This window comes from Seriola dumerili, unplaced genomic scaffold (genome assembly GCF_002260705.1).
Source record: "Seriola dumerili isolate Sdu_G_001 unplaced genomic scaffold, Sdu_1.0 BDQW01000088.1, whole genome shotgun sequence".
In the NCBI taxonomy this organism is placed as follows: domain Eukaryota; kingdom Metazoa; phylum Chordata; class Actinopteri; order Carangiformes; family Carangidae; genus Seriola; species Seriola dumerili.
In genome coordinates, this window is record NW_019174343.1 from 12,194,222 (window position 1) to 12,316,117 (window position 121,896).

Sequence of the window (121,896 nt, forward strand, 5' to 3'; positions counted from 1 at the left end):
ATTGTGTGGGACAGTGAGACACAAAGGGATACTGATCACATCAGACCTTAATGGCCACATTTGTAATTAAAATGAGGTTTTACGAGACAGATGAAGGAAAAAAAGAAGACTAATGATTAATACTCAGCAGTGGCGCCAAGCCGTGTCCTGACAATGGCCGTAATAGTTTTTAAAATGACATAGATAACACACGTGTAAGATGTGTGGTTGGCTGATGATTGCTTATTGGTTAAACACAGAAACACCGAAATGTCCATGACTTGGAGTTAGTAGTGTATTATCACTCTAGGCAGCCTTTTTTTGGCATTTGACTACACACCCTGATGCTAAAGCTGAGGTTAATTCGGGATTAATTCGTGTTATGTGAATACAGGTCGACAGTATTTGATAATAGCTATCACAGGTTGATAAGTTTGCATAGACCCTTGAAACCCAACCACCATCATCTCGATAACATAATCTTAATGATTAAACTACCACTCGGAGCAGCATACCCAACTTCACCCTTTGTACGGATTTTGGTAGATTAAACAAAAGCACAACAAAAGCTGTAATAGTCTACATGATATGGTTACATTCAGTTATACTTTTGTTCTTTAAAATTAAAGAAAAGTGGCACATAGAAATTGTTATTTCTCTATTGGGGTTGTTGTGAATCTCTTTAACAGCTTGTATCATGCCACCACTACAGCGAACACCAAAAAGTGTTTTTTAATCCATGTGTATTCAGTGAAACAGAGTCAACTATGCCTGCTTTTGCAGCATCACGATACACAGCAATAAACTCATAGACTTTATTTAAAGAAGTACAAAGAGTGAAATGGGTATGTTCCAGAGACTTTTACAAAACACTCGTCTGAGAGGAGACATATCCACGCGTAAACATATGCTGTGTTTGTGGTTTTGCCCTCTCTCCTCTGACGGCTAAAAAAAATAAAAGCATAAAACACTGTAGGAGCGTACAGTCCTTGGAGAGCGAAGAGGGGAAGGGAAGTCGGGTCGGTGTCCTTCATGCGATCACGACCTTCTCTTTAGCTGGCGATTTTCTCAATTTCGTCCAGATCATCCGTGTCTAGTTTTTCAATCTTTTTATCTGAAGAGGGAAAGATCACAGAACATGGAGGGGCTCATTTAGAAAGTCTGGCATAATGGCGAATCAGCAGCCTGAAAAGAACCATCTCCCCAAATCAAATAAATTATAAATAAGTTTTTAAGACAAAGAATAATACATATGGTATTTATATAATTAAATAACTTCTATCATGATTAAGCTTATGAAAAGTCTGCCAGAGAGATTCACTGTTCAAACTTGATCTTGTTTATGTGTAGAAGACAGAAAAGTGTGTGTAGCTGCTGTCATCTTACTGAAATGCTCCTGGATCCTGTTGAGGATGTTCATGCTCATCTTGCTGTCCACCATGTTGATGGCCAGTCCCCTTTTGCCAAATCGACCTGTGCGGCCAATCCTGTGCAGGTATGTCTCATTGTCAGGGTTACCATCTTTGTCCACTGGTAAGTCAAAGTTGATCACCACGGAAACCTGCTCGACATCAATACCTGAATGTAAGACAAGCAGGGCGACAGAGTTATTATTTACAATAATTGTAGTCACATTGTTGTCTTCAGTCAACAATCCTATATTCAAAAAGTGCTGAGTTTTCCAGTTACAGAACTAAGGCTTCATCTCTTCATCTTTGCTGGTTGTTCTTTAAGTCTATAACAGCAGCAGGCCGAGGAAGTGAGTGAAGCGTACACCCATGAAGAAAAGAGCAAGCAGTGTGCGTGGTCATGTTATGTGTAAACATGACATTGTCTGTGGAACCATTGGTTCATCATTTCAGGCAAAGAGCAGGCTTGCAATGGGAACACTGTGTGGCCACACCACAGAGAACTGGACACTGTGCTGAGATCATTGATCGGGCTCAGGTGCTACAGTTGCGTATTCTTAATGAGTACCAAGTAGCACAGTACTTTTTTTTTTTTTTTTAAAGTCAAAGAGAATAAATTGACCTTAACATCCACTTTTCTACATTTTATCTCTAAATCCCAGTTTTCTCTGTGCTACACGCCCTGCCTTTGATTTTTGAAAAGATCTGTCTCATATGCAAAGCTGTCATTAAATAAGAGAATGTACAAGTAACAGCTAAATAAAAGTTATAATCACATCATGTTTATTCTTCCTGTTCTAATAGCACATGGTGCTTACCTCGAGCACAAACATTTGTAGTAACCAGGACCTTCTCCTTGCCGTCCCTGAAGCGTTCAATGACAGCAGCCCTCTGCTCCACCTGCATCTCTCCACTGAGCAGCGCCACCTGGTGGCCTTCTCTGGACAGCTCCCCTGCCAGCCAGCCTGCAGTCTTCCTTGTCTGGATCACAAAGAGAGAGGAGTGTGCCGAAGCTATTTCAACAGCCAACTAGGTACTTGTGTAACACAAGGCTAAATAGGAAATAGTAGCTTTATCTACAGGAAGACTCAGGGCATAAAAACACCCCGATGAAGGCTGAGGATAAAAAGGTACAGTCAAACTTATATGTGAACTCACATGGCAAAAGATCATGGCCTGAGCGATGGTGATGGCGCCGTAGATGTTGCAGAGCGCTTGGAACTTCTCCTCCTTGCTGTTACACAATACATAGTACTGTTTGATAGTATCCAGCGTCTCCTCCTCTCTCTTCAGCTTGATGATGTTGGGGTCAGGCACGATACGCTGGGCGAAGTTCCACACCGTTTCTTCAAACGTGGCTGAGAACAGCAACATTTGGCAGTTTTTAGGCAGCATCCTGTGTGATGGGGAAGAGAGGAGCGAAAGGTCAGCAGCTGCAGACTGAAGGGTTAGAGTGATCAAAATTTCACACTGTACATCACAGAGACTCAACTTCAAAAAAATGTATTTACAAGATAAATGATAAGATTATTGATGAGAATAGATTAACAACATTATCATTGTATCACAACACCATACATGGTCTTATACAGCACTCATGATTTTGTAACTTATCTCAAGAGTTTTTCAAGTTTATCACATTTCACAGTATTTTTATTTCAGATTTTTTCAACTGACCTCTGGATGCGGATGCTCTGGTCCTGGTGACCCTGTGTGGCGATCATGACATCAGCCTCATCCAGCACAAACACCTTGATCTTCTTGGGGTCTATAAACTTGAACTTACTGCACCAGTCCAGCATGGTACCAGGTGTGCCAATAACTATCTGTTCCTGCAGCTTCGAGCCCCGCTGCACTGGAACATTCACAAAAAAACAAGCGCTCATCAACACACAAAGCAATCTCCCAGATGTATGTCTGTTTGCATCAACAGGAACAGTTCAATCTATGACAGTGTACATGCAGCACTGTAAAAAGCAGTGGAGCCTTACATTTATTTCCTCTGATGGCGTAGACTAGTCTGACCTCAGGATAGTGTTTGCCCATCTGCTCGATCACCTTACCAGTCTGAAGTGCCAGTTCATAGGTGGGTGATACACACAGGCACTGATGGAGAGAAATAAAATGAGAGAGATAAATACTAAAATGGTCATTTAGTTCAAGTTATCAGTGTTAAATAATTATTGTGGGAAACAGAATTGGACTGATAGAAAAGAGCAAACAAGAAGAGCATGTATGAAAGGGGTCTCAGATTTTCTCCAAATGGCGAGTCACATTTATCAATTAAGAAGCTCAAGGTTTCAAGATGAGAAATTCTAGAACAGCGAGGTAAGTAAATACTAACCTGTGGATATCTGTTGTTGGGGTCTACATGGCTAAGCATGGCCAGGACAAAGGCAGCTGTTTTCCCTGTTCCTGACTGCGACTGGGCAATCAAATTCTGTGGACTAGAGGAAACGGGGAATTAGATTTTCAGCCATGGCACCTTGCATACCATACTGGTGTAAAGTGGTGTATGTCAACTTTTAATTTATATAGTATCTATTCAGTGTGAGAGATTTTAGTGAGTATTAAGAGACATAACACTTTGCTACAGGACATTTCAACATTTGCTTACAATGTAAAGGATACTCACGGTTCAGCCAGCATCATAGGTAAGGCAGTCTCCTGGATTTTAGATGGCCGGTTGAAACCCATGCCGTACACACCCTGAAGTAGCTGAGGTTTGCTGCAGGAGAAAATAGTCAAGTGTTCAGCAAAGCGTTTTACAGATCTTTATAAAGTGCTTCACCGCTTTGTTTGTGCATACACATTTCAGAGCAGGTACACACATGCCTTAAAAGTAGGGCTGCACAATTACTCTAAATATAATTGAAATCACAATATGGCCAAATGCAATATCCAAATCGCAGGAGCTGCGATTTTTTTGTTAGTTAAACATGTGTCACAACATTGTTGTGCATTGTTAGCACCATAAACGCCTACAGACCATATTCTCCAGGTGCATCAAAACATGTAAACATGTTTGTTTGGTACATCCTAACAAAATTCACAGTATCATCTTAAAATTTTAGGTGAAAATGAAATGCAAAAATGATCATTCCAACTGAAATCACAATCACAATATCTACCAAGACAATTGCAATATGATTTTTTTTTCCCATACCGTACAGCCCTACTTAAAAAGATTTTTTTTTTTTAATGTTTTTAGCTCTAAACCACCCTTCTAACTATATGCTAACATGTTTGTGTCATAAGCTTGACTGATAACTGATTAATAATGATAACTGATACCTTAAAATACTGTAGGACAATAAGAGAGATGAACAGGAAAATAGACGATATACTTACAGTCGCAACTCCTCAAAGGATTTGACAGAGTAGAGCGGAGAGTTGGGATCCTTCTGAAGAACTTCCACTTGGTTAGTATTATTGACAAGATTATTCCGGATCAGCTTGTTTAACAATGACTGTGCCGCTTTGTCCTCTTGAGAAAAAAAAAGAAAAAAAAGTTGCAATACTTGGTACAACAACGTGGTACAACATACTTGAGACAACTAAGCATCTCAAATAAAAACAATCAAGAATGTCAGACAGATTCTCCAGAGGATGAATGTTTTTGTTGCATATAAATAACAGATGTCCCACCTTTGTCATCTTCATCTGTTGACTTGTTTTCTCCTTCAGCTTCTGACTTTGCCGCTGTACTGCTGGAGTCTGTTGCGTTTGAAGCCGTGCCTGCAATGTTAAAAAAAAAAAAAAAAGATACTTATAATTACGCCATAAACATTGTTGGGATTACTGGTTTTCTGACTGTTTAATCTTACACCAACGTCACCACTTACCATTTTCTTCAGGTTTCTCTTTTATTTGAAGACTACCGATCTGTAAAGAGGAACACCAGGAAGTTTACAGAGTTGTTTGATGCTTGCATTCACATGACAGTCAGTCTGTGTTTTTATGATATTACATTAGGGGTACAAACTGGGACCAAGTCGGAACTACTACACCTTCAGTTGATCTATTTTGGAGCCTCTTGCATCATTTGTTAGCCAGCTAAGTGCTAAAGCTAATAACTCACTGAGCACGCAGCATCTCGGCTCTAGCTAACTTTCTTTAGCTCCAACAACCCGGTAGTTTCGTTTTTACGTAATTGAAAATATTACTGACACAAACTGCCACATGGGCCCAACTATTCAATGGTAGTATTGTCGGTATACAATTTCAAATCCCAAGAATAATGCTGAGCGACTGGTTTTCAGTAACATTGTCGCATAATAGGCCAGAGCATCCCCTAAACAGGCTAACAACACGTTAGCTCGTGTTGCGTAAGTTACGGTTTACCGATTCCGCCGCGGCTTCTTGTTCGTCCACTGCCTGGGCCCAGGAGTCCGTAGCCATCGTGGAGACAGTTTCTTCTGTAGTTATTACACTGGGAATAACTCAATTAGGAAAGCTAACTCAGACTGCGGAGTCAGTAATTTGAAAGTAACTATTTTCCACAATGGCGTGCCGAAACCGATTCTAGGTACCTGTGCAACTGCTCACTTGTCCGACCAGAAGAGGAAGTGCCAAACGATAGCAGTTCCCAGCTTAATGGAAGTTCCGACCAAGATTACTAAAAGTATGCCGCAAGTACGACAGGCTCTTTCAATCAAAATTATAACAAATAGTTTGAAAGTAATACATTAAAAAACTTCTAACGAACTATTTTTTGATAAAATTCCGCAAATGAGGCTGAATCCGAGGAAACACTACTCTCCTAAACCTGTAGGTGGCGCCAAAATGTTTGGCATAGGCCACACACACACACACACACACACACACACACACACACACACACACACACACACACACACACACACACACACACACACACACACAATCTCAACGAAGATGCTGCGGGTCTTTTTATTTATAATCTAAACAAGGGGGCAGGCAGTAAAGAACAGGAAACACCAAACCAAGCGGGCATCTGCCCCAGGGCCCAAGGTTGACTGTTTGACAATAAATTAGTGTTTGATTTTTTGTTTGGCAATATGTACCACTTACACACAATACAAACTGGATTAGTGAGGGCCTTAATGTGGCTCTGTGTCAAAATATCATTGTAATACCTGTAAGTTGTAACCTGTTTAGTTGACATGCATTATCCTTGCAATTTCCTTAATACATTTGAATGAAATTAAATGATCACATATTAACTTGGAGATGGGGGGGGGGTCTTAGACCTGTGTTGGGTTTAAACATGTTTTTTCAGTTTGCCACACTGTGCTCCATTGATGTTTTGCGGATTCCTTTATTTTTTCTGAGAAACATGTTTGACAAGGAGTGATGAAGGTGCTTTCTACTTTGAACATGAAATATGCATTTATATCAGTATAATATCTGCTGTGCATTGCTACGTCAGTGGATCATCAGAAAAAACTGACTTTCCCTTCAAAAACACACAATTCAGTCAAGCAGCTTATGGAGTTTAAAAAATTGACACCAAACTCCTGCCAGTACATAATTTCCCATTATTTCATTTTGTGCATCAAGTCACACTAGACCATCTCTCTGTTAACCATTCATTACTTTCTGGAAGGAAATCTTTTCTAAGCATTCACTGACATCACTGCAAACATTTTTGGCTACAAATAAAAAAAAAACCCAAATACTAAGCCCACCAAATATCCAGCATATCATCATCTTTTAAACAATAACAACCAGTACGGAGTCGGAGAAAAAACTCCTGTTAACAGTGTAAATCACTGCAGTTTTTTGAGCTGCATGTGTGTTTTTAACTACTCCAGCTGAACTGAAACTACAAATCAACGCATAATAAATCATGTGTACTAGATAAAATTCACTGAACAGGGTTACTCCAACAATATGCTAATGTAAAAAGCCAATCAATAAATCTGATTGTTTCTACAAAGTTTTTATTAGGGATTGGACACTTAAGTGGGCCAGTGATCCTAAAATGAAAATTTGTGGTTTTATTAGAGATATGTGTTGGGCTTCTTCCTTTAATCATCGCTCCTGGTCAAGAAGTTGTCCACTAGACAACCCTGTTGAAAACCAAAATGTGTTGGTTTTTGTAAGGATTAAACCAACGAGATTAGTGAACTTCAGAGGTGCTGGTACACAGATTTTTTTTACCTTTGGACAGCATGCACAGACATAAGAGTGGTATCAATCTTCTCATCGAACTCTGGGCAAGAAAATGAAATAGTGTTATTTTCCAAATGGTCAAACTATTTCTTTAAGTGTAAAGTACGGCATTGAGAGTTGTGCTCTTCATCAGAAACAGACCAACAGACCAAGCTTTTCAGTCATGACACATGTACCGAACAGTTAGGTATAATGCTGCAACATATCAAAAAAGCCTTCTATCCCAGTTTGGCACTTCAATGGAAACTGGGCTATTAACCAGAGCAGGCCACCACTAAGGACCATGCAGGAGCACTCGGGGTCACCTCTGGAGCCAGACTGCTGTGAACTGGCTGCTCCTTAATTGAATGCAGAATTGATTTCACACATTTTGACTGTTCCACTGGGATAGATAGATAGATGATGACAGTGGCTTTGGATTGTGCTGAAGGAGATTACATTGATCTCCGTTCCGCTGTCATTCAATGTTAACTTGGAGATGGTGTGTGTGTGTGTGTGTGTGTGCGTGTGTGTGTGTGTGCGCGCGCGCGTGTGTGTGCGTCAGTCCAAGTTTATCTACATGCATGTGTGTCCATACGTTAGTGGGTGTGTGTCAGCATGCGAGAGAAGATACAGGGAGTCTCTTAGATCGTCAGTTTGGAGACAAATTTGTCAAAGGCTTGAAAGAGCCGAGTTTATAGTTGCCTCCAATCAGCTGCCTTGCTGGAGGTATCCATGGCAACTGAAAGAGTAAAAGTAAGGTTTGAGGTCTCCGGAGAATTTGGAAGAGACAGAGAGAAGGACTTTGTATTGCCACATAAGGACTCATTTCAAGCACTGAATATGACAGAAAGGATATCAAAGTAGAGTGGTCGCGGTTTTCTGTGTGAACAATCCGAAGAAAGATAAACACTCAGCCCACGAATACATAATGTAAGATCGCTCAAACACTACTCCATGCTCATACATATACTGTTGGTCACCGTTTATGTAGGCAGCACAGCGACTCTCCTATACTCTCCATACATTTATAGGGTAACACTTCATGAAGGTAATAACACTGAAGCTTGACTCTGTGTCCTTAAAAGATGATCTGTCTCTGGCTAAAAATAAAAATATGCGATAAAAAAAAACATTGATGGATGAGAATGTAAAGAGAATAAGAGGTACAGGGGGTAAAACATTTCTATCCAAATACTCTTGTGTAAGTTTTTGTCATTTTTGTATCAAAAGAGGATAGTTAGTTGTTCCTGACTATAAGCATTTAATCTGAAAACTGGAAATTATGGTATTGTTGGTATTGTTAATTGCTTTTTTTTGATGACAGACTCTTAAACAGTAAAAAGATTTTTGCAGATAATCTGATCAATGCTTAAACACTAAAAAATGTGTTTCATAGCAAGCCTTTATTTTGTATCTCTCTTCTGTCTCGTGTAAAACGCTTTTCTTTTCTTTTCTTTTCTTTTCTTTATTTTTATTTTATTTTTCAAACTTTATTTTGCCACATGCAAAATATGTGGTATGCAGCAATGAGTCATTTTTTATTAGAACATAAATGTCAACTGCCGGAAGTCATTTTTTTCTATGAGGTATTATCATGTGTCATGTACTCCCATGTGGGATAGTCCATTTCAGTGGTGTGGGTACGACACACGTATAAAATATTAATTCAGTCGTTCATTCAGTCACTCATACGCACGGTTTTTAACTGTGAAAGGGTGAACAAGCAGTTCACTAGTAGTCGGGGGGGGGGGGGGGGGGTATTGGAATGCATCATATTATTATCAACTAACTGTTTAGTGGGAAAATATAAAATAGAAATGATTACTTAAGAGTCAACAATCCAGTCCTCTGAGACTGGCCAATAACAAAAGATAGATCAGATTAAATATAAGGTGAAATGTAACAGTCTCGCACAAAACATGAGAAAGTAAAGGTGAGAAGCCAATAATACAAACTAAAAGGCAGACACACAGTAGACAACAGGCTGGTATGAAGGCATAAAAAGACAGGCAGACCTGAACAAAAGATAGATGTCATGTCCGACACTGCATCCTAGAGCATCTTTCCTTTTTTTCCATTCACTTTTAAAGTATCGAATTTATTTTATTCGTGTGTTTCCCGACTCTCTGATTGTCTACCACGCCCCTGATTTGTTGCAAGTGTGTCTCATTGTCTCCCTTCTCCAGTGCTGTGTCTCGAATCGGATACTTCGGTGAGTACACTCACATGTAATACACTCCTTACATGGTATACTCACTGGCGTGGTGCGGGAATTTCAACAGGGTATGTGAAATTTAAACTTGTCCCAAATCAAACACTGCAGTTGTGCACTCACCGGAAATGAGGATCGCAACAGGTGACAACGCGGGCAGAAGACAAGGTGGTAGCTCATACTGGGTGTGGGACAGGTGTGGTGGGGACTCTGTTGACTCGTGGGGGAGGTGCAGAATGGCAGCATTTTGAAAGCAGCATTAAGTTGCTGAATTACATATCCAGCAGCATTAGCATTTATTTAGAGCAGTGTTTCTGGAGCTGAACAAACATAAGCCCATTATATAGGATCGACAATACACTACAAGTGAATGGACACTCAAACAAAGCATTTAGACACCCGAACATAACATCTATTTGTGACTGTTGAATCGATTAGTCAAATAGTCAACTATTTTGATAACTGATTAATCATTTTACTCATTATTTAAACCAAAAAAACAGATTCCTGGTTCTAGCTTCTTGTATGGCAGGAATTGATGCTTATTTGGTAAAGCATGAGTGACCCTCAAGTGAAAAGAAATTTGAAGATGTCACCTTCAGCTGTTGGAAATTAAAACCAGCATTTTTCACTATTGTATGACAGAACTCTGATAAAACACTATTTATAGACAAAATGATTAATGGAGAAAATAACCTGCAGATTAATCAAAAACAAAAACAATCAGTAGCCCTAAACACCACATTCCAAAACCATGGTCATTAATATGTTGCTATTAGAGGCGTCACTCCTCTGAGAGAGCTTTCCACAAGATTTTGGAACCGGGCTGCAGGAATTTGTTGCCCATTAAGCCACAGGAACATTAGTAAGGTCTTCTGAGGCTGGGTGATAAGGCCTGGCTTCCAGCTGGCGTACAAGTTCATTCCAAACATGTTGGATGGGGTTGAGGCCAGGGCTCTGAGCAGGCTGGATTCCCATTGGTCTGATTCCCATAAGAGCAGTCTGAATAATCATATTCATGGGTCTAATAGTCAGAAAGGTAATCAGTACATTCATCCTTCTCAAAATGGCTACCAAAATGTATACTATGTAGTGATGGTAAACCTGTGTGTAAAACTATGCAGCAATAGGAGCCTGTCTCCTCTGTCTTGTTCCCCCTGTCTTTAACATGGCAGCACTCAGGTCCTTGGTTGTCCATCGACAGCTAATTAATCAGAATCAAAGGGAGACAAATCCTGTAAACACGAACAAGCTGTGTGCAAGGGTCCATAGGAGAGAGAGAGAGACAAGGAAAGGGGGAAAGAGGGAGATTAAGGGCGGATTCTCCCAAGACTTCTTCTCCCTACTTTCTTTTGGTAGGAGTCATTAAGATTCATACCCCTGATCCTTTGCTCTGTGCCGACTCCTCACTGCTTGCTCTGTGCATTTCTAGCAAGACAAAAAAGAAAAGAAAAAACATACAGAATCTGCACACCCACGCCAGAATTAAAATGGTGATGCAGCACTTGTTTCCTGTCAACAAGAGAGTGCATACAGAGAAAGAGAGAGAAAGTGAGATAGTATGAGAGAGGGCAAGAGGGAGAGAGAAAGAGAGAGGGAGTAAGGGGCTGACAGCTGGTTGGTATTCCTGAGGCTTAGCCAGAGAGGCTGATGGTGCAGAGTGGACATCACCAAGGAATTTCAATGTGGATAGAGCGGCTTGCTGTTGTCAGAGTCAGAACTCTAACCTTTATATTACAGGCCTGACTGTTTTACAAACTACTGTGTGTTAAATAAAGTTAAAGCTGCTCAGATCAGTAATAATAGTTATAGCACATGGACATTTAAGCGGAAGTTCAGATTTTGAATGACAGAAAATGTTGTTTGTGGTTCTTCTTTTTGAGAGTCACTGAAATTACTTTTATTTCCTATAGCACATTATTTGTATTATAAATATTTAATTCATCATAAACAGCAATTTTCTGTTTCATACGTTTTATAAGACAATAGAGCACTTTTCCTGGACGCAGCTTATGCCTTTGTTATGACCTAAAATTACTTCTATAGAATATGTCAGGCTGAAGTTTGGGGAAATGTGTTTAAAATCATGCACAAAACTTGCAAAGTATTTCCGCTTAATCGAACGGTGCAGCCATAAAACAAGCATGTAGTTTAAATATATCACTCTGTAAGCATCACATAGCTTCAATAAAGAGCTGGAAAAATGTGATACACAATGCATCATACTATCAGACAGAGTGGAATAAGATGTTTTAATAAACCTTGAGGCTAAAGGGAAAACAAAAGGGGAAAACAGGATGTTAATAATAATGAAAGATTAAACTCAGTCTCTGTTCAGGAAATTTGTCTATTACTTCTACTTTACCTCTACTGCCTTTTAGTATCTTAAAAGTACCAAAAATATGAACAAATATATTAATGTAAACAAATATAGTTTAAAAGAAATATGTCCATTATCAATTTGAATGTTTCACCAGGAAGAACCTCATACTGTTTGAAGTGGCTGATGCTAAAGATCAATTTATGTGGTTGGCTTTAGCGCTTAGGTGTGGGAAAGGAAAGACGGAAGAATCCGAATGTTGGGCTGAGTCTCCAGGGTCCAACACAGTCTCAGTCCCAAGGTTGGCCAGGCAACCACAAGCATCTGGATCCAACCTGCCTCCTCCTTTCTTCAGGGAAGACCCAGCAATCGCTAAACCCAACCAATCCACTCGGTAAACAGCTGGATTATTACATAACACGTGGTGGGAGATAAATAGCCCTGAGTCTTTGAAAAACCTGAAAAAAGAAAAGATTAAGCAGACTTTTCGTTCACTCATGCAGTTTGGAGTTCAACAGTCATTGACAATCATGTGGCCGTGTTCATTCATCTACTGGGGCCAAAGAGCTTCAAGGCTGTCAAGCCCCGGCTCAACAATTTTCAATTCCTTAATAATTTATTGATGGCAGGCAGTCAAATTGCATATCAATAATGTAGAAGGGCTCAGTACAGTGTTGATACAAAACACCCTTTCAGTCGGGCTCATTCATGCTCACAGACCTGCAGACATATGTACTATGTTTAGTCCCACGTGGTCCGGTGCTGGCACAATGCATGAATCCAATCTGCATCAGTGAACTGTGTAATGTTAGTTGATGATGGAGCAACTAAAAATCCTTCTCATGTTTTCTTTTATGATCCTGTCTTTGAAGAAGTATGCAGGATAAAGCCCCCAGAGGTGGGGGGTGGGGGGTGGGGGGGGGCTGGGAGAGAAAAACATACACGCTACAAAGACACTGATATGAAGAACAAGGACAAATTGTTTGCTTGGTAAATTGATGCAAGTGTGATACATTAACAATATATATGATATATTTTCAAACACCTCCCGAATGTTCATTTAAATGCGTTGCTTTTATACTTTTCCATCTATTTCTGTGCAAACCTGTGAGTAAAAGTTTGCAACATTTTAGCAACATACTCCTCACATACATGAACACCTCTGCTCTCTGTTGATTGGATAGCTATATTCTATGTTTGGGGATGAGCCAATCACACATGTAGGACAAATTAAGTGACCAATGGCGAATTTCCATCTAGGTCAGCATCTTTTATTCAGGAGGCACGCGTACACAGTTACATGCCATCCCGCCCCGGGGGCCCTGCGGAGACCCACTCTGCCACCAAGAGATGGCCCACCATTTTGTTCTGTTTTGAAAATTATCTCCATGCATGAGATTAGCTGGGGGGGCCCACGAGCTCGTCCCTTTGTTGTGTATCCCAGTTTGGATATTTCCCGGCTGGTGTGTGTGTGTGTGTGTGTGTGTGTGTGTGTGTGTGTGTGTGTGTGTGTGTGTGTGTGCGCGTGTGTGTGCGCAGGGCGTGCATGTATGGTGCCAGGCTGCATTTGTGAGCGTGCATATGCTTATGTGTGTGGGTGTGTGTGTCTGTGTGTTTAATGGGGGTTTTGCTTGTTGCAGGGGCGAAAATGATCTCGATGGAGACATCTGATGCCCATTCTGTGTATGAAACTGTAGTGCACTGCTGCTGAGCTTGAGGAGAATGCTTATAGCATCTCAATCTGTCTGCGGTGTTTACAGCAATGCACACTTCACAATACAAACCCTACACATTTGTAGACGCAGTGGATGCCTGTGTGTTGGGGTCAAAGGTAAAACAAGGCATTTATTAGGGTCACAAGAGACTCTACCTTGAACTGTTCACGACCCCGCACTGGTGCACTGCGCCGTGATGCATGGCTAATCATTCTTAACCCTTAAACATACATAAGCTTTTGTCAGGAACCGTTCCATGGGAGGGGGAAAAAAAACTGCACCAGTTGGCATGGTATGTTCGTCGGATATCAGCTATCAAAAACACAAGCAGCAAACAATGAGTAACATCATACTGAATATACACAAGTCGGAACACAAGTATGTAAAGTTGGTGATGAGGCTTTACGATGTCACTGCACCAAAATGTAAAAAGCTGTCTCTCTCAGCCGTTGGTTTCCCTCCACAGACTTAAAGCAGCAACAAAGCAACTAGGTAGAGAGCGAGAGACTGAGAGAGAGAAAGAGAGAGGGAGAGGAAGAGAGAGACTGGGGATGTGGTTGCTATAGTAACCATCTGGTGGGTCTGAACTGTTTCTCCCTGGCATTCATTTCGTCATATTGAGCCTGTCTCTCTTCGTCTCTCTTCCTCTACTCTCACTTTTGTTTATCCCTCTCTTTTCCTCCTTTTCTCCTGGCTCTCCATCTCTCTTATCTCCTCATCTCCCTCTCGTGCCGCTCTCCCACTCTCTTCCGATCTGCCTGCCTGCCTGCCTGCCTGCCTGCCTGCCTGCCTACCCGCCGCCCTTCCTCTTCCCTCCTCCCTTCCCTCTTCCAGCTCTCCTCACTTTCCTTGGAAAGAGTGTTTAATGTCAATGCAGAGAGGTCCTTCCATCTCTGTCTCTTTGGCTGTTTGGTCCATTTTTATCCTTCTGTCCTGACACTCCCATCTGTTAAACCTGGACTCTTAGCCTTTTTTCAGACAAGAGCAATTCATGAGGACAGTGTCCACGGTGCCAGAATTTGGGTGAGATTCAGGGTTTTTGGAGATGAGTAAAAAGCTGGCTTGATATCTGAGAGAGAACTTGCTTGAAAGATTGACGTCATCTGCAATCACGTTTTAGCTGCAACCAAAGTGGGTTTTACCATCATATCATAGGCAGGGTTGTTTTTTGGTCAAATGCTTTGATTTCAGCTCTGCCCAAAAAAAAAAAAAACTTGACATCAAACCTTACTCAGGAGCAGACAGAATATTCTTGTGTGGTGCCTAAAGGGATATTTATTTATTTTTTCCGACCACAACTGCATTTTCCTTTTCCCCTTGTCCTTGTGAATTCCCAGCAGGGTCTCAATCAGTGGGAGAATACCTGATCCCAATGCCAATTGAGGTTTGCCACCCAACACATACACGCACACACACGCGCACACACGCACAGACTCAGAAGTAGAAAAGATCTGAATAAATACACCAACATATGCACATGCAGTGGAATGAAATGCAAATGTAGCCTCAGCCATTTGCATGCCACACATATTCTATGACTGCATCATATAAAGCCCTTTGATTCACGCCAAGAAAAAGAGGAGGTGATTTTCCCAGTGAGGTCACCACGGTAATTTCCCTGCAACTACGCAAAGGTCAGATTCAGGAGTCCAGAGGAGAGGCTAGCACTTGTTTTTTTCAGGGATATTTGTGAAAATCAGTCAGGACAGTGTGTGTGTGTGTGTGTGTGTGTGTGTGTGTGTGTGTGTGTGCGCGCGCGTGTGTGTGTGTGCGCGCGCGTATGGGCAGCTTGAGGAGTTTCAAGGGTGCGGTTTTCCTCCTGCGGTCAGTGACTTATGAATGCTCTCCTCCCTCTCTTTATCCCATGAATGTTTCTTTCTCCTTCATACCTTCATATTGCTCTTCTTCTTTCTTCCTCTTCCTCCACACCTGTCAGAGCTTATGTAACTGATCTTGACTTATGCCAGCCCCCTTTCACAGCACCAGTGATTAGCCTCTCATCAGTCCTCAACACAAAACCCATTTGCCACAATATTATCCAAATAGTGACTGGCTGATAAAAAGCTTCCCATTACATTAATGGCAATAATGGAGTATTTAGTCATTGAAAAGTGTAATTTTGAGCCTCTTTCAGCAGTGATGGCCACCCAGCCCAAGTGTGTGCTTGAATTTGAACTTATCTGGCCAGCCTGAGGTGAGCAGCATCTGCTGCATCTCAGTGATAACAGCATTAGGACTGAGTCTGAGGATGTACAGTAGCATTAAGGGTGTGTGTTATAAAATAATAACCTGCATTTGAGACAAGTCTGTATGCTTAACTGGGAATATGTGTTGGTTATGTAAGATGGACATAATAAGCTATGTTATCTTCATCAGTTGTGAGGGAGATGGACAGTAAGAAGGTAGATCTTCATGAAATCTACTTATTCAGCATTTTGATTTACCTCTGTATCAAAAATATTTGTAAGGGACAAATGTTGGAGAGAAATTTAAGCTGATGTGATTCAGTCAGACATTTTGATAAACTTTACATCACAGATTGTGGCTGGATGAGGCCTCCAGTAATAAAGAAGCACAGTGACCATGCACTCTATTATGTGAAGCTTAGAGTTAAGTCTGAGCTCCTCCCCAAGAGATGTGGTAAATAATGGCAAGAATGTCCCGAGTGTGTATGTTTTTTATAGATGTGCATCCACCAAGGAGTGACTTTACTGCTGATTTTAAAATCTAGTCAATTATTTCTAAAACCATCCAAATACTCAAATAACGGCGGTCACAATAACTGCTGTTGCCTTTTGAAGACTCTGTGAGTGACCGTTCATCTGCATGTTTTATTATTTCATGTCCAAGCTACTTCAGATATATCAATATTTACTGCAACTTCCCAGTTATAATAATGTATTTTACAGAATGATACGCTTTCAATTCTTTTAGGTTAAGTGCTGTAAAATGACAAGATTTTGTTCTTAGCAAATTGATTTACTGCATCAGTCAAATCACTCAAACTGTCAGAGGCAAATCTTGATATTTTACATCTGCACTTTGGTGAAGCTCATAACCTTTGATATTTATTGACAGTCAGAGGTGTTGATTGAACCTTGTGGTCAGTTTGAGGCATTGTTCAGAAACTATTCCATTTAGTGTCAGAGTTTGTGTGTGTTCACATGTGACACCTGCTCCTCTTTGTTAATGCAGTTTCTCTGTATTCGGCACTTGGTTGTCATGATTATTAGGATTATGCAGTGTAATTTTGCAGCGTTTGTAACGGATGCACCTGCAATTCAGCAATTCAGATGGTGACTCTGTCGGTCGCCTTATGCTGCTTCTTCCTTTCAAGCCTCTGCTAAAGCAAACACATGCTGGTAGTCAGTATTCCAGTTACTATGAGTCACATGTGTGGCTACATTTGTAGTTGTAATTTAGCATAGGTTCTCACTGCCTGGATTGCTGCTGTTTCTGTAGCAATGACTGCAAAATTATGTAATGTGGGAAAAGTTTCAAAAATCAGGAGGATGCAATGCCAAATACAGGAAAACAGAAAAAGCAGAGAACAGTGCATCTTCAAAAAGACACTTAATGAGCAGCTGTATGCACGACAGATAACAGCCTCAAAAACGACACCTGGCAAACCTGGACGTTATGGGCTTCACCAAACTGGTAATTACAGCAGGACTATTGTAATGTGGTTCTTTTTTACTCTTCACAGCAGCACGTTACTGGTTAAGTCCTACAGGTTTGACTGTATAGGTATAGTATAGTACGTGACCCTGTGTTGAGGCTGATCATAGACGAGCTTGGTCCAATCACATCAGGCTTCTACTATAACATTTTGAATGAAAGGATCCATCACATAGACAATCATAAAGCATTTCTCCCTAAATGTAACATCCTCTCATCCTGTGTGAGGGGATAGGCTGTTACTGCAGTAGGCGCCATCGTCATGGTTGACTGCCGTCTTGGAAGAAGGGACTATTTTGGCAGGATAATGCGGTCACGCCACTGAGTGAATAGGGGGTCTTGAGAGAAGAGGGCAGAGATAAGAGAATGGAGAACATTCCATTAAAGATAGCGATGGTATCAAGCCGAGGCTCAGGGAAGACTATTCTGCACCGAAACCCACCGCAGCACCCATCGAGTGCAAGGTGCATCTGTTACCATGGTACCCGGCCCAGGCAGCCCCTTTCATGTCTGTCAAGACTGGGGAGGGAGAGACTAGCAATACGTTAGTCTCGCCTGCAGTTGGAGCTGAAACGGACTTGTGTGTGCGCCTATGTGTACGTGCACATATGTGTTCCCGGTACACATCCCGGCAGTCCGGGGGTTTAAGATGCTGTACGCTGACAGAGGCTCGTCACATAACATGAATCATTTAGTCACCACAGCAGAGTTGGCAATGTCACGTCTCATAAGTGTTCCTCATGCCTCGGTACCCCTGCACCATTTACATCTCTGGCAATGGAGTTAAAGGGAGGACTTGATTAAAGAGAGGAGCTGAGATTTTAGATGCAAACAGACATTTATTGCATTGGGAAGCAGTGGTGTACATTTTCCCCACAGAATCATATGCAATACTGTAGCACTTGATGAGATTGTAGTCTGTTGCGCAGTTGTCCGAGCCGAGTGTCTCAACTCTCTTGAAACAAATCACGACAAAGTGTAGATTTCAAATTCTCAATAAGATTATTTGCTCATCTTTCTTCCCCATTTCTTTCTCCTTCCATATCTGATCTTTCCAAGGAACGGGATGCTACTTTCTCACAGTGGAAAATGCTGACTTGACCCTCCTTGGCAACCGGATAGGCAATCCAATAACAACAGGGGAAACTGTACAAGAAACATATCCAAAAGTCAGCCAAGCTATTTTGCTATTGTCTTTATCTTTCTGATACAAAACTAGATTTTGTGGTTTTGCTACAGTTTTTAAAACAGCTTAAAAAACAAAAAAAGCAACATCAAGTACATCATTCCTTATTGTAAACCACAATCAACACTAAACAGTAAATAGTACTTCGTCATAATCTTTATTACAAGATATTAGGCCACTGTACAAATCAGTGTGAATCGTACAGTACAACGCAGAATTAAGACTGTTTCTCGAGGTTTGTCATTCAAAGCTGTATACGAGGTGCTTCAAGAATACACAAGAGTTTCAGAACTTCTGACGTGCATGCATGATTTCATATTTGCCATGCATGAGTTGGTATTTCAGTGTTTTAAGAAAGAGCCCTAAAAAATGGCAACCCAACAAAACAACTGAACCGTATGAGTAAATGTATAAAGCACAAAAAAGAACAAGTTATCCGGTACAGTATATCCCTCATGAGATTTGGCACACACGATAATGCACAATGCAATATAAATAGTTTATCAATAGGGTGTGTACAGTCAAGTTACAGTATCAACCAATCCAGGTGAAAGCCTGGGAAGCTTACAAACAGGTGGGAGGTACACTGTATATAAATGACTCATTAGCTGCAAAATATGGTAACAAAAAACACTCAGGCAACATCGAGAATTGTTAAGTGAAAAAAAATATCACTCTCATTCGCTCTGTTTTCTTGACATACAAAAAACACTCCCTCGGGCCTTAAGTCACTGCAAAAGACATATTCCAAAAGGATCAATAAATAAAGTCTTCAACACAGAGAACAAACCAGTTTACCGATTCCCACTTTGTGCAAGAAAATATGGGCTACCCTTTCCATATTTACAAACTCTGTTCTTCATTTGCCCTCAATTAAAATGAAGAGAAGAAAGAATGGTACCATAGGTTTGATTGATAAGATATAGGAGAAGTGTGTGCTTTAGTTTTTATATTAGATTTATTTCTGTATCCTGTCCCTGATTTCTGCATTTCGACAGCGTTGCCTCCTCCCTCTACCTCGTCCCCCCCCTCTTGTTGTCTTCTCCGCTTTTGGATTTATGGCGAAAACCCTGTAATCGAGGGTGTGTTTGTTTGTGGGTGTGCTTGTGTGTGTGTGCGTGTGTGTGTGTGTTTGTGTGTGTGTGCGTGTGTTGGGGGGTCCACCTGGGGGTCTCCTTCGCTGCCATTTCCCGCCCCTGCCAGTGTGTCACCCGGATGGTCATGACTGACAGGGAGAGGAGGGTGTGGAAGTGCTGCTTGCTGCCACATGAGAGAAAGTGCTTATATACAGTGTCTTTGGATTAAAACTGGTAAATATCGCCATAAAAAATTTCAAGAGTGTCTTTTGGGGGGTGGAGAGCCAAGCGCTCTAAGCCTCTGCCGGGGTCTTCTCTGTTCCATTTTTCAGTGCTTCGTCGTCGCCATTCTCATCCTCGATCACAACTGTGGATGACAGGGGAGAGAGTTAATGAGGGGGGGGCTCATCTTGGTGTGGCGTCTTGAAAATTCACCACTGACTGACAGGAGGGCATTAAAGCCCAGGACCATAAGCACTGCACTGTATGAGCAGGAGTGGTGTGTGCATGCATTAAAGAGTAGGAGCATGCAAAAAGAGAAAGATAACCATACGCCTGACTGTGTGTGTGTTGCACATCTGTGAACATGCATGTCTGAATTCTTTGCTGTGCACCTACAGATGCAATTCTCACACGTCTGCCTCGTTGCCATGCCTGTCCCTGTTGTGTCTGTACACTACTGTACGTGCAACTGTGTGTGTGTCTGTCTGTGCATGTATGTGCCACCACAAGTCAATTTTCTCATGGGTTTCATCAGGAATGCAGGACACACAAAAGCAAAAACAGCCTCAAGTATCATGCAAACACACACACATAAAAAAAAATTAAAAAAATCACAATTACACAGCATTTAAATCTCAATTACAACAAACATTAATTGAGAAGAGGACATTCAGCACAACTATGTTGAGCGGGATTCAGAGGGCATTTAACAGAACGCACTGCGCATCCAACTTGTGTTGCAATGCGAATAGAATATTTAAAAACCCATACATCCCACACGCATGCAAACAATAGACCATGTCTCAGATCTGACACTCTATTGAAGACCATGTCAAGGCAACGGTGTTGCCTATCTGGCTTCACACGGAGACATCCTTTATTATGATCCACTAGTAACCTATGTGCGCATTCAACACATCACCATACACTCGAAAACGCCTTAATTATATAATTACCCCGTTTGCTCCTGCCTATTTGTCCGAGTTTCGGCGGACGTTTATTCTGTGAGCCACTGAAGAAGTTGTTGGTGTCTTGAAGACGACAGGTGAAGGAAAGGTGTCCCTCGTCGCCCTCATTTCCATAATGACTCATTTTTTCTTCGTTGAAAGGCAGCACTTCCGACATCTCCAAATGCGTCTTTATCACCAAGGCGCACAAACTGAAATGTATAGCTCGTCGCCAAGCTTGAACTCGGTCGTCTACAACAAACAAAAGGAGGGGAAAACACAATGCAATCTGCTGACACGATCTAGCCCTTTCTGTTTACCCCGAAGACACGTGTCTGTCTTCGTAGGTACGCAACAGAAATAACAGTAAATCAAAATGTCCTCAGTTTCCTCGCTCGTGGAGCTTCGGCAACATTATTCAAAATTTCCAGAGGTTTTTTTTTTCTCTGTGCGTATTGCTTGGAAATGGAGGCGCACGTACAAGAGAGCCGTGGAGCGCCCGCTGGTTTCGAGCGGCTGAACCCGTCGCACGGAAAATCTGAGGAAGAAATGCAAATTGAGGAGCGATGCAAAACACGGATCCCAGGGAGACCTGGCGAGGGAGCTGTACGGGGGTTTTCTGGTGCAGCCCAGAGAAGCTTCCAGTTGTAGTCGTGGTGTACAAATGCTCCACTCTCCGGGATCTAGATGCAATCAAACAAATGGCGATTGTATATTCAGAGATGGCACATAAATGTGAGCCAGTTCAGATCTTTGGGAAACGTCGTTTACGCGCCACCACTCGACGAGTTTGAGAAGTCAAATCCTCCAACCGTTTTTTTTTTTCAAATTTCACAAATGTTATTTATTTTGTCATAGGGGTTTTGAACAGCCCATGTATCCACCGAGTCAGACCTCACCAGAGGATGGCAGTATTTTCATAGACGGGGATGTGACTTTGGGGCCCAATGGCGCATTTCCAGTTCAATCTTGGGGGCCTGCGCTGTTTTGCCCCCATTTTTACCATTTGGGAGGGTTAGATGGGGGTTGTCACATGGAACAGGTGTTTTTTTCATATAACAAGGTTTTATTCAGTAAATTATCCAGATGAGATTTTTTTTTTAAAAGACACAGAAGACACAGTTTGATCCTTAATCAGGTTCCTAAATCTGGCAGAATACAAATAAACAAACCAAGAAAAAACAGATTTTATAAATTCCGGTTTTCCTTAAATGACCTTACTGTCTCCTCAGACCTTGTAGGATCCAGTTTGAGAACATTTTGGTGTTTTGTGATCACACTAGGTACAAAGTTACAAGATCAGAGGGTTGCATGAAAACTGGTTTGCTTTGTTAAACGAAGCCCCCTGGGATCGTCTTTAGGTTGCAGCAAATTCTCACTGGGCTTACCACCCACTGCTGTCTGTACTGTTTACACAAATCTGTCTTCTATAGGAGCAGCAGCACAAAGCGATGGTATTACAAAACAGATATACAGTAAAGGACATAAATCTTGACATGTAGACTATGCTTTCTCAGGAGGACTTAATCAAATATCATTACACAGACAATGAAATGAAAGGTGATATCCAAGCCTGACGTAGGACTAACTTTAATATGCTGTCAGCTATTCATAAAGGAGGTGCAGTCGCGACACACCTACTCCCTGGGGACTTTTAGAAGCCATGATAGAGACTCATCTTTCATATCAGAACATCTCAGCAACAACTCTGAGTTTCACAAATATTGTTTCACTGTACGTGGTTATATTCTCATCAGAACTGATTCCTGTGTTGTTTTTTGTGTCAGACTATCATACCTTTTTAAAGCAACACCATGTAACTTCTGCACAGTGGCCATTGCAGCTACAAGTGACAATTACTGGACAATGTTAATGCTGTTGTAAGCGTAGCACAAATGGAGAGTAGCAACTTTAAATTACCTGCTGTATTACTTGATAATGGATGTGCTTGAATCTTGCCATGGTTGGTTATAGCCCCTGAAAACTTAGCTTCAAGTATGTCTTTATACAATTGAATATTAATGAGTGAAAAAGCAACAAACAAAGTTGACGTTCAGAGAAAAAAACATTGCTTGCCATTATTTATTAGAAGTATAATTCTGTCTTAAGCCAAAAATCAATCTCACGCCTTAAATGAAACTGCTCAACAAATTCAAACAGACAAGATCACATTAACCATGTTCTGGCCTCCCTTCACAGGTGACCACTCTGTTTTAGAAGTGAATCAAGTTCAAGTAACTAATGCTTGCCTTCAGAGTGACTTCTGGGTCTACGCTTATCTTCCTGGACTCAATCATACAGCCTTTTGCTCCTTTTCAGCAATTGCATCCCTCCAAGGAATGTGGTCTGGTACTGCCATCCTTACACACAAAGCAATCACAGTTCTTACTGTTCTTGTCTGTGGTTCCCTGATGGTGGAACAAGCTACCAAAGAATCTCTTGAAGACTCATCCCTTCAGAGAGCACCTCCTCTCTCAACACCTCTAACAGCCTGACATGCTTAACTAGCACTTACTATGCACTTCTTTACCTTGCACTTATTGAATAGATGTAGTACGTAGTGCTTACTCCAAGTTCTCCTACTGCACTGAATCTTGAGTGTTGTCCCTCACTTGTAAGTTGCTTCAGATAAAAGCATCTTCCATATGAGTAAATGTAATTGTAAATATAAAACCTCCATGGATTGAATATTCATAAATAATAACCAGCCTTGATTGTAGTTGTAGGTGGCCACTGGGACAAACTGGCAGTGAGATGGCACCATATCCAGCCCTCTAATACATCCATGGGAGGAACACATTTACGTGTTTCACAGCTTATAGATGCCAAAACACAGCATGGTGGTTTGTAATACCCAGACAGGATTTTACAACTGTGGATCATGGCTGCAAGTGTTTGATCTTTCTTTGCGATGATCTTCAGCTAAGCAGCATTCACATTACAAAGTCCACCAGTGATGTGCGCTTGCATGCAGGTGATTGATCAAGTTTGAGCGACAGCAGCTGGGAAAAATAAATTGACGTCTCATATTTTGATTCAAATGCTGCCAAATTCTGATTGGTGTATGGCAGTTTGTGACACAGTTTTTCCAAACGAGCCCTGCCAACTTCAAATCAGTGAGAAGAGCAAAGACAAAAAAAAGAAAAAAGAAAAAGACAAATAGGCTTGAGAAATCTTCCTGGTGTGAACTAACAAAACCTGTTCTCACCTATTGTGTGTGTTTGTGTGAGTGTTGGATTGATGTTGGATTGATGTGTGTGTGTTCATGTATGACTCCACTGCTCAACTGAAAGTTATAAATTGACTGAAAAAAAAGGTTGTTGGGGCCTTAATGATGCACAGATTCAAAATCACCTAGAGCCAAAATTAATAGACATTCACCATTTAATTTTGACACATCTCAAAATTTGAATATTTATTGTCATATATTTATTGTCACATTAACTTCACATCACTAGAATTAAATGTACAGTAAAAAGTGCCCTGTTGGTAGTGTAGTCGATCCCACAATTACTGTAGCTGGCAGAGACCAATGTTCACAGCCAGATAATCTGAGAATACGAGATGGATCACCATTATTCAAAACATTATCAGAATAATCAGAGCAGTACTGAATGTGAAAACAAATCTGCCTCTGGGACAGCAAAGACTATCTATCTATCTTAGTGGTTGAGAAGCTCTGCATATTTTCCACAGAGCCACCTTTGTTCCATGCCCGCTCAAACATTTCCAGGCACAAATGGTTACTTCATCATCTTAGTTTTTATCACTTCCTTCAGTATCTGGTGCAGCGTAAGTAGGACCCGTAGATGGTTTGGTCTATCCATCGGCGGAATTTGGACACCGCCGTGTAGACTCCTGGAAACTTAGCATCCCCGCAGCCGTTGCCCCAGGAGACCACGCCATATACACGCCCCCCGCACACCAGTGGCCCGCCAGAGTCACCCTGCAAGGACGAGACGACACCCTCCATCAGTTACCTTGTTGCAGTGTTCCTCGTGGGAAAACCTTTCAGTTTCAGTTTCAAGTGTTGCTATAAAGCTGCTTTAATGTCCTTGAATGGTGCTACAGGACACATTAAATCCTACCAAGAATCTGAGCAGTGGGAGGCAACCATGTCAAGAGGCATTTACTACTCCAGTGGCTTAGATGTCTCAGCCATGTCAGGTAACCTCTTTAGATCAGAAAAATATTGATACTGTATTTTAAATTTTTATCTCAAACCACAATCACATCCCATTCCCAAACTTCTGTAGGAAATCATGCTGTTTGCCCGCAATGAATGGACTGGTAGAGAAAGACTTATAAAAAACTAATAGGCTATTTGAATTGTATGTTTTATATGTAGTACATGTCGATTACTGTTGAAATGCTATATTTCATATATAAGATGTGTATTCATCATGTGAATTTAGCATATGTGAAATGTGTTTGATATGTCTTAGATTCACGTGTACCCGAAGTGGCCAACAGAGACTAAAAGATTTGAAACAGATAAAATGAGACTAAAGTACATTCCCGTTAGAGCCCTAATTTATTGATGCCATTTTTCTGTATATTTTGCTGTACAAAGAAACAATTTAAACCTTTATAATTTCATATGGTAATCTCTGTCTCCTACTTGGAAATGCCAACACACAAAGTTGCCTACTGTAGCGTTAAATATAGCACTTTTTAATTAGTCATTCAGCTCCTTACCTGAGGCAAAATATAGCCCACTGGTATATCACACATTGGATTTCATGTAATTTTCTTCTCACACCAAAGGCTGGGGCAGAAATACTTATATGATACAAATACCCAAATCAGAGCATGCAGTTGTCTGTGCCTACAAACCACTGTAAATCAAAATCACAGCAAGGTTTTCTATCCTGATGCTATTTCAGGGTTGCTTCTCTACCTCTTCTGCAACCATCATACAGCTCCTGAGGGTGGACTGCCACGTCTGCTTAATAAAACCTTGTAGCTGAACCAACACTGACATGATGAACTGTATCCTCACACTGTCATGGGGATGAGCTTCCCAAAACTGTGTTATTGTTTTGCGGTAATGTGAGCAGATGAAAATAGGATGCCCCTTGTGCTATTTGATATACACTGGGAACCAATGCCAGTGCCTTGGAGAAATTTTTTATTTCAAAAACAGATTTAATGGCTTTGCAAAGATCAGATGATTATTTTTGTCACCATGGGCCAGATTGGACAGCCATTAATGTGCAGCACCCACTTACCTCGAAGCTGGAACTGATTAAAATAGTTGCTTGACGTTAACGAAAGAAGGTATAATAGTATTTGTTCCCTGTACCTTGCATGCATCTTTTCCTCCAGTCCTGTAGCCAGCACAGATCATGTTTGCTGTGATGTTGCCATTAAAGGACTCACTGCTGTTACATCTCGCAGTTGACACAATGGGCACTGTGACTGTCCTCAGGGTGAAGCGGGCCTGTCCTCCACCCAGACTGTTGTATCCCCACCCAGACACACGACACACCCGGCCTTCGACAACACCTGTCCCCTGCCTGGGAAGAGGTGCCAGCGACACGTATTTGTTCAGCACCATGGGGGCCCGCAGCTGGACGGAAAATCAGAGGAGAGATTCAGTGTGTGCAATGGATCAAATGACTATGTGCCTAAACCTCTATTTAGCCCCATAACTCTGCTGTAGAACTCTGCAGAAAAGCTCCAATAAGCTGACTCTGCTCTACTCAGCACCAAACTCGGTGGAGACCAAAACGGATCTAAAAGCAGCGTGAATATATCTTACATTTGTGAGATCATCGGAAATACAGTCACAAATGAATTGTGTAAAAGGCTCTGACCTCTTGCGTGTGTGTCATTTAGGGGGCATGTTATTAGGCTGCAGGAAATGACGTATGCCCCCCAAATGGTTTGAGGTAGTGCATAAAAGTGAGAGGCGTTGAGTTAGTGTGCCCGTGTTACAATTAAGGCTAGAGTTTACCTGTGACAATTGATGACAATCTTCTTCTGTGTGCTCCAGGTGTGATACTCCAAGCACTGAGTTAATGACAAGAAGTAAGTGCCTGTCTCTTTTTCTCATTTGTATATTGTAAGTTTGGCTCAAAATGTATATTGTACTCTTTGTGTAATCCTAAACTGATGTTATGTTTAAGGGTCTTGACCTGCATATTCATATAATTCGTAACAGAAAGGCTATTAGTAGTGTGTTTGGTATACATATAAATATGGACATTTCTTTGATAATAATTTAGAGTAATTACTCTGTATTCTGTTTCTGCTAAGACAGTGTCTGATGGTGATTTACTGTTATTCCAGACTGATGGCAATACTGAGTATCCAACAATAAACCCTGCAGGATCCTGAAGCAGATTGATAAAGAATTACATCTCTTCACCCTCCTTCCTAAAACCTTAAAGGAGCTAGCTCTATCCTCTCACCTCACAAACATGAACGCTAATGCTTCTCCGTGTCTGCTGGATGGGCAAAGAGACAACTGTTAGCTAATGTGTTTACCATGTCAACTTTAAAAGGTGATAATATGTCAGCGTTTTGTGTACAGCTTGTTCTGCCCCAGGAGGCCAAAAAAAAAAAAAAATCAATTAATGCTGCAGTCAAAACAAAGATAGAGTTCAAAATTGATTTAGACAAAATTAACATGGATTTTATTATATTGCTTTGCCTGATGAGTTGCAGAGACTAATGGGAGGCCACTGACTGCTGGACCACTCTCAGGCTGAATCAAGCAAATCACAAAAAGATAAACATGAGATAGACACTGATAACACTGTTGTATGTCTAAATCCCTGCACTGCTTCTGCAGTACCTTAATGAGCATGATGTCAGCGTCGTTGGTGCTCCTGTTGTAGAGGGGATGGGTGACCAGCCTGTGGGGTTTAGCATACTGCTCAGTACCCTCGAAGGTATTTACTATGTAGTCGCCCGCCACTATCATCATGTGCTCTGCCCTAAAAGACGAGGCAATTCAGTTTTTACATCACATTCATCAATAAACATAACACAAATAATAGATGAAGGCAGGGAGATCTGATCATTGCTGACACCTTCTAGAGGGAGAAAGAGGAGGAAAAATCAGCACAGGCCGATTTTCAACACCACAAATTAGAGCAATCATTATCATGATCATGACATTTTAGCTTCTCATTTTCTCATCTTTTTTTGTGACCAGTATACAAGGTCACAGAGTGTGCACACAGGTGAACCGTGACCACTGTGAAGCCAGAAGTGTTTGTCTGCCAGGGAACAATGGCTTACTGTGTGCGGACAGGGCTGGGACAGTATACCAGAAATGCCGCCAATTTCCTGGATCCAGACAAGATCACACTTCACTCTCTCTCTCGCTCTCTCTGTCACACAAACACACACACACACACACACACACACACACACGCCGATGGTGTGCCAAGGTCAGCTGACTCGACCGCATCTGTGTGCTGTTTGACTTCCCAATGGCCTGTATAGGGGTTTACTTTGCATCTTGATCAAGCGGCATCGTTTTGACGTTACCTTCCCGTAGCAGAATGGATGTTTGCTTTTAGGCATCTGTTGGAACCATCTGCTCACACTATAAAGCCATGCCAAGTTAGCTTCTACTCAGTGACTTCTACGGAGTCTATTGAAAGAATGCCAGAAGAATGTCATTGCCTGTGTAAGTATCTCAGAAACAGTTTGATCTTTACCTTGAGCAAAGTTCAAACATAACTGTCGAATTTTAGATTTATGAGGGAAGCAGTATTTAAAATGAATCTACGTAGGAGGCAGAAAGACAGCCGGGATTCTTGTTTAATGATCCTTCCTTTAACCACTAGTTTTACTTAATTTATTATCAAACTCTGTAGTCGGCTTCAGCTTTATAATGCTAACATTTGCTAATTAGCACTAAACACAAAGTTGAGGCTGATGGGAATGTCATTTGTTTTGCAGGTATTGTAAAATCCAAATTATCACTTTATTATGGTTCTACAAAGAAGGTTAAGGGATCACCCAAGTCATTAGGATTCATCATCTGGAGAGCATGAATACTTATACCAAATCTAATGGCAATCCAAGCAATAGTTGTTAAGATATTTCTGCCTGGGCCAAAGTGTTGGACCAACAAACTGACCTGCATTTCCATAGAGCTATGCTCCTATCATAGCTTTTGACTTTAAAACATAAAGGAGCATGTAACCCTCCCAACATGGAACTCATGAAAATGTATTTTTGTGAGTTTTCACCCTCATTAATGACAGCTATTGAGCACTCTTACCCGATGTTACAGTGTGCTGCAGTCAGCACCCAGTACCTGTGAACCAGTGATCCACCGCAGAAGTGTTGGCCCCTCGTGCTCTGCAGTGACACAATGTATTTGATGGAGTTTGGAGCAGCGGTGTAACCACCTACTATACGGCCCTGCATGAGCACGTGGCCTGTGTGGAAACACAAACATTGACAAAGAAAGGAAGAAAAAAGAGCTGTAGCAGATGAATTTACAATTGTTTGATTAATTTCCAATAGGTCTGTGAAGGTTCTCAGTCATCCTCATCATAGGATATGCAGAAGTACTATATCAATGACTTGCTAGATGTTTTCATCTCTCATCTCAAAAGCATCTTCAGTTCTGACTGACAGTTGATGAAGTTGTTGTAAGTTAGTAGTAAACCACTTTCCCGAAAAACATACCATACTTTTCCATTCTTATGTAGAAACATGATACAAATACATCATTTTCATATCAGAAACTAAAATGGTTAATTCATGCTTTCATCTGAACTGCTAAATATCCAAAACATCCTGCAAGTAACAGCTCCCCCCAGGTATGCATTTCAGTCACACTTAAAAAGTCCATCTTAGAAAACATGGAGAGTCTTCAGTGAACAAAAGAGAAACATGAAGAGTGAGGCCCTCTAAATCCCCCCTTCCCCACGGCCTAACAATTAGTGGTTTTCTGTCACCTGGGAGGCCACTGCGTAATGAATGTAATCCAATATAACCTGACCTTCTAGTGTCACCACCTCACTCTGGGCTCTGAAACATTAGAGTGGGGGCTCTCCCCACCTGCCTTATGCAACAGCTCAACAACTGTACATTGGCTTCAGGCCATACAGTCGGAGACATGATGGGAACAGTTGAGGCTATGTCCTGGAAATGTCTACAATTGCTTTCTGTGACCATGGAGGGAAATACATTTGAATTTTTGATGATCAGTGATGAGGAATAATCACAAACTAACCTGTTGACTCTGTGAAGGAATGGAAAGCAATTTAAACAAATGTGGTTATTTTCTTTGTTTGTACAATAAAGTAAAGCTGCAGCTTGAATCTGTTTATCTGAGTGTAAAGACTAGGAGGAGGGGGGGACAGGTAGCCAGTGTGCAGTAAAGTTTACTAACTACAAAGTTGTATCTCATTTGTTTAATCCGTACAAACACTCAAGTATTAAAATGACAGTTTGCTGTGTTGTGGGGAGCTATGTGCTGGACTATTACTTGCTGGGACCAGACCAGTTGCCAGGCAACCGGAAGAGACTCAGGATGTTCCTGCTCCCAGCCAAGAAACAGTCTGGCAACTAACCCCTGTAAAACAGTGAATTGTTATTTTTTGTACAGATTAAAAAAATGAAATAAAATGTGTTAATTAGTGAGCTTTAGAGGTGCAGGTAGGATTTCGCCACCTTTGTACATAGCAAGCTGTTCCCTCCATTTCCAGCCTTTACACTAAGCTAACCTAACCTAACTGGGTCCTGGCGTTAGCTTCATATTTATCGTACAGACATGAGAGTGGTATCAAAATTCTCAATAAGATCAATAAGCTCAATAAGTCTCAATAAGCACATGTTGAACTATTAAAACCCTTAAAAAATGTCCTTTCCTTTCCCTTTCAAATAAGGAAGTAGACCAGTTTAAATCAAAAGCTGCCCGCTGGTTGCCTGTTGATAAGCAAAACCATGAAACTGGCCACTTCTTTGTTTAATGAAAAGTTAAGCAACATTTAAAGCTGAGCAAAGCATACCATTATGTTCACAAAACTGAGAAACTTGTACTCACTGTGAACTGTCACGAGGTCCACCAGCACAACACACAAACACATGAGCAGGTTCATCACAGCTGTAGAGGTTTAGGGATGCTATCCTTTACCATACCACCAGATAAACCACTGCAGCCAGAGAACCTATGTGCTCTGCTCCTGTCTGCTGGCCCAGCCCAAGCATCTACTCCTTACTGAAAACAGTAGGAGTCACTTTTTTCCAGGGAGGAAAAAAAAGTTTTTAATTTCATCGTTCATCATGTAGCACCAGGGTCCAACCCTGCAGCATTGATTGAAAAGGAAAGCGATGAGAGAGAAACACCAAAGTTCACCTTCAAAAACCTCCCAGCGCTCCCCCCTCCCATCCCAGCACTATCACAACTCTTTCTCCTGACCCTCCTGACTTGTCGAAAGGCTTTACATTGTTGCCATGGCAACACAGGGTCTTGTGCCGAGCGGGTTCATCTATACTGTATCAGCATGCTCTGTCTGTGTCATCATCCGGGCTTATCCGTGCTGAAATGTTTCAATGGCCTACTGTGTGCATGTGTGCATGTGTGAGTGTGTGTGTGTGTGTGTGTGTGTGTGTGTGTGTGTGTGTGTGTGTGTGTGTGTGTGTGTGTGTGTGTGTGTGTGTGTGTGTTTGCATGGCTTTGTTTTCTAGCAGTGGAGAGATTCATGTCTGCACGGAGGCATTCTAGACAGCAGAGACACACAATTGTTTCTCTGTATAAATATGAATCATCAGTGATCATTGAATCCACGTCGGCATTCTAATAACTCATTATCATCAGCCTGATCATCATCATTATCATCATTGTCATCATCATCATCATCATCATCATCATCATCATCAGCCGTCTGGTAAGTCAGCATCATCCACAGCATGGGAGGAGAATCTCGCCTGACCTCCTCTTGTCCCACATTTAGAGCGAGCTAAATAATTGATGCTTCACCCAGTAGAATGGGAGCGACGGCTTTGTGTGGCCTCCCACTGTCAGGTGTTTCCTGGACCAACACTAACCTGACTTCTCAGACGTTCACCTTCAAACATAAGGTTATGACTTGTGTTTCACAAATTCAGACAAAGCAAAGATGACTTAAGCAAATATTTTCGAAATATTGCATTTAACCTGAAGTTGGTCTTTACAATATGAAGGCATTTTTAAAAGGTCAGCTAAGCCAAGTGACAAAAAATGTTTTCTCACTTACCTTACTTACCTTACTTCTCTCACTTACTGACTGAGCTATAGGTTTGGATGACATGATGATATACCTTGAGATGATATAAATTCACCAACCATCAAAGAAATGCCATATGTTTCATACAAAGGTATCTATATCTTTAACATCTCAAAATGTATTTGGCCATTGTAGGAAAGGCTACAAATTAAAAACCCATTGCTTTACAGCAATATTGGATTTTTTTTAATGATTCTAGAATCAAATACCCCAATCTTTAATTTGCTGCATTACCTAAAAACAGACATCCCTACATAAACTGCCTCTCAACTGATTTCCCAAAAAATGTACTTTATCATTATATATATGTATATGTATATGTATATGTATATATATACATATATATATATCAATATAATAATATAGAATAAAATATTGCCCACTGAGGTGCACCATGACTGAAATTCCATTCACCTCCATTGTATTGGAGTAGATGCAGAAATCCTATAGAGAGATATATAAAAAACCAAGACGACTAGAGATGCGTGAGAAACTATGTTTTTTGAATTTGGGTAAACTGACCATTTAAATTCACGGTTGAAACTATATTTTATGACCAGAAGGATTTTGCTATGCCCGGTTGCTTTATTAACAATGTGCACCAATAATTTAGTCTGGCTTGGTCACTGAAAACTGTCAACATAATGTGAAGATACAGATGAAATCATTGGACTAATAGACACATAGTCAGTCTTTTTTATATCAACACAAAATGCATGGGACAAAACAAGTCTGGGTTCTGATTACATTTCAGAGACACGTGCTCCTCCCAGACTCACTACTGACATGTATGTACTGCACATGCAGTTTTTTACAAGGCCTCACTCACTCACTCTCTCACTCTCTCTCTCTCTCACACACACACACACACACACACACACAGAGAAAGGCATCATGTTTGTCACCTCAGCTTTGCACCTGAGTGAGAGGGAAGCACGCTATCGCCTTTCACCTTCACAGATGAAGTGACACCTTTGGGAGTGTAGACTGTATGGAGGCTATGAGTTACAAACCAAATGCTCCCGTGTGTAGAAAAAAAAAAACCTGTTGGGAGTGAGAGTGACACCTGGGGATATGGAAAAGGCAGGGAGACGAGAGGAAGGACACTGAAGACAGGAGTTACAGCACAGTGCATATCCACTGGATAAGACTTATCAACATGAGCACATCATGCCAGGTTGTAGCACTGATTTAGCACCTCTTACCATAAAAATGATTTGTTTGACTTTGTTTGACTGACGGGAAAGCAGAAGTACATAGACATATGAGCACATGACATGGTCAAGCACGCTTACTCTCAGTTCTATTAAATAATATTTCTGAGAAGAGGCTTTTCCTTGTTCAAGCCAAGAATACATGCTGTTATGTCTTGCTAGGTCTCACGTTGTTATCATACTCAGATATCACACCAACTTTTGTCCTGCCCTCTGTAACATCACTGGATAAAGCACCAACATGTCTGGAGAGTATATTCTATCATTTCTCTGGCTTGTTGGGTTTCATCTCCATTAAGCTTCACTTTGTCTCCACAACTGGACAATAGGCTGAATCTGTGAGGACAAAGGCCTTAGAAAGACAGGCGTAATGAAAGACCGTGTGTAGGTTGCTGTTTTTTTTTTTTTTTTTTTTTTTTTTTTTCCCTGTACTAGGTCAGACTCTGATTTCTGTGTGTGAGCGAGTAACTTAGATATTTGTTGGACAATGGCAGGGAACAATGACAATGACAGGCATGGTAACAGTATAAAAGAAGCCTTAGAGTTGTAGTATGTCCCGGTATGAGAGGAGTGTGTGAGAGTGTGTGGATGTTGGAATTGGACTGTTTTCTTACTTGATTCTTGATAAGGTGAGGCAACTTTGTACAGAATGGATTTTAGTTTGATTATGTATTACTTTTGATGGGACTGTGGATTAAGCACTGCCATGTGGAGAATACAGAGCAGAAACTTCAAAATAAAATAGCATTGGCATTACTGTGAAGTGTCCCCCACTTTACTTGCAACTATAAACTTTAAACCACTAAACAAACGTGAGCTTAGTTGTAGCAGCTCGACTTGTCTCAATGCACACCAAATCATCTGTAATACTACATGAAATAAGACAGGTTTCTGGACTTTCTATTCTTCAGAATGGCTCTAAATCTGGCTGCAAATCTTACAGTAGCAAAGAATAACATAGATATCTGCTGTGCAGTGAAGCAGGGATTGGCACTGCACTATCTGCATTCTGCACGTACTACTTTTGTTCATAGTGGTGGATAATGCAGGAAGTCTTCAATCAAAGGAACACAGTTTCCTTACAAAAAGAGTCCAATAATAAATGAATGTGAATGTGAGACAAGCAAAGCTCTTTTCTAATTCGATCCAAGTTTTTCTCTAATCCGCTTTTTTCCTTTTTTCTTAGTAGCTACAAAGATGAAGTCAGCTCCATCCTGTCATCTCTCACTGCTCCTTCTGCTTGTAGTTAACCTAACAGGTAAGAAACAATGGCATCTGAGCATACAATTATATACTGTCTGTTAAATTGACTACAACTTCATATGTAAGTAAAAACTGAAAGTTACGAGCTAGTTGAATTTTGAATAGAGCAATGTTTCATTGATGAATATGGTCTTTGATATAGGCGTTTCTGTCTCTGTGTACCCAACCCCCTCCTCGGTTTTTAGGTGTTTATGGGAAAAGAATCATCGGGGGTGCAGAGGTAGAGCCCTACTCCATCAAGTATCAAGCTTCCCTCCGGTTCATGAACTACCACTTCTGTGGAGGCACGCTCATCCACCCACAGTGGGTGGCATCTGCTGCCCACTGCTGGAGGCCGTAAGTCACTGCCGTTTTACACCTGTGGCGCTCACATTGAGGGCCAGATTTACCGAGCACCCATGATATTGAATCTCAAAGCTTTTTGAAACCTTTTTGTGGCTTCATAAGAATGATGATGGATGGATTATCTGATCAGAAGTCAATGAGCCTGCACCTTAAACACGATGCACCTTCAAAATCTTGACCTTTGTCTTCTACTGTGTTTTTGTAGGAGTCACCTGATCAAAGTGGTCCTGAGTGAACACAGTATCACCAAGGTGGAGGGCTATGAGCAGATTTTCAATGTCTCCTTAGTCATCAGGCACTACCAGTACCAACACTGGACGTTTGACAATGATATCATGCTGCTGAAGGTAAGAGCTGGCAGAGGAATATGTGTTGATGCAGATATGGATTTGATATACACACTGTGATTCAAAGCATGAGCTGAAACCAATTTAAGATACTGATTAAGGTATATACTGATTTGTGATTCCAGGTATGTCAGTGACCTGCAGCACTATTGTGAGGCAGACTTTAGTGAAAAATGTCATTTGGCTAATTAATATACAGTATACATGTAGCATTATTTTACATTTATAAATGATGTTTGGTCTGTTGTGTTCCTCATTTGCTCTGCTCCTCAATGGACATGTGTCATATCGTGGTAACCATGGATACAATTCATAAAAGTGAAAACAGACTGTAGGCCAATGATTAAGGATTATACTTTAAATGCTCACTATTTGGATCAACTAACTGTAAGAGTTACTCCAGTAATGTAGTATTGCATAAGCATAAAGTTGAGGGACTCACACAAGAGACAGATTTTAAACAACGGTCATAATCAAAGTAGTCCAGGTAAATATATTACCCTTACTTTTAGTCATTGGTATTGATCAAATTCCAAATAATACTGAATCCTACTTCTCCCATAATGCAACTCACTAGTATCTTTTCCTTGGATCTTCCCTGTGGGTAAATTACTATGTATTTTGAACTTCACAGCCCCAGTTTTAAATGCATATTGTCAGCTACAAACTTGTGGTCTCTGAAGACCAGTTGTGGAAAAAGTATTGAGATCCTTTACCTAAGTAAAAGTACCAACACAACAAGGTCAAATTAATGTTGTTGTTGTCTTTACTCAGGCAATCCAGTACAGGAGTCCTGCTCAGCCCTCATGTAAAAGTGGTAAAGACTAGCCTGCCTGACTCAGCACCTGAACCATACAGTGTATAGTATATCATGAAATATAGACTGAGGCGAAAGAGATTCATCCAGCTACTAACTGTCTTCTTCCCAAAACCGCTACCTGTTCACTCGCACTCTTACTCAGAATACCTAAGAATACTCAATGAAAACACTTTGGTTAAGAACAGATCCCTTCTAAAGTGTAACAGTCATTATGGTTGCTGGATAAAATTTAATATGCAAGTACTATTGCTGCCAGTCTAGACCAACCGAAGGGAGCCTACGTCTATGGACCTGACCAGTCACACACAATCTGTGCTTTTGCACACTTTCGTCCACGCCTTTCAGTGAGTCTTGTATGAATTGAGTGGCCGCCTCGCAAGTTAGTTTTCTTTTGTTGGGATTCTTGCTTGAAGTGACACAGTGTCCCCAGGCAATCGAAGAATGTGTGCTGTTCCTCTGGACATCTCACATTAGATGAAAAGTTGCCTTGATAAAGAGAGCTGCTAAATTGACTTTTGTTCTTTAACATACTTTTTTCTGTTAACAATGACAATGAAGATCTATTTTATTCTATTCTATTCTATTCTATTCTATTTTATTCTATTGTATTAGCAGATAGACTCGGTGGAGCTAAGATCAGCGTCATCAGGCTTTTGACACAAGCAGTTGGCTAAATGACAAAAATACCACAGATTATTGCAAATTCTGCAGACTTGGTTAGGTCACTTCTCGAGTGCTCTGGGCATCAACCAGGATCTTGCCAAATGTTGCCAATAACAGCTATTTTGATTTTCCTGCCATCTGTTTCCGCTCAACCTTTCTGGTACTTTCCACAATACTTTCACTTCCATATTTCACATAGTTACATTGGAAAAAAGATCAACCCTTTATCAAACAATAGTTTCCAAAATCATTTATATATTTTCTTTGATTAACATACTTGCAAAACAATCATCCACACATTTCATCCTCTTAATTCATTCTCTTAAGAAATTAATCCTATATTTTTGTGCTTCTTTCCAAATTCACTGAGTATATCTCTTACTATTAGCTCTAATAATTAGCTTTAATAATTTTTTTGTTTAATTTTTGTTTCTTCTTTCTGTTTTTCTCTTGCTGGGCTTCCTTGCTTTGTGGCTGTGGATCCATTGTTGTAGCTGACGGTTCAGGTCTTGGTGACATGCAGGTGAAATAGTCAATAAGCAATTCTTCCATTCCAATATTCAGGATAGAGTGGGCTTGTGGAGGTTCTATCTCCTTTTCTGTGTCTTCCTCTGTCAGGACCTTGTGATCTTGTTTCTCTGTCTTGACTAGACTTTGGTGTGGCCTTCTCCATTTTTTCCATCTCAAAATCTCACTCAAGTAAATGTTGGAATGTATTATCAGCTACATATTCTTAAAGTATCAAAGTAAAGCAGCATTTTGTTGTTGATGGTCGGGAAGTAGCCGATTCAAATGACTTTAAAGTAAAATCTTATTTTGCATTGTAGTGACAACACTTCAACCATCAACCATTAATTTATATCAGCTTGTTAGAAAATACTTCCCATGACCCATTATTCGTGTTATTCATTTCCTATGACACAGTGGGAAGGGGCTGTTTGATGTCAGTAAGAATACTGACTTACTGAGCTGAAGTTCCAGTGTATTGCAACAACTGAAACACAACCAAAGTGATCCCTCCTATGGCTGTTGAACTAGAGCCTGTTTCAGCAAGCAGAAGTCACTTTGAAGAGCAATAAGCCTCTTTACTCACACTGCAGAAACTCCTTTTGTGATGTGACTAGCAAATACAACGCTACCTTAAGTATTAGCATATTATGTTGACTGACTGAATGACTGTTCCCTTCTCTGTGGGTCAGTTGGAGCGGCCAGCTATCATCAATGCCAGGGTCGAGCCGGCCCCTTTGCCAGATCCGGACTCACCCCCGTTGGCTGACCTTGCCCGGTGCACAGTCAGCGGCTGGGGCGTGACCTGGCTGAACAGCTACAGACTTTCACCTGTACTGAGGTCTGTGAGTGTGGACATCTTCTCTAACTGTTGGTACTACTACTACTTCAGGATCACAGAGAACATGATCTGTGCTGGCTCAATCTATGGTGGAAAAGATTCCTGTCAGGTGAGCCACAAAGTTGTGTTTCAGAATCAGAATGGTACTTAATTAATGCCCTGTGGGAAATTGCTGTGTTGCAATGCTCCACACATACACACAAATTCCACACATATAAATATAATAAAAATAAATAATAAAAATATAACCCCCCATATTCAAATGTAAAAGAAAATAATAAAAATAATAAGAATAATATGCCCTGTCAGAAATAAACATTATATACATAGTTACTATTATTTACATTGCCATTTACAGTAAACTGAAATTTGTCTTAAACTGTCCAGGAATCAATCAATTGACTGATCGATTCTCAGAGGGAAGAGTTAAACTGATTTCCTGTGGCGCTCTGTGGTGCAACGTGGGGGTTGTTTGAGAGGGTGAGATTTCTTTTGATTGTCATAGCAACTGATAATTAAATACTTCCAGGTGAACAGTAAACATGGAAATATAGGGTAAAACTTAAAATGCGATGAGTGATGATGTAATAATGTAATACTGAAAATCACTCAATAGTTTACTGTAACATTATTGGGCTATACGTTAAGGTTTAAATTAAAGGTAATTTTGATGTCACATTAGGGAGGAGGTTGCTTCAGTATCATTCACTACGATATTTCATAGATCACCAGCCCCACCATCAAGGTTCAAAACACAGGACTGAAAGTTGTGCTCAGCTCAATTGCTCTCAAATTGATTGACACCAAGAACAGTTTGTTTCAGGTATTGATATTTTTAATACTGTTAAAGCTACATCGATAGATTTTTTTTGCCACTTGGGGGCAGTGGAACAAGCTGCAAACACAACACTGATATCTATCACCTTATATAAAGTTGGCAAACATGTTAGAAAACAGTAGACAGAAATCTAATATAAATATATTACATACTATTATAGATCATAATGTATATTATATAAAAATAATATATTTTTTGGAGTCATGTTTCTGGCAACCTGACAAATTTAAGTCCAATATTCATTTTCCTTTTATGATTTTGTCTTCACCGACTCCTGAGAAAAAACAATCTGGGTCTTAAGCTGCTAAATAGTGCCATTGTGGAGCCACTATGGTCACCAGCTGCTCACTATGTTTGACCCCACTGTACATATAGTGTACACATCGTTTTAGAGTTTTTTTTGCTGAAAAAAGCTGCCGGCTGTTGTTGGACACAAAGTTGTGTTATGGACTGGTCAAATCTAGGGATGAGTGGTCACCAACAGTAGTCCTAACCTAAAGAAAATGAAAAAAGAAACCAACCAAGCAGGAACCGGTTTCTATGACAATAGAAACAATGAGAAACAGCTCATAAGAACAGATACGCAAGCCAAATCAAAACAATGTTACCTGTTGCAACCTGTAGTCGGGTGTGAATACTCTCTCGATTCTTCCCTTGATCCACTGTGAATATGAAAATATGAATTGATGCACCTTTAAAGACTTTTTACACCAACAATTTAGCAAGAAGACAAGCACACATTTTCAGTTATGATCTCTTGAGAACCACACAACATTCATATGTTTCATCTGTCAAGCTTTTACTTTACATTAAAATGTGGCGCAGTACTCTGACAAAACTTGTTCTGTTTACGCTTCCATCCTCAGGGTGACTCAGGAGGACCTCTTGTCTGTAATGGTAAATTTGAGGGCATTGTTTCTTGGGGCATCGGCTGTGCCTATGCTTATTTCCCTGGCGTCTACACCAAGGTCAGAAACTACCACGGATGGATCAACTGGGTCATCCAGAACAGCTAATGAGATTCTTAATAACAAGACTCTACTGTGAGGAAGATTTGCATGGATCCTAATGGATCCAGTGGGGTTTTTTTGTTGTCTTTTATACAGTACTTTATGTAAACATGAATTTAATGCCAAAACACTGATCTGTGACATACACTCCATAAGTGTTAACTCATTTAAGCACACACAGATAAGAATACACACTTTTTTCCCACTTAGTGAATATCACCTGAGAGAGAGAGAGAGAGAGAGAGAGAGAGAGAGAGAGAGAGAGAGAGAGGACTTATGAGGTTATTATGAAATAATAAACCTATTCTTACATATATGTTCAATGCACTTTGTACTTTATAGTTATTCTATTGTGTTTGTAGTGTTTTCTGAAGTGATGTCACAGATCTTGGATCTCATTCACCTCAGGGAACATTTTGGTTTTCGAAGCCGACTTAAAGAGAAACCGAAATTATTTTTGGTTACCTACCGCACCCTGATGCTCAACAGAGATAAAACAAAAGCAATCAAGCAAAATTTTACACTGACTATTTGAGACAGGCATGCAACGTGCCTAAACCTCACCTTTACTATTATGACTGTTCAAAAATGAACTTGACTAATGGCAGCAACAAAGCTGACCCTGTGACTGCCTCATAACAGTATGTTGACATCCTAGCAAGTGATTGGCTGTGACTGCACCCTCTCCGCCTTCCCTCTGTCCCATTTACATTTAAAACTGAGCAAGAGCACACTCATTCACTGACTCAAAAACAGTCATAGAAAGCCCAAGTGTAAGGATGGAAGACAAAATCAGGGAACTGATCAGACAGTCTCAGGAAGCAAAGGGTCAAGCCTACTGTCCTTACAGCAAGTTCAGAGTGGGGGCTGCTCTCCTGACAGACAACGACTGTTACTTTAAAGGTAAAGTACATGTGAACTTGGCCTTGTTGGATCACAGTGAATATTTGGTGTGAGGCTTGAAATTTAGGTTTAGGATGAATAGGAATTGAACATCTGCTTTTTGTTTCATCGTCAACTATTAATGCTGAATTGCTCAAATTGTGTTATTAAATGTTTTACTAAAATGTATCTCTCAAGTTCTTTACTTATTACTTATTATCAGAGCTGCAGTATTACATGGCTTTGTTTAAGTAAGGAGCATGGGTTTGGGCTCAACATTGGTAGGGACACAGCAACCCCTCTAAAACAAAGAGGACTGCTGTCAACAGAATGGTTTATTAACATATGATCTGTATATACATTAAGATCCGTATTTACCTGTATTTACATTTAAATAAAAACTACACAGGAAACAAATCAAGGATTAAAAGAAATCAAACTTTAGGAAATTACTTGTTAATGGAAAAAATATATATATTTTTGCATTTTTGCATCCAACATCAACATTTTTATATTCATTAGGCCTACTGGTGTTGCAGTTCCCCCCTACCCCCTTGATTTCACATTTAAAACCACAGTAAAATGCTGCTAATCCAGTGATGCATCAGTATTGATAATCTAAAAATGTAAGGCTGGTGATGTTAGGTAGATAGCAGAGTAGATGCGCTGTGGTTAAGGAGCTCCTGATGTGTCTTTTTTGGTGGCATGATATCTACAAAGTACAAAACATTTTGGTAAATGGACAAAATTTTGGCAATAGAGGAAAGGGAGTCATCTGAATAACAAATTTTTTGCCAATGCTTGAGGTCTGGACTGACACTGATAATGGACCGTTGTCAGCACATTGATCCACTCTCACTTCCCTCATGTCTCTGAGTAAGTGCGATATTTAAAAAAATAAAAATATTAACAAAATGATAAAATACAGACCATAAAATACAGACCTGGTACAAACAGATTAACCAAGATGTGTCTACAGCTGCCTTTTAAAAGAATCCACAGTATCAGCAGATCTTGAGTTTCAAAACCTGTTGCCAAACAATTCACTGCCAAACAATTTAATTAGTCAACTGACCTACATTAAGACATTGAATGCCATGTTCTTGTAGATAAAAATCTTTATTAGTTTTAAGAAGCATAAAGGAAATTAATGAATAAATATCAAAGCAGGTCAAACTCAACCACACATTTAAATAAAGTGTTTTTAAATGAGTTTCTTTTAATTAAAAAAGTTACACCTCATTTTTTACAGATGGAGAGGGATGTAAATGAAGTTCAAAGGACAGGAAAAAAAAATATAATGTTTGGTCTACTTATTCCATGCATTAACATTTACAGTGGTTTGAGGCCACAGACTTAAATGGGAAGGAATAATATAGTAGGATTTATTGTTCCTACCTGATTCAGACAACTGGCAACACCTTACAAAAATAAATGAAATCAGCCCCAAATAAATAGCAACTAATATGAAAAGAAGGCAGATTTAACCCTAAAGCAGGGAGAAGTGACAGAATTTCATTTATATTACCATTTTGATATTTGTTGTGTTTTGTTTCCAAATTAAAAGTTCAAAAGTAGTTAATGATTACCTGACAACAGTCAGGTCAAATCAGTGGACTCAGGGTAAAGATAAAATTTTAACATGTCTCTCTACAACAGCCCATCATTAAATTCTTTTATTATCCCTGTTGATTTAATAAAGTCACACTTGTATATGCTGACAGGTTGTCAACAGCAAGGCAAAGACACCACTGTCCTGTCCAAGTTGCTGGACTGTGCAAAGCTTAGCAACTCACGTGTCCCTCAGTGGAAATGACTGGCCAGCAGCTGTGAGAGCAAAGACCCACTGAGTAACTATTTGACTAGTGCAGAAGAAGCAAACAGACAGTGCCTTTGATGGCAAACTGCCCCTTTTAGCAACTCCAGGTTTTAACTATTTATGTGACAGCAGTAAAAACATTTGATGACAACCTTTGTGTTTCCTGCAGGTTGCAATGTGGAGAATGCTTGCACCAACCTGGGTGTGTGTGCTGAAAGGACTGCCATCACAAAAGCAGTATCAGAGGGCCACAAAACTTTCAAGGCTATTGCAATTGCTAGGTACTTACCACATTTTAGAAATAAAAAACTGTTCTGGTAACCACACCTTTTCCCTGCACTATATACATTTCGATATTACTAAACCATGACTACTACTACTAAATCAGCTTATGTTTCAGTTATTTTTGCACATCACCAGACCTTCCAATATTGAGTAAGCCTTGCCCCATTACTTCTCAGAACTAAAGTCTGTCTTATGTAAGACAATCAAAACCAGCTGACCAGCTGGGTAGGCATGAACGAGACGCATGAGTCTGTCAAGCAGCAGGTTAACATGCTGCATGTAAATGAGCAAAAGAAAATGTATAATCGAGCAAAGAGACTTAGAAGGGGGTGGGAAATCCTGCAATATGAGATTAATTATTAAATCAACACTGTGACTCACTATCATCAGTCCGAAATATCACAGAGAAGTTACAAAAACATTGATACATTTCATAATCAAGTGCTTGTTTGCCTATTTGAAAACACAATTGCTTTATTTCTCAGCTACATTTTTTCTCTATGCTCTTTGCAGTGACATGGAGGACAAGTTCATTTCCCCATGTGGTGCCTGCAGACAGGTCATGAGAGAGGTATCATCTCTGCTTGATTGAATGCATTTTTTAATAGGCAATTAGTTTACAGTCAGTGATGTTGTACAGCATCAAGCTCTCTCAGGACAGCAATTTTTGTTTCTAAATGACTGGCAATATTTACACTGCCTTTTACTAGCAACTACGAGAACTTTTCTTTTCTCTTTCCTGTACAGTTTGGATCAAAATGGGATGTGTACATGACAAAGCCTGACGGCTCGCACAAGAAGATGACTGTGGACGAGCTGCTGCCAATCTCCTTTGGTCCTGATGACCTGTCCGTGAAGAAAATAAATAAAAACTAACAAGCTTGTACTCCAGTACAAAAAACACATACATGTTGTATCTTTGAGCTGCCATGACATGTACTGTGTTTAATGAACATGCGGGGCATGTATCCATGCTTAGCAGTGGTTATATTCATGGTAAATATTTGCTCTTGTATTATCCGCTAGTTGTAAACACACATTTGTCATATTTAAATTGACTCTATGTATACTGCAGCCAGGTCATTCACCCAGCCTTAATTAGTCATTAAGATATTGAATGCTGTGTTGTTGTAGATAAAAATATTTATTAGTTTAAAGAAGCATGAAGGAAATTACATAAATATCAAAGCAGGTCAAACTCATCCACACATTTAAATAAACTATTACAGATGGATAGGTACGTAAATCAAGTACAAAGGACGTTGAAGAAAAAAAAATGATTTGAGTGACAGTGTACAGCAAATATTATTTCTGAGCAGCAAATTATTCAATTACAGAGCAAAAACAGGAGACTGAGGGGCTGAAACATTTAAATTGCCAGTGCAAATTCATTTAACATTTATTAGTGATTTTAGGTCTACTTATTCCATGCATTAACATTTACAGTGGTTTGAGCACACAGACTCAAAAAGGGAAGGTATAATATGGTATGATTTATCGTTTCTCCCTGATTCAGACAACTGGCAACAACTTAAAAAAATAAGTGAAATCGCCCCCAAACAAACAGTAACTGTAGTGACGAAAAGGCAGATTTCAACATTCTCAGTATGACTTACCAAAAATGACATTTAACATCTTTAGAATTCAAATGTAACATATTTAATGTTAAATCCTTAACCAAAACAGCAGCAAGACATGGCAACCTGGTCTGAGCAGAAAAACATCAGGACAAATCCTATATGTGTGTCAATGTAAGTGATTTTATGTGAATAAATTGTTTATTGCTGTTTACTAAGCTGTGATATATATCTGGAATCAAAAAGGTTGTTTAAGATCTCTAATAGCAAACAAAGGTCAATAATCACGTTCAACTGAAGGCTCCTAAAAGTTCCCAAAAAAATGATTTATCTATAAGTTTAGCGCAGCAGGCCCAGTTTGCAAGCCTTTATTCTGATTAACCTGCTTCTATGTGGAGATGTGATCATGTACAGCAGGATTCTCCATCACAGGGACATAATGCCAGAGGTCAAACTCATGACAGGGGGCTGTAGTAAAAAGGTGTGATCAGGCTTGAAGGACATTTTAAAGGCTCTGGATGGATCAAAGTACTTAAGCAAAAAAATTGCACTTATCCCGTGCTGTGTGACTTCACCTCATACATGTAAAGAGACAAGAATAGAGAAGAAGAAAATAACAACTGTAGCTAACAACATACACCACCTGTGTGTGTGTGTGAGAGAGAGAGAGAGAGAGAGCTACTTGTTATGTCTATGTGCAACTGTTCAGACTCATTTCAGACATGTTGACATTTTTCATCTATTTTGTTGTAGATTTTCTCCTGCTGTCTCTGTACAGAAGACTTGAAGTGGTGTCATACAGCCCAGAGTTTGCCTTTGCCTCGACATGCGTTACTCTAATGTCTTTAAGATGCACACAGGTGCAGTTTAAAGGTTTGCTGTTGCACACTACTCTAGGCCATTGGTTTCCATAAGCTCCACACTATAACAGATGAAACAAGACATTGTGTAAACTGGTTGCAACAGTGCAGTGCAGCAACTTAACTCTGCAAAGAACTTAATTCATAATTTGAAATCTGCAACACTCTGCAGTTTTCTTACTAAAGACTTTAATCAGGAGGCAAGACCATAAAGTGTAATTGCTACAATTCGTACCGATCTTACTTTGACTTCAGCTGTCAGAGGGGGAGGTGTTAGTGGTCTCATCAAGAGATGGCCAGGCAGGGACCTGTAATCTGGGCAGGGTGCCCTCCATTAGCCTTTCCATCCATAGTCCCAGCCTGTCAAGCTTATGATGGACTTCTATGCTGGTGGCCCTACTGGAGCCTCTCTTGGGGCCAGCCCCGTCCTCCCTGGAATGGGACCGGGATCGAGAGTGGGAGCTGGACCTAGACCTGGAGCGGGACTTTCTCCTGCTGTCAGAGGAGAATGAGGTCTCAGATGAGGAGTCGCTGGGATCATCCCCCGTGAAGACGGGTCTAAAGAGGCAAAAGTATTTCTTGTAGCCATTGAGAGCCAAGACGTGTCCTGCGTAGTCTGAAGGCTCCTCATCTTCATCAGAGTGGGCCTCGTTCTCGGCAGCGTCAGAGGCTGAGCGAAGCAGTGATGGCATCCAGTGACGGTGCTTATCAACATTGAGGAAGGAGAAGTGGAGGGTCTGAGTCCTGTTGTGGCAGAGGGATTTGGGATTAAAGAGGTGGAACGAGCAATGGTTGATGAAAAATGGGGCCACTGGGGTATTTTTAATAGACCACATAAATAATGAAGAACATAAATGCTATTATCATGATTATACCCTTAGTTTCATATTTATTTTTTATACAAAAAATGCAGAGAGTGCAAAGATGCACTTATAAAAAGGTCTGCCAGAGACCAGACACAAACCCACTTTAGACTTTTTTTGTCTGATATGCACAAATAATTTAACCATAAAAAAGTATCAATTCAATACTGAGTGAAGAAACCTACCCGGAGAAAGAGAAAACCTCCTTGGCAAATTTCCTGAGCAAAGCATTCTTGGAGGCATTGGTGAGCACCAGTACAACATTGATATGGCCAGGCATCAGTTTAACCAGGTTACTGGTGTATGTGATGTCTGTCAGCTCTGTCACTTCCACAAAGTCCTTCTTAGGGGGACGGCTACATGGAACAATGACAAAGACAGAGAGATGTTAAGTTAACAGGCAAGAGCAGAAAAGTGGGAATTACATTTCTCTGGATTTTGTACTCTAGAGTTGTTGTCTTAGGAAGGGATCACTTCATGGCCAGAGAGAGGAGGGATGATTAAAGCTACCAATGTCTCTCAATGTGCACGTGGCATGTGAGTATTGTACTTAGACAAAGAAAAAGAACCTTTCCTTTAAGTACCACAAAGGACACAAGACAGATTTTAAAATACTTATTACTAGACTGGGTCAGTTTCTGAGAATGATAATTATGCTGTGTGTTGTAATTAACATACCCTGCACAAGCCTTGCACGTGGCTGCCAAATTTACTTATTCCAGAAAATGTTGTGTTACAGATACAGTGACTTTATTGGGGGCTTGGCTCAAACCGAAACTAGAGAGCAGGTGAAAGAGCCAAATTCAAGAGGGACAAAAGTTAATCACTCAGCAAATCAGATGGATTAGGTATCAACCAGTTGTAGATTAACAGGGACAGTTGCTCAATAATTTCTGTTAAACTTTTAACGAGTTCCTTCATCTCTTTACTTGTTTTTTTAAACACTCCCACTATTGGTCTGAATAAAATATGAATTCATAAACACTACACTCATTTGATTTCATTGATCATGAAAAACTGTATTTTGGTGTTACAGAAATGATTTGACAACTTCAGAATGATCTTAAATTAGAACAAACCACAAAAGCCCCAAGGTCCTGCCAGTTGGATACACTGTCATTCAACTGCAAAACAAGTTTTCAAAAGCATCTTCCAGAGAGTGTGAGCACTGCACGTCGTTCATGTGAAAACAAACATTTGGTTGTGGGTCTGCTGTGACAGTATTCTGTGTCCATCTTGTGTTTGTTTAATGTCACTACATTACCTCGAGGTGTTTGCTCTACTTGATGCATCATTCTCAGTTTGTGGTTGTTCCCTAGGTTTTGGTTTCCGGGGTTTGTTCTCCCCTGGCTCACTGAAAATAGACCGGAGAAAGAAAATCATCTGTATGGAGACCGAAAGCTCCGACTACTGCTGGGGCAACACCACCCAGCCAGTATTGGCCTCAACTGGAGTCAAAACCAGGAATAATCATGTAGACTTAAAAGACAAATGACACAAACAAATGCTAATTCACAGATTTCTATTGCAAAGCTTATGAGTATCATTAGGTGTAAGACATTTTTAATTCAAGTCATTTCTAGTCAAATGTTGAGGCATACAATTAAAATCACTCAGACTGAACCGTGCCTCTCACCTGAAGGCCTGGATGATGACGGTGCCAAAAAGAATGAAGAGGGCCGAGAAGATCAAGGACAGGATGGGCATCATCTCTCGCCTTGAGGAGAGACACACATTATTATTAAAATATGTAGGAGAAAATGCAAAGCACCCCATATCAACCAGCAACAGCCATTACTGTCTCCATTTGGCCCGTTTCACCTCTACATGTAGTTACCGTTCTGAGGGACAAAGTAAATTCCTACAAACAGAGCCCCCATCAGGCAGGTATCATAACATCTTAATGCAGAAGTATGATTCAGCTACTGATACAATATCAGCAAAAGTGCAACACACAGTGTATTTCTCTTTTTCGCTCTAAATGCTGCAGACTTCCTGGGTGAGTGTTGTCTTACCAGTTGGAGTAGAGAAGGTCATCGTATATTTGAACGATGTAATCATAGGCAGCATTCATCCATTGAATAATAAAAATCTGACGAGGGATCAGAAACAGAAGAGAAAACAGTTACAATAATCAAAAAAATGTCCAATCGATCTGTGCATTTGTGCGCAGAGCAAGTCTGGTGGTCTCACAACTGCGGCGAGTGTGTGTCCGCCGTGACTTACGGGGGCCATCTCGTTGTTGAGTTCTGGCAGAGTGGCGTCTGAGGTCAGGTAGGTGGGGTCCTTTTGGAGGAGCTCCAGCTGTTCGTGGAGGCGGTACTTGTCTTCTTCGCTGCCGTTCCAGCCACCACTTACAGAGCGGTACAGGACCTTACCAGCCTGGCTCCGCCTCTCAAGTATCACCACCTGTCAGTGTGGTTAAAAAGCACTTGTACTGTAAAATTATACAACCTGCATTTTTTTGTGTTCAGGGTAAAAAAAAAAAAAAGGTTTGCCAGCGAGTGCGCATTGTTCTTGATGTTTGTTTATAGACAGAAAATTGTGATTTGAAAAATGAGGTTTGCTTTACTGTATAGTATGTTCTCGCTGTTAGTGTTTCTGCCACCAACCTGAGGTGAGAGTGAAGCCTGATTGTGGAGCAGTGCCTGACAGAGAGGCTGCTGGTGACGCTGATAAACGTATGCAAAGCGCAGCACCTCTTTTCTGTTAGCTGTGGCAAAGTCCAGGAAAGCCTTATTGCCTGGAACAAAGGCTTGGTCCTCCCCTGTGATCAGCAGCACACAGTACCTGCAAACCATTCATTCACATCAATCCAAAAAGCCCTCAGATATGGTATTTCACTTCACAATTTGACAACCACAGTACTGCTTGTCTAACTCTTCTATTTGGATCTCAGCTTCTTACAGTTGTCGTATTATTTTAAAGTCAAATTCGATCCCGTTAGTTTGGTTTCGTTTATTGTCCTTTCCCTTCTACATTAATTCAGCACAAGGGGTGATTTTAAGCAAGGAATTATAAACTGTCTTACTTCCTCCGTCGGTGGAACTGCTTGACAGGACACAGCTCATCAAAAAGCTGCTGGTTGACGAGCCGTGGCACCTGCAGGAACTTGTTGTTGGAAACAAACTCATCCATGATCTGTCGCTTCATCCCTCTGGCCTGGGAGAGAGAAAGTTCAAGGGGTTTGAGCACCATAAAGCAAGAAAAGGGTTGACTAGAGTAGGTGTGCAACATTAAAAAAAAAAAAAAAAGACTAAAATTTGCAACTGGAAAAATAAGAAAATTCATTTCTTCAGCAATTTCTTTTCTTATTTATTTTTCCTTGATATTGCCAGACAAAAAATACCAAACATGATTCACATTTATATCGGGCCAGAATGTTCGGATATAACAGGAGGCAATGTGTCAGTACTGTTAAACTAAGGGAGTAGTGGTCTCAGGTGCAGGCTTTGCAGGGTGTACCTGGATGATGTCAACAGGCTTCTCTGTGTCCTCCTTAAACAGCAGCATGGTGGGGGCGTATGTGTTTATGTTGAACTGCCGCAGGAGCCGAGTGCAGTGCGTGTCACCCTGGTCCACAAAGCCGAAACGCACATAGTCTCTGAAGGCGAACGCTGTTAACTGGAGAGTAGAGTGGGAAGGTTACAGAGCCCCAAATAAACGCATTAAAATAAAGAGAACAGGAGCTGAAGGAGGAGAGTTCAAGGCAAACTGATATCTGCTTTTAACTCATAACTGTATACATTAGATAGTTGTAACGGAGATATCTGATTGGTTGAAACTATGTTCTCATGTGTTCTATAGCCTGCCACCTCAGTGCCCTCTCTCCCTGTCTTGACCCAACACATTCATTTGCATTAAGTTATGAAAACTATATTTCCAGTGGGCATTTGATGGTGATTTTAAAAGACTATAACAATGGAGGAACTATTAAATCATTAGTGAAAAGAAAAATGATCTCAAGCAGAAACAGCTGCTCAGACAGATGCCTCTGTAGTTGCTGTTGGTGTCTAATTGATCTGCTCTCTTGTGTATTAGAGCAAACAACTCCTCAGCACCAAATCTCAGAATATTAAGCAACTTGAAGAAGTAGACTGTTTTCGACAATAATATTTAGTCTAATTAGTGTCCCACTTGTGTGTGTGTGTGTGTGTGTGTGTGTGTGTGTGTGTGTGTGTGTGTGTGTGTGTGTGTGTGTGTGCGCGAGAGGGTGTAAATACAATGCTTACTTTGTAGAGCAGGGGAACGACGGGGACTTGGTCAAACAAGAGAACAGTGGGCTTATTCTCCACATGCCAGTTATCCAGAAAAGTCAGGTAGTTGTTATCTGTGATCTGGAGAAACAATGGAAATCAGTTTAAAAAAAATGTATGTCCTTGCTAAATTAAATAACAGTCTACTGTAGCATAACTGAAAACCAGTATTATTTATCATGACCACAGGTGAAACTGCACCTGATAAGTTGTATCTATAAATATATATTAACTATCAGGCCTATATTTTCATATATACATATATATAAAAAAGCTCTATAGGTAACTACTGTTTAGGCCTATAAATTCCATAAAAAGTAGCAGTAGTGGCACATTTGTGTCACTTGCAGTTACCTTTTCAACCAGTTTGTGGGGCAGCAGGTCTTCAATGAACTGTCGCAGGTGTTCCCGTACCACAGCCTGATGAAAGAAAGTCACCCTGCCGTTCACCAGCGCAATGATGGAGGGAGCACGGTGTGCTCCCAGCTGGTTTGCCAGTCGACGCTCATAACCCAGGTCCACAACGCCAATGCCCACACCTGGTATGAAAGCAAAAACAGACTGTTATTGTACCTGATACAGTCGAGCCAAACACTAGTTCTCTGTGCTATTTTGGTAAACAGCACTGCATGAGAGAAGCAAGATATTACACTTAAAGCTGCACAGTATTGTTATATGAACAAAGGGTCAAGAATTATCACCCTACTCTGCACTTTCTCGCATCTTTTAGCTTACTGTTTTTGATTTTATTGCCAACAACTTTATGTGTCAAATGTGTGTGATACACAGCTTGTTGAGGAGTTCTGCCCCAGAGTGGGAAAAAAAAGGGACGCATGCTGCTTTAAAGCAGAAGGTAAGATTTCAATGAGCACATTTCAACAGTTTATATGTAACAAAGTTAAAGATGGTTTCATGTACTGACCAAATTTTAGGCTACATCTAGTTAAAATCTTGTAACATCCGTGTTTATCCATAATGAATGCAAACTGCACAGTTTATAACTGGTGTCTTTAGCACAGTAAAGAGCAACGGCTCACATTAACATGCAGGATATACTGTATTTCCAGGGCAGGCCACTGTACGGTTACAGACTAAGCATCAGACTTAATCTAAAGGGCACTGGGAACACTGTACTTCTAATTGGCAGAATTAACGCAACAACTTAAAATTCATCTCCAGGGCCAGACAACTTTTACATAGGGCTGAATTTCTCCCTTACACTCTAATGAATAATTAAAGAAATGGCCAGCTCTTTGTAAAGCATCTTAACACCCAAATCACATTTGTCCTAAAGGCCAACAACTGAGCAAGCATCACCCTTATGTTACGACGCTTTTAGGAAAACCAATCTCAATCCTTAGGGCGTGGCAGGGGGAAGACTGATGGGAGTCTTGTAACGAGCAGACTTACCCAGCGGCTCCAGCTCCTGCACCGTCTCCTTCCACACAGGCTCAATGTGTATACATGCAAAGCACCACTCAGAGGTCACTTTGATTAGGTATGGCCTCTTGTGGCTGTCTGGAAGGACGTCGCTGTTAAACTGTGCGTGGTGAAGCAGGTACTTGCTGTCTGCAAAGTCCCTGGACCTGGAGAAGTATCCGAAGCAAGACAGTGAGTCTTTTTTTAGACTTAGCCTTCAGGGTGCTGTCAGCACATGACCTCAGAGAAAACTGTCTATAATTCCAATTAGTTCACTCATTCTAAATCTTGGTGCAAATGCTGAGTAGAGTCAGAGATCCTTCTTTAAAACAACTAATCAAATATCAGGTTAGCATAGTTCAATGAGATGTCTTTAAATTGCTTATTTTGTTAGACTGACAAGCATAAAAAATGTATTCAGTTTACGATGGTTCAAAATGGAGAAAGACAAGCAAATCCTCATGTCTGAGAAGCTAAAGCCAGCAAATCATCATATTTGTCATTAACTGACTGACTGATTGATTAACTTGATGGGTCTGCACAACAGGACATATAAGTTAACAAAACTTTCCAAAACCTACGAATGGGACAATAACTACTGCACCTAAAAATCTTGGCACCAGGACTAGAACAGTTTTTTATTACCATGATTATCAATAACCAAACACAAGCCTAAGGAGGAGCCGAACCAACACCACTCTCTACACTGGATGCTTACTAGGATATAAGGAACACAGTTAATGAAACATGGAGAAAGAAACTGTTTGTCAGAAAAGACGTGTTTCCTTATCTACAAGAGTTGGTGTGAAGCATGCCAGTATTTTGATTTTGAAGAATTTAGTTATATATCCGCAGCTGCTCATGTACACCTTTACCAATGGGGTCTTCATAAACATTTCACATGGGACATGTTTAATCAAGGGAATCTGAATAAAATATGTCTCGCAGTGTTCTTCTGATTCCCACTAAATTACAGTGACACAAAACTGTAAATGGTGTACCTGGGGAAATGGAAAAAAGACTCATCAAAGTAGAAGCTGTTGTGGAAGCTGCGGAAACCGTGATGCTGTGACTGGCCAAAGGGCTGGTTTTCATCCATCTGCCCATAGCGGTCAAAGTTGGACCTTCGCTCCTCATTAGACAAAATCTGTGTGCCATGGAGAATGAAAGGTAGAAGTGAGAGGACAGTGTTACTGTTGTTATTAAAATGAGAGAGCGACCCTGATACAGAAAGTGAAACTGACTGAGTGAGTGACTACTTGGAGGTGTCAGCTGGAGTTTGTATGAAATTATGTATGTGAGAAATTGTAATGCATTTTCACCCACCTCATATGACTTGGAGATCTTGATGAACATATCCTCAGCTTTAGGGTCCTTATTCTTGTCTGGATGCCTACAAAAAAACAGCCCATACATGACACCACAAATCACTGTTAGATTCATGCAGAGTTAGACGACGGTTCACTATTTGTCATTTTAAATTGGACCATATTATAACGAGTTAAATGACAACAAACGCCAGTGCGGGTGTCAGATGCGCGTAGGGCTGATCTGCTACAGCCAAGATGTGATGGTGCTGTCAATCACTCACCATTCTCTGGCAAGGTTCTTGTACGCCCTTTTAATTTCTGCTTGACTGGCACTCCTGCTGACCCCCAGGATTTTATAAGGGTCATAGTCAGAGGCTGTTTTAACCGACTGCACACACAAAATTAGCAGAAAGATGGCGAGTAAGACCGGGCATGTCCCAGGATGTCGACTGGTTCTCCTAACCGTCATCGCTTGCCGCTGTCCTCGTCTAACGTTATCGCCACTTAACTAGCAACCGAGCTGCTCGGGAAAGTAATGCTCCAAAGCTATTCTGTAACGGACAAATGTATCATGCAAAGCGCTTACATTATCGGGTCTGCTGACTTCCTGAACGTTAAGTTTACCTACAGACGACATACTAGTATTCCACTACGATGAGGCCATTTTTTCCAAGCTAAAGCTGGACATTTGCAAACCGTCAGTGTCATTACCGCAATGAAACATCAAGCTTCCGGTTGCAAATTTCAAGATAAAATTCCCCATTAACCCTTGAAGAATACAATTTGTAATTAATCATATTAAATTGTCATAATATATTGGCCTATGTAAGACATTATACACACTGCTGAAAGACACACATTATGGAACATAATAGTGGATTTGTATAGGTTATTGACTGTCTTTGACAGATTGTGAATGCAGATCTAAATTTACAGTTGGAAATCATGATCATATGGGAAAACAATTAATAGTGATATTGGTAACCTGACATCGGTAATATTTCTTGAATTGTTGATTTGATCTGTTCATTAATAAATACAACTTGATGCATTATATGCTTGATTTATGATTGATTATTCAAATTGCATTTTATGTCGGACTAACTTTCAAAAACTCAAAGATGATGAGTTTACTATCATAGAGACCTAGCAAATTGGAAGGGAAATTTTTTTTTTGGATTCTTTGCTTAAAAAACAATCAGTTACTGTAGGCAATACATTTTCTGTTAGTTGAGTGATCAGTTATTCAAGTAATCATTTCAGCTTCATTGTTTGGCCCCCTAGGAAATCTACCCTCACACAACCACATACATGCAACAACATAGCAGGCTTGTGATTATCTATTTAGATCCATTACAGTTACAGAATTCCCAAAGGTTATGCCTGTGCTTTTATTTTGAAGCAAACAGATATATCATCCGATCTTGATCTCCCAACCCATAAATGCTCCTAACACTAGACACATTGACTAACGCGCATGCACCAGTCAACAGCTGTCTTCAAACTGCCCCCTTTGGTTTTATTGTCCTTTCCTGATCACACATGCAAAAAATAGCAAAAAAAAAGAGCTTTTCCCAGCTGTTACATGTAATCATGCTGTCGTTTCGCTTCCTGGCAAACACATCCAAAGTTAGGCGTGAAGTTAATCTATTTCCTCTTGTTCAGGTTCTATGCACTTTTCTACTAATAATAACGGCTATACAAATTACGCATTTGGACAAAATGATTGTCCACATACGTCTTTATTGTGTGTTATTTTGTCCCCCCTCTTTCAGGGGCTTCACTTCCGTTTCCTTTTCGTCACGGCCACAGAGAGCTCTACAAGACAAGAAATGAATACAACGATACCTGGCTCAGCTCACCCTGCCTACCATTTAACCTGCTTATTGTAACCTGCCGGGCAGACGCCGCTAAACCTTGTGGTTTCCATCTCCGGTTTGGATCAATATGAGCAGTCTGTGTGTGTTTACAGTCAGTGCAGTGAGCTCACTAAGTGCGCAGAGGGTCTTATCTTGGTAGCTAACGTTAGCTCCGCAGAGCTGCTGTGTGTGGCCCGTTCTGGCTGTATCTACGGGACAGGTACTTTTCACTCAGCTAAGGTACCTATAAATCCTCTTGAATTAACCACTGCGTGCAGTATTGTTACAATGGACAGTGTAAAGTTCAACGGCTAAGCTTAGCAAGCAGGTGGTGCTACAAACTCACGGGTGCGTTGCTGATGCGAGGTTACTTTTGCTATCTTACTCGGTAACTACCGTTATCCAAGGCAAAACCTGTGATCCACATGCTCAAATGATAACTTTAAAGCCAAATCTGGAAACATAAGTATTGTCGCTGCTGCCACCAATTTAATGTCATGGGGTACCAGTCTGACATAATCCTTTCTGATGCTCAGATATGTTTGTTTACATCTGTAATGTCTGTAAACACAGCATTGAAACAAGCTGCAGCAGATATGTAGTGCTGTGTGATTGCTAACTGCACCTTGATTCAGGAATATATTCAACTTTCATAAGACGAGAAACACTTAAAATGCAAGTGTTTCTTTCATAAGTCAAACTCTTTGCTTGTTCCCTTTCAGCCACCTGATGCAAGTTTTGTGAAAATGCTTGCATAAAATGTGTGGGTGCAAAATCTAATTTAGGTGATGATAAACTTGATGAATTACATAAATACTAACAATCTATTGTGTTTTTTCACCACAGGCTCAGCACCATGAATCTGTTGCGTCTAGTGTGTCGTCACAAGACAGCCCTGGTCATTGGCACTGTTTGCAGCTTTGCTGTAGTTCTTGTCTTCTTGGCCCGATGTACCTCAGAAACCTTGAAACAGGCCCATCCGGATCCTCCAGGCTTAGCCCCCCAAGCCAATGCCTTGCAATCACGTCCAGAGCAGCATAATCTTCCTTCCACATCTAAAGACTTGTCAGCATTCTTGGTGGTCCTCATCACAACGGGACCTAAGTACACAGAGAGGAGGAGTATCATCCGCAGCACCTGGCTTGCCAAGCGGGACTCAGATGTTCTGGCCATGTTTGTGGTAGGAACTCAGGGGCTTTCCAGTGAGGACCTTCAGAACCTTAACACAGAGCAAGGGCGGCACAAAGACCTGCTCTTACTGCCTGAGTTGCGAGATTCTTATGAGAACTTAACACTCAAACTGCTCCACATGTACTCCTGGCTGGACCAGAATGTGGAGTTCAAGTTCGTCCTCAAAGCAGATGATGACACATTTGCTCGTTTGGACCTCCTTAAAGAGGAGCTGAAGGGGAAAGAGCCCAGCCGGTTGTACTGGGGCTTCTTCTCAGGGAGAGGCCGAGTGAAAACAGCCGGCAAGTGGAGGGAAAGCTCATGGGAGCTCTGTGACTACTACCTGCCCTATGCATTGGGTGGGGGCTACATCCTCTCATCCGACCTGGTACGTTATGTACATCTGAATGCAGGTTACTTCAAGACATGGCAGAGTGAGGATGTGTCACTGGGTGCCTGGCTGGCACCTGTGGATGTTCGGCGGACGCATGACCCACGCTTTGACACAGAGTATAAATCGCGTGGTTGCAACAACAAATATTTGGTTACACATAAGCAGAGCTTGGAGGACATGTTGGAAAAACACCAGACTCTGCAGCGTGACGGCAGGCTCTGCAAGGAGGAAGTCAAGCTGCGACTGTCCTATGTGTATGACTGGAGCGTGCCACCCTCACAGTGTTGCCAAAGGAAGGATGGCATTCCTTAATTTTTGTCTTTTTTACATGGTTGGAATTGGCTTTTGATTTGTATTGTTTGAGTCTGGGAAATTAAGGAATAATGTTTATTGACCAATTCTCCATTGTTACATGATTTAAAGCAATGTGACAGCTACTAGAAATTATTGTGAAAGCCTTAATGTTGTTAGAAAACCTCATTTAAAAAAAAAAAAAAAAATGGCAGCTCCACAGATTGTTTTTTTCCACCCAGACCAGAGGATCTAGATGGAATTTCCACATATTTGAAACTGGGTTTTAATAGTCTCCATGTGAAATCAGACCAGGTCTGGAAAATTCTAGTAGTAGTAAATTATGGAGTGGTTTTTGAGCTAGATTTTGCACAAATTTGGTTTTATAAATCTTTAACAGTCTGTAGAGTCTCCATGTTAATCTTGTCGAGTTTTTTTTCTATCTATACCTGGTTTAATGTGGGTTACGGAATTAGTCAAGTCACCCTTTTTCTGTTTTCACAAATAGAATGGGATTTTAAACAGTGCTACAGCTTTTATTGTGAAGTCGAGTACAAATTTTACAAATTCAAATGATGTACCATTGCCAACGGAGAATTGGTTGAGAAATATTTTCCTTTCAATTTCAAATTAGGAGCCAACTTCCACCTTATGTCCTTTATGACCCACAAACTCCTTTGGTCTTGTTTTTTGGACCCATGATAATGTCAGTGCCCTCCTTACCGCAAGTTTACCACATGGGTGGCCTACTTCTCTCTGTCTGTGCTTCTTCTACTGTACGTCTTGCTAAATATGTTCAAACACTATGAGAAGTTGTAAGTGTAGTAGGTAGCACCGGGAAACACAGACAAGAGTTTCTTACCCTGCCATGATGTCTACATTTTTTTGTGAAAGCATTTTTTTTTTTTTTGTATTTTATTTATTATTAATTTATTCTATAGCAAACACAACACACTGGAGCTGAGTTGTGACAAAAGCACAGTGGATGTGGTTGCTGCTTGTGAGTAGAATTTGTATTTATAAACCCAGTTGGGGGAAATCACATGTATTTCACAAAATTAATGGAGATGAAAAGTTCACTTTTAAATGTAAAACCTTTTGTTTACGGTGGACGACACACAAGGTGTAAGGTGTTTGGAATTGCACAGAATGCGTAAGAGAAAATGGTTGAATGTGATTTATTCAGCAGGCCTTCTTATTAATTTTACTGGAGCCTATGTGAGGAGTCTGTGACGATATTTACATTTCCAAGGCAACAGTCACACTTTAAAGTTTGGTCAGTACATTTACTTTGCAGCGATAAAGTTATTTATGAATGTTTGTTTACAGCACACCACATATTCAGACTGAGTAACCTGATATGAACTACCAGCTGGCACTTGCTCACTTTTTAAACAAGAAACATAAGTCCATGAATCATTATTCAATGATTACTTTTTATTATGTTAGGCTCTTGCCATCTGTGATGTCACTAGCTGAGTCCCAAAACTTGTGAAATACGAACAGCAGCTTTGATCAAAGGGTACGACAGACTGAAGTGTAAACGGTTGAGCAATCCTGCAAAAAGAGCGACATCCATGTTCACTCCTGTGACTGCCTCTCATGTGATTATGTGACTGTTTTCTCACTGTTGTCACTAGCAGATCCTGATTCAAACCAGCTTAAGTTTCAGTGTTTGTTTTTACGTACATTGTCAGCCTCCCTGGATGTTTTATTAAATTTTTTTTTAAATGTATTCCTGGTGCTTATTTTCTCATTCTACATTTTAACAATACTACAAAATACAGCAACCTAACCTTCTATGGCAAGACAATTAAAGAATGTTTCAAGTGCATGCATCTCCACAGCAAGAAAATATTTGAAGCCTTTCACAACTTTACAAGAGACGCTCACAAGTCCACTCCTTTCTGAATTCAAACGATCCATCATGCTTGATTGGTGGTGTTGAAAAGTTGTCTCAAAATAGGATTAATAAATTTATATTTTTCCTTCCTGAAATTCAAATCTTACACTGTAAAACATTTTCTGACAGATTTGGTAAATTTGATCAGTATCTGTGAGAGCTGCAGTTGCCAAATGAAGATGATTCACCTGATGACTAACAATAGCACAGGAACCTGTGTTCCTGTAGCTCTGGTTGTCATGATGAAAAAGCCTGCACATGCTTCAAGGTTTTTCTCACTCGGACAAACTCCGGTGCGTTCTGTAGCCACTCGTTCCTTTTTCTTTCCTCCAGCTCACACTGTAAGAGAGGAAACATCTGTCAATCTAGCTCTAGTTTGGACATCCACCTTAACAAGACTCTTTATTCACAAATATCTGCAGCTCTGCATGCTCACACATACCCAAATGGTAAATAGATCATTACAAATGCCGTTTGTGTGGTTTTCTATCATTTGCTCATACGTACGACTTGTATCCTCTGCTGTCTTGTGCGAAGCTTTGCTTCCAAGTCTGAGGGAGGATGGAGGGCCAGCTCGGCCTGCTTGTGCCTCTCTCTCTGTTTGTTTTCCAGCACACGCTGCAGCTCTGGCTTTATTCTTGGCAGGAGACCACTGAGGACACATAACAAAAATACTAATAGAAGGGTGGATATCTACACTGAGCACAAATAAAATCGCAACACTTTTGTTTTTGCTCCCATTCTTCATTAGTTGAAATAAAAGAGCTAAGACTTTTACTAAGCACACACAAGGCTTCTTTCTGTCAAATGTTTTTCACAATGACATGTTAGTGAACAGCTCTCCTTTGCCAAGATAATCCGTCCACTTGACAGGCGTGGCATATCGAGATGTTGATTACACAGTGCCAGACTAGAGTCAAGCTCAACAGGGTCTTCTTTCTCCGCTGATTCTGCCAAGCCCGTTCCCTTGGCTGTGGTATCAGCATTTTGATATGCTGCACCTGTCAGGTGGATGGATTATCTTGGCAAAGAAGAAGTCCTAATTACCATGGATTTAAACACTTTTATGAACAAAATTTGGGAGGAATATGCCTTCTGTTTGTATAGAAAAAATGTTACATCTTTTATTTCAACTCATGGAAAATGAGAGTAAAAACAGAAGCGTTGTGCTAATATTTTTGTTCAAGATAAGCAACCAAAAATACTATCCTCTCTTGAGTTTTATTTATCTATCAGTGAAGGTAAGCTTAAAATGACACAGTTGCTCATTATAATTCACAAACTTAAATGTAAATTTAAAGTTAAAGATATTCAGTAGTCAGGTGTATTTTAATAGAAACTTGGGCTTGTTCACTGCTTCAAGCACCACAAACCAAACTGTCTGGATTTTATTGTACTTACATGCATTATTTTGTCGTTTTCAGACACAAGAGTGAAAATACTTTCCCCGTGTTGAGAGATTAGCAGTGATCTCTAGAGAAGTGTTGCACCTTTGACTCAAACAGTCTTAAATACCATCTAAGCATGTTGCTTATCCCCGGCCGCAGCCCCGGTCAGCAGGACTGGGGAAGCCCAAGAGGATTCTCTGACTGAGGCAGGAGACAAATAAAACGCTGATCTGGAGAACTTTCTGCTGGCAGTTTCAACTTGCCTTTAACTACACACCAGTCCGAGAAGATGTCACATGGAAAAACTTGGAAATCTCAGATTACTAAAATACGGTCACACTAGAAAACAAAGTTTTATACGTAGAGTCAAGGTATTACACTTTTGTTACAGTTGATGTCCCTTGACTGGTATTACATTAACGTGTACACGAATCAGCGTGTAGCTGCAGCCTATGTGACCTGATCATATAGCAGCAGGTACAGAGCTCAGTGTTTTCTCACCATCTGTGGCAGAAGAGCAGCTCTTGGTGAAGGGCTCTGTGTTGGTGAGAAGCCAGGACAGGATTTGGCAGCTTCTTGGGTTTGATGAGGTCACCACCCTCCTGTTGTTGAGTCTCAATCACCTGGCAAGGTTGGACCATCCAGCAGTGATGTCTGTCTGACACACATAAAGAAAGGCCAGCTCACGTAGTCACATATCACAGTCAGTGTTATGTGGGTAGAACTGCTGTTGGTAGGAAAATGTTCATAATAGTGGCTTTTATTCACCAAAGCAAGATTAACTTCTACTGTTTGATTTTTATCTTACCACTTCTGTTTCGAAGAGCCATTTTTTGTGACACCTGAATAAACAGAAGGCAGGTAAGTCTTCTCCATTTGCAAAATGAGTTTTGAAAATTAAAATGACAGACAGACCACACAGACCATTCTGCCGACCCACCAACAAACAAATGAAACATTTTGTCAAAAAATCTCAACTTGGAATTTTGAATCTTGAAATACTCACATCCACACAAAAATACAAATCGTCACAGTTTTCAAAATAGCTATAAAGAATTGTACTCTACATAATCAATATTTTCCATGGATGAAAAGAGGATTTTTGATTGTATTTATTTTAGCCTCATCAAGGAAATTACAAAATAAACTCTCCATAAAAATCTAAACTGACCATGGGTTTTGAAACCTCAAATTATGTCTTTTGATGTGTGTCTTTTGGCTCAGTGAGAAACTGCTGCAGTTTAGTTAGTTTCTCAGATAGTCAGTAAGGTCGTAATGGGCACATATAAATTATAGGTATTAAGGTAAGATTTAATAAAAACCTTTTAAGATTGTTTTAACTTAGCGTTTACTAGCAGGATCAAAAATTATGATTATAGGCAAGGAATTTTTGAATGAGGCCCAATGTGGATCTTCTATCCTTTGAAATCTGAGCCAGAACAGAGGCACAGGCAACTCAAACCTGGTCAGTGAGAATAATGTTTTTTCTTATGTAGCCTATTTGTGATTAAACAAATCATCATTTTATTCATTCACACATAAAAGTGATAATAAAACAATCTTACCTGTGTGCAGTAGTAGAGACGCATTGTTGAGTAGAGAGATGTTTTAAAGTCCGTGTTTGCAGAAACAAGTGCAGGAGGAGAAGAAGAGCTCACTGCTGGTACACAGCAAGCTGCAGTTATAGCAAGGCTGATCTGAACAGGTGTGCCACTCTGTCCTGTGATCAAATCTTATTAACTGTCTTACGACTCTTTGTTCCCTTGAGCAGGTGAAACTTCTGTTGTCTCAGACGCAGGAACAACATATGGAGGGATTAGGATCATGTAATGTGAAGATTAGGATAATGCAATATAGAAAGAAAAAAACAAAACAAATATGGCTTTTGTATCTCTGCTTTGTGAATCCAGTTGTTATCACAGTCACAGAGGGGAGAAAGGTACAGTCCACATTCACATCAAATTCTACTTTTGTGTTAAATCTATGACCACATTGTGCACATTGTATGAATCCTGTATATTTTTTCTTCAATGTAGAGTTACATACTACTGTCCAGCTGTCTTCAAATTATATTTCAGTAGGAAGAATTGACAGAAACAGAAGATAAGTAACATTTTCATGGTCCTGAAGTGAAGTCAGGTCAGTGAAGCAAATGTAAACAAATGAACACAACAAATCTGAATTATATGAAAACATTGAACAGACAATTTCAGTCCTGCAGCAACATATTGAATTGAAATGTAGAGATATATATGAATGAAGTGAAAATGAGGATGCTTCAAACATCAACAGTGAATTTGATTGTGTTGCCAAAAATGTGCAGAACTGAAAATATGCATATCAATGCATATGTGATATACAGTATAACAGATATAAATATGTAATGTACAAATATATCAATGAAGTTAATATGAGCAGAATGTAGGTTTAAGAATATGCATTACATAACTCATGTGACAAAGTCTGTACAGATGTTTGTTATGTTGTATTTATGCATGCAGGTATCATGTCATGACAGAAGCAGTTAATTTTCAGCCTGAACATAATATAGGTGTGCATCTTAGTCTAACCAGTGGGTTTGAAACAATTTATAAGAAATGGTAGGCTACTTTTTTCAAGTCACAAAAGAGAAAAGAAGCTGTAACCTAAAGTTGAAACATGCTGAAAGTCTAGATTTGTGAGTTTTCCTCCAGCAATGACTACAGCGCATACACACAGTATGACAGACATACTGTCTGATATTTACTGAAACATACTGTAAACTGCATAGGCTAACCTTTTATTGGATAGTCTGGAGCAAATTATTCAGCAAAAAAAGGTGGTTTGCCACCTGGGTCTTCAGGTACACTGATTCAGTACCGTCTTGACTGGCTGAGACTGGGGCTGTTTGGACAGACAGCACTCTGCAGTGACGGGTGGCTGCCTGCACAAATTGCTCCATGATGCACCTGCAGGGAATGAGGTGAAGGTGGCTGTATAGTGGTGTCAGTTCAAAGCAGTGCGGGTGGAAGCTCAGATTAATCCTCCTCCTTCCCTCTGCTGTAGTGCCTAAGGTGTGTCCAGGTGTAGAGCTGCAGCAGAGCCAGCATTTTCCCCCACTTTGTTAATCCTGCCTTTGTCCTCCTTCTACCATAGCTGCTGCCTCCATGCCACCCTACTGCAGAGAGGAGTGTGTTGGCCACATCCTGAATGAAATGTTGTGAGCAATGGAAGACCTGAGTGCCACTTTTGCCATCTTATGTGCACCATGTCTTCATTTGTGTGTTTCTGACTCATTATAGATGATGACTATGTCATGGACATGCTACAAGGTTTACTAGGGACAATTCAGTTTATCATTTTCCAAATATGTCTTTGTTTTGCTGTCTTGGTTGTGTTGCATGAAGTATATTTTATGGGAAAGTTCCCAACAATGAAGGAAATTCGATACACTCAATCATAGCATAGGGCTACTGTACTGGCATGGATGGATTGCTGAACAGGCCAGAGCCTCCATGTGAAGTGGCCATTGTTTGAAAGACACAAAATGACAACAAAGAGGTGCAAAACAATCCCAAAGAGAGGCAAAACAACTACAGGGACTCAAAACAACTACAAGGGATTCAGAACAACTACATAGACACGCAAAAGAATCTTAAAGAGACACAAAACAACCATAAAAATACAGAGCAATTGAAAAGGGATGCAGAACAACTACATAGAAATAGAAAATGTGCATGAAGAGACACAAAACAACTACAAAGAGACACTTTCACACTGGTGGTTACCTGTCTGTGGCCAAGGGCGCATTTTCTCATAATCCACCCATGTGTGGCCAACAGGCTGAGATGACACTTAAAAACAAATTTATGGAAAGAGTACGTTGAAATGTGCAAATTTAAATATGTGGGGTCACATGGGTGAGGTAGAGGGAGCTGTAAATCATACATTCCAGTAGGTGGCAGTAATACTAGCTGGACAACAACAAACATAAAATGTAGAAGAAGAATGTAAACCAGTGAAACCGGAAATGTCAACCGAGTGACTGCGAAGTAGACTGTATTATATCTCCACTTTATTATTCAAGATGGATTGCTAATTTAAAGGAAGAAACAGTCATATAGCATCGTCAAATAGCAAACTGCGAATATGACAAATGGTAGGTCAACTGTGTTGCGAAACTAGCCAAGAAGTGTCGGCAGCAGAACAGGTCATTTAAGTTAGACTACTTCTAGCAAAGGAGGCTAAAGCTAGGTTAGCTGTAGACGTGGCCCTGGGCAGCACTGTCAGTCTGTTAGCACCAAAACTGATTTTTCTTTACTAATTTCAACTGTGTTGTATTGCTTCTTTGTTACAATTACAAATTCACTGTACAGTTTGCCGTCCACAGTGAAAAGCTCTAAGTGCTGGACACATCGTATTTTTTTACTGTCTACAAAGCAACTTGCTAACTAGCATCGATTAAGGTATTTAGCTTAAAAATCCAGGTAGCTACAGTCATTGGATCGAACAAGTCAAGACAAACCTGTAAGCATTTTATTCATCTTAGTTCTTAAAATATCTAACTTATTTTGAGCTCGTTCACTGCTGATGTGGTTACATGAACAGAGGTTATTAATGCTGCTGTATCTGCAAGCACCACTGGACTTGCAGAGTCTACAACACAGTTTGTACATGTAGGTTAAAGGTAAAATCCACATCAAGGCAAAGTGTATATGTTGCTGTATGAGTGACTTCACACAGTAGAGGCAATGTCAGACAAAACAGCATAAAAACAATACCTCACCGTCAAACCTGGACGTCAGAGCAACGACATACATTATATGGTGACAGGTTGTGCAGATGTGTCCATGTGAATTCACCATGAGTGTTGATAAAGTGTCTTTTAGCAGTTGCTCGGTTTTTCACTGTTTGTGGTGCAGCAGTATTTATTTCTACAATGAGGCTTTTTAAAATTCACAAACAGTGAAAAAACACAAAACTAATCTGTGGAGTATTACTGCAAGAATGGGTGAATGCTATTCTATGGTGTGTTATTCACAACCAACTGTTATCAGGATGCTTTTAGATTCACAGATGCTAAGTTAATGTGGACTAGTGCATGTAAACTCCCACATGTTTTCATAATCAGGAGAGATCTATTGTTGTGATTGTTGTTTTGTCTCATTTAATTCAGCTAACAGATGTTGTGTACTGTTAATAAGTCGAATAAGCTAAGTGAACAGCCAACTGGTATGTAAGACGGATTGATTGATATTATCCTTTCCTCTTCCGTAGTGTACTCGTTCGATGGCATCCTGGTGTTTGGGCTGCTGTTCATCTGCACTTGTGCATACCTCAAAAAGGTGCCTCGACTCAACAACTGGCTACTGTCAGAGAAGAAAGGAGTGTGGGGCGTTTTCTACAAAGGTAGATGAATAAATTGACAAGATGCTGATTGAACACACACCTACACAAAATGTCCTGGTACAGTAGACGGCAATCTAAGAACTAATTTTGAGTAAACATGAAATGTTATTATATTATACAGCCATTGCAATATGTACAGTTGTATGCAAAGGTTTGTGTCCCCCTGGGTAAATTGCATATATGGCTTATTTTGTTTAGAACTAAATGCAACCCCTGCAGCAAACAAACATTTCCATCAAATATTAATGCACTGTTTCTTGTGGATTAAAATAATAATGATAATGTTAGCACATGTGTTGCTGTTGGCCCTGTACTCCAATACAATGGAAACTTAAATGAAACAGTGACTATGAGTAGGGTTTGGAGATTTGACTTGATATTTTGATAAAAATCCACTTACGTATACCATGAGAGAGGACTTTATATCTGTTGCCCACTCACCCCAACTTTAATCTCTGTCATTAATTTTATTGTCACTTGGAGAGAATTGCTCATCAGTACTTAAAGTAACTCATTGATACACATCTGTTTATATTTGCTATTCTACCCTTGTTCCATATGTTTGTAATTTACCTGTGGTTTTCTTCATTCATCCTCTTGATCCTCCATCTCTTTTCTCAGCTGCAGTAATTGGGACGCGGCTCCACATTGCTGTGGCGGTTTCCTGTCTGGCTATGGCTTTCTATATCGTCTTCTTGAAATGATAGTCAGACTGGACTGGAAAGGACTGGACGGGTGCAGGGTGGGGACGGACTCATCTCAGTGGTCATGTACTAATCCTTGTTGCGGGACACTTCTAGGATTAAGTGACCGATGAAACCCCATTGCCCTGTGGACCCATGTGAGAAATACCCAGTGGTGCCCCCTTCTGGTGACTGGGTACATAACTGCTCCCTTAATAATGTGTGTTCACTACAGACAAGAAGGGCATCCTGAATCTACTCCACAGTTATTACAGAGGAGAGAGGCTGTTTGGTTACATGGTATCATTCTGTAGTTGGCTAATGCTGTTTATTGTCTCCATCCACACCCCATGATTATTTATAATGAAGGATGCAGGATCGAATGGCAGCGTGTGCATTATACCTTGTACCTGTACACAACCTAAAGTTAGCCTAGCTGTATATATTTGGAAAAAATATGACCAATAGAGATTTGCCAGAGGTTATGTCTGATCAAACTGAAAATTGATCAATACTGCTTGCTCCCAGCTATGCTATTTTTTCTGTATCACTTCTTCTGTCAAAGGTGGAGGGGAAGATAAACAAAGCTAATATATGAAGATGTTCTTGTATACACTATACATTACTTTTTTGGATCTCTTAACCTTTCTTAACAGTGCTGTTTGGCATCTCCTACATTTTCTTTAGGTTTGAAATACACATTTTATACGGATATGTATGTTTTATTTACTTTGACATCTAATACTAGATAACATGTTTTGAATGAATGTCATAAATAGTTATAAACTTGGAATTTAAGTCCCCAGGGAGTCAAAGTTCAATTGCAATTGTAAAGTGTCACAGAGAGAAGAGTAATAACTTTAAAAGAGACGTATATCAACATGTTGTGAAAATTGGATGGCTATATCAGACTTGACTGAAGATTTAAATGCAATGCCAAATAGGGATGGTGCTTCTTATGGCATCTAAATTGCATACTGTTACTCTGCGTTTAATTCTGCCACCTTATTTTTTATTACTAAAATAATTAAATTGTTTTGGGAGGGAATGTGATGCAATTTTGAGTAAAACCTTGATCAGACAATTTCTGTGTTTGTTGTCTTTATAAAACAAATGTTAGGTTTCAAGTGACATATAGTGCCTATGCAATGTATAGTCCCTATAATGTTTTTCATCTTGTATTGGTTTACAACCTTGAATCACAGTGGATGGAATTTTGAATCAACAGAAGACACACAAAAAAGTAAAAACATCCTCCAAATCAATCCAAAGTACAAATCTGAAATAATTGCATTGAGCCTATGGTATTTTGGTAGGTCTTTATCAGCTTTGAAGATCTGGACAGTGCAATTTTGCTCCAATTCTTCTATGCTTGAGGTCTGGACTCTGATTTTGGTTGGTCCTAGTCTCTTTTCAAAAGCAATCTATATGCAGCTTTGACTTCATATTTGGTGTTGTTATCTAGCTTTAAAATAAAGCATCTCTCAACAGCTCATCACAGGTTTTCCTCTAAGATTTCTCTGTATTTTGCTGCATTCATCCTCCCCTCACAGCCCCTGCAGGGCCTGCTGCAGAAAAATCCCAGAGAAATCCCCACAGCATGGTCCGGCCCCCCACCATGAGTCATAGTGGACATTCTGTATTTCTGCTGATGTGCAGTGTTGGGCTTCCACCAGACACATCATGTAGCATAAAGGTCAAAAATATTTTGGTCCTACCAGGATATAAAATATTTTTCTTTCCTTCTCCCACCTGCTTTTGTAAAGGCAACAGTATTTGTATGCATGTCTCCCATCTTACCCATTGAACCCTTTACCTCCTTCACACTTGTCGTAAGCCTTTTGATGGCTTCTGCCACTAGTGCTCTTCTACACAAACATTCTCAGTTTTGGAAGACAACCCACTTTCAGCAGATTTACCACTATGCCATATTTCCACAGTATAATCTTACTGTACACTGAGGAATATTCACTGCTTTGGAAATTGTCTTGTGTCCGTCCCCTGACTGGTTCTTTTCAATGTCATTGTTTAGGATAGGCCATTTTCACAACGGTCATTTTGACCTGTCATAGTAGGAAAAGAACAGGTGTTATTAACAATGGCTCTGTCTGTCAACCAGCATGTACAGTAGCAGGACCCTGAAGCTGAACCAGCTACATGTAATTCATCATTATTTTATTATTTACACTATTGCTTTTCCTACTGTGACAAGTAAAAATCTCTTCCATTAAAATATATATATTTTTTGTTTCTTTTTCTTTATGATGTAGTTTTACAAATTGACTAATCAGCTGTTGGACCTTCCAGTATGATCAACTTACAGTAACTTGTCACACCTTGGTTACACAGGTGGTTTCCATTCAACTAATAATGCACATGATATGAAGATGACAATATCTACATTTAGGTGTGTGCCATAAATGGGTGGATACTGCACTTGTGCAATCAGTTGTAATTATTATATTTGACAGATATTTTTTAACTATGACATTAAAGAGTCTTATCTGCTGATTTGTATAAAAATATCTTAACTGCCTTATTGTAGTTTAGTAGTACATGATGTCCAAGGTGGTTGATATTGAAGGAACAGTTCATAATTGAGTGTATTTGTTGTGGTCATAGTAAATTGCTATTGCGTCGTAATACCTGAGGTACATTTAAACAGGTAAACATGTTCAGTCATTGACGATGGGTGATTCCCACTGGCGGCCACACTAGAGACGGGGCATCCCCTGGTTTCTCAACAGCGACTCAACTCTCGCGAGATAGTAATTATTGCCGGGAGCGCGCGGTGGCGTGCGCGTTCAGGTTTCCGCGCGCCCGAGAACAGAGCAGGGTGAAAAATCCAGCGAAAGCTAGTCCAGACTGAGCTTCCTGACCCGAGCGCGTTGTATAGAGGAAGTTGTCTCCGAACGCCCCGACGTGCAAGGAGAGGTGGGGATTTTTTTCTTGGCTGCACAACTGCACCGAATTTGCACGGCCAGCCGGTTGAAGTTTTGAGTAATTCGGGACCGTCTCCGTTTTGAGTTGCAGTGTGGAGCAGCAGTAACCACACCACGTCGTGCCACACACACGGGGAGGAGGAGAGGAGAGAGGGCAGAAGTTTCCGCTGGCTTGTTTTGTCACTGCGGGGCTGGTAAATCCGCAGGAATGTCGCAGAAGGAGAGACCCACTTTCTACCGACAGGAACTCAACAAAACCGTGTGGGAGGTCCCGGAGCGCTACCAGAACTTATCTCCCGTCGGCTCCGGAGCTTACGGATCCGTATGGTAAGCAGTTGTTGCAGAGTAGTATCGAGAGCATACAGCACGATTGCACAACAGTAAAACGGGTTCCCACCACCCTCAGAGGCCCGTCAGAGCTGCCTCCCCGCCGGCTGTTTATCAGTCTGTGAAGGGTGCCAGTGATAGAAGTGAAATGTCGCTTGTGCCTTTTGTTTACACTTTCATACTTTGGCTGTTACGAATTGAGGGCGCACCGTGCACGCTTCGGGGTGGCTCGCATTTCTTCGGTGGGCGGGTGGGGATTATTTTTGTTTTTGTGCACATTCTTTGCTTTGCTCTCTTAGTTACGCTTGTCCTGTAAACACCTGTATGTCCAACTAGTTTCCAGCAAACACGCTGGCAGCTCCAGAAGCAAGTTTAATTACATCCCCGGTGTTACATTTGCAGACGAACTGCTTATATTTTTAATGGCTTATCAGTGTATCTTTTGAAGAAGGTTGATGAGTGGCATGTCCATGCTTGCATCATCAGCCAGAGTGGTGCCTCCTCGTGAGATATAATCTGTGGTCATGATAACAGAGAGGGTTAACGACACCCGAGTGAAACAATCGCCTTCCATTGCAATAGTATTATAGTCCTGCATGTACAACCTGGCACTTTACACATCCGGACATTGCATGCATTATGCATTTTCAGTTGGGTGCAGCCTGCAGAGTACCAGAAGGTCACGTGGTTTTCAGAAAGTAGGCCCCCCTCGTGCATAGTGAGAGCTTTCTATAGGAGCTCATCCAACGACGATGATGACTCTAGAATGATGTCACCCTTTCTCCCCTTGTGGTACACCCATGACTCACAGTCCCGAGGTTAGGTAGTGGCCTCAGCTCTGACGCCTTTTAGTCATCACAATGTCATGGACGGCATCGTATCATAATTATAACTTCACTGTTAATTTTGACCCTACTTCCATGTGTATGTGTGTGTGTTTTTTCCAGTTATGAGTGGTAAATAAATGGTAAACCATGACCTCATTTGGTCTTTAAAGACAATAACTGGAAAGGAGATACTGGTGCAAATGAAAGGCATTAGTGTATGCAGCGCCTTTTATAATAGAAATCCATGTGAGAGGTATTCCTGTGACGTCTACTAATAATATGTGTGAAGACTAAAAGTTCCAGAGTCTGCACAAAAAAAGGCCGACAGCATCATTATCTCTCTGCTCTGAAGTTGCCTGTGAGGAAATTCCTTTGTGTTTTCCTCTGTACTTGACTATACCCCAAACCAGAGCCAGGAGTTGTCAGCTTATCTCTTGGAAACATGATCACAAAGCCTTTTGAGTGCTATAGCTTTCAATAAATTCTGTAAGTAAAGTGGTTCAAACAGCAGGCTGTCATTAAAACCCTTCAGAAGGTTTCTGTAAAGTATAAATAACCATGCAGCACCTACTCTAGCATGTCACGGCTGCTGGTCAGCTGGACACATGCTCTCAGTCGCTTGCCGGCAGAGTCTTTGTTGCTGCTGCCACGATGTTCCTCAGGTTCTCAGTTTGAATTCTTCCCTCTGTTTAAATATGGAGAGCATTGAATATGTGGGGTTTTAAATAATTTTCCTCATCAGTCTGTCACTCAGATACAAGACTTCTAAAAAAAAAAAAAATACACTACCACCGTCTCCTTATTTCTGACCCATGTTCTGATTTTTTTTAAATGTCAGACTTGGAGGAGATCCAGAGTTATTGTGTGGAAAGAAAGAGCTTACAGTGAATGCTGCTGGTGGGGATTACAGTATGGACTGTGTGCTGAGTGCCTCGTGTTTTTTAGTTTAGGTTTCTCAGCTGAGCAAAAACGCCCACAGGACATATATGTCTATTAATTTAATAGTTCTATATCAACTTCAAAATGATAGAACTAAATATCCAAATATCTGTTGCCAAACATTATTAAGCTTTTTAATAAACAATTTAGATAATATTTTAGATGAGATAAAATTATAAAGCAAATTTAGAGTGGAAATAATTGCTGCTTGGCACTACAAGAGATTTTTCTTCATCAATAACAGATATCATCTAAAGCAGTTATTGATAATCAGAGTGTGGAGCCAGAGATGCTGTAAGAGAAAGGCATAGAATCCTGAATTAAAAAGTCTGAACACCAAAGATGGCGGTTGTGTGACACATGTCCTGTCCCCTTCCATCACAAATATATCAAGCTAATCGTGTTGTTGCACTGATCAGTGAAACCATGTGTATATGTGTTAGAAGTATAACCTGTGGGGGACAAAGGAGTTTTAAACCTTATTCTGTATAAAAGTGCCAAACATTTTAGTCTGATTTTACAGGTGATTCTGTGCATGCAGTTTTTTTTATGTCCCAGTGGCCATTGAATGTGCAGTTATGACTCTGCCCATTCATTTAGATGCTCTGGCCTTGAGCCTGGTCTTGTTAGCCTGAAATAACTGCCCAGGGGTGTGCCAAGATGGCTGCCGATAATGCCTATAAGGACTTTGCCGAAACTCATGTAGGAACATAATGTTTTCCTGCTTTCTCTGACATTTATATAATTGTTTTTTGGTTGTTCCCCAATTCTCCAAACACAGTGTCATTTAAAACCGCTATTGATTTGTTTAGACAGCAAATTTCTGCAAATTTAGAAGACAAAAAGTTCTCTCAGCACAGTCGGCACTGTGGTAAAAACAGGTGCCATGCTTAACTGCTCTGTATACTTACATTTCTCATACTTGAATATGACTAAAAAGTGATTCTACTCATTTTTTGTTATATGTCCAGCAAGTGTTTATTTTTCAAGTTTTCACAGGTGTGTTTAGCGCTAGCTCTCAGTTCTCAGCTCTGACGGCTCCTTCAGTGGTTTCAGCACCCAGCAGCACATGCATTTCCTCACCAGTCAGGCTCAGCTTTGAAGCTTTTTTCCCCTGGTCTCATGCCTTCTTCATTCTTTATATGGCGTCCTTAGAGGCCATATGTAGCTTTACATAGTTTGCTGATTAAGAAGGGATTGAATAATGAGGCTAATCTGGTGAGAAGGTGCAATATTGTGGCAAGCTCTGGCTGACGCACTTGGTTTTAACCTCACAGAAATGTGCACTGACTTGTCAGTTCTCCAAACAAACAGGAGGCTCAAGCTTGAAACCAGCAATTTTACATGACTTTAGCTCCAACACTCATCTGAGGTACATGACAGAATGCATCTGTGATGTCAAAAGAGTAAAACCATTCATTTTGGTATGAAGTTATGGATCAGGCTTGTGAGCCTCAAAATATCTTGGCATGCAGACATCATGGGCACTGTGATACTTAAAAAGGGAGAACTTTTAGCTGCTTTCAAAATGTCCAGCCAGTAGTGTCCAAAACATTATTGTTCTCGTGGGATCCTGCTTTTTGACATGAAAAGTAGAGCTGGAAAGATCCATTGGCTGATTTTAGCATATTGCATAGATATATGTGTGTGTGTTTATGTTTTAAAAATAACTATTGGCTGATACAGTTGGGTCTAAAAGTCTGGGACCACTTTTCCATTCCACCACTTGAATGGGAAAGTGGTGTCTGAGAGCTCACTGTAACAACAGTCTGTCTGTCATCATCTAAAATGGATGTAATCAGAGAACATTTGTACAACATTCGTTTTCATATAGTTTTTCTTAGTCAAAGAAAAAAATCTGTTAAGCCTGCCTGTGTGCCACTAATTATACTTATTATAACTCACTTATTATAGCACAGTATATTTACCCTCAGTAATGGGTGTGCTCCTTAGATGGAAAGTGTCAAATACATGGCATTCCTGGAATTTAGGCCCATGTTGCATAGACAGATGTTTCAGCATATTGCTGGTGTTTCCACCCTTACTTGAAATTACCATACACGCATTACAACTAGCACTGTCATCATGTTTCTTAGTGAAATGAGGCCACGTTTTGGATTTCTTCCTCTCTGCTGTGACTCCTCCTTGTTGCAAGTTTCCAGCAGCGTAGACGCATGAGTTTGATGCCATTGTTTTGCAATGCACAGCTGTCAGTAAAACACTCATTGTTAAAAGGAATTGATAAGCTCGGAGGCATACCACTCTGATGGTTTTGACTATTTAGAACCGCTTCTCAACTGGAACCGGTTCTCGATTCTCATCCCTAAGCAGTGGACAGGCTGGCCAGGCTCCTTACAATTTGCCTATGAAAGCTATGAGTTTACAAATCTATAAAACATTTAAAAAACACAGGCAAAGTGGATAAACTGGAGACTCATACTTGTTTAAGTGTTGTTTAAAAGTCTAACCACTGTATCTGAACTAGTCACAGATGAAGAGCAACTTTTAGTTTAGTTTGAAAAGTTGAAGCATATGTTACTTGTTGTCAGTCAACTTCATTTCAAAGATCAAGTGGACACGGCATTTAAATACTTCTCAGACTTGATTTTCAAACTTCCAAGCAGAACTGCAGAAACCACAAGTTTATCTGGGAAATGGAGGAGGGATAGTTGAGGAGTTTACTTTAATCAGTATCTCTGTTTGCAGAGCAGATCGGAAAATTAGTGTGTTTAAATGCCATGTAATAATTTGATTACAGCTGAGATTATTGCTTTTGCTATGTAAACACTTTAACCAGGTTGTTTTACATGCACTAAGGTTATTACCATGCTAAGCATTTTTTTATTAGAGCTGTATTATTAAATCAGTATGCCTGCCATATGTACACTGAAAAGAGATCAGTAAAACCCATTTACCTTCTAACATTGATGTGTGTGAGTGGCACAAATGAATTAAGGTATTGTGAGAAGCATTACTGTGCCTTAGGTCATTGAGTGCATAGCAGAAGGTTTACAGTTGAAGATTTAGATCTCACATCATCATGATGTGTCTCCAGCTACAGGAAAGCAAGATGACGACAGGGAATGTGGAACTGATCACTGCTTCATCTCACTATTAATCATTTTAACATGCATGCAGATGTTTTGGCTATTTTCTCCCTGTTGTGCTGGTCTTCAACATGTCTGTTCTGTCGAGTATATGCTTGTAATATGGTTCTGACTTTGACATCAGATTTAATAGCAAAAGTTGTAATGATGATTAGATGGATAAAAACATGCTATTCACTGGGTTTTTTGAAAGTTTGTCACCAGTTTACAGATATATATATATATATATGATATAAGTTTAGGCTCATGGTTACACTTACTATGTAAATTACTCAAATTTTACAAGTGTGTGTGTGTGTGTGTGTACCAGCCATGATTGTCAGCATAAATGTACCCACGTATCAGACTCTGAAAGGGAAATTTATGCATACATGTACAGTATGTGCAGATTGGACAAGGGAGAGAAAAACACCATTCATGCATCAGTTAATCTTAACTAAAAGCTGTACAACAAGTCCATCACAGTTTTGACTCTGGTGTAAACATTTATTTCCTCAATCGTGGGTAATTGATGACAATTTTACACAACAGCCTTTTATCCTCTCCCTTGAATTTCTTGTGAACTTCATTTCTGAGATGAGTGAATTGAAGGAAAGAGGAAGGAAGGTACACTTACTTCACACATCAAAAAGTCATCTACAGTTCACATTTGCCTGTGCAGTAACTTTGTCTGTTAGTCAACATACTGTGGATGATCACTGCTTCTCCATGATGCTGACCTCAAAACGTTGCTGCTTTTACAGCCCACATTTTTATGGCCATTTGTTATTGCACTTCCATTTATTACAGACTAATTGTGTGGTGTATGCTTAGAGCCGTCTTGTTTGTCCTGCAGATTAGCAGGAGTTTTAAAGACAGTGTACATGTGACTTTGTTTTGTCATTTACTTTTGGTGTAGTCTTTGTTTACTGAGTCTGAGTTTTCCTCCACAAGTGACATATATAAAAGTTGTTCTGCAAGCCAGGAACATAGAGTACACTGGGTGTGGAAGATTATCTCTCTCTCTTACTGGAAAAAACACGCTGCTTATCTTAATGTTCTCACTATGGATTCGTGGCACTCAGGATTATAACTTAATCACCAACACATTATTATAATCTAAAACATAGGAGCTCCCAGTCATATGCATTAAAAAGGTCATCGGTTCAGATCTTTCAATCAGTTTGTAAAACATATTCAGAGAGGAAATGATTTTCATCTTCTCCTGTAACATGTAGTGTTGACACGGCCTTGAGCTGAAGTCAGACTGGGTCAGTAGTTCAGGTAGTTCAGGTAGTGTTAGTGGTTAGCTCCTTTGTATAAAGACGTTTTGACTACTCCCTGCAGCTCCTCCACTGGATTCAGTTTGTGTTTGATTCAGGTTGCAAAAGCAGTTTTGATGGGGGGAAAAAAAAGTAAACCCCTCAGTTTAAGTTTACACCCCCCACAAGGTTAGACCACAGTGGGAGGAAACGGTATGTGTCTGCACAAAACTGAGCACAGATTTTTTTTTTTTTTTTTTTTGGACTGATTTTGCAATCATCCATTTGCAATTTAGCTCAAGTGATTGACCTGGAAGGAATGTGGTTTATTGTAAGTGGGTTGTGTTCCCTCACAGTACAGGAAATGTAGCAATGTCACGCTTCTTGGGGAGGCAAGGCCCATCTGCCTCTCTCTCACTCTCTACTGCCCTCACAGTGTCTTTGTGTCTGTCTGCGTCTTTCTTTTTTTTTTTTTTTTTTTTTTTTTTTTTTAAATCCTGGCAAAATCATGGCTTGTTTCTATCCTTAGACTGTGTTCTGCAGTTTTTAGTAACACTGCTCACTTGAGGTTTATTTTGCCACAATACAACAGGAGCCCATTTCACTTTCAGCTTTTATGTTACACTTTGTTTGTCCATGTTCTTTCTGCCACACCTACTTTTTTCTTCTTCTTTTTTCTTTTGCACTGGCTCTATGCTGATAGTTGGGTATTCTGTTACATCATTATAATGAAATGAGTGAAATAATGAATGAGGACCAAATCAAACACAGCCATGCGTACTCTCTCGTACAGCTCCAGCAGAATCACAGGGCAGGTGCTGATTTTGATTAATTTGATTTTATTCAGTCACTAAGGGAAAACTGGGTCACAAAGATAATTACCTGACATTTTTTTAATGTCTTTGTTTGTTCCTGTTTCGATATGTTGTAATACCTCAGTGCTTTTATAACTGGAACAACAAGACACTAACATGGATTGCTTCTATTAACAGACATGTAGAAGTCAGCAGAGCATTTTTTTTAAAGAATTAAGAATATGAAATTCTTATGGAGTTGTAATAACAGATTTTGAGAACCCAGTGTCATGTGGTATTGGACATCATGTGCTAAGCCAGACAGTTGAGGTTGAGTTATATTTATGGAGCCAATATCCAGGAACATGTAAACAACATGAATATAAAAAAAGGATTGTCTGCCTCTGTCTGAACACTGCTTCATGTAACCAAATGTTCGCTGACTATCATGTTGTCTGATATGTTTTTTTTTTTTTTTTTTTTTGTAAACAAGTGGTGGGTTTTCACACTCTTGTGTTGTATATAATACTGTTGATATTTAATAACATGTTCAGTCATGTTCCCCATACAGCCTGCAGAGTATAATAAGAAGCGAAACCAAGAGCTCAGTGTTATGCAATTACTTGTGCTTTGTTTACTGGGTTCTGGCTACCTACGCAGTCTAGTGAAGTACCTCATCATCAGTTAAATCGAGGGAAATGTTTCAGGTTGTTGTATGACAATTGTTATTAGCCTGATGTAATGAGTTTTTTTTTTTTTTTTTTACTGCTAATCGCTTTCGACTACATGTTTCTTTTTTTCTTTTCTTTTTCAGTTCAGCGTATGATGTGAAAACAGACCTGAAGGTAGCTGTGAAGAAGTTGTCTAGACCCTTCCAGTCCATCATCCACGCAAAGAGAACCTACAGAGAGCTGCGGCTGCTCAAACACATGAAGCACGAGAATGTAAGTCACCTGTAGTCAGCCCACCGCTACCTCCACCCCCGGCCTTAAATCTCTGGCCAGTCGGACTCCTGTGTACAGTATATGCATTGTTCTGTAGATTAACTCTGAAGGAAAAGACTGCAAAACCAGTCACTACTTCCAGTTGCCTATAATGTTATGTGTTTTATTTGCAGCATAAGATGGTTGAAGCTTATTTAGCTCTGCTTTCAGAAATGTGACTTTGTGTATGGACACCCACGTGACATAATAGTATATAACTAGTACTAGTACATAACTAGAAACTGAAACCAGTAAACACATCTGTTTGATGTCAGATTTCTGCAAATGATTGTTCAAATTTTGAGTGTAAAAAATTGAACTTTGAGCTACTAGAAAAGTCCCATTTCCATTCACACAGACTCTTTTTGTAAAGAAGGTAAGCAAAATCCTGTTTGAAGACACTGTAATGCAATCTATACATGGTATGTGCATACATCGCTAAACAAACTAATCCACTCTGTAAACATTCAAGGTCTAGAAAAGGAGGCTAAGCTATAGAGTAGAGCTGGATGTGCAACCCAACACCTCACTGTCCCTCCAGCTGACTGTGAAATCCCTCCTGGCCACACCACAACAACAGGAGCTGAACAGTATAGGTGGATTTATGAAAAAGCAACAAACTGTTATGAAGCATAAAGTGGTTTCTTGTGTTAGTTTCACATATGGCAACATAAACAAACATGATCGCACTGGCCTCAATAAAGTGTGTGCGCCGGGGGGGCGATGTCCTGTGAGACGAGCGTTTCCATGTAAGTGATCAAAGGGAACTACTCCATGAGCAGCGAGTCACCAAACAGGTTAACAGCTTCAGTCCCATCACTTTCTGTTGTTTCATCTTATTTTGTTGCTGCATCAATTTTGATTCCTTCAATTTTACTTCTCATCTTTTTGCCCACTGGCTTTAGTTACCCTCCAGCAATCACTGCTGTGGTTCTGGTTTTCTGAGTCTCTTGTGTGCCTGTGAAGGTACCGTGCATACAGACATTTGCCCACATACTAAACACAAACACAGTCCCAGTTCCTGTGTGCTACTGCTGCATTCAGCTAACATTTCGAACAAATAGAGAGGATCCTTATGTGTTATGTAATGGCAGTTGTATGATTCCTCAATTTGAAGTGCAAGTGATTGGTTTCTGTATGCTGTGTGGGATCAGCTGGTGATTGGTATGTATCAGTGTGTGAGTAGATAAGTTTCAGTTGGTTCTGCTGGGGTCTTTTTTAGAGGGATAAAGGGGGAGATTTGCATATAAAGTTTGCCCAGTAATTCACTGTTAGCTAATGTAATAGGTAGAAATGGCTTGTTATGAGAGCCTAGTGATGAATGATGGGGTACACTGCTACTTTCTCTTGTCTCATCAACCTGCAGGCACAGTGAAGTGAAGCAGTTTTAGATGACGCACTCATAGAGAAAAAAAGAAACTGCAGCTTGAAGAATTATGGAACATCTCAAAGGGGAAAACCCACCAGCAGCAGTTACACACCAAAAGTATAGCCGATCTCACAGTGAAATGAAAGCCCAACTTTAGGAAGTTAATGTAATTTCAAATGAACATTATCTTACCTTGCCTGATTGCCTTGAAGAACTCATTACACACACACACACACCATGGAATTCATGCATCGACTATTCACCGACTCTAGACACTAACATATGCTGGTGTGTCATCAGCCTGATAAATGACTGAGTGTTAAGTTATTAACAAGAGATCAGATTTGGGATTGTTGACACTCTTAGCATGCAGAAGTAACTTTAAAAATATGACTGATTTCAAGTTACTTCTGGATGCTCTGATTTATTTAAATGTGACCAAAAAGAAAACACAGTTTTTGCATGCATGTGTTTAGACAAGTGGCCAAGAGGAAGCAATTTATGTAAAGAACACCACATGCCGCTTGCCACCCATACTGAAAAAAAAAGGTTCCATATGAAACATCATATCTCATATTCAGTTCTTGCATGCTCAGCTCAGCACTCACAACACATTACTATTCCCGGATCCTGTTTTCTTTACCAACCTTTATTTCACTGCTGAAACAGATTGAACTCTCTTGTTTGGTAAATAGTGTTGCATGGTGCACTGGTACTTCTGGTAAAATACCTCAGTGCAAACAAGTTTTCTGGATTATATAGAATCAGAGCCTGTATCATTGTGCACAATGAAAGCTGTCAATGTCAGTAAAACACTGCCTTTGCCATTGTATAGTGTTGTGGTGCAGTCATCTTACTTAAAAGGTTATTTTGCAATTTGTGATCATTAATGAGCATGTTGTCGTCAGGTTCTGTTTCATCATAACAGGAAAAATTGCGTAAAGCTGTGCTTTTTTGTTCTTAAAGCATCAAAGTGTTTTAATCCCCACCTATGCTTTACATAGAGAGTGAATCTGTGTTTTGCTCACACTGTTGCCAGGAGACTCCCTGGCTTTGGATTTTTGGAAAGCCTGAGTGAACCAATCAGCTGTTTGTTGTGGCTTCAGTCCACCAATCAGCTTTGGGTTTGTGCCCTGTGTGGGCGGGCTGCTCCTGTGTTTTTACAATACCTATCAACCTCACTCTCTTTCACCAGGGGGTGGGGGTGCTCAGCGCTGCTCTCTGCCAGTGTGTCTGTGTCTATATGTGCATGCATGAATGTGTGCATACGCAGTTACTGAAGATAAACACACAAATACATTTCATTATCCTCTAATGTTTCTTCTTTGTCCTGAGTCTGTCTTTCATTTTCTTCAAACCAAGACATTGCATAAAACAAGCTTTTTATGTACATGATCTAAGTGATCTTTATATGCAGCCTGTCATATTTTGTTTGTTTCACACATTATATATGGTTTTCCTGTCATGCAGTCACAAACTCGCATATCTTGCAAGTGGCATGCGTAGCAGGGGAAAGAACATGCCAACACACATAGTCCCTAAAGCCTTTTTAATGTCTGTGATGAAAAGCAAACAATTAGCCATTGTTGAAACAAGCATGGGAAACCAGTTAGATGTACCTCAATCTAACGTGACACATTCCTCTCAAATTTATATTTTCTTTGTTCACACGCCTGTAGTGTCTCGTCAATGCACAGACTTCATCAGATAATGTCTACTGCTTCCTCTGAAATTATGTATCTCGTGTTTATCAGCCAAATGTATGTGATTTAATCACTTCATGCCCAAAACGGGGTGAAAGGATAACCTAGCGTCCTTGAAACTTGAGTAGTGCAGCAAGGCAGGAATTCCCTGCTTGTTTGACTCAAACAAATGAAACTTGAGATATTGCAGAATGGGAGAACATCAAGTACTTTGATTCTGTAGAAAAGGTAGAAATGTCATACTTGGGGACTGTCTGTGTGTTGTGCTTATCAACAAACAACAACTGTGGTGATTGTGGTATCAGGGAGGAAGTAGCACATGTTTTTATATTAAAGACGTGCATGCTGATGATGTCCCAAGTTATCAAGTGGTTGTTTATAGAACACCAAATGAAAACTGTTTTTGTTCATTTGGAATCTCAGTCACACAAAATCATTTGTGTGAATGTTTTCTGACCTCTCGATCTCTCTTTTTGCCTTCAGGTGATTGGCCTATTAGATGTTTTCACACCAGCGACAAGCTTAGAGGAGTTCAATGATGTGTAAGTCACTTTTTCTCTCCCTTTCACTCCCATCCTTCAGTTTTTTTCTTCTTCTCTGACTCCTTGGTGTTTGTATTTGAAGTCCATTTCTCTGCCTCCCTACCATCTGAGCCTCTGTAGTTTTAATTTCTCTCATTGTAACACAGTGAAACCCTTCACATTGGCAGATGATTGCAAGACTAACACAGAGCTGACACTAGAGTTACAAACACATTGTAATCCTGCAGCTCATAAACTTCATGCAAGTCCGGCATGTGGCGCATTGTACCAAGGTGAATGGAGGGGGAACATGTGCGCTGTGCACATCACAGCTAGTCTCCATGGTGAAAGGCATCTGGCTGTCTCTCGGGTGTGTGTGTGTGTGTGTGTGTGTGTGTGTGTGTGTGTGTGTGTGTGTGTGTGTGTGTGTGTGTGTGTGTGTGTGTGTGTGTGTGTGTGGAATGCTCAATCAGTGTCCTTGAATTCTCCGTTGTCTGCGTGCTGTGGCGTCATCAACATGTTGCACATTTGTGGAAGTGTGAGATGGACCTACAAACAGAGACGCACACAAACGCAGACTCCTGGCACTGAAGTGGAGCTATACAGACTGACATTTCTCTTTCAGGTGACCAGTAATACAGACAGAAACGTGGTAAAATGAATCCTTATAGTGAACTGTAAGAGAGGCAGATGCATGCACGATGCTCACAGGTCAATGTCTTGTTGTAGAATGGGGTCAGATGGAGCAGATATACCAAGCACAGACTTCACATAAACACTTGTGCTACAGTTGGCCTTCTTTTGCTGATGTGTTGGCTTTCCACTATCAAGAAAAGAGTGAAACAATTCTGCCTTTCCCTTTTTACCACCAGTTCCTTCCCCATTCTTCCTTTCTTAAAGCAAGAATGAGTTATGCGTGAACCACGAATTTTCATACAATACAGGCATACTTACACAAAATAGTAATGTAGAACCCTTAAAATGAACTCATGTTTAATTATGTTATTAGAGCAGAAAGTTATTCTATTAACATGTCTTTTCTAAACAAAGTGCTTTATGGATCATAACACCACAAGTAATAATAGTCAGTAAGAGGGACAGTGAAGGCACCAAACATGAATTAAAGAAAGCTTCAGAAGATGGAGGCAGACATACTGACATTTGGAGACCATATCTGATTGGCTGTATGATTTGCAGGTACTTGGTGACCCACCTAATGGGGGCAGACCTCAACAACATAGTCAAGTGTCAGAAGCTGACTGATGACCACGTCCAGTTCCTCATCTACCAGATTCTCAGAGGCTTAAAGGTTAGTGAACACCATGGTGAACACCATTAGCGACACCATTTCTTCAGCTTGATACCGGAAGTTAAGATACTAACTTGTCCTTTGTCAGGAGATTTGATAGAGTAGATGTGGAATCATTCTGGAGATTCAGTAGGAAACTGTTGTCTGTTAGTCTAACTGATTGAATTGAACCATTGAACCAGAATTGGCCTTTTTTTTAATATATTTTCTGTAATTTGACCTTTGAAATCTGACACAGTAACCCCAAACTAAAACTGACCACTGTCAAGGTATTTGAGACTGAAGTTACTGTAAACATAAAACAGTGTGGCACATATTGTAGTTTTTCTAAGTCCTGTATCTGTATTGCAAACACTGTCAGCTATTAAGTTGTAAGTCATCATTATTTTCTTTTCTCCCACAGTACATCCATTCTGCTGATATCATCCACAGAGTAAGTGATGACCCTGATGCATGAGCTTGAAGTTGAATAAGTTTTTTTTTTTTTTTTTTCTTTTGTCCAGAGAATACATTTCCTATACTGATCAAACCTTTTGAAAGTGGATCAGTGATAAGGTGTTTGACAAACATTTACAAGGAGAAAGATGTGCATAACAATGGCAGCGGGATGACTTCTGTCCTGCCTCTCTTCTCCTTAGGACCTGAAGCCCAGTAATCTGGCCGTGAATGAAGACTGTGAGCTCAAGGTCAGAAATGGTGGACTTACAACAATTTTCACTGTCTATGACTTAACTGATCATTAAGTGGAAGCTGTCTCCTTACCTTCTTTTCTCTCTGTTCACTTTTGCTACTTTTACAAACAAACATCACTTCATGCAGATCCTGGACTTTGGTTTGGCGCGGCACACAGATGATGAAATGACAGGCTACGTAGCTACCCGGTGGTACCGAGCCCCAGAGATCATGCTCAACTGGATGCACTACAACATGACAGGTACACACAGACATACAGTCATAATTATTTTGGGCTGCAGCCGAATGCAACATTACATCTTGTCTGATTTCACATAATTGAAATTGTGTAGAAATAGCTTTCTAACATCTGTGTGTTTAGGGTTTGATTTGACAAAGGGGCTTGAACAATAATGGAGAAAAAAAAATAACATTGGGTTTTTTGTTGTTTGTTGTCTGCTGACATAAAAAACATAATTTCAGCAGATATATTTAGCTTTTTCTTCTCTGGCATCACTCGTTAAGTATTTGTTACACAAGAAATGATGAGGGTGATTTTAGAGGAACTAGGACAGCTTTTCAATTTTCTGCCTTATTCATCATGATGTTAAGGTGCAGCACTAGCCAGAGCGTCCAAAGCAGACGTGTTCCTTGCTGGATGGCATTTGATTCTGCTAATTCTTTAAACTTGTCTTACATGACGATGTGACGTTGATATAATTGGTCAAATAAATGATTTATGTTGCATTTTGCTGTGCCAACAGCTGGTGAAAGTTTTTTACTCCACATCATAATTTTAAGAATATAATACTACACTTGGCAGATGTAGCATTTTTTTCACCAGAAATGTTTGGTTTCTGTTGCCAGGATTTTAGAATAAAACAAAGTTCTGCTTTATCCATTATTTGTTTCGCAGCTCAACAGCAAATGTTAAACAGATTCTGGAAAAAAAAGGCATGCTGAATTGTTGAGCTCACCACAAGTATTAAAGAGCCTTGTGTTGAACATTGCAAACTGAAATCCATATGTGTCCCCTGTGCAGCCTTATTGCACCCGAGCTTGTGAAATTTAAAAAGTCACTTTGGACAAAAGAGACTTTCAGATAAATGTAATGTAACTGATACTGAATATGAAGTAGGTAAGTTGTAGCTTGTTCTAAAGTATTCACCATGCTGCATATTTTTTTATTTTAATAGTGGATATCTGGTCGGTGGGCTGCATCATGGCTGAACTACTCACTGGACGGACGCTCTTCCCTGGTACAGACCGTATCCTTCCACCACTGTCACTGCCATGCAAAAATAAAATGGCTTTTTGGAGTCAGTTTGTAGGTATTGGGTGCTACTTGAAGAGGTAGTAGATGGATGCAATCTGCTCTCTTTTGTATATACTTGTATATACTTGTGATTTACAGAAGCTGCATGAGACACAAAATGTTGCTTTGTTGCGAACACCACAGGGTTTCAAACACACTATTTTACTGACTTCAAGCTGACTCAAAAGCTGTGGTGAGTATTGAATTTTGTGAGCTACATGCCAGAATAGTCAAGGAAGTGTGTGTGTGTGTGTGTGTGTGTGTGCGCGCACGCGCGTGTGCATGCACATTGGTGCGTGTGCGTTGGTGTGAATGTGATAGAACTTAGAGCCCTCTGTGGGTTATGATTCACCGCTGCCCGCTGTTTTCTCCACTGTTTCTCCACAATACAGCACACCTTCCTGTTTCCCTCCCACAAAGCTTCCCATACACAGCAGCTGAGCATTCAGATGTTTCAACACAAAAACTCACAGGAAGACACAGTGTAATTATGACACACACACACACACACACACTCAAAATTGAGAAGTTGGCAAACACACCTCTTTGGCCATGGTCCTGTTTAAGATGAAAAACATGAGTTGGCTGTTGCATAATGTGTTTGTGATTCCTGCTCTAAATGATCAATCAAACCTTCCACTCCTTCACTGCATGCTTTGTGTGTGTGTGTGTGTGTGTGTGTGCGTGCGTGTGTGCGTGCGTGCGTGTGTGTGTTTTTAAATGTGTGCCCTCTCACCAAATTTAAATTTCCAAAAGAGGTGGTAGAGCTGCCCACTCACAAAGCTTAGTTGGATACACAGCAGTCTTTCTGGTCTGTCTCAATGAAAGGTGAGCTCTGCTCGTGTGTATTGAGGCTACAGGTGTGTGGGAGGAAATCTGACAGAGCAAGAAATCAAAAATGAGCTCTGGCATCTTAGAAGCTCCCACACAATATAATTACAGGTGCCGTGTGCAGGAGCTGTGCACACTATTAACTCCTTTTTGTATTGATTTAAAGATATAGAGGATGGACAACACACTTATATTAATGTACTAGTGATGGCTGACACTTTAGAAATTCAGTAATAGCTCAGATACATATACTTTCATCAGGCTGGGTTTGGTGTAGTTTGTGAGAAGCAGACACTGATATGGCCAGATCAGATCAGGGAGCAATTCACGGACTGTGAAAATGCAGTTTAGCATGGTGTTTGCTTACACTTCTCGGGTACCTTACTTGTAGAACTGCAATGATTGCAGTTCTGTTGTACCTCTCACCCCTCTCTCCTTATCCAATACCTTCCATTCCTCCTGTTTTCCTTCATGTGAGTGTGGTAGACATTGATCAGTTGAAGCTTATAATGATGCTCGTCGGAACCCCAGGGCCTGAACTCTTGATGAAAATCTCTTCGGAGTCAGTGAGTGTCAAGTACCATCCCACCTAGTTTTGCTGCACTGCCCCTCCTGCCTGTGTCTGTGTTGCCTCCATGTTGCCCTGGCAAGAGATCAGACAGTCTACTCTACTACTTTGTATTGATGCTACCACCTCTAAGCTGCACTCTGAAAGTGTGTGTTTTCTAAATGGCTTCATTTGCACTTCAGCACAAGGCTTTGATTCCCACTTATCTTTAGCATGTACTATGACTTCTTACAGTCTACTAAGCTCTTTATATGAGACGGTAAGAGGCCTCTGGTGCAGCACTGGGTTACAGTGTCCATAAATCTCTCATTATAATACAGTTAAAAACAGTCAAGGGAAGCTGTAAATCAAAGCTCAGAAACTGTCTTCCTCCCTCTTCCATCCTCTTCATCCTTTACCCCTTGTGTGCCCCACCCCCCACCCCCCACCCTCCCCTCCTCCTAATTTTTTAACCCCACCATACACGAACTACCCATGCTCTTTGACATGCTGACCTCCATGTTATGATGCCCCTTGACTCAGAGGCTGTAGATATAAACCAGCTGCAGCAGATAATGCGCCTGACGGGGACACCCCCAGCCTCCCTCATAAGCAGGATGCCCAGCCATGAGGTGAGACATGTGCCCTCCGCCTTCCCATGTGCCCCAGCTCTCCCCCCATTTGGTATCGGGGGCTGAGCAGCAGCCGTCCGTCATCCTGCATACCCACATTCCTGTTTACAGATAGATACCGTTAGAACTGTTAGAATTGATGTATTTAAAACATTTCCTACCAGTCTTTTTCTGCATATCAGCCTCTGCTCTCACTCCACTTATTCTGTTTCCTCTCTGACTCACCGTGCTTGTTACAGCAAGGCTTCCCAAAGTGCTTTGCCAGTGCAGCCAGTGTATTCTGACGAGCTGTCTGTTGCATTGGTAACACATCTTGATTCTGAAAATTAGGGCACAATATTTGTTCATTCGTTTTGATTTCGGTGTTGATTAAAGTGATGAAAGATGATTAAAGATGCACAGTATATTATTGCTTCAGGTAAATTTAGTAAATTAAGTATGTGAAAAGTTGTCCAGTTTTTAGCTGTAGCATTATAAAGGCCTTTAACTACCCAATGTCTTTAAGATGTTTCACAGTTTTGTTCATCGTTTCTTGCAGGCAAGGAACTACATTAACTCACTTCCTCACATGCCCAAGAGGAACTTTGCTGATGTGTTCATTGGTGCCAACCCTCTTGGTAAGTTCCCTTCTCACCATCAGGCTCTGACTTCCAAAGCTCCTGGCTCACTGAGTCCCTCTAGTGGTATCGAAAAGACACTTTTTTGGGAGGGTTAACCTCAATTACTGTACATGTTTAATGACACAGTATGAAAGATTCTGTACATAGCTATGAAATTACTGTTTTAACACTTATCCATGAATGTTAAAGTGCTCTCACACCTGCAGCTTGGTTCATTTGGTCCAGATCAAGAGAAAAAAATTATGCATTTTAATTTGTCCAGATTGTACTTTTTTACAAATGAACCACGAGTAGCAAACATGAAGTCATACAGACTGATGGGTAACTCACTGATGGGTGCTACTTTTTTTTAAGTTTGCTCTTTGCCCATTTACTTTTGTGCTCTGTCTTGTACTTTCTCTCATACTCACCACCTCTCATCGCTGCTTGTGTTAAAGCGGTGGACTTGCTGGAGAAAATGCTGGTGTTGGACACAGACAAGCGGATCACAGCGACTGAGGCTCTTGCCCATCCGTACTTTGCCCAGTACCACGATCCAGACGACGAGCCTGAAGCAGAGCCTTACGACCAGAGCTTTGAAAGCCGTGAGCTGGAAATTGAAGAATGGAAGAGTAAGTTAGCACTTTGTGGATTCCTAGGCTATCATTTGAGTTGAAAATGGATAGACTTAAGTTATATGTTCTATATATTGGTAAATAATTTGTATAAATCCTGCTTTATTTTTCTAAGAATTAACCTACGAGGAGGTACTCAGCTTTGTGCCACCATCGTTTGATGGAGACGAGATGGAATCCTGAGGAGGAGGCACCTTTTCTTCCATCATTCGTTTTCCAAGAGAGACTCTTTAAGGACTATCAGTCTTATGTGACTATCCACCACTGTCCTCGCACACATGCACAACCATGACATTCAAGTGCCTGCCGTCATTCATCTCTGGGGGACGTTGCGATATCAGAGATAAAACTCTACATCCTGTTCATCCCGCCCCCCAACTTTGCTGTTTTTTTTTTTTTTACCTTGCATCCCAATGTGCTGAGGCAGACTTTAATTCTCCTTATATTTTTAGTGAGTTTTTGCCCCAGACATTTATTATTTATATTGTGCCCCCTCTTTGATTCAACTAGAAATTACATGTCAGTATCTTAAAGCAAATTGGAGAAATTGAACTGCTGATATGTATTTTAGTAAGCTGTACTCCTTAGAAGTAATTAATACTGTAGGAAAAGTTTGAAACCATGACGTGTCTAAAGTTGATCTTTTCTCCATACATTAAATTAAATGTTATATCTATCAGTGCACAGAACTGTGTAAATATCACAGCAAACAGTATTTGTACAGAAGTACATCAGACAAAACAGTTACCATATGTGTGTAATAGTCATTATTTGCTGGGAAACACCTCAGCTGACCCCTTTGACAGTATGAATTTTATTACTATAGTTTAGCCTAAAATTACATAAAAGATACAGTATGTAATTTATTATACATGTGTACAGAATAGGCTAAAATGTGAAATATTCACTTGTAAAAGGAAAATTCAAAGCTTCATATTTCTTATTGTTGGATTTGAGTTACAGTGTCCCATTTTTAACAAAAATCTGAGTTTGGAGAGTATGGCTTATGTATCACCCTTTAAACATTTTGTTAAATTTCCACTCCTTTCTTCCATATCAATTCTTTTAGCACTTCTGTGTTGTCGTTTCATAAGAATGTTTTAGCAAATAGTCAATGACAGGACCACTTCAGCATGATAAAGCCAGATTAGGCTTAGTAGTTTATTATTTTGATGTTTTCCATCTCAACATCAACTGACAATGTAATTTAATCATATTGCATTTATAAAACACAGTACTATTAATGTTGAATGTTGGGGGCGACAGTTTGCCCTGTATTTATGATCTTTTGTTATGTTGTTTGTATATCGATGTAAAAGAGAATATTATTTGTCAGAATTTAAGGTTCCTTTTATTATTTATGGAGAGCTTACTGTATCAGAAACCAAATGTATCAATAACATCAACATCAATAATCTCATATGTCAGTTGAGCCATGGTGACTGCAGTTACAGCTTGTGTATCAGAGCCAACAATGTCATTAACTTGTTGCGGACAACCATATCAGTTTAAATCTTTCCGACAAACTCTGCACATCTTGCAGTTGTTTCTCATTAGTTCTGAGTTTTTAAAGAGTTGCTGAAAATGTATTTATCTTATTGTGTTCCCTGAGGTACTGCCTTCCAAAATTATTCTGTTTTCAAAGAAAAAGGCAATAGAAAACATATCTAGAAATCAAGGAAAAATTAAGTATTACAATTCAACATTAACCAACAAACCACTGTAGACTCCTCATGTTGAAGTGTGAAAACATTTATTAAGAAAATGTGAACAATTTTAGAAATCAAACCGCACTCTCATGTGACATACAAGCTATATCCACAGTTGCTCCGGTTAAGTCAACCAATGATATCGGTGTCTTCACAATTTCATTTGCAACTGCTTTCATGTAACTTTGTTTTCATGTAGTCCTTTTTCTAATGTATTATTTTATTGTGTGTTAAATCAAGATTTGATGGTAATATTCTGTAATATTGATTGTTTTTATGAGCAATGCTAGAACCATATTTGTCATTCATTTGAAAAATTTTGTAGGGCACGTTTGTGGAAAAGAGTGTACGTTTACTCACTGGATGCTGAAGGGCAATGCTGAAGCCTCATACTTTGTCATTTTAAAAGAACTGCATTGATTATATAGGATATTTATCTTGTCCATATCCCAGTGTCGGCAGTTAATTTGGTTATTGGTTATGCTTTATTTGCCTGAGATGTGTTCATATCTTTTTACTATGTTCTTTATCACATGTACCAAGACAGCAGGCCACACCACCTGTAAATACCACCATTAGAAAATAAAGACTACTATTTTTCAAACCTGTAACAATGTACTGTACATCGTGTTTCGTTTTAGCTGTCAAGTATCCCACCACTGGGCGGCAGCATAGCACAAATAGAGGGAAACATCTAGGATGACCAAAACTGAAGGGAAGGAAAGTGAAGCAAAACAGAAATATAGGGATTATTATTCTAAATAATATTTTAACTTCAGTTTATTTATACTGTAAAATCGCCCAATTAGTCTTTGCACACTTTACAGATTAAAAGAAAACACGAGGCACACAAATAAGGGTACTTGCATGCATACACAAAGGCAGAATCCCAATCCCCACTGTTGACAATGTGCACGTACAACTATATTACTAGTAGTCAGGCAGTGCAAGGGTAAATGAATAAATGAAGACAACTGATAAAAAAAAAAATCTATTTATTTCCTTGGTATCTTTCACCAGCTTTCAGCACCATTATCTGAGTCCAGCGTTTCGGGAGAATTTCATTGAGACTCCTACACCATATAGCACAAATTATAGACACACTTCTGCATACAGGTTGTTGGCTGCCTTGATGTTACCTTCTGGTGGTGAAAAAATATGACATATTAAATTGAAATTATGACTTAAAGTGACACTGTTGAAAGCTGAAATAACATTCTTCCTCTTGAATGAAAAGTTCAATTCATAATGAACAAAATGCAGCCTTGCTCAGTTCAGTACATGCAGGGGTGTGCAGCTACAGTCTTCTTTGGTCTGGTATGACCAGTAACTTATGGTTCGTGCAGCTCATGTTTGTTTGTGAGACAGGGCTCATTTTATTTTCACCTGCATGACAACATAGTTTGATTAAAATTAGATAGGCGATATCTATTGATTGTCTGAAAGACATATACTAGATTTAGAAAGTACTTTAACTTGCAATGTAAATAATAGGTAAATTGTCACTGTGACAGCCATGAAAGCAAATAACTGGGTAACAATCTCCAAGGCTGGAGTACCACCAGGGCAAAGCTGGCAGTTGCCCTGAGGCCCCAAGAGCTAATCAACACAAAATCAACTGATGAGCTGCATTATTATTAACAAATGCTGTGGCCATTTGTTAAAATGTACTTCCATGCTGTTTACTATTTTAGTTTATATTTAATCTCAAAGTTAATTTTTCCCTAAAATTAAATTACCACAAATAAACACATTGTTAACATTCCACAGGAGAACTTGTTGCACTGGCTTTAACATAAACCCCGAAGACAACAATATACATAGAGACATAGCGCACAGATGACAGTGGGTTTCACATATCAGTCCGGTCATGACAATTCCTAGACCCTTTTTTAGTACGTGAATGTCTCAGTGCCTTGATGTTCTGCAGCTACAAAACGACAGATGAGAAAATGGGCTATATTAATTTGGAAAATGTTTCAGTGTATTCCCACAAAGATACCGTACATTTCACAATGCCGCCAGCTGTTGACCTTTTCCATACACTCCGCCCCCTATACTGTATACCACTCTGTTGGTTTGTTCAATTTCGCGCATTTTAGAGTTGCACAATTTCCAAGAGTCCGTGAACGCAGCTCATCCCTTGACTGGTAACCAGCATGGAAAGAAAAGGTACCGTTGCTAACTAAACCAAAACGCTTTTAACACTTAGCACTTGTATTACACACGCTTTTCTTCCGGCCATTTATCTGACCAGTTAATTGCCATAAGGAGTGTAACAAATAATCTTATAACAAGTCACGTAACAGTTGATGAAAAGTAAAAGTGGACCATGCGCTCTGCTGTGAGTGAATGCGGGTGTTAACAGTATGCTAGCTCTAGCCGTTAGACTAGCATCTGGTCGTGGAAAAATATGCGCCAAAATTTTGATTCAGGTTATAGTAAAAAGTAAAGCACAGAGTCCCCAAAAGTACAAACAGATTTACCAGGGCTCCGCATGATACACGCACAAAATGTGTGTTATTCGTAGTGAAAAGCGCCAAGTTACTGTTAGCAGCTAACTTAAAATGCCTCTTCTTATACATGGGGCAACACACCGCCCAGGCCAGTTTACTTAACTATTTACTTCAGCTAAATTACCTGCTAACGTTAGCCCCTTGGAGCTGCGAATGTAATCTTTAACTGTGTATTTTACACCTGCAGCCCAGGCACATCAGGTACTCTTTCTCTAATATCATGAAATGGCCATAACGCATTTGAACAACGACACAGCGCCGTGTTAATAACGCAGCTGCGAGGTTTGGAGTTGAGTTCTTGTGTTAACTGTTTTCTCTCTGCGTTTTAGTTCTCGCTATGCAAGCAAGGAAGAAGAGGACAAAGCCCAGGAAACCCGGCAAAAAGTGAGTTGATAAGCATCCCGCACTTTACTATCTCTCACAATATGATCTGGACACACAAAGCAAGAAGTATCACTTGTGAGATCTGTTAAGCTGCTTTTCTCACTTGGATGTAAAACGTTGCTATCATTATTATTATTAATCACAGGCCCAAATGAAATCATGTGGTATGGGATTGTCCCACTTCACAGCATGTAACTGTCAGTGTTATGTTAAGATGTAGGTTTTTGTGGATGTGGCATCACAGTGTACTGTGACATTATAATTCAAGTGATGATGAAAATAACGACATGAATTTATAGAAACTTTGACATTTGATAACTTGGGCAATGTAATATCAGCAGTAAGGGAGTCATTCAATCCTATTTGAAAGCACTATGATGCTGTGAAGTAGTTTGAGTGCTTGATTTTGCCATATTAAGAGCCATTTTTCCAATTGTTTACAATGGGCCTCTAAGGTGGCCTTGAGTTGACATTTATTACGTGAAAGATAAAGGGAAATGCGTTGTATTTATTTTTTTAAAATCTATATATAGGTACACATGAAGTACAGTGAAAATCATTCCATAACCCATCAAACAAAAATAATATTTAATTCTAACTTTTAAGTTCAGGCACCATGATTTTAGGACCCTTTCTTTTACATGTAAATTAAATGAAAAAGCTGATGTAATTAATGCAAATTGCTCAACATGCTTCACCACAACAGCAGATCCATGTGACTAAATTTGTTATGGCAATATCACTATGAACCAAGTCAATTCTACGCTACAACAAACAGGCACAAAAGCTCTATATTTCCCTTTGTATATTTAATTGAGGCAGAGGTAATTTAGTGATGTATGCAAGCTGTTAAATGTTATACATCTGCCAAAAAGCTCCAGTGCTAACAGAAATGTATGTGTATGTAACAAATGTGGTAGCACTACCAATTCAGAACTAATTTGGAAGTTATCACCTGTTGTGGAGTCCTACAAAATGACAACAATGGACGTGCTGCATCATGTGCTAAGTGTTATTTACCAGGCCAGGGTGTTTTTTGTACACCTGCCTGAAATGTCACTTATACGAAACACCCAGGGCTGTGTTCAAGAACTGAAGAACACATGTCAAAATGTCCTTTTTCTTCCTCACTATAGTTGCTTGGAATTTTTGTGGTTAAATGTGAATCCAGCCAAAGAACAAGTTTGTTTAGGTCTGCGTTGTCTCGACTCATTGATGAGAGGGTCTTTGTATTTATCTTTTGACAATCTGTTGTATTTGTTACTCACTATTTACGTGGAAACGTTACACAAGAAATAACAGAAATACACAAGTCCCAGATAAACGATATTTACCACATAAAACCACTGTGACGTGTGTCCTGAAGTCACCTTCATGTTCTACCTGCAGATATTGAACGACCTGCAGATTATGATGTCATTTTTGTTTAGTGAGATTTTTTCTCTTCCATTTCATTAGTCCTGTTACCTTATTTCACCCATCTGTCTCCTTTAATTTCCTTTGTCTCCTTCTTTGCTTACCACAGTCAACAACCACATACCGCTACCATCAGTCTTGCAAGTTTCCCTCTCACCTATTAACAGCTTTACTTTTGCTTAGTCACTCGACAATCTTTACAGTTGTCTCTTAGCAAATGAAGTGATCACATAATCAATTTTGCCACCTTGTCTTCTACTTTGTCAGTCATTCATGATGAAAGAGCAAGCAGAAAATATTAATAAGATGTAAAAATGTTATGTCAACGTTGATGAGTCATGTAAGTGATATTTTCTCATTTCCTTAGTCAGTTTTTTTATGCAAGTAATGACTATTATCAGGTAATACAATAATGCCAGAGAATAGCTGGGTTGGCTGTTACAAGGCTACATTTTCTCCGCTTGTTGTGGTAAAGTAATTTAATGTTTATTCAAGGATTAACTTAGAGCTGATGCAAATATATACATATGTAACATCTACAGTTCACATAATTCTTCGGGGGATGTTGCCATGGATTCAGTGAGTTGTAGTGTTGACTGTAACTTGGAACTTGTTTTTAAAAAAATGTTTCCCGACATGGGCTTTTGCAACTCTCCCACTTCACAATTTGAAAGCCTCTGACTTTGACATATGAACCCGAAATATAAATTTTCTATAACAGTATAGCCCCTTTTGAATTATCCTCCTACTCAACAAACACAGCCATTTTCCACAACACTGCAAAATTTTACACATTTAACAACAGTGACAGTGATGCAGTGCAACAGCTTTCAGTTGAAAATGCATCACTTTTGTCGGTAACCATCAAGCAATTGGTGAGCATCCAAGCTTTACTCTACTCCTCAACTCTCTCTCTCTCTCTCTCTCCCTCTCTTGCCCTTGCACCCATCACGCTCCTTCCCTCCCACTCTAATGTGTCAGTCGCTCTGTTGTGGCTGATGTGCCGAGAGGACGCAGCAGCCACTGTTCAGTTAAAGAGCCACGGAGAGTAGAACAGACCTGGTTCCAGGTCACAGCAGTCTTAGGCAAGCTTTAAAGTGCCACTCGCCTTTTGCTAAGTTAACCTTGGTACAGACTGGTGTTACATAGCTTCAGCCTTGTGTCCTTTGGGTCATGTGGCTCCTGGACTGGATCTTCTCCATCAATACAGCTGTGGTGAAGCTAGCCAGCGGTCTCACATGCAAGTGAGTAGTGCAGCTATTCTTCTGTGTGTGTTTGAGAGAGACAGCAAGATGAAGGGAAAGAGATGTAAAAGTCACATGTTCACGTCTGTACTGCTTGTTGAACGTGTGATGGGAGTCAGGCTAGTAGTATTTTGGTGTGTGTGTGTTTGTGTGTCAGATGACAGTTTACGCAGAGCTTGGCTGACTTATTGATGGGCTGATCCATTTTTCATAAAGAAGCAAATGCTGACTACTGGGTACCTGACTACCTGACTACCTGCTTATGTGCTTTGCTTTGCCTGTGTGCAAGCGAGCAAGAACAGGACTGATAATATCCCTGGTGGGTTTTTGCTGCCAGCTTCTGAAAGAGCTCATCGCCCACTCCCATTTTTTTTTTTTTAGTTTTTCACATTGTTTTTGCATCACTTCTGACATGAGACCACACTTATTTCTTTAACTTTCTGTGCCTCAGATATAGTTTTAGGACTACACGTGCGCTCAGGAGACTGAACAGGATCAGCCAGTATTTACCAGCACTACTGCTCTATATTGTGTTTTGTATTTAGCTTTCATCTCTCCCTCTTCTCTCACAGCCATAGCTGCAGTTCATTACATAACCCATCAAATCTTTTATCATCTGCAGCACACTACAGCTCTGTGTGCCTTTATTTCTCTCTCTTGCTCTTTGTCCTTACCCTGCAGGTTAACCACTACGCTTTTTTCCCATCCCATCAGCGGCGGAATTATATAAAAATATGTGTGTGTTGATTGTGAAGGGGAGGCGGGTTGCCTCAGGCCATAAGAATGTTGGGTTTTCAGCTTTTTGTGCAGACATATTTGATGTTGTCAGTGTTGATAGAGAAAACCTGCAGTGGCTTAACTGGTGCCATAGTATAGAAAGCTGTAGTGTCCTCTGTCTGAGTGTCTTTCTCTCAGTGTCATAAGTCATACCTTCTTTGCTCGGAGGCCTACTTTATATATTAAACTGTGGTCCTGACAGGGAACATGGAACTCTTCCTATTTAGTCTATAAATGAGACTGTATGTGAGACTCATGCTTTCAGCAGGTGTTGGAGTGGAGTGAAGAGAACATGCTGCAGCACACTCATTTACACATTGTGTGCATTGCACCCTCAGTATGGTTACCTAGTGCTGCTGTTTCATTCTGCTGCCCAGGCACTTTGCATCGATTTTTATCTGGAGGGAGGGGAGGATGTAAACTTTTTGGCCTCACTCCATCCTCAAGAGCTCTTTCTTCCTCTGTGCTCTGTTTATTTTGCTCTTGAGATCTGATAGGGCTGGATGGGTGGAAACAACACAGTCAAGAGACAGCGGGAGACACTGACACACTCTGTCATGTCAGATGTGTGCGCAGGGGCGATCGAGATGTCAAGTGATGGTGGTTGTGTATTACATTTCAGCCCTCATTGGCACAATCACGCTGGCCTTTAGGGAAATGTGGCCCAGACTTCACTTATACCTGACCAGTTATTAGGCTATTTGTGTGCAAGACACTTTAAGCATCAGCTAATGAAAAAGGTTTAACGAGGTGTAAATGCTTGACCAGTTTTGTTAAAGCAGGGACTGTTAGATTTGGCAGTGGAGTCATTTTGAAAATCATCGTCATCGTGAAGATACAAAAATTCTGACTCTCTTCTATACTTACGACTTGATCAGCAATTAGCTTGTGATCCTGTGAAAAAGGCAGGTATTTAATTTCAGTTTTTAACTTTACTATCTGAATAGTGTTTTTGAAAATGGAAACAGCTACCGTTCACTGAGGGAAAAATACCTTCCATCTGCTACTAAACAGCTTTTTCTCACTGCAGACATTTTGATTTGTCAAAGCAGGAAAAGCACAGGTGTAACTAATCACCTTAATTATGGCTCAGTTCTGTTAAGTATCCCAGTCCCAGCAGGAGACTTAAAACTGGTCCACTTAAATTGAATGCAGTTATTAATGTTAGCATATCTAATGTGTTGGATCTTGTTAGCCAGCAAACAAGCCGTCATTATGTTCAAGAATCACCTGAATTTGTTCAGAGTCACAAAACTGGCAAGTTCCAAACTATGCTGTGAGGTGGACCGAGCTTCTGAGATGCTGTGTCTTCGAGCCCAGCAAGTTGCTTAGTAAATATCTTGTGTTAAATAGACACACAACGTGTACATAAGACAGCTGTGGAGTTGTTAGTCACTAAATCAAATGTATTTGGGGTATATAGTCCGGATTAACCAAGTTCTGCAGTTCTCAGTGTGCCACATCATGTTTGCACCTGCGCCCCAGTCATTTTTAGTGTACAGATGTTGCTTATCTACAGAGCTGAGGACACTAAGGATGTGTTTTTTCACCATAGAAATGATTGCATTGAATGATTATGTCATAGGTATATCTAATTTGCAGTCTTCGATATCTTTGATAACACCAAACTTAATTAGATACCTCGCTGTGGACAACATGACCATCAGGCTCCACTTCTAGCATCACAAAAACCACACAGACATACAAATAATATTCATTTAACTACATTATAATGACAAAGGCATGTAGGGCTGCACAATTAATCGAATTATATTGGAAATCACAATATGGCCAAGTGCAATATTCATATCACAGGAGCTGCAATTTTTTGATAAAGGTAAAAGTGGTTCACAACATAACATAAATGAGGCGTTGTGGTGTTACAGAGATGGCTTGCCTCATATTCTCCAGACATAAAGGAACATACTTGTTTGGTAAAAATCCCAGCAAAAATCACATCATCATTTTAAGATTTTTTTTTCAGTGCGAATTAAATGCAAAAATTACCATTCCCACTGAAATTGTGACTCATATGCAATATGATTTCTTTTACATATCGTTCAGCCCAAAAGGCATGGATGACTAACAAGTACTCAGATTGGACATAATTCTTTCTCAATTCAGACCCAAAAACAGAGTGTCATTTGTCATTGAAAAATTAAGCTCTGTGTAATCATCAGAGTAGAAGGAATATGAACAGTGAAAAGGATTAGATTACTAAATCACTGATGGGGAAAATAAAATAAGGGTAAGTCCAGGTCACTGCCAGAGATGAAAGCCACATGCAGTCACATCAGAAACTCTTAAAATGTGTTTAAAGGCCAAATGATACGTTTCAGAGTGAAAATGAATCTTTTTTTTTTCTTTTTTTTTTAACTAAATGAAGCCATGAGTGACAGCAGAGAGATTCTGAACATTTGGGTACAGGCCTCTGGTGGTGGTGGTGGTGGTGGGGGGGCGGGGGGGGGGTTGGCCCCTGAAGCTTCTCGAATGTGCAGCTTAATTGGTCAGGGATTGCATACAGATTGAGAAACAAAACACATCTGGCAGACGCTTGTTAAATTATAACTGGAACCTTGTTTATCAGAGTTGAAGTAGTTTTTGATTCTTGTTTGACCTTATTAGTTATTAATTTTGATAGTTTTAAGCAGGGAGAGAGATTGTTAAATACAGCAGCATCAAGGAAATATTTCTAGTAAGTTGCGAGTGTCCTGCTGATTTCTCACCTACATTCAAGGGTTTATAACATGGGGAATCTCATCAAACGTTTCAGTAGCACTGCTGTTTCAGTGCAAAAAATAATGAGTGAAATATTGTTGGAATGGCAGGCATACAAGATGGGGATCATGACGATGATGATGATGATGATGGACAGATGAAGAGGGGAAAGAGGAATGGTATTGTTTTGGTCTGAGAAGGAGGAGGGAGAGGGGGGCTGATGTCGTTTCTCACCTGCAATGCAGTGCTGGGCTGCCTCACCCAATCATGTCCCAGCTGTCAGTGAAGGGGGCTGGGCCAGAGGCTGACGACAGCCAAGGAGAGTTCTCGGTCAGTGAGAGAGACGGAGAAAGAGAGAGAGAGAGAGAGGGAGGGATTTTGTGAGAGGAAAAAGTGAGCGAGAGTCAGGGAGTGTGCAGTGGTGCCCTGTGCTCCAGGACTCAGCCTCAGCACTCAACCTGCAGCAGGGACTCTACATTTCTCCTCTTCTTCTTCTCCTCTCTGTGCTCATCTTCCCCCACTCTGCTCCTCTCCATCCTCTTCCTCTTCTCTCCCGCCTCTCATTCTGTTTGCCACCCCCTTCCTCTGTAATCTCTGCTTTTCAGTTATCAACACTGATCGCTCTCTCCTCCTACACTCTACTTTTCACTCTACATCCCTCTTCTTTTCCCTCTTGTTGTCCTCTTTTTTTTTTTTCTCCTGGCGGATGGAGTGAGAAGGTTTTTTAACACCTACATGCTCTCCTCTCCTCTCCTGTCCTCCTCCCTGCATCACGTCCCATGGGCATCCGTGCATCTTGCAGGTAAGAGCAGGATGTGTGTGTGGGCAGGAGTGACAGCCATAGATGGTTGGAGGTTATCTTGAAACAGGTTCAGATGTTATAAGTGTTGCAGAAGTCCATGAAGTATCCAGATTGTTGTCTATGGTGTTGTGTGGCGATCTGAGGGCATTGAACTGTCTGCAGCGAGGAAAAAAAAACTTGCAAGCACGATCTTGAAAGGCACGGTCATCTGCTGTCTCTAGGAAGTAAATGTAGAAATGCAAGTCCTGTTGGGTTAGATAATTTTTATATAATGCATATTTGCTAAATATTTCCATATGTCTGATTTTCTCTTTCATGCAGAACTTTGTCCCTCTAACCTCCACCGTCTCTTCATCTCATTTCCTGCTCTTGACTTACTCAACGTAGTGTTCATTTTGGCAACTATATTTAGATCTAGTCCTTGTCCTGCGATCGAAGGTCTGTTATATGTTATGTGTTAGCAGACAGAAACTGGGCTTTTTATTCTTAGTCATGAAGAACTGTGGAAATTTAGTCAGTTTTCAGTCAGTGAAGTAGTTTTAATTTTGTTTTGGTTATCAGTATATTTTTTCAATAAAAACTTGTGAACATTTTAGTTTAGATTTATTCTATTCACCACCCTCTCACTAGATACACCATGAAAGCCATGCACTGTAACTAATGCAGGTTCTACAGAAGCTCAGACACAAAGTGGAGTGCAGAATAACAATCATACATTCAATAACAAGAATGCATAGATGATACGTGTCAATGGTCTCATCTTATTCTTCAGTAATGTAAAGACATTTTGTCAGTCCCTATGTTCAGTTTTCTAATACTATTGTCACTTGTCATTAGCAATAACATGAAGCATTTCAGTCAGTCTTCATACGCTAACATAAATTTCATTTTGTCATCATTTGATCCCCAGTGGAAAGACAAAATTACAGCTATACTGAAGTCCACTTTTTCTCTCTGTTCATTGTGGTTATTATTGCTCTAAAGCTTGGAAGGGGACTGGAGAGTTGTCGTTTGAAGCACTGGGGATGAGGCTTTAGAGGAGATTAACCCAGGAAGTGTTCTGATGAATTTGTACACTATGTGTGCTTGCGAGTAAATGAACAAGTGTAGTGTTGTTTCGCCTTTTCCACACTGTGTTGGCTGACAAAGTTGTTGCATGTAAGTGCTGCAGTTGCTTGTGCTACAATCACTGACAGGCCGAGAGAAAGACGTGGAGGCATCACATTCATCTTTAACTACCGTTGATGACAACATGGAATATGGTTTTCAAACATAAAAAGCAGTTTTGATGTCTACTCATGTAAATACTGCTGCCAAACATAAAGAGGATCTAACATTTTTTTGGTTGAAAACAGTCCGGAGCACATAACAGCAGAGATGAGAGAGGTATGCCCCCTTCAGTGACCCCTTTTTTTTTTTTTTTTCTTTTTTTTTTAAGAAAAATGTTCACAGCCGATAGTTGAAAATGTAAAAGCATTATAACAGAATGAATAATAATCAAAATATTTTTGTCTCAGCTGTTTCTCCTAGGACGATGCCTCCTACTCAAATTAGCCAGACAGATATATCAGCAGACCAATATTATAGGATGATATTTGGATTATCACAGATCTATGGATATTGTCTTTTTTATATTTTGCAGAATTTCCTGCATTTTTTTTTAATGTATATTGGTTTCTGCAGCAAAAGTCCTGTATCAGTCAGACTCTAATCTAAAGAAATCCTTGAATTTGATGATAATTTGAAAAACCCTAGCCTGTTGTCACAGAAGCAAAGGACCTCTCACTTCAGCTCAACATTGTAGTGCCCCCCCCCCCCCCCCCCAGGAACAGTAACAAACAGCTGAGTTCATCAGGCGGCTAAATATGACACAGCTTTGGCATGGTTTTGCTAAGATGCAGCCAAAGTGGTCCTTCTGCTCAGACTTAAGCCAATGACCCGATTAACTAGGCATGCTAATCCTAATGACTTTAACACTGTTTGCAAGCAGATCAAAACAAAGTACCATCAACCAGAGCAATCAACATTATTTCTTTGCCTCCACCATCACGATGTAATTATAGAAGCCATGATAGTTCCTAGTATACAGTTTTCTTAGAGGGTATGTTGGAAAGTCAGCTGCTTAGACGGTCACATAGCATAGGAGATAGTGTACTGACTTGCTTTAATTAGCTCCAAATCCTTCTCAACACCATCACCAGTGTTTTCTGTTTGACTCAATAGCTTAGGCTTAGAAACCAAGTCCAAATATGCAGCACATAGGACTGCTGTGCTTTGTAAATGGATTTGTATGCAAGAAGACACTGTGTGTTTATTTGAGGTATGAAGTGGTCTAAGGAAAAACAATGTTGCTGATGAGGAAAACATCTGCCTGCACTGCATGTAGAGGACAGGATTTCTTGCTGGAAGCTGTTACCTTACTTACTTAATTGGATCATAATGCTCCCTGTTTGTACAGGAATGCTGGCTAGAATAGTCCATTCTAAAATTGTGTACGGTGTGTGCGGCGCCTATATGACTTTATAATAGACTGATTGGCCAACAGGCGACGCTTGCGAGTATCTTTAGCTGTGACTGATAGGTTGAAGGGTGTTGATGTTGTTAATTGGCAATGTGTGTTTGTGACTGGGTAGTGTGGATAAGGTGAGAGACAGTGACGGTGCTGTCTCTTCTTTCAGCACCATGGACAGCACCAAGCGATTTTCTCTCCTCTGGAGGTACTGGTTGTAGTTGCATTCTGCACCTTTGCCGGCTGCAGGGGCCACTTGTTTTTCTTGTTTGAGTTCCAGTTTAAATCCTGTTTGTGGTCTTTTCATGGAAACAAACCTCGTCTCTTGTTACTCTCCAACATGCTGTCCTCTATGAGCAACTGGAGGATTGGTTTTAATAATTTAATTCACCATGTTCAGATTCACACAACACAACCTGCTCATTTAAGCACTGTGAAATCAACATCAGTTATTCAACAATACAGTTAATGTTTAATGATATAAGGTCTTGGTTGAAGGAGTCTTACTGTTTTAAAACTGTTTGGTTTTGTGGCGATGCACCAGCCAGAAAAATGAGTAACTCTCTTCCCTTCCTTCCCAGCAATTGGTGCATATTGTGTAGCTAATTGACAACACAGATTCACAAGCTTCAAAATGTATATCTGTTATAGGTACAATCCTGCTCAGTTGTGCGGTTTTAAATGAATTCAAATTCCACTCTAGAAATGTGCTGTAATGGAGATGTGTGTCTCAGAAGTGCTAAGATAGCAAATAAATCAGAACTATAATAATATCTCAAAGCAAAAGTAGTAGAAGCGCATTTAAACAGACATGTAGAAGAAGAAATGTGGAAGAGATGATGTAGTATTTTTTTACATGTAGTTTCATAAATATGGATTTCAAGTTTAGAGAGGAGAAGAGGTGCGAAGTGATTTATGAGTTGAAAATGTCCCGTTCTGAGGCGGCTCCTCTAATCAGGCCACTTGGCTGGTCTGATCCATTTTTGTACTCCTGTGTTTCTGTGTCCTTCGCAGGCGACCAATGTCTCTGTATAAGGCTTTATCAGCCTGTACACCTGCATTGCATAATGTCAGTGTGTTCCACAAAAACAGTCAAAGAGAAAATGTCTCTTGTTACTTGAATATATTTCTTAACCATACATTTTGATTCCTTTTAATTATGTTTTTAAAATACACATCTAAACAAATAAGTAGTTGTAATGGGTTTGCACAAATGCTGATTGCTTTTTTTTAGAGTGGGTGCGTAATAGCAATGCTGCTGTCAGGCTTCTTACAGCTGATACAATCACCAAATGGTTTTGGTATTGTCCCAGTGTTTACTCCCCCTTTATTGAGAATGTGAAACAATTTTTTAAATTGATTAAAAGTTTTATGTGTTATACTCCTTAAAGTTGCTTGAAATATCTTAACATGAGAACAGAATACTGGAATGAAAAAAAAGTGTCACTTTAACTTAATGGTTATTTTTTTTCTGTCTAGACATAGTAGCTGTGATTACTGGTAAATACTCCTGTATCAGTGACAGATACTAATTGGTCTTCAGTATTAATGTCCTGGTGTAACTGCCCTGATCTCGAGTATCAGTGTCAGTATTTGTACATAAGTGCATAGTTACGCCTTTAGTGTCTTTTTTTGTATCACCCCACTCTTTTTACTGTGTAGTCTTTAAAAAGAAAGTATTATTATTTTTCACTGCTTTCTTCTCTGTCCCTCAGCGCTTACGCAACTGCCATTACAGAAATATTAAACGACTCTTGAGCTTTGCTTAATTGTACTTCTGGTGAAACTAAGAATGAATCCTTATCTACTCTCTATACTTATGAGTTTCTCTGGATTAAAGCTTACTCTCTCTTTCATAAAATGTCTTGCCTGTGGAGTTAAGTTATTATAGAAAACACATTTTCGAGTGTTAGCTCCTTCGTCTCAGTGTCACTACATTTCTTCCTTCCTCCCTGTCTTTTACATTCCTGTCTGTCATTTTATCCATTTTCTCTCTCTCTTACCGTCCATGTCTCTCTTTCTCTTCCCACTCATCAGACCAGAGCCTCATGGTCGTGGAGGCGGCTCTCAGCCGGGTCAGGCAGACTCTCCCCTCCCAGAGCAGGACGAAGAGATCCTTGGCTCTGATGACGACGAGCAGGAGGACCCCAATGACTACTGCAGGGGTAGGATCTCTCTCACACTGGTTCACTCTTCAGATATTAGATAAGTGTATATATCTCATAAGATATAGGCATAGGTATATTGTTTAATTTCATCAGTATTAGCATTTATTTTAGTGATAATACACAGATGACGTCAGATGAAACCTGATTCGTAATGTTTGAGTAGACCATTGCATGTTTTGCAGAACGTCTTGTGTTTATTAATGATTCTGATAATGGTTTTTCAAATCCTGCTGTAGTCCAGCTTCATCTTAATGCACACAAACACTAAATGTACAATATGAAAACAACATTGTTTGAAATGATCTACATGCACACATATGTCTGTTTGGTCAGGTGGATATCACCATGTGAAAATTGGAGATCTGTTCAATGGTAGATACCATGTGATCCGTAAGCTGGGCTGGGGCCACTTCTCCACTGTCTGGCTGGCCTGGGACATCCAGTAAGTTGGCTCTTCACCCCAACTATGTGAAACTGAGACAGTCATGCAGAGGTCATGAGTGAAGTGTGCTTTCATAACACTGTAATACTCTAAAATAGTGTCTGCATCTCTAATAGTATTCAAGAAGACACATACTGAGTGTCATGTATGAGTAGGTATACTAGTTTCTAGCAAAGGCATGATTGCTTTTTTTTTTCCAGTAAATAATGTCTTTGAACATTAGTAGAAGTTTTGTGGATATATGTGCCGATAGGGTTGATGTTACTGCAAGTTCATGTGTTGTGACGAGTAAAATTACTGATATTGTGTGTGTGTTCTTCAGGGAGAAGCGCTTTGTAGCCATGAAGGTTGTAAAAAGTGCTGAACATTACACGGAGACGGCGCTGGATGAGATCAAGCTGCTGAAATCTGTAAGGCACACAGTCACCAGGACATAAATATTTTCACTCTGGCTCATACATCGGCTATTTCAGAGCCCATAACTCCTCATACTGTGTGTGTTTTCCAGGTGAGAAACACTGATCCCAGTGACCCCAGCAGAGAGAAAGTGGTTCAGCTTCTAGACGACTTCAAAATTTCTGGCATGAATGGAACTCGTATCCTCTGTTGAGAAAGAAACTTCTTGTTAAGAAAATAGCAGTTTACAGACAGTAATAGAAAACCACTGTTAAATTTCCTGTATATAAACTACATTTTTCCTACATTTAACAGACTGAACTTAGACTGAATTATGGATAGAGTAATACATACAACGTCCACTTTTGATCACTTTATGGTCAAGTTGCAGGTTTTACAAAGCAATGTGTTGTTTGTAAACCAAATAAAGTGTGTGTTTTATTTTTTTTTTTAGTGTAAAAAAAAAAATATATATATATATATATATATATATATATATATATATACATACACACAAAATGGTGCATACTGACCAGTTTTCTGACTGTGCCAGCTGTTTCCAGAGCTGTCATTCTGTGAAGGAAGGGAACACTGTAACAGCCGCAACTTAATTGCTTGGCGTCCCTCCATTTTCTCTTCCCTACTGTTGCTGTCTCAGTTTGACATGGACTCATTCCAGGCCAAATAGCTACTTTAGTGTTGAATGTCCAAGGGTAATACTGCATCACCTCGGGCTATACATTAATTTAGGTCACCCTTGTTATTGTGTTTGAAAGGCCACGTTTGTCTGCATCATTTTAAAAGGTGAACATGTCTCAAACAGTTTCTAGTTTAAAGGCAACATTAGTGGCAGGATACAGTTTGAGTGGCAGGGTTAGGATTATACTGTCATCTGGCAGTTTAAATTCTCCAGCACTCTTACCTAGATTCACATTTTGTGCTGCTATTCATGGCTCCCAGATGTTCATCTGACATTAGGCTAGCTGTATGGCCCGTCTTTCACAGTCTCTGATGCACTGACACTCGCTCCCCCACCCCCCATCCACTCTACAGCTGCGTGTTCAGGCAGCATGCCCAGACATCCTCTGCAAACTGAAGTCAACTCTTGTGGTGTGTGTTTAAAGCATGTTGACAGAAAAACCAGGTCATGGAGGTCAAAGTATGTGCCTGGAAAAGGTATGGGCAATGATGTGCGTCTACAAAGACTCAGTGAGGTTATCAGTATATCAGTATAAGTCAGTGTCAGGCTTGGTTGCCGAAAAATTTGTTTTTGTGTGTGTGATCAATTTTACTGGATTGTGTCTACTGTGACTTGATTGAACTCGGATTGAAAGGGAATTTTATCCTTGACCATGCATCTCTTCAGATGTGTGCATGGTATTTGAGGTGTTGGGATATCACCTGCTGAAGTGGATCATCAAATCAAACTATCAAGGCCTGCCCCTGCCCTGTGTTAAAAGCATCATACGACAGGTAGAACACTGCAACACAAAACAAGTTGTCTTTAAAATATTGATTAATTTTCCTGCTTTGGGAATAACATATTTTCATATTTTGGTTTGGATGTACTGTCAGTTAAATTCTAGACAGCACTACTGAGGATACTGACCAGAAAATGACACTGGTGTGTCTATCAGAGACAAAGTTAACTGTTTTTTTTTTTGTTGTTTGTTTTTTTTAACAAAGCAGAAGACATATCAAGTATTTGGCTTATTCAGTGTGAGCTGATGATGTGTCTGTGCTGTGCTGCAGGTCCTTCAGGGTTTAGACTACCTCCACACCAGGTGTAAGATCATCCACACTGACATCAAACCAGAGAACATTCTGCTGACTGTCAACGAGCCCTATGTCAAGAAAATGGCTGCTGAAGCTACGCAGTGGCAGAAGAGCGGCGCTGCACCTCCCTCGGGTTCTGCAGGTCACAACCTTTCTTTTCCTAAGCTCTCCACTAAGCAACTTTTGTGGTTTGATCGGCATGTTGCTGACGACCAAGAGGTTTGCTGTTCAGATTTCCTGGCAGGCCCAGTGCATTTTGTGATTGATGTGTTGCTTATTTTGTGGTTCAGTAGGAATGCAAATTGTTCATTAATAAGAAGTGTTGATTTAATTAAATGTGACATTATATAAACAAGTGATATGATTAATAAGTTCTAATTTATTTGGACTTGATTTCACGACTGTATTGCAGGAGGCACAGACTGGCTATAAATTGGGAGTAAGATGATCTTTCACCAGTGTGTGATGCAAGCGTTGAGAAACTACAGGGTTTTGACTTAAAAGCATGTGGAAGTTTCTAATAAAAGAGGAGCGCTTAGCTGTGTGTCATGTGCATGAGTCACCACTGGATTGGTTATGGAAATTACCAGCTTGCTCAGAGGAGTGTGTGACTCCCGCTGAGCTGAGTGCCTCTGCAGAGACATTCTATTAGTACAGCTTGGTGAGAATCAACTCAGCCACCTGAACAAAATACTAATTATAGAGAGGCGAAGGATACGCCACACATGTTGTTCACCAGTGTAATCCTCTGATTTCTTTCCTGTTTCCTACAGTGAGTACAGCCCCACCACCCAAACCAGTAAGTTATGTTTTTAAACTGGATTTGTAATATGAGGCTTTGTTGAAAAAACATTTTGAGTCATGTCATAGTGCAAACTCTCCACTTGTTCTCTTTTCAGATGGCTAAAATGTCAAAGAACAAAAAGAAGAAGATGAAGAAGAAGCAAAAGAAGCAGGCAGAGCTGCTGGAGAAGAGGATCCAGGAGATGGAGGGAGGAGCAACACCTGAAGGAGGCGAAGACGAAGATGACGAAGAGACGACGACGACAGAAACCACTGAGGACACGACTTCCTCAGCCACCCTGTCCATGTCTGCCACACTGCAAGACATTGCTATCCACACTATCACAGGTGAACAACCACATCCTATTTCCCATTCAAACAGAGGACAATGGATAACTTTTTTTTTTTTTTTGTTAAAATGTTGAATTTATGTTTTTAAAGAATCTGCAGTGGCAGGAATTAAACTGAGTCAAATAATTTACACTTCTTTTTGCCACAGACACGACTCCAGATGAGCAGCCTCAGCAGATGCCAGAAGGAAATGAACGGAAACAGGGTGTCACCGAGGAGGAGAACAGAATGGAAGTGAATTACAACGGCCACGCCTCCACACCAGAGAGCGAGGCCAGCAAGGAGAACAAGGTACATGGGACCAAGCCGTCAAAAGAGGAGCAGGAGGACCAACAGAATGCAAACCAACCAGAAAACCACACAGAGACCCACGACACATTAAGTAACAAAGAAGAGCATCAGACCTGTAACGGTTCGACTGGGGACCCGGACACCGAACTGCAGCAGCTCCCTGCCTCCCTTAGCCCAGACTCTGTCACTGTAGAGCTAAAGGAGGGTGATAGGGAGGAGAAAAAGGAGGAGGAGATGGACACTCAAGGGGAGACCAAAAAAGGGGATGAAGATGACGACAGCCAGAATGGTTAGTTAAAAAAGAAACCCTGAATGTCCCAGTTGATTTGTCATAACATATATATTTTCAAATTTAGGAAAGGATCTGATATCACATTTAACCGCATGACATTATCAAGAGCATCTAAGAACACATCAATCAGAATTTGCTTTAATAGGCGCAATGCAACGTGCATTACAGCGAGGAAACAAAAACATCAGTGTAGCTGAAGGTGGAGTGGCTCAGTGAGTGTGGGCTGCAGTTTTCAGTGAGAGCTGGAGCTGAGCACACTGTACCAGAAAAAAGGTTATGGTAGGTTGTCTAATACATATGGATGCATTTTCTTTTAATCCCGGTACATCAGTAATAACTTGTACTAACTGAAAAAGCCGCCTTCTCTCTTGAGTTCGGCTTTATCATCCAAAAAATACAAACCCAGAGGTTGCGTTGTATAAGGTTACTGTTCTTTATGGGATTCTGGGATTTTTTTTCCCCCAGTCGTTAGGCTGCCCCAGTGGAGTTGGAGGTAGTCAGCCAGCTTGGATTTTCTTGATCATCTTCCATGTGTCTAATTTTTTTTTTTTTTTTTTGATCATTCTTCCCCTTTGTTTTCCTCCTCATCCTCCCCTGTCCTGGACTCCCTCTGCTCTCCTTTCTTTAACAGGAGCATCAGGCAATATGTTAGTAAACCCTCTGGAGCCTCTGAATGCTGAAAAGCTGCAGGTTAAGATCGCAGACCTCGGCAACGCCTGCTGGGTGGTGAGTGAAAATATACATTAGCACTTTTTATTTTTCAGTGAGGGACTCTTATTGGAAACTTGATAGATTTGTCACCTTCCTGTCCCCTGTGCTTTAAGTCTGACTTTTTGAGCTGGTGTTTACAGCATTTTGTTTAATGTTTATTTTCAACTTTCACGGTTTCTGTCTTCCTTTCACAGCATAAACATTTCACAGACGACATTCAAACAAGGCAGTATCGTTCTCTTGAGGTGCTGATAGGATCTGGCTACAGCACCCCAGCAGACATCTGGAGCACAGCCTGCATGGTAAAACGGACACGCACGCACGCACACACACACTCAAGACACCTGTAGGAGAATCATTGCCTTAAACACTAACTGGAAAAGCAAAAAAAAAGTTATTTGAACTCTTTAAGGTACCCTGAGTTTTATCATAATCAAATGCAATTTCATTATGTTCATTTGTCATTAAACCTCAATGTGTGTATCCTAAATACATTACAGACATGTCCTACACTTTCATTTTGTTTGTTTGCTTCTGTGTAAACTGTGTTGTTCACATTAGCTTCCACTCTCCTTTTATTGGCTCACTGATACCTATTGCTAACACTATTGCTATGTGCTGCAGTTGGCAGATGTGTATTATGTCAATCCATTTTGTGGCATCCATGTGCATCCTTTGCACACGCCCTTACAAACAATCTGTGGAACTGATCATCAAAACATTGTTGTACAGCGCCATTAGTCATCAAAAACTCCTCACCTTTAAATTCTCACAGAACATGTAATGTTTGGCTTTGCTGCCTTGACAGGAATCTTTCCATTCATTAGAAACAAACTGTAGATCAGGAGGTGGAAAACCTTTATTTAAAACAAAACTACAACACACACAAATATTGTTGAAGAGAAATACACTTACACAAAAGAGAATTTGTAAGTAAAGAACAGAAGTTTCTGACCCTCAGAATGAATCTAAAGACAAGACACACTTTAAACAAATAAAAACAAAATAAGCAAGGGAGGGCTCACAGGTCTTTGTATTTGATTAAACCCATCCATCTACTTGTATTGACTTATTGTGTGTGTGCGCGCATGTGCGTATTTTCTTTTTGTTCTTTTTTTCCTCAGGCCTTCGAACTTGCTACTGGAGATTATCTGTTTGAACCCCACTCTGGAGAAGACTACTCCAGAGATGAAGGTTAGTATCAGTTTCCCCAGAGACGTCTGTCCCCAAAACATATGTCAGAGTTCAATTAGAAGTTAATTCCAGTGCACCAGACGGGTTAAGTATGTATGAATGCCAAATTCATTCAAGGAAAATCTACAAAGACCAATTATTTGTGTCAGTGGTGACTGATTGCAATTTCTCAGCCCATTAATATCTAGTCCAATCCAGTAATTGTGTTTACTTTGGTGTTTCATCATCTGTTTTTGTATGTTTCTCTGCGTCCCTGTAGATCACATAGCCCTGATCATCGAGCTGCTGGGTAAAGTTCCTCGAAAGCTGATCTTGGCAGGCAAATACTCCAAGGAGTTTTTCACCAAGAAAGGTAAACACACTCACCCTGCCACCAGCTGTCTGCTGTAGCTAAATCCAGCACATCCTTAAAACATGCTCAGGTATTTGGTGCAAAAGTTACTATTTGAGACAGAGCAGCAGATGGCTCAAGGGGGCGGCCATCTGCTCGGTTTGAGGGCAGAACTTGCAAATAAAATTCAATGCAGCTATTTCAAGATCATAGAAATGATGCAGTGGATTTACACCAACCAAAAACACTCTTATACGTACCGTAATTATACGCCCTATATAATCCCTATAACCATAGCATTTAGCACTGTAATGATTCAACTGTAATATTTTCTCCCAGGTGACCTGCGTCACATCACCAAACTGAAGCCGTGGGGTCTGTTCGACGTCTTGGTAGAAAAGTACGAGTGGTCCAAAGAGGAGGCCCAATGCTTCAGCAGCTTCCTCCTGCCAATGCTGGACCTGGTGCCTGAAAGGAGGGCCACAGCTGCCCAGTGCCTCTCCCATCCATGGCTCACATCCTAGAGGCCACTCATGCACACACCCCCCCCCCTCATATTGTGAAAGGGATGCATTAGGTTTGAAGATCCTGGGATTGAAAACGTACAATAAACAAACACATTCATGTCTGCAAGAGCCTGTGACTGCATCGTGCCTGCATCCTCCTGTCCTGGCTCTCTGAGGCTGCCTACACACACTCGCAAACATCCACACAATGGAAAGAGAGACTGCTGCTGTGTCTTTGTTATGGATTACACTGGTTATAGAAGGAACTCAAGGTCTTCTCCCTAAATTTCTGGCTCTCTTTTAACTTGCTGCATAGGACTTACCGATTTTGCTTTCTCTTTTCTTCTGACTCCTGCTCTTTCTCTGCAGCACATTATTCTCTGTACTTTTAGCTATAGATAAAGGACTCTGTTGGATTTAAAAGGAAATTGTACTTGTCTACAAAAGCAGAAGGCAGGTTGTTAACAGAAACAAAGATTGCCATTTAAACCACATTTCGATCATTGATTAGCCAAACCCATTTGTTTGCCAGTAATCATGTTAGCCGTGCCAACTTTTATGCCTTTAGCTGTCAACTATGTGCAAAGTGCTCAGAATTAATAACTGCATAATGCTAACAGGCATGAAGAGTGACTAGTAAACTTCTTAGCACTGTTAAGTTCGCTTTATCCGTAAAACAAACTTTGTACATTTGTATACAGACAGCACTTCAGGATTACATCTCAGCATTGTGCATCAAGTCTGGGGGAAACTCATCCAAAATCAATCTCAGATTTGTCTTGTTATAGGTATTACTTTTGAGTTTCAGCATTGTTTCATATTGTTTTGAAAAAAAAAACCTGGTAGAATATAATGTGAACAAAATTTTAGATTCTTTTACTTCATGCACAAGTTGGCAAACGACAACTTACCAAATGCTGTTTCGTACCTAGCTCACTTTCTACCTGCTAACTGCTTCATATACCATTGTCCATATTAACAGTCAGACTATATGTGAATCCACACCCTGTGTGTACAGCACAGGGTACCAAAGAGTCGGCCTTTAATCCTTCCCTCTCTGCAGCATTAGCTTTCCACCGTTTCAGGAAGAGACTGTCAGCAGTGAACACTGAAGGCAGAAGCTATAAGGTTTGAGCGTTTTTTTTTTTTTACACTTTTTAGAAATGTCTTGAATGTTCAGGTGATTTTTCAGCTGTATGAAAGTTGAGTTTCAAGTATTTCCGCTGCACATGGAGGTGTGTGATTGAAAATAATAGATTGTACTAAATATAAATGCTGTAATAATGCTTTGAATCCCCTTGAAAACATTTTGCTTATTTTTCTACAAAACCTCTTCTGTCCATGTGTCCCTTCTTCATTTGGTTGTCATTTTTTCTGTAGGTAATTAAGAATAAACATTTTTCAAAATCTATCTGCATTGCTTTTGCCTCATGCATCACCACTGTTGTGTAAGAGTATAGCATTAATCATTTTATATTATCTCAGAGATTTGTGTAAACATGTCTCATAAGATGCCATGACCATGAATATGACCTCTGCATTACACAGATAACTACAAGCAAGATATATTTAGCACTGTTGTAGACACTCTTTTCTGTCCTATCAGAATGTTTGTACAGAATTGTTGTTTAGGAGAGAGGAAAATAAGTAAAATGTTTATTTTACCAGTAATTTGGAGAATGTTTTAGAAGGAAGTTGCAGCCATTAAAACATCAGAAATTACAGTAAACATTTTCATTTTTTTACATTTCAGGGCTTAATATTGTAGCTCAGAAAAGCCAACACTTCAGAATTAATTCTCCAAAGTTATGAGCAGCTTCACATTTATCTGTAATTTATACTGAAAAGCCTGAAAGCACAGTCCACATATTAAATGATTTTACCCAAAAACAGCCGATAGGCAATCTAAAGCTCGAAGCTAGAAGTGGGCAGTGACTGTCCATGTTTTTACATGTCTGTCCATAGGCTGTTATCATTTTAGGACAAGATGTGCTCCTCCTTAGTTATTTTTTTATTTTAATGAACTGTCCTGAAGCCTTGAATATACGAGTCCCCCAAGTCAGCAGTACTCCTCTTCAGTTCCTGTCCATCTCTGGTGCCTGTTGTCCTCAGGGGGGCTATGCATTATCTATAGTTAGAAAAATAGAAAAGCAGAATTACTGAAAACATAAGGTGAAAACATCAGTTCAGACAATGACATAACATTGTGTCAGTAGCTCAGCTAGGTTTTGAACATATAGTGTGAGACTAGTAATCTAGTATTGTAGTGAACAAATACATTTTTTTCCATGGTGCTAGACAGAAGGTCAGGATTTTTACAGTTTTCCTCTGGGGGCCATGGATGTCCAATAGTTGTCAGATAATTAAAAATAAAAAACAAATGTTAACTTTAAAAAGTAAGTAAAAGGATCATAAGTCATTTGAATGCATCAACTAGGAAAACATGGGCAATGTACAAATCCATCAAAGAGATGGTGAGATATTTCACTGAATAACTTTGTGTTGCAGGAAAAGTCAGAAAAGTCATTTTTATTTATAATTAAGGGACCTTGAACGTCTGTTGCAAAGTAAATACCAATCCATATAATAGTTGTCAAACTATTTCACCCTGAAATCACAAATATCAACCAAGCTAAAAACCATGGGCGCATAAATATGAGCAAATTTTGAAATATTTTTCTGATTCTTCTAATGGCAAATAAAAAACAGAGTGATGGAGAAATCCTTGAGTATGATTTAATATTTATCCACTGAGTCCTTAACTATGACTGAAAGAAAAGCAAAGATGTGGGGGAGGTTTTTGATAGTTTTGTTCTCATTTTTTTCAGACCTCAGTGATTCAACACTTAGACAGAGGTCCTTGAAGTTTCAAGGACTCTCAGCCTCTGCTTCACCTCTTTCTGTTTTCCCTCCAGACAAAGCAATTGACCCTTACACCACCTTCTCTGAAACCTTAATCTTCCCACCTGATAACTCCCTGTAGTCCAATCTTTTACATTTCCATTTATTCATTTGGCAGAGGCTTTTATCCAAATCAACTTACAATTGAGGGACATCACTAAAGCCTCAGTGCAGTAGGAGACCTTGGTGTAAGTGCTCGGGTAAAGAAGTGCTCCGAAAGTGCATAGTAAGTGCTAGTTAGGCAAGATAGGGTGTTAGGAGAGGAGACGCTCTTGTAATCTTCAAGAGATTCTTGATGATAGAGAGGGATGCCCCTCCTCTGATAGCATTCGGTAGCTTGTTCCACCATCAGGGAACCACAGATGAGAACAGCCTGGACTGTGATTGCCTTGTGTGAAGGGATGGCAACGCCACAGACGACGGATGTTTGCCCTTGCCATGACACACAGAGGGAGCACCCAGCGAGAGGGTTCAAACCAAGAAAAGTGCTTTGCCTGAGATGCCCATGTCAGAGAGTACAGGCAGTAGGATGCGGTGGTTCACTGTAGCAAAGGCTGCAAATGGGCCAGCATTGTTGCATTTCATCTGAATCTCCATCTCTCATCATCCAGCCTTCATCTTCCTCCCCCACCCAAGTGTTTTCTCCACCCTCCCTTCACCCCAGTACCTTTCTCTTCAACCTGGAAGTCCTCGGGCAGCAGCTTGTCTTGTCGGCTGCCCAGGCTGAAGGCCAGGAAGGAGAGGATGAGCGAGTCCATGATGCTGATGATGGCCAGGATGTAGGCCCAGCGCACCGTGCAGTTGCCTAGGGTGTATTTGTCAGTCCGCTGGCCACACATGCGCTTCACCTCCTCTGAATCCCAGCCGTCAGGATAGATCATACAGCCAATCACCATGCATGTACCTGAGAAGAGAAAGAGATGTTTGGTGCTGTATCCTGGTTTAAGATCAGGTACTTCCATCAACAGCCATTCATTTTGACAGAATTTCTTAGTGGTTACTAGAGTAAAATACACAAACTCTATTAGATTTAGACTCTATAGATTTTAATGGTGGAAACCTGTGGACAGAATGTATTTTTGTCGAATGACATGTTGACTGGGAACAGAGCATCTTGCTGTTGTTGATGGGAAATATCACAAACCCTCTCCACCTCGAGAGCTGAAATAACAAGACAGAGATGCCACCAGAGAAATTAATTTTATACACTCCACTCACACACGCACAGATGAGTTGCCTAGCAACTCCAGAGCATCTCAGCTCCAGGACGATGAATGTGTTCATCCATTATTGACACTGCAGACAGACAGCCGGCCTTGCGTAGTCCCACCCCCACATGTGAACTATCAGGTGACGAGGTGAAACATTAGCGCACAAACACACTCACGTCTCACTTTCAGTTTCTGAGCCTCTCGCACCCTTCCACCTCCGAAGATCTCACACGCATTCTCTCAAATCTCTTAACATCAAGAATTTTAAACTGCAACTTCTCATCAGCTTACTAACACATCAGGAAGTTGCATGTTGACACCCCCTGAAACAACTAGGACTCGGCTATTAGACTGCACAGATGCATGATCAAACATGTTAAATAAAGAAGTTCACTACTCCCAACGACCCTTTTGAATTCATTATCTACTCTTCAGAGCCAACAGAGTTTTATATTTACACAACATCCTAAAGACACTGAAAATGTATCTTACCCTCAGCCATTATACTTTAAATCTAAATCAAACTCTGTAGTTTGACCCTCATAATAAACCTCTCACACTCATCTAGGGGCTTCGATGAATTCTGAATTATCGGCATGTTGTGTATTTCTGCATTAAAATGAATCTGACAGTCCTGCATGTTTGTACTTCTATACTTGTGAGGACAGTTACAGACATAATGCATTCCCTTCCTTTTACCCTAATCTTAATCATCAGAGCTAAATGCTGAAACCCAACCCTTACCCTAACCCCAAACCTAATAGTATCCCTAACCTTAAAACCAAACTTAACCCTCAGACAGCCCTTTGAAGGTCTGTCCCAAATGGAGACTAAAATGTCCTCACTCCCAAGGTCTAAAACTCTAATTTAACCATTGCAAGGACAGACATATAAAAGAGAATACACACACACACACACACATACACACACACACACTGAACGGCAGGTGTGTTGGGTATGAAGAGGGAGAAAGTGAAGAAAGTGTAACAGCACACCTCCAGGTTAATCTCATTATTTGTTTCATTACAGGCTTGTTCTCTCACTTGCAGCTACATCTGTTCACAAGCTGCTTCATGTTTCAAAAACAGACTCATGTTTCTCGTCTGTCTCTGTGTTGAAGGGAACCACTGAAATGATGCTTTATGTTGAAATTACCAGCTTGGTTTTTCATTTAGTTGTGGCCTTTCATAGATCTCCTGGTCTGCCCTCAGATTTTACAAGACACAGCCACTAATGTGCTTCTAAATCTTCTTCTATTCTAAATCATCTTTACTTACTTGCTGTTACTGCTTCCGTGTTTCATTTGAGGCCCAAATGTACTCACCTTTTCTCTATAGGCAGCCACATGTAGCGCCAGATGAGCTTTTCTTTACTGTTGTGTCTTTGTAGCCACTACTGGCAAGTAACTGCATTTAATGATACTAAATATTAAATAATGTGAGACAAAATGCATGTTTTTTTTTTTATGTGAATGATATAAAAAGTTCCCTGTGCGCAGCTTTTGACAAACTGTGGTCACGCCCTGGTGCTCACTGGAGGCCAGCTGCATCCAGGCGCAGATCTTGTACACGCTCCCCGCGTTGCAGAAGAAGAAGAGGCTGAAGCAGACGATGCTGCCCACCACCAGCAGCATGGAGATCCCCACGAAGAACATGGCCGTCTTGAAGGCGCCGGATGGGATGGAGCCGAAGTCCAGCGCGCTCCCTTTGCAGGTGAGCTCCGAGGTGAGCGCGTTCCCGATGCAGTAGTGGAAGAGGCCGAAGTATCCGGCCTGCGGCGTGTTGACGCTGTCCCCGATCCAGTATGGCTGGATGAACACCACCACGGTGATGACGGCGAAGGTGATGGTGAAAACCGTCCACAGCACGCCCACGGCCCGCGCGTTACGCACGTAGTTGGTGTGGTAAATCTTGGCCGCCTCCTGAGCAGGGAGCATGGTGAGGGGGGAGGGGGGCTTCTCAGCTGTTTCCTCTTGGATAGGTTCAAAAGTGATTGGATTTTATTTCCTCTGCACGGCTTGTTTGTGGCAGTCTTGTTTAAAAAAAGATCTCCTGCCACAGAACAGATTTTCAAAAAATCCTCTTCATCAAGTGTTGGATCAAATGAGTGATGGCGCTGAAGAAGTTTCTCTGAGGTCTCTGTCGCTGCTCCCACCGCAGAAAACACACCTGTGAGGAAGGTGCGCACACCTGTCAGCGCCCCACAGGGGTGAATCGTCTCTGCACTGGGCTACTGGACCACGGCGCAGCAGCTCTGTGGTTTTTTCTCCAGTGTGTTTAATGTGTGGATGGTTATTTCTCCCCTCTGAATCAGCTGGCTGAGTGTTTCCTCTCCAGGGGAGACTGCGGTCTTCACATTATAAATGATTCATGATTAAAAGATCCGCAGAATAGAGTGACACGGTGCGGGGCTCTCCAGATGGCAAGCAAGTCAACTCCCCTCTCACTTTTAAGGCCATAGGTTACTTCATCACTTTCTTTTATTTCAGATTTTCCTTCCTTTCTTTCTTATCTAAAATATAAAGCGGAATGCGCAGTAAATTGGGTCAAAACCACTTCTTATTTTCATCAGGTCATTTTTTCAAGTAAATCAATTCTCATCTGCCCAGTGAGATCCCCTCTTACAGTGACGTCAGTCTAGTGGGACAAAGTCCACAATGAATGGAGTTCAGCTGAAGCTAATTTGAGGCTTCAGTGGTCTGAGTTAGTCAGATCAGGCGGGTATCACTGTCTTCCAAACTATTTCTTAAGACATTACCAAAGCTACTGTCTGTGGAAACACAAAGAGGGCATTTTATTCTAAAATGACTGTGTCTTTGATAAAAAATATCCACTTGATTTAGCCACTGCTAAAGCCTCATATTGACATGAGCATTTGTGCACAAAAGGCTGTGAATTTTGTCCCCCATCACTTACAAGAAGGGATCTCTCTGTCAAGAAGCCAGCATGAACTATGGGAACAGTTACAGCAACCAATAGCTGTTTTTTATGTACATATGGCCATGTGAGAATTGATTTGACGTTGATTTGAAAAAAACAGGAACCTATCCTGTAAATTAAAATAAAGTGATTATACAGATCCCCAGGTATAGACTCCCAATTATCTATTCTTTTTCTGAATATACTCTGAATTCTTATTTGTGCCACAGTTGACAAAGGTTCCTTGAAAATAACAAAAGGGGATTAACTGGTTGATGTGGTCTTTTTGACTAGCTAGGCCTCTGGGCCAGTGAAGGAAAGACCCTGTGGTGAGGTTCAGAATAGCTTACTTGTAAGTTCCACAGTCAAACACTAGATGGAGCTACAGAGTTGCAGTCTAACTTCACCACCATATATCTGTATATCACAGGTACATCACTCCATGTTTTCCACTTTCCCTCATATCACTCAAACAAATCCCAGATTACCCAAATCTCTGGTAATTTATGTCTTATATTTTGGTGACACATCCTGAGACAAAGTACAGAGAGCGAAATGTAAATCCAAAGGAAACTGCCACAATTTGAACCTTGTACCTCCACCCAACACGACAAACCTACACACCATAAGAGCTTTGTGTGAGTGTGTGGGTGTGTGTCAGAAACATTTATACCTTTATGTATAAGCTGCAATACCAGACTGTCAAAGTAATCAATTACAACTCAAAGTCCTGCATGAAAAAAAATACTTCAGTGAAATTACAGACGCTTTATTAACAAAATTTGCCAAATACCAAAGTTGAAACTGATTATTAAATATAAAATAAACCCTTTCTGAGTGTTAAATTGTTTTTAATGATGTATTAATATGTAGCAATGTTATATAGTGTTGGGTAGTTTAATCTATAACAATTATATTTTATAAGCAGTTCATATCTTTTGTATGTAAAATGTTCCTCTGATAAGTGGCCATATTAACTTTAACAGTAAACAGAACAATATCACTCTACACTATAAACCCTTAGGTTATAGTGTAATAGGATGATACAATTTCTTTATTTTTTTCTTCAGCTGTTGACTGTATAAAATGTGTTTGGTGATCATGATCAAAATCATGATCCTCATCATCGATCATAAAAAAAAAAAGCACAATATTTCACACCTGCTTCCACCTATGTCGAACAAAGCATGTGAAGAGTTGTGTTAAGTTGCTAAGTTACAGTCACATGTTGTAATTTCTACAATGCATTTCTAAAACCAGTTAAGTTAAAAGTTTAAAGTTAAGTTGTGTTATCTGTAACACTCTCTCATTACATCCCCATGCTCGTTTATATGTTTTCTTCTCAGTACTGTCCCACATACTGCTGTGCTGTGACAACACATGAATGTATTGACTTAAAGAAGCCCTTTCACATGCCTGATGCTGTCATGTTTGATCTTTTGGTTGCTTTCAGATCCTAATAATCCAGTACCTACATGTACAAAGGACTTGGCTGAATGAATAATGGATTATTTAAGTCTGATTTTTGACCTCTGATGTTTGCTCACTCCTCAGTTCCAGTTAATATTTCTTTATGCTGTTGATCTTCCAGTGAGACTAGCACATTTAAAAGGTTGAAATATAGAGCTGCAGTGGTTTGTGTGTGTGTGTGTGTGTGTGTGTGTGTGTGTGTGTGTGTCTGTGTCTGTTTGTACATGTGTCTTTGTGTGTACAAGTGTGGGCACAGGCATGTCAATGTACTTAGCTTTATTAAGTGATACCGCCCCAGTGTGAGAGGAAGGCTGTTTATAATCAAGTTAGTTGGGAGCGGCAATCCAATTTTCAGATACAGAATGGAGTGAGATTTCATGAGTGTGTGTGTATGTGTGAAACAGTGTGTATGTGTCCTAGTTTGATATTTGCAGAAAAGAAAAAGCTCGGGTTTTCATGCTTTCTTTGCATGTGTGTTTTTAGATTCTGTATGTGTGTGGCCGTTTTTGTGTGTACGCACATCCCTGTATCTGTGAATACATAATGTGATCTAACTCTCGAAGTGGATACATCAGCTATAATGGTCTAAAACAGAGAACAGACAGATAACCATGAGCAGCACTTCACTGACAATGAACTGTTCACATTGAGTAGATAATAGAAATACAATTTATTTATGAAGAAACAAAGTGTTGCATTAAAAACAAACAGTCCTAGTAAAAGTTATGTATTATCTATTGTGCTATATATAGTTATCCATAGGTGGAAGTGTGTGTGTGTGTGTGTGTGTGTGTGTGCGTGCGTGTGTGCGTGCATGTGTGATTAACCCTTTATACCCTCTTCATGCCCATTTGCTCTGAGAGCCTCAGAGAGCACAAAGAGGCTTTTCTGCCGTTTCAGCATCTCTTCCTGTCCCTTTCTGTCTGCCTTCTTTAGAGGCTGTTTCCATAGCAACAAGGTGCTGGATGCCCTTAGAGAGAAGAGAGGGTAGGTGACAGGGTAACAGAGAAGTTGAACACACAAAGTAAATTAGGCAATTATACTAATTTAATGACAGACCACTTCTATAGCGAGTCAGTAAAACTTGCTAGCGATCTTAATTTCATGAACCATTAAGATCACGGCTGGATTCAGTTCAAATTCTGTTTAGTTTTAGTTTCAGGAAGTGAGTTTTCCCCTGAATTCCCAAATTTTTCCTTTTTTTTCCTATATAACCAATGAGCATTGTTACAAACAACCACATTAACATAACTCACATAGGTATTATGGGTAATATGTTATCCCAAGATGAGACGGGTAGGTGGGGGATGGGGGTGTCTCTACATCCTCTCTTGTCAGCTGACACAGATGGACTCTATTAGTCTTTTATGAATGTGTGTGTGTGTGTGTGTGTGTGTGTGTGTGTGTGTGTGTGTGTCTGAATATCCACTCCTTGCTGACCTTCTCCCTCAACACACACACACACACACACACACACACACACACACACTCATTCCGGCCTCATACCCTCTGAAGCAGCAGTAACTCAGTCAATGAGTGCTACTACCTCTCTTAAACACCCCAAGGCCACAGCAGCCACTATGAGACACCCTCCAGCCTCCACCCCTGCCGCTGCCTGGTCACAGCCCAGCAGGAAGCATTGGAGCCTGGTTAAAGATGGAGCAAAGTGTGGGTCAGTGTGTGCCCTGGAGGTGGTAGCTGGAATGTAGGTCTACTCTACAGTGGCTCATATTCATGACTCATTACTGATTGCTCACCACCATTACATCCCTCGGGGGCTGGTGATCTGCGTGTGAATACATGGAATATATGATCAATACTCCTATAAGCTCAAATACATTCATCATTAAAGTACAGTGGCACCACAGAAGCACAAAAGTCACACAAAGGGGTGGTAAACCTGAAATATACATTGATAATATATCATATATATGGTATCAGACTACATGTCATATATTGGGACACAATTTACATGTTTATTTCCTGTAAGTGATACAGTTTTTTATTTTAAGGGGACATGCACCAATGGTGAGTAAAAGTGCAAATGAAAGAAGTTGTTTCTTGGCTTGGAACTAAACTGCTCCTTGTTTCTGCTTGAAGCTAAATTAGCCACTACTAGCATAACACACCCGAATCTCACAATATCTCTGGCTGCTGCATCAATTTTGACACTTTGATAACTTTTACAGACTCTGTAAGTCCGACAATGTCATTGAAGTGCAAGGCTAATCTGGTGGAATCCTCTTTTAACTGATCTTTAAACTGACTCATTGTAGTTGTCAATGTTTATTCATTTTTCTTAAAGATGATGTCACACTTGGGTACTTTACATTAAAACAATAATTGAAAATTTTGGCTAACGTGCATACCACATAACCACAACGCCCAAGGTTCAACTGCTGGCATGTCATACACCTTTCTCTCCCCGTGTTTCAAAAAAAGTTAGGAAATGCACTTATTCACTTTC

At 40.3% G+C, this 121,896-nt stretch overlaps 12 protein-coding genes across 16 annotated transcripts in view; 6 read left to right on the forward strand and 6 right to left on the reverse strand.

Moving 5' to 3' along the window:
* Positions 1–5,936, reverse strand: part of LOC111221545 (ATP-dependent RNA helicase DDX19A) — a 7,083-nt gene extending 1,147 nt beyond the window's left edge. The window contains exons 1-12 of the mRNA XM_022744986.1: positions 5,733–5,936; positions 5,234–5,273; positions 5,037–5,126; positions 4,740–4,875; positions 4,024–4,116; positions 3,733–3,835; positions 3,380–3,494; positions 3,066–3,243; positions 2,547–2,784; positions 2,207–2,369; positions 1,366–1,557; positions 1–1,093 (exon numbers count right to left, since the gene is read on the reverse strand). The exon at positions 1–1,093 is cut by the window's left edge and continues 1,147 nt beyond it. Coding sequence (XP_022600707.1) covers positions 1,032–1,093; positions 1,366–1,557; positions 2,207–2,369; positions 2,547–2,784; positions 3,066–3,243; positions 3,380–3,494; positions 3,733–3,835; positions 4,024–4,116; positions 4,740–4,875; positions 5,037–5,126; positions 5,234–5,273; positions 5,733–5,789 — 1,467 coding nt within the window. The 5' untranslated portion in view covers positions 5,790–5,936 and the 3' untranslated portion in view covers positions 1–1,031. The remainder of the gene's footprint in view (positions 1,094–1,365; positions 1,558–2,206; positions 2,370–2,546; positions 2,785–3,065; positions 3,244–3,379; positions 3,495–3,732; positions 3,836–4,023; positions 4,117–4,739; positions 4,876–5,036; positions 5,127–5,233; positions 5,274–5,732) is intronic.
* Positions 5,937–18,287: 12,351 nt separating this feature from the next.
* On the reverse strand, positions 18,288–21,632 carry LOC111221762 (calcium/calmodulin-dependent protein kinase II inhibitor 2-like). Its single transcript, XM_022745310.1, has 2 exons — positions 20,892–21,632; positions 18,288–20,080 (listed from the first exon to the last, which is right to left on the reverse strand). Exons 1-2 carry the CDS (start codon positions 21,058–21,060, stop codon positions 20,007–20,009), a joined length of 243 nt encoding a protein of 80 aa, XP_022601031.1. The 5' UTR covers positions 21,061–21,632; the 3' UTR covers positions 18,288–20,006.
* Positions 21,633–24,657: 3,025 nt separating this feature from the next.
* On the reverse strand, positions 24,658–30,958 carry LOC111221909 (trypsin-like). Its single transcript, XM_022745503.1, has 5 exons — positions 30,904–30,958; positions 29,128–29,287; positions 27,685–27,826; positions 26,188–26,454; positions 24,658–24,828 (listed from the first exon to the last, which is right to left on the reverse strand). The coding sequence occupies exons 1-5, from the start codon at positions 30,956–30,958 to the stop codon at positions 24,658–24,660; spliced, it is 795 nt and encodes a 264-aa protein (XP_022601224.1).
* A 3,578-nt stretch (positions 30,959–34,536) lies between these two features.
* LOC111221816 (trypsin-like) lies at positions 34,537–40,189 on the forward strand. Its single transcript, XM_022745388.1, has 5 exons — positions 34,537–34,597; positions 34,788–34,938; positions 35,153–35,294; positions 37,977–38,234; positions 39,830–40,189. Exons 1-5 carry the CDS (start codon positions 34,537–34,539, stop codon positions 39,977–39,979), a joined length of 762 nt encoding a protein of 253 aa, XP_022601109.1. The 3' UTR covers positions 39,980–40,189.
* Positions 40,190–40,695: 506 nt separating this feature from the next.
* Positions 40,696–44,748, forward strand: cda (cytidine deaminase). The gene is made up of 5 exons (XM_022745393.1): positions 40,696–40,876; positions 42,844–42,955; positions 43,473–43,530; positions 43,707–43,854; positions 44,076–44,748. The coding sequence occupies exons 1-4, from the start codon at positions 40,753–40,755 to the stop codon at positions 43,833–43,835; spliced, it is 423 nt and encodes a 140-aa protein (XP_022601114.1). The 5' UTR covers positions 40,696–40,752; the 3' UTR covers positions 43,836–43,854; positions 44,076–44,748.
* Positions 44,749–44,853: 105 nt separating this feature from the next.
* LOC111221817 (dnaJ homolog subfamily C member 16-like) lies at positions 44,854–53,938 on the reverse strand. Of its 2 annotated transcripts, none has more exons than XM_022745390.1 (15): positions 53,831–53,938; positions 53,261–53,327; positions 52,936–53,081; positions 51,926–52,101; positions 50,870–51,054; positions 50,492–50,596; positions 49,725–49,883; positions 49,291–49,421; positions 48,872–49,049; positions 48,486–48,668; positions 48,275–48,351; positions 47,896–47,976; positions 47,524–47,613; positions 46,445–46,615; positions 44,854–46,140 (listed from the first exon to the last, which is right to left on the reverse strand). In XM_022745390.1, coding segments are annotated over exons 1-15 (2,244 nt in total). In that variant the 5' UTR covers positions 53,833–53,938; the 3' UTR covers positions 44,854–45,647. The 2 variants fall into 2 exon arrangements, with proteins under 2 accessions (XP_022601111.1, XP_022601110.1); XM_022745389.1 differs by having other exon boundaries at positions 53,526–53,938.
* A 1,125-nt stretch (positions 53,939–55,063) lies between these two features.
* Positions 55,064–57,175, forward strand: b3galt6 (beta-1,3-galactosyltransferase 6). 2 transcript variants are annotated; one of them, XM_022745391.1, is made up of 2 exons: positions 55,064–55,343; positions 55,950–57,175. In XM_022745391.1, exon 2 carries the CDS (start codon positions 55,960–55,962, stop codon positions 56,977–56,979), a length of 1,020 nt encoding a protein of 339 aa, XP_022601112.1. In that variant the 5' UTR covers positions 55,064–55,343; positions 55,950–55,959; the 3' UTR covers positions 56,980–57,175. The 2 variants fall into 2 exon arrangements, with proteins under 2 accessions (XP_022601112.1, XP_022601113.1); XM_022745392.1 differs by having other exon boundaries at positions 55,064–55,323.
* A 1,708-nt stretch (positions 57,176–58,883) lies between these two features.
* Positions 58,884–61,857, reverse strand: LOC111221821 (protein FAM107B-like). Its single transcript, XM_022745394.1, has 4 exons — positions 61,815–61,857; positions 60,751–60,907; positions 59,369–59,513; positions 58,884–59,200 (listed from the first exon to the last, which is right to left on the reverse strand). The coding sequence occupies exons 2-4, from the start codon at positions 60,888–60,890 to the stop codon at positions 59,099–59,101; spliced, it is 387 nt and encodes a 128-aa protein (XP_022601115.1). The 5' UTR covers positions 60,891–60,907; positions 61,815–61,857; the 3' UTR covers positions 58,884–59,098.
* A 2,401-nt stretch (positions 61,858–64,258) lies between these two features.
* On the forward strand, positions 64,259–67,404 carry tmem167b (transmembrane protein 167B). Its single transcript, XM_022745614.1, has 3 exons — positions 64,259–64,387; positions 65,506–65,637; positions 66,259–67,404. Exons 1-3 carry the CDS (start codon positions 64,378–64,380, stop codon positions 66,339–66,341), a joined length of 225 nt encoding a protein of 74 aa, XP_022601335.1. The 5' UTR covers positions 64,259–64,377; the 3' UTR covers positions 66,342–67,404.
* Positions 67,405–69,157: 1,753 nt separating this feature from the next.
* Positions 69,158–89,925, forward strand: LOC111221706 (mitogen-activated protein kinase 14A). Of its 3 annotated transcripts, XM_022745219.1 has the most exons (13): positions 69,158–69,254; positions 69,354–69,589; positions 77,312–77,441; positions 81,036–81,094; positions 82,271–82,382; positions 82,786–82,815; positions 83,021–83,068; positions 83,202–83,316; positions 84,251–84,322; positions 86,300–86,379; positions 86,918–86,996; positions 87,437–87,610; positions 87,729–89,925. In XM_022745219.1, the coding sequence occupies exons 2-13, from the start codon at positions 69,471–69,473 to the stop codon at positions 87,794–87,796; spliced, it is 1,086 nt and encodes a 361-aa protein (XP_022600940.1). In that variant the 5' UTR covers positions 69,158–69,254; positions 69,354–69,470; the 3' UTR covers positions 87,797–89,925. The 3 variants fall into 3 exon arrangements, with proteins under 3 accessions (XP_022600940.1, XP_022600941.1, XP_022600939.1); XM_022745220.1 differs by lacking the exon at positions 86,300–86,379 and adding an exon at positions 85,687–85,766 and having other exon boundaries at positions 69,160–69,589; XM_022745218.1 differs by having other exon boundaries at positions 69,162–69,589.
* A 1,521-nt stretch (positions 89,926–91,446) lies between these two features.
* LOC111221705 (SRSF protein kinase 1-like) lies at positions 91,447–112,340 on the forward strand. The gene is made up of 16 exons (XM_022745216.1): positions 91,447–91,494; positions 92,168–92,222; positions 103,726–103,853; positions 104,190–104,298; positions 104,621–104,708; positions 104,807–104,894; positions 106,061–106,167; positions 106,447–106,612; positions 107,244–107,269; positions 107,370–107,601; positions 107,753–108,184; positions 108,819–108,913; positions 109,093–109,200; positions 110,023–110,092; positions 110,352–110,444; positions 110,763–112,340. The coding sequence occupies exons 1-16, from the start codon at positions 91,482–91,484 to the stop codon at positions 110,945–110,947; spliced, it is 1,995 nt and encodes a 664-aa protein (XP_022600937.1). The 5' UTR covers positions 91,447–91,481; the 3' UTR covers positions 110,948–112,340.
* Positions 112,341–114,444: 2,104 nt separating this feature from the next.
* On the reverse strand, positions 114,445–116,977 carry LOC111221603 (tetraspan membrane protein of hair cell stereocilia homolog). Its single transcript, XM_022745053.1, has 2 exons — positions 116,575–116,977; positions 114,445–114,734 (listed from the first exon to the last, which is right to left on the reverse strand). The coding sequence occupies exons 1-2, from the start codon at positions 116,975–116,977 to the stop codon at positions 114,445–114,447; spliced, it is 693 nt and encodes a 230-aa protein (XP_022600774.1).
* Positions 116,978–121,896: the final 4,919 nt, after the last annotated feature.

Coding starts and splice junctions, on each gene's coding strand:
- LOC111221762 (XM_022745310.1), bottom strand. CDS start 21,060: ATGTCGGAAGTGCTGCCTTTCAACGAAGAAAAAATGAGTCATTATGGA. Junction 20,081..20,891: donor AATAGGCAGGAGCAAACGGG/GTAATTATATAA, acceptor TGTCATCCACAG/TTGTGATCGAGGATGAGAAT.
- LOC111221909 (XM_022745503.1), bottom strand. CDS start 30,958: ATGAACCTGCTCATGTGTTTGTGTGTTGTGCTGGTGGACCTCGTGACA. Junction 26,455..27,684: donor CTGACATCATGCTCATTAAG/GTACTGCAGAAG, acceptor TTTTCCGTCCAG/CTGCGGGCCCCCATGGTGCT. Junction 24,829..26,187: donor GAGGAAAAGATGCATGCAAG/GTACAGGGAACA, acceptor TCGTCCTTGCAG/GGTGACTCTGGCGGGCCACT.
- LOC111221816 (XM_022745388.1), top strand. CDS start 34,537: ATGAAGTCAGCTCCATCCTGTCATCTCTCACTGCTCCTTCTGCTTGTA. Junction 34,598..34,787: donor GCTTGTAGTTAACCTAACAG/GTAAGAAACAAT, acceptor CTCGGTTTTTAG/GTGTTTATGGGAAAAGAATC. Junction 34,939..35,152: donor GCTGCCCACTGCTGGAGGCC/GTAAGTCACTGC, acceptor GTGTTTTTGTAG/GAGTCACCTGATCAAAGTGG.
- cda (XM_022745393.1), top strand. CDS start 40,753: ATGGAAGACAAAATCAGGGAACTGATCAGACAGTCTCAGGAAGCAAAG. Junction 40,877..42,843: donor CAACGACTGTTACTTTAAAG/GTAAAGTACATG, acceptor TGTTTCCTGCAG/GTTGCAATGTGGAGAATGCT. Junction 43,531..43,706: donor GCAGACAGGTCATGAGAGAG/GTATCATCTCTG, acceptor TTTCCTGTACAG/TTTGGATCAAAATGGGATGT.
- LOC111221817 (XM_022745389.1), bottom strand. CDS start 53,713: ATGACGGTTAGGAGAACCAGTCGACATCCTGGGACATGCCCGGTCTTA. Junction 53,328..53,525: donor AAGAACCTTGCCAGAGAATG/GTGAGTGATTGA, acceptor GTTTTTTTGTAG/GCATCCAGACAAGAATAAGG. Junction 46,616..47,523: donor AGTAGAGCAAACACCTCGAG/GTAATGTAGTGA, acceptor TGTTCCATGTAG/CCGTCCCCCTAAGAAGGACT.
- b3galt6 (XM_022745391.1), top strand. CDS start 55,960: ATGAATCTGTTGCGTCTAGTGTGTCGTCACAAGACAGCCCTGGTCATT.
- LOC111221821 (XM_022745394.1), bottom strand. CDS start 60,890: ATGGTCCAACCTTGCCAGGTGATTGAGACTCAACAACAGGAGGGTGGT. Junction 59,514..60,750: donor CTGCTCTTCTGCCACAGATG/GTGAGAAAACAC, acceptor ATGTGTCCTCAG/TGGTCTCCTGCCAAGAATAA. Junction 59,201..59,368: donor GACAGCAGAGGATACAAGTC/GTACGTATGAGC, acceptor CCTCTCTTACAG/TGTGAGCTGGAGGAAAGAAA.
- tmem167b (XM_022745614.1), top strand. Junction 65,638..66,258: donor GTGGGGCGTTTTCTACAAAG/GTAGATGAATAA, acceptor CTCTTTTCTCAG/CTGCAGTAATTGGGACGCGG.
- LOC111221706 (XM_022745219.1), top strand. CDS start 69,471: ATGTCGCAGAAGGAGAGACCCACTTTCTACCGACAGGAACTCAACAAA. Junction 81,095..82,270: donor TTAGAGGAGTTCAATGATGT/GTAAGTCACTTT, acceptor TATGATTTGCAG/GTACTTGGTGACCCACCTAA. Junction 83,069..83,201: donor ATGAAGACTGTGAGCTCAAG/GTCAGAAATGGT, acceptor CACTTCATGCAG/ATCCTGGACTTTGGTTTGGC.
- LOC111221705 (XM_022745216.1), top strand. Junction 104,299..104,620: donor TGGCTGGCCTGGGACATCCA/GTAAGTTGGCTC, acceptor TGTGTTCTTCAG/GGAGAAGCGCTTTGTAGCCA. Junction 110,445..110,762: donor GGAGTTTTTCACCAAGAAAG/GTAAACACACTC, acceptor ATTTTCTCCCAG/GTGACCTGCGTCACATCACC.
- LOC111221603 (XM_022745053.1), bottom strand. CDS start 116,977: ATGCTCCCTGCTCAGGAGGCGGCCAAGATTTACCACACCAACTACGTG. Junction 114,735..116,574: donor CTGGATGCAGCTGGCCTCCA/GTGAGCACCAGG, acceptor TTCTCTTCTCAG/GTACATGCATGGTGATTGGC.